The sequence below is a fragment of the Halichoerus grypus genome, chromosome 6 (assembly GCF_964656455.1).
Source record: "Halichoerus grypus chromosome 6, mHalGry1.hap1.1, whole genome shotgun sequence".
Classification (NCBI taxonomy): Eukaryota; Metazoa; Chordata; class Mammalia; order Carnivora; family Phocidae; genus Halichoerus; species Halichoerus grypus.
Window position 1 is genome coordinate 102,477,352 of NC_135717.1, and position 144,179 is coordinate 102,621,530.

Consider the following 144,179-nt stretch of genomic DNA (forward strand, 5'->3'; position numbering starts at 1 on the left):
CAGCAACAGCAAATGCAAGTCACAAGGACAATTTGTGCTTTCTAGGCAAAGGGAACCACTAAAAAATGGGAGGATTTAATGCTCTAGATATGTGTGGAACATTCTAAGTACCTGGACAGGAAGGACAGGTTCTACTCTGAGGAGCTAGTGTAATTAAAAAGGTCTTTAAGTGGGGGAAGGGGGGGGCAGAGATAAAACAGATTCAAAGTACACCGCATAATGTATAGAATTGTTGAATCATTATATTGTTCACCTGAAACTAACACTATGTTAATTATACTATAAAAATATTTTTTCAAAAAAGTACAGTGATATGGGAAGATCTCCAGCATATATGATCAAGTGGAAAAAAATCAAGGTTTAGAACAAGTTACGTGCTATTTTTGTGTAAGGGGGGAAAATGAGAATGTGCATTCATGTTTGCATTTATTTGCATAAAAACACTGGAAGGATATACAATAAAGCAATAAAATTTTAAAAAGGCCTATAAGTATATTTATATGGTGTAGTATTTCATGTACACAGAAGCATATATAAGTTATGAAGCAAGATAATAAATATCTGTGAAGCCATCGCCCAACTTAACTAGAAAATTATTAATAGCATTGAAAGGACTTGTGTGTGGTCCCTCCACTGTATTCCACTGCCTCCCCACTACTCCAAATGCTAAGCTACATCCCTTGCATTTTTTAACCATATATGATGTAAGCCTAAGCAAAATCATGTTTAAGTTTGCTTGTTTTCTGATCTTTAATGGTACCTAATCTTCTGAAATTTGTTTAAGCTCAGCATTGCTTCTAAGATTCACGTAAAGAGGCTATGGACTGTTTTCTCTTTTTTACTGCTTTGTGAGTATACTACATTTTGATTACCCGAGCTTCTATGGGTGGCATGTGGAATTCCAGCTTGTGCTGATACTAACATTTCTCTAAACATTCTTGTACATGTTCAGTGGTTATGGTTGCCTCATTTCCTCTAAGACACTGCTCTCAAACCTGACTGCACATTAGAATCATGCCAGGAGCTTTAAAAAAATCATTCCCCACTCTCCAGACTTTACATTTAATGGCAGCCATGGTTGAAGACAATGCCCTAGGGCATATGCCTAGAGGTAGAATTCCAGACTCAGAGGACACTGGCATCTTCAATTTTACTGATACTGAGTTTTCCAAAGCTGGAGCACCTGATTATACCCCAGCCCCACCAGCAGTGAGAAGAGTTCCCCCACTCCACATTCTCAGTATGTTTATATTGTCACACTGTTGCAATTGTTTACCAACTTAGAGAATACAAAATGGCATTGCTTCTTGCTTTTGTATTCTCTTCTATTGGTCAGTTCATCTCTGCAGCAATACTATAATCTCCGTCTTAATTACTGTGGCTTCATTGCCTGTTACAGTTCTCCCACTTTATTCTGCCTCTTTTTAAGACTTTTTTAGATGTTTTGGTCCCAGCAGTTTTTTGTGTGGCCATTATTTGACAATTTGATAATTTACTTATTTTATAAATATCTGTGGGGAATAGAAAAATGAAAGTAATAATCTGATAATACAGTTGAGACCAAGATAAAATCAGGATAAGTGCCAAACGCTGTTAATCTTTGGCGAGAATTAGATACTTGTTAGGTTTAAGTTGTTGATGGTTTCTTGAATTGACAAAGAACATGCATAAAATGCTGGAACTATATTATTGAAAATCATATGAAAGAAACAAGGTGGGGGGTTAGAGGAAATGAAGTAATGCAATTTATGGCTTCAGAATGAACAAACACATGTCCCAATAATCTAAATGACAGGAGAAATTCAGAGTATGTGGAGTTGTTGATAGGAAAATAGCTTGATACAGATTTAACATAAGAGATTGGTGTATAGAACTTTAAAACAAAAATCAACTAATACTTGAGCTCAAATCTTACTTCTGCCAAACCTTCACCCATTCCTGCAGAAAGTGTTGGTTGTTCTCTCCTAGGCTGCCAGCTCCCAGAGCTAGTAATTATCTTTGTCTGTCATTTGTCTCCACTACAATGAGATTCTAAAGATGAGGGAAGCTTCTTTCTGGTGCCATGTGCCACATAGTAGGTGTTCAAAAAGAATATTTTTTAATACATACATGAAGAATTAGGTGATGGGGTCTCTAATTCCTTTAAGTTGGGCTCTATGACCCCTACCTAATAGACCCGTTTACACAGTGGATTGCCATCTGGTCCACATACAGCTTGACCTTGCAATGAATGCAAACAGGAGAGCTCTTGAAAAGATCAGAGTAGGAAAGTGAATGCCCCTCCTCGATTGAATTGTAGAGGCAGGGCAAGTAAAACAGTCTAACGGTCCTGCTCCACAGAGGAAAGATTAAATATGGAAGAATTTACAAATTACTGCCAACTAAAGCTGAAAACCGAGCACTAAATAGTTTCTGACTCTTGTAGGAAAATCAGGCAGCTTCTCTAGGTGGTACACAGCCTGCCAACCCTGCACCCTTTCCTGACAGGGCCCTGCAGTATCACCACCAGGGTGCTGTCCTACAAGGTCACAGTGGAGACTGTGGCTGCACAAAATTCACCACCAGCAAATCGTACTGTGAAGCAAAAAGGCTTTAGACGGGCCTGACACTTTAATACAGCCCATCTTTAATCCCCTTTCATGTCACCTGATTAAAAAATGAGAAAAATTCAACAAGAGACAAAGTAAAAATAGTACAAAATGGATTAACATAAGAATTAGAGAATCGCTATTGCAAATCTCCTCTTCCATTTTACTCAGAGCCCCTGTCAAAAATCATAATTTAAATCAAGGCAGGCAGTTGAGAGCAATATTCATGGAACAAGTTTTTACTAAATACTAGGACATTTATAATACTTTGTAGCACTGGCAAAAGAGAGCAGAGATTGAAGGAGGGTGTGTGGTGAGGACAAAGGAATGACAGAAAGGAAAGAAAAATCAGAGAAAGAGAATATATATTTACATTGCCTCCTTCCTTATGAGGTGTTCTTTCATTAGATTATATAGGTACTTACCTAAAGTTGAACAATACTCTCTCCCTGAATGCTATAATCCTGGAAACCAAATGATAAATTTTGGTGGAAATGTATAAAATAAGAAAAAAAAAAGTTGCCACAGGCCCTCATTCATTCTATATTTTATATTTCTGTGGTGGACTTTGGCATTTAATCTTCTGGCTCGGGGGTCTTCCTTAGTACCTTCCCCCTTACGCTTGGCTACAGCTTAGAAAGATGAGGGTATTGGTTAGCTGAGGTTCAGATAAAGTAACTGTTTTGTAAACAATTGGGATATCCTAAAATTTTATCTAAAAATTTAAAAATCAAGTGATAAGCTTGATAAATAATTTCTTAAAGGTCTATTGTTCACTGAAACTCTGAGACATAGAGGGACCTTTCCTTTCTGTGCTCAGGGCACTCTTCCGTGTGAGTGAAACTAAGAATTATATGGACTGAATAACATTTCACTTCCTATCTTCTAATGTTTACCAAACCAGAAAAAAGAGTAACAGTGTATATGATGGTATTCAAATAATGACATATACATGGTACACTAAATATAAATTTAATGACATTTCAGGTTATACATTCCCAGGAGGCATGAATCAACATTAGCTTTCTGTGTTCAGTGTTTAATCCTAGACGTATGTGCACACCAAATCCAAGTGACACGGAGTCTTTGGCACTGACAAGAGCCTTATTTTTCAGGTATACTGCTAGGGACTTCCTTCCACATTTATGAACACAATCGCACCAGGCTACTCTTGCAGCGGTCACGCTTCTCCTCCAGTGACAGATGCGATCCAGTCCCTGTAGGCAGAAACTCTGGCAAAGACCGTGGGTGCGCTAGGCTGGCAGTTACTGCTGCCCCAGCTCACGATACCGATGAGCTCGTACTGTCCGTCGTGGGCACACTGCAGCGGTCCTCCAGAATCTCCCTGCAACCCGCAGAAAGAGAAGTTCTCCTGGTTGCTTGATTCATGGTCAATGCTAACCCCCACTGCAGAGGTGATCAGACAGTGCCGAAGTCATTCCCTCATCTCTGATTTCTGCTCACAACAGCAGAGGGAACTAGGCAGTTGGCGGAGGTTACAGATCTCTGACTCAGATCAAAATCTATATTTTCAAAGGGTGGCTAAAAGGTACATTTAACACAGTCATTTAATGCTGACAACAGACTGTGCCTTGCAGAAAGTTTCAAGCATCTACTAAATATCAATGACTAAATGACGGTTTTGAGTTACATGAAAATATCTTTATATTTTCAATGCTACTAGAAGTAGATTCTTTAAACTGCCTGATTCAGCTGTGAAGGTGAGCCATAATAAATTATTTTTATAGGTCAAAAACAGCTGAATATCATCAATTTCACATGGTCAACCAAGCAAATGAACGAGCAATTCCTTTTGAGAACTGTGTTCACTTCAAGTATCAAATTTGCAATGACAGTACGTCAGCTTAGCAATGTACTTATTCTTCTCACTTTTCATTCTAAAACTAGCATATATTTATACCTCTTTATGGTCAGCAAACACCCATTGATGAGACACACAGAGAAGAAAACCACATTCATCAATGCATCCTGGAATTACCATGCACGAGGATGAGCCCACAGCCCCTCCACATATGTTGGTGTTTTTAATATCCAGTCCCCAGTAGCTTCGACAAGATGTACTGCTGATCAGTGGTACCATGGCCTCCTGCACAGTTTTAGAAAATTCATCTTCTAGTAGAAAAAGAATAAAACATATAACCTAGGCAAATGCTTGTATAGGATACAACAAAAATAGCCCCCAAAACAGACAGATTCTGAGGGTCATCCCACCCATTCTCCCCTCTCGGCACTGTAATGATGTTAGGTGGTTTGTAAAAAATTAGTATTACTCCATGGTAGCTTATACAACAGGAATAACAAAGGACACTCCATGTGGGTTCTTCTGTCTTTAGTACAGTCCTAAGAAGATAGAAAGAGGACACCACTATAGAGAAGGAAGAAGGAAGTCTGCACCCAAATCAGTTGATAAAGCAAACAATGCATTTCATGTTTTACATGTTAAGTCTAGATTTCATTGGTTTCACGGTGCTCTTATTCTTTTGACTTGACTTCACATTTAAGTGGTGACACTGGAGGTGACAACTGAAATTGCATTCTGACTTACTCTTTATTTTATTGGATATTTGCAACTTGTTAACTCAGTTGTAGAATATGGTGGAAATGAGACCAGAGTCACGGGTTTGACCTCTATGTAGACTACTTTCAGATAAACTTTACCATTTATACCAGCCTTTCATTTCAGAAAAATGCCTCACATCTTTGGAAATAGGCTCATAACCTTAAGAAGAGATTTTCACTGTAGCGGCACCTATACTGTTGTGAAAGCAAGTGTGTGTGTGTTCACAGTGCAACTGGGGAGTGATTACATATAAATATTTATTAGGTAAAAATTACATACAAATATTTATTAGGCAAAAAAACCACTAGATATTCTCCAACACAAGTTTTTACAAGTATCCATGAACTCGTATCAGTGAACTAGTATTATTGAATATGATGTCCTAAAACCCAAGTAGTCACCTTTAGATCCATTATGAAAAAGACTTTTTCTACTATCATTCCTATTAAAGACACAGAAAAACTGAAAATGAGCAAAGAGTATACTCAGACTTGACAAGTATTTGTTTGGATTCTAATCTTAGAAGAGGCAGTGAATGTACTCACGATGTGGTTCAGTTATTCCCCATCCAGCAGTCAGACATTTGGAAAATAAGTTTATTTTATCATCTTTCCCTGGCAAACAGATTACAGATACAAACTCCCCTAGAATGAGAAAAAGACAAATACCATTTAGTCCATAGGATTGATATTATCTATATTGCTTCTCTTCCACGATGGCTCTAAAAATAACTATTTTGACATGATAGTACCCGTTTTAACCTGGTAGTTTAATACAGAAGGTACCACCTATTAATTACTCAGAAAGGATCATCTCAGTTCACAGGTAACCACTTCGTTCCAGGTATTACCATTTCTTCCTAGGACAATACAAGCACATGCCCTGCATAGAGATGGTTTCTCATCCACTAACCATTTTTAAAATGCATCTGCCTTGCTGTCCATATGCCTAATTTAGGACATCACCTTGTTGAATCTGAGACGACAGTGCAGAAGAATATAATAATCTTTTCTCTTCAACCGTGTTACATGAGGAATGGAGAAAACCACATTTGTAGCAATGTAAACTTTAAAGTTTTTTTACAGCTCGTGTTTTTATATCTAATTGTTTCTTTGCAGGTATATTATAAAATACATTGATCTATAAACATTCACATTTTTCGTACCACCAAAATTTGTATATATATAAATATTGTGGGTTTATGTGTATGTCTCTGTATATACACTACACACACACACACTCTGAATGCAGTGCTCCTGTGTTTGCTTTCCCATGCTGTTTGACTTCAGTTTTATCCAGACTTTTACGCACTTAACATGTTTCAACATATCTGCTGTCCTAGACCATTTATTTCAATGATTTGTTCTTTATTTTTTTACTGCTGTCTCTTAATAAAATCACATAAAGCTCTGTAACTTTTTGTTATTTTCCTACTCTCCTCTCTACACACATTCCAACTGATTCCAAATCTTGTTATGCTACCTTCACAGATAATCGTTGCTATATCATATCATTTCCTGCCAAATTTCCTTGAGCTAAAATATTTTCCCTCTACCAACATTTTTTTTTTTTTAATCAGCCGTTTTTCTTATTCTGGTTTTTTTTTTTTTTCATTTACTAGATTATGGTCATATCATTTCTATCCTTGCATATAGACCTCCCGGATCATTTTTTTAATAGCACACAGTATTTAGATAATGAATGTACTACAATTTGTTAAATCCCCCTGGCAAACATTTAGACTATTTAATTTTGTTTCCCCTTAAGAGCTGCATCAAGCATCCTAGACCATCAATCCATGCATTAGTGCTCGTATTTGTAGAAAATAGGATTGCTGGAGCAGGAGGCAAAAAAATTAACAGATATTGCCAAATTGCCTCATTTTGGACAAAAAAAAAAAAAAAAAGGATGTATCGACTTGCACTCTTCCCAGCTGTGTTTATAATCTAGATGTCTGTCAGGAATCTTGAAAATAGTTATGCCCTAAACCTAACAATTCTACTTCTGGGAAATTTATTTTAAGGCAATCTTAGACCTGGAAAAACATATGCATAAGGATAGTTAATCCAGCATTATTTAAATTAAAAAAAAAAAGAAAGAAACAACCTATTTATAAGAATTGTGGAAAGGCTACTATGTAGCCATTACAATTACATTTTAAAGGAAATTTTAATAATATGAAGCAATGCTGATAAGTGAAAAAATCAGGATAAAATTCATAATAGGTATATTACAATTATTTAAGTACACATAGAGTAGTATAAAAAGACAGGAAAAAAAATAGGCCAAATGTTCACATGATGGCCATGGTGAGGTGGTGAGGATGAAAATCATAGGTAGAAATTGTATTGTTTCTAATGGGAAAAAGGATACTTCTCACTCTGACCACTGAATAGAAATGAATGGGTACAGATTAGGTAAGCTAACTCCGTATTTAGGGAAAGAGGAACAGAAAGGTTCATGTTGGTGTTGACATCAGGTGGTGCTGAGTGGAAAGCAAGATCCTTGGAGACCAGAAAAAAAAAAGGGGGGGGGCAGGATAAAGGGTAAATTCAGAAGGGCTGAAAAAAGGGAATGTTTGTAATGACTATTGTGGCTACTGGAAAGAAGAAACATGCACACAAGGATTGCAGAATGGTACTGAAACTGAAAACCGTAAGTTTTTAAGGGCACCCAAACCTCACCAGTGGTCTTTTTCTAGAACAGTGGTTCTCAGTTTTGGCTGCACATTGAAATTTCCAGGGGTAGTTTATAAAATACTGGTCTAGATTCAGCAAAATCCAGGATACAAGATCAATATACAGATATCAATCACATTTCATGTAGAATTTAAAATTAAAAACAACACTATTTATAATCACTGTGAAGAAAATGCAATGCTTAGATATGTATATACTTAGCAAAACATATACAGGATCTGTGCACTAAAAATGGCAATATTCTGGCGAAAGGAATCAAACAAGACCTAAATAAGTAGAGAAATATATTGTGTTCGTGATTTGAAAGATTCAACATAGTAAAGATGTCAGTTCTCCCTCAAGTGATCTATAGGCTTAATGTAATTCCTATTAAAATCACAGGAAGTGTTGTAGACACATTATTTTAACATTTACATGAAAAGGTACAGGGCTTAGAACTGCTAAAGCAATCTTGAAAAAGAATACGTTGAGAGGAATCACTTTTTAATATAAACCCTATTATATAGCTACAGTAATCAAGACAGTGTGGTACTGGAGAATGGGAAAAGGCATAGATTGATAGAATAGAGATCCCAGAAATAGACCCATACAAATATGCGCAGCTGATTTTTCACAAAGGCACAAAAGCAACTCAATGGAGGAAAGACAGCCTTTTCAACAGATGTTGCTCGCACAACTGGACATCCTGGGGGAGGAAAAAGAACCTTGACCAAAACCTTAAACCTTATACAAAAATTAACTAAAAATGGATTATGAAGTTAAATATAAAATAGAAAACTTTTAGAGAAATAGGAAAAAAATTTCAGCATCTAAGGCTAGGCAAAGAGTTCTTAGACTTGACACCTGAAGCAAAATCCATAAAAAGGAAAATGGAGAAACTGGGCTTCATCAAAATTAAAATCTTTGCTTTGTGGAAGACCCTGTAGAAGGGTCTACAGACTGGGAGACGATCTAAAGACTGGAAGAAAATGTTTGCTAACCATGTATCTGACAAAGCAGTAGTATCTAGAATATATAAAGAATTCTTCAGCTCCACAATATGAAAAACCATCCAATTAGAAAATTGACAAATCTATGAAGAGACATTTCACTAAAGGGTTTTTTAAAAATGGCAAATAGGCACATTAATATATATTCAATATTATTAGCCATTAAGGAAATACAAATTAAAATTGCAATAGGGTATCACTATATACCTATCAGAATGCCTTAAAAAAAAATAGTGACAAGAGCAAGTGCTCATGAAGATGCAGAGAAACCAGATCACTCCTACAACTCTGGTGGAATATACAATGGTACTATGACTCCAGAAAAACAGTTTGGGAATTTCGTGTAAAACTGAAACGCACCTACTCTATGACCTGGCACTCACACTCTCGGGCATTTATCCCACAGAAATGAAAACTCCTGTTCAATTTTATTTACACAAAACCTATACACAGGGCACCTGAGTGGCTCAGTCGGTTAAGCGTCTGCCTTCGGCTCAGATCATGATCGCAGAGTCCTGGGATTGAGGAGCCTGCTTCTCCCTCTGCCTCTCTCTGTCTCTCATGAATAAATAAAATTAAAAAAAAAAAAAAACGTATACATAAATGCTAAGGGGAGCTTTATCTGGAATATCCAAAAGCTGGAAACAACCCAGATGTTCTTCATTTATGAATGGTTAAACATCCATATCATGGAACTCTACTCAGCAGTGAAAAGGAATGAACTATTGATACATGGAACAATATGAATAAATCTCCAGGGCATTACGCTGAGTGAAAAAAGTTAATCCCCAATGTCTACAAGACTGTAATTCCATTTATATAACATTCTTGAAATGACAAAATTATAGAAACAGAGAACAGATTCCTGGTTGCCAGAGGTCTGGTGGCGGAGGAGGAAGGGAGTATTGCTAGAAAAGGGCAAGAGTATCACTTGTGGTGATAGAAGCGTCCTGCATCTCCACTGTATCAGTGTCAATACCCTGCAAGATGTTTCCATTGGTGAAAAAAGGGGAGAAGGTATATCGGTATATCTGTATTTCCTACAACTGCTTGGATATCTATGATTATCTCAACATAAAAAAGTTTAACTAAAATAATTTAATAAGAAAAATAAAGGGAAAACATACTGATGCCACGTATCCACTTCTGAGACTGTGATTAATTGGTCCAAATTGCATCCTGGTCTACAGTTTTGTTTTAAGCAACCCAGGGGATTATAATACATAGCCAAGGTAAAGCAGCCCTGTTCTAGATGCTCTCACTGACTCACTTACAAAAGCCCAGAAAGCAAATTGTGGGCTGAACCAGGACTGGAGTTTGCAGGATGGATCCACTGAAAAGACATTAAAAAGGGAAGTGAGGCTATTGGCGGGAGCACAGCTGAAGAAGGCAGAAACACAGGAGAGAGTTGGAAGAAAGCAGGGACACTGTCCCAGAGCCCTAGGAATCCATGGAAAGGTGCAAGTGTGAAAGTGGGCACTGTCCACAGATCTTAGTTCCACTCTCCCCCCCCCCATTTACTTTCTCATTGAAAGTGCACCCCTGCTAAGTAGCTAGGAGGGTTACTGTTTTTCCCTTTCTACAAATGATCAAGCTGAGGCTCAGAGAAGTTACATAACCCACTCAAGATCACATGGCTACAATTCCTCACTATGTGTTCACATCAGCTGTGGTTTAAATAAACATTAAAAAAGAACAAGATTTTACTAAGCAATAAAGGTACAGACAATTGAACATCTGATGGGTCAAACTGCTATTTTAAGTATTTGGGTAAACCTCACCTAACAGTGAGTCTCAGGAATAAATAGGACAAGGTTAAAAACATATTTCTTTGAAATCTTCTCTAGACCGCACCAATTAAAGACATATAAAAGTAAAATGTTTGGGCAGGTGCTTCAGTTTTGAGGGAAGGTAGCTTAGAATATCAGAAAGTTTTGAAATCGCGACTTTCAAAAGTACATACAGCACTTCTAAGCAAGATGGAAGATAAAAACCACATGGCAAAGCTTGCAAATATGGAGCAGAGTTATCCACACTGACCTAGTTGGACAGGTTTCTCCAGCTGCAGCAAGGATAGATCATCAGTAGGAGGGAACTGTGCGAAGCCAGGGTGAGTGTATACAGCTTTCACGGGTATCAAATCACTATTTCCCGTGTTTGAGAGGGAACTTCTTCCTATTACCAGGCCATCTGTGATAGTACTTGTCATAGGAAAAAGGAATGGGGGAGATAGATACCACTTTTAATGAGGTCATACTTTTTCAAAATTACTAAAAGTACATTCTCTAACATCTCCCATCTACATTAAAATCTGTATTATCTTGAATTTCTAGAAAATGGAGGTTTCTTATTAATTTGATCCTTGAGAAAAATTAAGGTATCTACTTTCTTGCCTTCATAACATCAAAAAAAAAAAATGATTTAGTGTTTCTTAACAAGATTCATGATGCCTCAGGGTAATGATTCTATGTATTATTACAATCATAATATTACACATTATATGACATACTTATATAATAGTCACTGAAACCTATTCTGAAAGTTATAGTTACTCTATTCCCTAATACAGTGTTTCTCAAAAAAATGTCCAGGAACTACATGCATTAAATCTGGCAGTGCATTAAAAATGCAGAATCCCAGACATAACTCATTAAGTCAAAATTCAGAATTAAGATTCTAAGATTTCATAGCAAACTCTCCAGGTAATTTTGAGAACATGCAAGTCTGAAAACTGCCTTAACAAGGAGAACTTCTTGTGATTTCTCTATATCAAAGGAGTTGGGGAATGGTAGAGAAAAGGAGTTTTTGATTCCTTGAAGGTTCCTGTCCACCAAGTTATTGGAGCAGGTACTTTTATTAGAAAGCCTACTTTAGCAGCCCCAAAACACTCTATCTACTCATTTAACTATGGGCCATCGCTACTTTTGGGAGGCCGGTATTAAAAACACCAGCCTAAAACTTCTCTGAGGAAGGAGTTTTCAGATATCTCCGTATCACATTGAGACCAAGATTCAGATACAATTTGTTTAAGTGTTTCTTTTAAAGGACATTCTTTAAAATTCTTTGAAAGTGGATACTTATTTTGAGAGTGGGTAGGATGATCAGTAGTCAGTAGAGTAGAGCAAGAAGGACAGGAATTCACATTTGAGCAACTCCTGTGCTCTAGGTAAGGGGTTAAGACACTGATTGCAAACATGTTAAGATATTACCTCCATTTTATAGATAAGGAAAGAGGGGACTATTGTTACTTATATTAAGTAAATTACACTGAGAAGTTAACTTTAACACCTTTTAAAATTAAAAGTTATCAGTAGTAAATGTGTTAGAGAAGCACGACGTGTCGTGGTCTGAGCACATCCATTCATTTGCGAGGTAGGGACTGTATGGGTGGGAGCTTAATGTTTCCTGTGCTGTGGGGAGAGCAGGAGTACACCCAGCTCGGGCACCCCCCCGCCGCCCCGCACGGGCACACACCTAAAGTTACAGTGCGCCGCTGTCAGGACCCACTGCTTTGCGATCAGAGCACCTCCACAGAAATGTTGGCCTTGGTGCTGTAGGCTGACGAGCCAGGGCCATGACTTGGCAGGTGCCGCATGGCCACCCACCATCCGGGGCTCCCCACGCTCAGCGGGCAACACCTGTGTGTTTCTCTCAGACCCTTGCATTAGAAATGGGTCAACAACTGGAATTCCACATGTGTCTTGGGTTGGCTGTTTTCCAGTATTGCTTTCTACGGTTATCTCTGAGAAAAGTAACAACAAAACATTAGAAATACTTATCAAAGTCTATTAAAATCTCAGAATGGAGGGATTTATTTCTTTTGTAGTTTCAAAACTAGGATTCTTAGCCACAGAGGAGATTTCTCTTTTCTTCCATTGCTTTTAAAATGAACAAAAATCAATAAAGTTACCTGAAGCATTAATACATACCTCTTTAGACAAATCAGAACAGAAACTGATTTTTAAAATATTGCACTTAATCATGAAATTACTGGACATTGTTCTTTCTTTGGCATTATTTGTGTGATCCCAGTATAACACATCTAGACATATCAAAAGACTTCATACTACATGTATTCCAAGTACAATTTATATCGAAAGGAAAAACATAAGGAAAATTTCTAGTAATGTATTTACTTCATTCTCAGATTTAGAAAGAACTGCACCAGGGAATTAAAAACAAGAGACTTATTCAAGTATATCCTGAAATATGAAGAAAATTAAATAAGCTTCCTCATAGCTTATAATTTGGGAATTATAAGATATGCTCATTTTTTAAATGTTTTGCTTGAGATTTTTTACACCAGAAATCTATTTAAAACAAAGTTTCTAGCAGGGTGGATTTGTTTATTCAATACTTGTATCAAAATTCATTTCTACTTTCTCTTCAGATATGTATAAAACATGGATTCCCTCCTCCTTTTGGATATATATGTCAAAAAAATATGCGAACTCTTCAAAATTAAGACTATCCTAGATCATAGAAATAAAAAACCCCACAAAGTTATCTATTCAACATGTTTTATACTTTAAGGTTTACTGCCTTACTGCATGTTTTTACTGCATTTTAATCTGTGTATGTGGTAACTCTTAGACCTGTGGGCTGTTCGTACACATGCATAACAGCAATATTTTATTAGTATTCAATTGTTTTTTCAACTTACTTCTAAAAAAAAAAAAACAACAACAAATGCTTAAAAGAGGAAATGAAGCAGCCTAAATATTTTTACCATGCAAATGAAGGGTCAGTTTAGAGATGCAGAGATGGAAAGATAAAAGCAATGGAGACGGGGTGCCTGGGTGGCGCAGTCAGTTAAGCATCTGACTTTTGATTTCACCTCAGGTCATGATCTCAGGGTCCTGGGATCGAGCCTTGTAACAGGCTCCATGCTCAGCAGGAGTCCGCTTGAGGATTCTCTCTCTCCCTCTGTCCCTACCCCTGCTCATGCGCTCTAAAAAATAAATAAATATATCTTTTTTAAAAGAAGAACAATGGAGACAGAAGAAGGGTCAGTAGTTGAGCACTCCTTACCCAATTAAAAAAAAAAATCACACCTATATGATGATGTGTTTCATTAGTCTATGGCTCAAATCAAGGACTCTTCTAGAACTCATTCATTCCCCCATCTTACAAAAGACAAAGTGACATCAAAAAGAACTTTGTATTGGATGTTATTAGAATTCTTCCTAGAATTACACTCCAATCAAGAGAATCTCCTAATAACAGATTTATTTGTTTTTTTACTCTTAAACACAACCAATGAAGTTCTGGCTTAAAGTAGATTCGATAAACAGAAAAGTCATAACATGTGTTTCTATTTTATGCAGAGTCATTAGTATGCATTCAGCTAAAATATTCTTTTTTGGGGGGAGTGTCTTTTTGGGGATTTGGGAGTTGTTATTTAATAAAAGAGAGATGGTAACCGAGACATGGAAACACACTGAACTCTACCTTTGTTTCAGCCTCAATGTCCCCACTAGATTTTTTTTTTAAATAGCAGCTGCCTTTTATGTTTATCATTATTTCTTAAGTAAAATAACACACACACACACACACACACACAACCACATGCATACACCCTGATTAACTATTACCTCAAATGGTCCATCTAAACTACCAAGATGGGGTGCCTGGGTGGCTCAGTCAGTTAAGCATCTTCCTTCAGCTCAGGTCATGATCTCAGAGTCCTGGGATCGAGCCCTGCATCAGGCTCCCTGCTCAGTGGGAGGCTGCTTCTCCCTCTCCCTCTGCCTCTCCCCCCAGCTCATGCTCTCTCTTGCTCCTCTCTCAAATAAATAAAATCTTAAAAAAATAAAAAAAAATAACCTACCAAGGTCTTGTGCCTTAAAGAATGGTCTGAAATGAAGTTATCCTGTTTTGAGAATTAAAGCAGGGTAACTACCAGGGACTCTCAAACCAGTGTTCCACAGGTTCTACTTTGACATGTATGGTATCTGCTTTAATAAATATTTTAAAATACTTACCATTGATAGGCAGTTGGGTTCCCATATTACTTTTTTGTGAATGCTTCTGACCTATATCTTCCAAAATAAGTTTAAAACCTCTTTCTCCCACAGACTTATCAGTCTTAAAATTCATGGTCAGGTAAGCACCACTGGATATCAAGACAAATTCTTTCTTGGAACCACATAAATGAGCTGCAATGTGAGGTATACATAGTAATTAAAATATTTCTCCTGTGCAGTAACATAGATAAAAGAGGGCTAGGAGGGGACATTAAATTCCAAACTGTTAATATTAGCAAAGGAATGATTATCGATAATGTAAAATCAAGATTTGTGGAATGGCATCCATGATTTGACTGCAACCATGGAAGGGTACAGATTTTGAATGATTAGAGGGAAAAGAGTGGGCTAGCATTTGCTATGAAATGACATACAACTCTATGGCAATCTGTGATCATAAGGATGAGAAAAGAGGCTTGTTGGTGAAGGCAAATGGGCAGAGAAACAAAAGTAATAGGACAGTGTTCTGAATGTTTGTGCCCCACCCCCACCCCACCCACAATTTCATGGGTTGAAATCCTAATCCCAAATGTGATGGTATTAGGAGGCGGGGCCTCTGGGAAATGGTCACAAGGGTGGAGACTTCATGAATGGAACTAGTGCCCTCAGTTATTTTGTTTTTTTTAAGATTTTATTTATTTATTTATTTATTTGACAGAGAGAGAAAGAGAGCATGCACAAGCAGGGGGAGCAGCAGGGAGAGGGAGAGAAAGAAGCAGACTTCCCACCAAGCAGGGAGCCTGATGCGGGACTTGATCCCAGGACCCTGGGATCATGACCTGAGCTGAAGGCAGACGCCCAGCAACTGAGCCACTCAGGTGCCCCAAGAACTAGTGCCCTGATAAAGGAGACCCAGAGAACTCTCTCACTCCTTTTTTGCCATGTGAGGACAGAGCAAAAAAGACAACTATGAATCAGAAGTGAGCTCTTACCAGACACCAAGTCTTGGACTTCCAAGCCTCCAGAACCGTGAGAAATAAATGCTTGCTGTTTAAGCCGCCTGTGTCTAGTATTTTTGTTATAGTGGCCCAAACTGGCTAAGACACTCAGGCTGCCCAAATGCAGACTAATGACGATCCTTTCCTAATTCAGAAATACAAGTTGTTCAAAGGTGGTCCTGAGGGCGCCTGGGTGGCTCAGTCGTTAAGCATCTGCCTTCAGCTCAGGTCATGATCCCAGGGTCCTGGGATCAAGCCCCACATCGGGCTCCCTGCTCCACGGGGAGCCTGCTTCTCCCTCTCCCACTCCCCCTGCTTGTGTTCCTGCTCTCGCTGTCTCTCTGTCAAATAAATAAAATCTTAAAAAAAAAAAAAAGGTGGTCCTGACAGTGATAGGATATCTGCTGTAATTTACCTGTACATGCTGTAATTTCAGTTCTCTCAAAACAGTGATACATTATTGATTTGTCTTAAAGATAATGTTATCTCAACAATCTGACACAGAAAGATAGGGAATGGGGAAGAGTGAACCTCTACATCCTTCTTATCTTTGAAGAATCTGTCTGGTGAACTGGATATGATGGGGAACTGGGATGCACCATGTCAAGGAAAAGGACTCTGGATAGAGTCAACAAACATGCCAGAAGTTTTAAAATAATGTAAATGGGAATAGGTTACTGCTTAGAAAATTTTTTAAAAAGATTTGGGGGTGAGGGAAGATGGGTAGAAGTCAGAGAAAACAAAGAAAGTAGAGGATTTCCAAGATTGTACGTCAGTGAAAGAGCATAGCTTCATGCTTACAGGCACAGATTCTATCAGGTTCTATAGCCAAACTGCAGGTTTCCACTAGCTCTGCAATTTACTATGTGGCCCTGGGCAATTCGTTTAATCTGTCTCACTCTCTGCCTCAATTTTCTCATCTGTATAATGGAGATAAAAATTATGTTCAAATGGGATTTTATAAATTGGTATTTGTAAATTATTATAAGTGTGTGTTAAATAAAAAAGAAACTTTGGCAAATTACTGGACAGTTTTTGAACACTTGGAAAAAGAATCAATGGTCACAAGAAGCCAGCATGGGATCCTTAACGTGTCACATTCAAGTAACCTAATTAATTTTTGTTGAAAGAGCTAATTAGGTGGTGGCTAGGGGGAAGGAGATAAACTTAATGAATCATGATTGCAATGAAGCACTTAATAAAGTATCTTATGATATCCTGTGAACAGATATAAAATGTAAGTGGATAATTAAGTGGCTAGGAAGTTTCACAGCTGATTAAATAATCATACAATATTAAGCTGGAGGGAAGGTCTTAATGGTATGAAAATAGTTTTATCCTTGGTTCTGTCAAATACGGTATTTCTATTTAGAACTTAGAAATATAGACAACACATTTACAAAATGTGTAGGTTTAAAATGGGTGCCTGGGAATAGTGCCAATATAGGATCTTAGAGATCATTTAGTTCCATCTTTCATCTGACACTGAGTTTGTTCTAAAATAACCCTGGACATAATGTTGAAGATATTACATGGAACTTATGAGCATTTTCTCTTTTTGAACAGTTCTAGTTGCTAGACTGTTCTTCATGTTGAATCAAAAAGTATCAATGGAACGACTGTCACATGGTTGGTGTAGTGTCTGAATCAGAGTGCATGGGTTTGAAGCCCACTTTCTCTACTTATTAGTTATGTCCCTGGGAACAAGTTGCTCAATCTTTTTGTGACTTGGTTTCTTTATATTTAAAATGAGAGGGACGTCTGGGTGGCTTAGTCGGTTAAGCATCTGCCTTCGGCTCAGGTCATGATCCCAGGGTCCTGGGACGGAGCCCCGCGTCCGTCCGGCTCCCTGCTCAGTGGAGAGTCTGCCTCTCCCTCTTCCTCTGCCTGCCACTCCCCCTGTTTGTGTTCTCTCTGTCAAATAAATAAACTCTTTTAAGAAAATTTAAAAAAATAAGTAAAATGAGGATAAATGTAACCTACCTCTACAGGATAGTTAAGAAAATTAAGAGAGTTATACATTCTTAGGACTGTGCCTGAATAATGGTAAATGTTCAATAACTATTAGATATTATTAGGCAGAACAAATTTCATATTTGGCCTGAGAGTCTCTGAGAATTCCATAAATATTTGAAAGGAAGAATTATGATCCTTCTGTCTTTTCTCTTCTCCAAGGTAAACACTTCCAAGTGCCCAGGCCCTTCAGCATCCTGGTCATTGTGCTCTATGTTTGCGTCAGGGTTCCTTAAAAGGGTTGCTTTACCAAGGTTAGTATTTAATAACCAGTAGGGCAGGAGCTACAGCCAGCAGATTAGACAGTGACTGAAGATCTGCGAGACTGAGCTAGCGCATGCCCACGAAGTGCCAACACTAAATCTGATGCAAGGGAACGGGTTCCTTTTCCTTGTAATTCTTTACAAACAGAGCTCTGAAATGGTGTCATTTGATACCTCTGAAATTTCAATTGCAAACATCCTGCTTTTTAAATCACCACCTCCTATCTCTCCAACTCATTAGTGTTTCTCTACTATAATTGTTTGGTCTCATCATGACCTTCTAGTCCTCAATCCCATAAACTTTCTAAATCCAGCAGCTTCTAAGAAAGTGAGAGATTTTGCTGTAAAGGGAGGCAGAGAAATGGAGCAATCGCTACATTTCTTGTTCTATTTTGTTTTAAATGATGGGTAAGACTAGAACATGTTTGAAACTGATGAGAGTGATAGTGGATCTCGATGATGTCCAAGAGAGGATAACTAGAAGAAATCTGATGCAGCTGATAATCCTCAAATTTTTATCTCCAGCCCAAACTTTTCCTCTAGCTCAAGAGTTCAACATGTAGCTACCTACTGCCAACTCAACCTGGATGTATCATAGCATTAAGAATTTAAAGTGGCCCAAACAGATCTCTCCCCACAAATCTATCTCTCCCTCCGGTATTCCCCATCTCTGTAGATGCTAACCTCTCACACCACAGTCATCCTTGATTTGCATATTTAATCCCATATGCAATCTTCCCGGAAACTCTATTAGTTCTCTCTCCAGATCTGTCCACTTCACTTGCACACCATTGGTGCCATCCTCTTATAAGTTAATATCTATTGTTGAAAACAGTACTAACAGAACATTCTGCAAGGATGGAACATTCTGTATGAGGGCTGCCCACTACAGGAGTCACTTACCACATGCAGCAATTGAGCACTTAAATATGGCCAATACCACCTTTTATTTCATTTTAACTAATTTAAATTTAAATAACAACCTGGACTGGACAGTGCAGGTCTAGAATAACACAAGAGCCTTGTGACTTCACCCTGTCATCCAAAAACTCACTCCTGACACAGCAGCTAGAGCATCTTTCAAATTACTCCCTTGTCAAATACCTTTTACAGGCTCCCAGTGGATTGGAACAAAATTCAAACTCATTACCACAGCCCGAGCTGCACAGGGGCAAAGCCTCCGTCTCACCTCGCTCCAGTCTGTCCTTGCTCAGTCTCCAATCACTCTGACCCCTGACACTACTCCAACTTACCAAGCTTTTTCCACATTCAAGGCCATTTTCTCACCTATTTTTTCATCGAATATTAACAAAGTGTTAGGAAGTGCTCTACCCACGTGCTGGAGATACAGCAACGAATACAAGATCAAGTCCTGCTCTCAGGAAATTTTCATTCCGGTGGAGGGAGACAGATTATAGACAAATACATACTCTGTCAGGTCATGATAAATGCCGAGAAGAAAAGACGGTGGAGACCTGCTTACATCATGTGATACAGGCCTTAGATGCAACATTTGAACAGACAGCTGAATGAACTGAGGAAATGTACCCTTCCTCTGCAACGTACCTCCTTCAGATTACTTTTGACAAGCAGGAATAATTTGATTATTTATCGTTATATAATATTATCATTTTCTTATTTATTGTCTGTCTTTCCAAGAGAAGATGGCAGAGATCATTTCTGACTTGTTCACCATTGTGTCTCCAGTGTGCCCAACGCATTAGGTCATGCTCGGTAATGAATGAATTCAAACTATACATTTAATATAGTGTTTACTGGTTACTGATGTCTTACATTCACGGGGCAAATGAAAGAAGACCATGAATTTATTTTCATTAAAATATTGTAAAAGCGTTGCAATGGAAACTATTTGGGTGTTAGGGACCACTTCATTTACACATACACAAATAATTAAAAACTACTTAAAAACTAATGAATTCCACTTACATGAATAAAAAAATTTATTAAGAAAGGTTAATGTGGTTCCATATTCACTAGCTGGGAGATTAGCAATGGGAATCCATGTTCCATGGTTTAAAAATGCTTATATAAATTGCATGTTTCACTGAAATGAAATTATATATATAAAATTGTATAAACTATCAAACTAATGATAGCTTCCTTCTTATAGAGATTTATATAAGCTGATTATAAAAATATGACTAGTCTTATTTATAATCGTTTGACACTTCTGAATGTTGCTAGATGGAAGAATACTAAAGAGTAAGAAAGAGAAAAGTAGCCCCTGATATTCAGAAACAGGTTTGGCATTCACAGCTAGACCATGTTGTTCTCCTACTGGACATAAACAATCTCACAGAACAGCAACATCAGAAAGGACTCTTTGAACCTATAAGGTGAGACCAAAACAAGGTCATGTGCAACCACCAAAATACCAAACTTCGACCTCTCTTAAAATAAGGGCTTGCCACTTCTTTACCAAATGCAGTCTTACCTTTATTCAAGTCAGGCTTCCCTATGATTGAGATCCCAATCATAAAATTGCTCCACTTCCTAACAGCAACCAATCTAGAGCCAAGTCCACTTCCTTAGATCCTCTCCAAAATTACCTAACCAAAGCCCAAATCCTATAATAGTTCAACCCCCTCTTACTGAGACACCCCATGGTGTGATCCTGGCATCTTTGGCTGAAGGGCACTGGCAAGAGGATTACAGGGTCTGATACTCATATTAATCTTAAGGAGAACTAATAGCTTGCAATGTTCCATCTGTCCCTCTACCCAACACTAATTGCTTGAGATTCCTTGACGGGAACCAAATTCACTGATGGGGAAAAGTTAGGTACCCTTAGAATTTCAAAGCAAATTGCTGAGCTTATTGGTGTTATATATCTTATAATATTACAGGAGAGGTCAAGGTCCTGGAAAAAGATAGTATCAAAACTCTCCTCTTGCTCTTTGGAATAGGTGGATTTTAACGGCGTCCTGAGGAGCAGAACTCGTTGGAGACTGAAGAAGGTGATGCAGTATTAGATTAAAAAATCTTTGGAAAAGTTTTCTTCTATGAGTCAGTCTCAGAAAGGATATTGCCTGACAGTCAAGTGTGATAGACACCATGTGGCCAATAAATCTCTAAAGATTATTCAAACTAATTGGCTTTTTTCTCCTCTTAAATTTACCCTGGGTCTAAAAAGGGTCACTTTTACGGTGAAGATGAAATTTGAGTAAACGAATTTTCAAAAAGTTACCTAAAAATGCAGTTCAGAAATTGAAACCTCTTAAAATATAGGACCTTAGAAAAACAAAATTAGGGTGCCCCCTAATGGCAAAATGAGATAGGAATCAGGCTAAAATCAGGAAGAGCTAGAATTACAGGTGAAGATCCAGTGAGTGTGGGCTCAAACTCATCCCACTGTGCTCAATAAAGCTCTGTGATTCTGATGAAGGATCTCATGAAAAATCACTGATAACAAATTATATGTTTCCCAAGGCAAGTGTAGGTCATATTTTCCACATATATGCATTGTATAAATGCTTATAGAAGTGCCACGTAATGTAGGCCGGTTAAGAAAGATCAGTTTACCAAGTAATCTTGATTGCTGATCTGGTCCATCATAAATACTGAAATAATCCCATTCACAGTTCCAAGATGCTTCTGTTGTAAAGTCTTTAATCACTGCCTTCATTTTATTTCCTGACTTGGAATAAAAAGTCCAAGTGCAGTTCAGCATGTTGGGATAAATGTTAGGATAATTGGGAGATGTGATCTCAGTAGAACTAACTGGAATCAAATCCAATACTGGACATCCTTGAAGCAAAAAAGAAAAAAATTATTTAACACAATAATCCAGGAGCTGAGTTACTTTCTGAATCTAGTTTTAATGTGTGCAACTATGCCATTACAACCTAAATGTAGTGTAATTTTATTAATCTGTCATTCTTTCTTCATATCCATAGTTCCTTATGTATACTGACACAGGATTTAAATGACTTTTGTTTTGAAAAACTGACCCCTCCTAAAGAAGACAGACTGAAGTTCTTTCATTTCATTTCACAAACTGAACTGCTAAATCACCCACATCCACATTTCAGTGTAGTTTGTTGCTTATATTTAATTAATATACAATATTAATGTTCATGATCATGAGAAATAGATTTTATCATCTTCAGTCCACAGATGATAGTGATCTATCACTTTGATCTTCAACAGGTATGTCCTAAGACTTTTAGGACTTCCCCAAATTTGCAAATGCCACAATAATGTTTATTTCCCATACAGTGCAGAAAAAGAGAACTTCGACACCATTACAATGTGAGCAGAGAACAGGGCAAGCAGGTTGAGAAGTAGACCTGGGTCCTCATTAGACTGAATTTCTGAATAAATTATGTGCTCCTCAAGTTCAGCCTCACGGCACATACAATTCAAATTGCAAACATTTATCAGTTAGGGAAATTTGGATAGCTCTCAGATAGTTGAAACATAGACATTAAGATTCACAAGAGCTAAGGGGCTACACCAAAGAAGAGAATTGAAGAATTCAATTTTGGAGTAGACTTGGGCCTACACCAAAAGTCCTAGGTATCATCCAACCTGAAAGCAATGTCATCCAAAAATTGATTTACTTCATCAATAATCTTATCACCTTAGTTTCACTATGCAATGGTCCAGCGAAGAAGAAAACAAAAAATATATATGTAATCCAAAAGACAAAAAGTATACGGAAAGAATGGCAATGAATAGACTTCACGTAAAAAAAAAAAAATAGACTTCATGTAGCTACAAGGATTCCATTAACAAAACAGATGTGTTTCTCACCCAGTAATTAAGGTGCTACCTCCTCACTCTCTATTCCTTAATGGGCCCAGGTCTCTACTACCCACAAAGTTTGACATTAAGGCAATCAATACAAATACACATTTTACCATAAAGTGACTAGAATCAGACCACAAACACCTGAACGTTTTTAACAGAAGTCAGAGTGCACTTCTTACTACACAGTGTTTAGCAGCAAGGGCATTTTCCACTCTATTTTCATAATATCTTATAACCAAAGTCAAGCCAGTTGGATTCCTTACTTCCATTATAGTCTTACCTTTATCATTAACTTTGTTTTTTCCTCTCATGGAATCTAGAATAAGAGAATATTTAGTGTCAATACATCCAACTAAATACTTTCTATTTCTTTATTCTTCTGATTATAAAAGTGATATATGCAACTTATAAAAGAATTTCAAACTACAGAGAGTTCAAAGAAAATAGTCTCCAGTAGTCCCAGCCTGTAAATAACCAATATTCGCATTTTAACATAAACCTGGCCAGGTCTTTTCCTATGCTATGCATACATTTTAAAAAAATTTGTATGCCATTTTACACAATTAAAATCTTTTTCCTCCATTTAATTTATTGTGACCATTTTTCCATACTACTCAATATTTCACATAAATTTTAATGATTCTATATTTTTGATTCACATAGATATAACATAATTCGTGTTGATATATTTTAATTTGTAATCTCAAAAATATGAATGATGGGAGTCAGATCTTTAAAAAACTACACACATGGGCTATAAATTTTGCTGTCATTGTAAAATAGCTGCACTAATGATTTTCTATGTTTATCTGAACACAGAAATTGAGTATGTATAATAACAGTCTCCTGAGTTGACTCCTGTTCATACATTGGCTCTCAGCCAGCAGGATTCCCATAAGCACATGGATCCATTTCTTACCCATTTACTGGATAAGGAGCTACCTCCTCACCTTCTTTTCCCTAATCTGCCCCAGCTGAAATGTAATTGCCTTTATTCAAACAGTTATTGTGCACCAGCTATTTACGAGGCACAGTGGCAGGTTTTGGAGATAACAGCATTAAGTTTGAGATGCCTATCAGATATCCAAGTGGAGGGGGAGGCAACTGCTGATACAGAGCTGGAGGTCAAAAATAAAAAAGAAGTTGGGAGTTATTTGCGTATCGATGGTAGTGAAAGCTAGGGATTGGGTAAGGTCACTGAAGAGTGAGTACAAGTAAAGAAGAAATGAGAGTCAAAGACTGGGTCCAGAGACACCTCTACCTTTAGTGGTAGAGAAAATGAAGAGCCACCAGTCAAGAGGCTCTAAAAGAGATCAGTGAAGTAAGAGGACAGCTAAGGAGAATGGTTTCCTGGAGGCCAAGACAAGTAGATTCTAGAAGGAAGGAGAGCTCTTCTGTGCCAAACGTTGTTAGGGCTGAGAAGGATCTCTTGGATCTGGACTTGGGGGGTGGGGGAAGTCATTGGTAACTTTGGTAAGACCAATGCCTGTGGAATGGTAACAAACACATCCCCTATGGGAATGGATCTAAGAAAAAAATGAGGGCAAAAGAGGAGTAGAAATAAATCTCATGGAGTTCTGTGATAAGAAAACAAAGAAACTAAAGTTTTCCTACAATTCCATTGTCATCCTTTACCAAACTAAGATCCCTCCACTGTATATTTTTACTGTACACTGTATTTTTCCTTCAAAACAATAGTTTTTTTACTCTATATTTTTTCTATGTGATTATTTGATTATTGACTATCTCTCCCACTAGATTATAAACTCTACTAGGGCAGAGACTGTTACCAGACTAAATTAAATACTTTTGGTAGAAATGCCTCTCCAATTGTATTCCAATTAACATTTTTAATGAGTATAAATTGATTAATCTTAAGGACGAAAGCAATTCTAATAACTGTTCAGAATTAAACCTCAATTGCAAATTAATAGTTCTCAATTTTCATAATGCTATCAGTGTCTTCACCCAAGTCATGGGAATGTTGGGCAAAGCATATTTTTCAATAATCTGGTTGCAACCAATATAAATGAACTGTCCATCAAACAAGTGAAAAAGAATATACTAGTACATTAAGGAAATTAATTTCAAAAGAGAAAATCTACTTGAAACTTTTATGCTAGGGATAAAAGTTTCCTCCTATATTGTTATAATCATCCAAGTACCCAGAAAAACAGACAAAATTCTTTGGTGCTTTAAGAAAAAATGACAGATCTGATCAATCTTTTACTTTATAGAGGTTTAGCTTGGGGCCTCCACAGATTACAGAAGTCATACCTTAAACACTGTTCTTTTTCTTCTCCTCTAAAGCAGACAAAAGAGAGAATTCAATCTATTTAATGACAGATTTTTCCTAATAAAGCGCAAAACAAAAACATACACATAAACATATATGAAAGCAATAGGCTTACCAGAAATATGAAAAGAATATCTCAAAGAAAATTCTTCCATGGCCCAACTGACATTGTATGTGAAAATCAGCATGACTAGAGGACCATGAGATTTTAATGAAGGTGAATTTCCTCCACACAATTTTCCTAGCCCAAAATAAAGAAAAAACAAGCATACACAAACTTACCACTTATCAAAGCAAAGGTTATTGAGCAAAGTAAGAGAAAAAAATCTTATTTTTGAAATTACGAATTTATACCATATCCACTCCCAAGAATACAAAAATGAGAAAATTAAGCAGAAGAAAACCCAATTAGAATAGAGAGAAAGAAATTCCAGACTCCTAAATCTAAGCATTTCTAAGGACAGGGCTCTAAACCAACTACAGCACAGGACCCAGTTCCTACAATGGCTAGAATAACCTAGGTAGATCTCTTTAAAGTAATGTATTATAAAAGAATATGACATGGTCTAGCTAGGTCCTCAGAGAACTAAACAATTATTCTTGTCACCACACTGAAATAAAATAATCATATATAGGGAGCATACTTGAGCCTCAGCTACATACAATCTTCATTTACCCACGGCATAGCCAAATGAATAAGAGGCAAGGTGTGGCAATTGGCATGCTTTCTATGACAAACCATTTCTAGCTTTAAGTGAGCATACATAGTATTTTTCTGAAATAAACATTCTAACAAAGGTAGTTTGCTCTAACATTCAATAGGATCAAGGTTTCAAGTCAACAATCCTAAGAATTAAGCTTTTCCCCCCTACAGGAAAAACTCTGCTTTCTTTAGTAAACAGACGTCCAGAGGATCAACTTCATTGTGACAAGAAACAAAGTAAGAGATTTAATTTAGATTGTACAGGAACTGACAGGTGAATACTCACTAACATTTCTTATCTGTGAGAAGAGGCTAATGGTTAATCCAGGGCTTTAGGTTCTCAAAATCATGTGGGTCAATAGTTTGTCATCTCTTGGGAAATGAACAAAATAAAAATCAAAAGCTTTGGAGACTCTGGTTTTAATGTGAAATGTAATCACAGCTGCATCAAAGATATTGGGGCCTATAAACTTATTTTTACAGATTTGAACTTTTCTAACACTGATTTGTAAACATTCCCTGTTATTTACCTTAAACCTTTCTCAGACCTGTTAAAAATCCCAAGTTCGTTACTTGTTTTTAAATTTTGTTTCTATTGAGGCAGAAAAGTTTTTAATTATATAGGAATTTATTGATAATTTCCTATTTCTCCTATTGCTTTTATATGAGAAGTTCCTTCTGCATCAAAAGTTAATTACCCATTTTTTTCTACTTTGTAAGAAAAATGCCTCACTCTTTAATTGGCTCTTGTACAAAGTTATGAAAAATATAATTTATATTTTCCTCTCTGATTTGTAATGCCAAATTTATCATCTATAAATATCTTATACTTTCCCTTTTATTCTATTTATTTCTACTCATGTGTGTCTCTATGTGTATGTACTACTGTTTTAATTATCATTGTTTTAAAGTATGTTTTAATATCTGATAATTTGTCTCATCACAAAAAAAAACAAAAACAAAAACAAAAAACCTTTGGGGACTCTGGTTTTAACTTGAAATTTAATCAGGGCTGAGCCAAAACATTTGCAGTTAGTCCTATTTATTTTAAAGATAAATAGTTATTATTAGTTTCTATCTCACTCTCTGAAAAGAAAAATTCCCATGGGATTTTGCTGGGAACTACACTACGTTTATACATTAATTTGGTGAATTAATGTTAATTCTGTCTTCCAGTTTTAGAACATGGTACATTTCTCTGTTCATATCTTTATGCTTGGGTGTATGTGTGTAAAGTTTTATATCTGCACAATAAATCTCATATTTAACTTTAGGGTTATATCGAAAAGAAAACCACGGGCCCAAAATGGAGTCACTTATGTGAGTCCACGTCACCAAACTGGGGCTTAATACCTAACCTAATTGCAGTTTCAACCTCCCCCAGAAATGCAGTCTTAACCAGTCAGTGGGGAATTTTCTGGTCAGTACCAATGAGATACAGTGTCACATGGGCCCTCTCCATTCCCCAAAGGAAGAGGAGGTAATATGTATAAGAGCCCCTTTCTTTTCTTCTGCTAACCGTCCTGCCCTCTTTCTATAAAATCCTTTCATTTTGTACAGCTCCTCAGAGCATCCCTCTACTTGCCAGATGGCATGCTGCTCGATGCTGAAGTCCCTTAATAAAGCCAGTTAGACCTTCAAATTTATTTGGTTGAGTTTTGTTTAACAGTTATTCCTAGTTGTAGGTTTTTCATCGCTAATTATAAATAAAATTAGTTTTCTATTACATCTTTTATTATTTTACTGTATGGTTTTAAGGATGTGATTGCTGTATACTTATATCTATTTTTCCTCACATGGTAGTTTTATTATATGCAGTACATTTTACAATATTAAACTATCCTTGCATTCTTGAGATAAATTATATTTGGTTATGTTTAATATTGAGTAACCTATCGACCTCACGCATTGAATCAACCCCTGGAACTTGTATCACTTGCAAAAACTGAAATTTTAGGAAGGAGATAGGAAATAGTATATATGTTTTATGAACATATTCTAAGAAAAACAGGTATATAGTTCATTAACATTAGAAAGTGTAACTAATACAACTAACATACTCTTTCCCCTTTCTTTATTTCTTTGTTCTTCCAAACTTTGTGTACTCTGACACCCCACTGATGGAGAGGCACTAGGGAAACCACAGTCTAACCTTTTCTTCTAAGCAACACAATTTTAAGAATAGGAATAAAAACATATATTTCTAATTCAAACATGACAGAAGTTTGCTTTCTTTTATATTACCATGCATTCTCTCATTTAATTCTCAAAACAATCTCATTGGCAGTACCAGTAACAGACATCCTGGCAAGAAAGGAAGAAGTGTAGATAATTTCCAAGGATGCTGGGGGCAGATTCTGCATTCTCTCCACAAGAAGCTGTGGCCTCATTGATAGTATGTGGGCTCAGGAACCAGGAACTATCAGCGTTTATTAACATTTCCTTAAGTAGAAACATGGAGATTTTTAGTGCGTCTACTTCTAGGATGGTAATGTAAGTCCAAAGAATAAAAGGATGGTGGTTTAGCAATTGGCTGTTTGATCAACTCTGGCAGGATCCTATCTGCCAGAAGGAAGAGGGACATTGGCATCTGGGTCTCTCTTAGGGAGTCAAAGGTCAGCATCATGCCACACATCCTCTCCCTATGGGCAGCCACCTGGTTTCATCAGGCGTAGGTGTCCTTGACTAAGTAAATTAAGAATTTATAGCACCTACATATGTGTGTGGTGGTAGTGATGGGGGTGTCTATTTTTATAAATCACATAAAAAGCTAAGATAGATCTTATTATTCTCTTGTCACAATTCAGGAAACAGAGTCTGAGAAAGCTTTGGGAATATTCCCCAAATCATTTAACTACTATGTGGTAGAACTGAGATCTGGATCCAGCGCCATCAGGTTTCCATCTGGACTGCTATTATCACATCACATTGGGTAACATTGGTCAGCCAGCTCAAGCCCCATTTCATTCGCTTTGTCCTTAGTCATTTCCCAGTCGGGCCAAAGAGACTGAAATCTGCTATAGGATTCTTGGAAATGTGTTTTCTCGATGGTGTACTCCTTCTCTGTGTGCCTTCTTCTTTTTTCCTCTATGGAATGCCAAGAACTGAAATAGCCATTATGGAAACATTAGGGAAAGGCCAAGAGAACTGCCATACCTTCACCTTGACAGAGTTGAACTACTGAGTTTGTGGCACATCTGGAAAACTCTGGATTTTTCTTTCTTTCATAAAGATCAATGTAAGTCAATGTAATGAGGTTTCCAGCTACTATCTAATTAATTAGCCCATTTAATGCGTTTTCTGGTGGATATTATTTTGCCTGATTAATATTATAGTCTCAATTTTTTTGTGTGTTACATTTGTCTAAAACTGCTTTATCCATTCTTTATTTTTAGTATTTCTCGGCAAGTTTAATCTAGGTATAACCCAAGTAAGCAGCACATAGTTGGGTATTGTTTTTAACTCAGTCTGAGAGAGTGTTAGCTTAATCTCAAATACAAATCTAAAAAATAGTAAGGCTATTTCAGTATCACATAATTTACATCATCTGTAAGTCACACTGAATGCAAAACAATCTGGGAATATTTCATTAAAAAATCAAGAGCATAGTTCTTTATGGGATATTAGTTACCTATTAATTTTTTGCCTGATCCAAATCCTTCATAAACCCACATGTGACCCTGACAGGCCAAGGGCGTCGGCTTCATCTGGGAGTTGATAATATCAAGGCGAATGACGTGCTGTAAAGGGGCTGATAACTTCCAGTGGTAACTACAGCACAGATAAAAGAAAGTCCAGAATGATTTCCAAATAGCACATACTGTGATTGACTTCGTTCAGAATTTCATGCATCACTGTTATTGATGCTATCTGCTTCTTTGTGCTTGGGTGAAAGAAAGATTTTTTTTACTTTAAATTGTAACAATTAAAAATATTTCTAATAATTTGTTAAGAGTTTTAATTAAGTTCACCTGTCCTGGTGAATGGCTGGTCAATCACGCATAGTCTTCTAAATTCTGGTTGGCAATTTGTCTGAATTTGCCTCAAACTCCCTCAAATCACATAAGTCTACTCAGGATTGATATTACACAAATCTTCACTTTTCACTTCACACTTTAAATTTATTCTGTTGTTTAATTCGAGGAAAGTTCTCTATTTTGTCAATTCAAGAACAATTAATTGAGTACCTAATATGTGCCAGAAGACCATCTACATACATTATTTCAAACTCCAAAACTGTTTGATAGAGATTTGACTTTCTACTTTACCTAATAAATGATCTCTTTTGTGGAGGAAGTACACAATTTATCAACAGGGACAATCTTACATTCAGTTTTTGTATACTGAAGGCCTCAGACCAGGGATTCACCTCAAAGTCTATTCTTCAAGGAGAGGAGGTGGAAAATAATGCCTGAAGCAAGGGTTGCTGCTTGTCAAGGGATCATTCACAAACTTCTTTCATCATAATAAACATTCCTTCCTCACCTCATAATGGTTCTGTGAGAGTATCTTGGGATCTGTATGATTCCCCCTGGTTTAGTCAGGATAACATCCTCCCAAGTGGCCGTATGTTCTTGGTTTGAACTCTGGAGAAGTTTGGTAGTTTTGCTGCCCTTTGGACCTAAAAATAAAGGAAAAAAAAGGCAATGAAAATAAAATTAATTTTTGAGAGGCTTATTATATGCCTTTTATCAGAGAAGTCACTTTCCCTCCCTGTTTTAGAAAAAGGTTAACAGAAGTGGTTATTTTCACTGAAAAGTCTCTATCTGAATCATTCAAAGATACAGAGAACAGCACTTCTCTCAGAATTGTCTTTGGCACAGCCTCAAGTCGACGGAAGATAATGTGGAAAAACTATAGATAATGCCAGTTCTCTGCACAACTTAATCTAAAAGCAACATTCTTATAGTTTTTTTAGGAAAACACTTTCATATGATATGCACGCTTCTCTTTATTACTCACTGAACTTTTTTCCCCAAGTATATCTCTGCAATGCTTTTTGGTGCCAAGGAGAGAAATTAGCTTTTAGTTACCTATACTTATGAAAGTCAAAAAGCCTTATTAAGGAACACCTGGGTGGCTCAGTCGGTTAAGTGTCTGCCTTTGGCTCAGGTCATGATGATCCCAGGGTCCTGGGATTGAGTCCCGCATCAGGCTGCTTGCTCAGCAGGGAGCCTGCTTCACCCTCTGCCTGCTCCCCCCTGCTGTGTGCTCTCTCCGATAAATAAATAAATACATAAAATCTTATAAAAAGCCTTATTAATTACTTGTTCTAAAATGCAATCTGATAAGTCTGAATTGCATAGCATTTACATTTACAATGGTAGCATCTAATATTTGTGTAGTTTAACTTAAAAACTCATTCTAACCTTTTATTATTATAATATCACTATAAAGAAAACTTTAATACAGAGCTAATAAATTATCCATAACTAGTCAACCAGCTAACAGTTAGAACTCTTACATTCTAATCCACAGAAAAGGCCGTCTGTGGCATAAAATCACATCACAATAAAAAATGTTGTCTTGAAATCAACATATCGGAGCCACATCCAGAAATCACAATTCTGGATGATTTACAAGTCAATCAAGCTCTCCACTGAGCAGTTTCTCTTTTGAATCTGACCAATCTCAGAGCCCTTAAATAGATTTTCCTTTCTACATAAACTCCCCACAGAAACACCATTTCTTACAAAACAATGTATACGTTTTGAAACAGCTCTAAAAAGAAAAACATTGATTTTTAACTTTATGAGTTTATAAAAGGATGAAGCATACCTTGGACTCTAAAGACAATATAACTTATGCCCAAAGCACCTTGCACAAGGGAATGAAATGCCACTCTCACCAGTGGTCCGGAGCTCATGAAAATTATTGGGTAAAGCCCTCTTCCACATAATTCACCTAGGTTTAAAAAATGAAATCTAGTAAAACACAAGAATTAAAAAAAAAAGTTTTAGCAGTTTCTCTACTTTAGTTATTATAACAATTATTTTTAGTGAACTATATTTGACATGTAACATTGTATAAATTTAGAGTGTACACCATGTTGATTTGATACATTTATGTATTGTAATAGGACTGCCATTCTAGTGATAGTTAGCTTCTATCACTTCTCATAATTACCATTTCTTTTTGTAGTGAAAATAATTAAGATCTAGTCCCTCAGCAAGTTTGATGATTATAATACAAATGTTGACTATATTCACTATAGTGTGCATTGGATCTCCAGGACTTGTCTACTAGTTAAAAGTTTATACCCATGGGGACGCCTGGGTGGCTCAGTCGTTAAGCGTCTGCCTTCGGCTCAGGTCATGATCCCAGGGTCCTGGGATCGAGCCCCACATCGGGCTCCCTGCTCTGCGGGAAGCCTGCTTCTCTCTCTCCCACTCCCCCTGCTTGTGTTCCCTCTCTCGCTGTGTCTCTCTCTGTCAAATAAATAAATAAAATCTTTAAAAAAAAAAAAAAAAAGTTTATACCCATGAGGGAGGAATTTATTTCACTCTGCAAAATGATGGAAACAGGGCTCCAGAATTCAAGTGACTCACCCAAAGTCAGACTGGTAGCGTGGGGACTCAGGATCTAAACCCAGGCCCATGAATCCAGTACTCATCATAGTCTACTATGTCCTATTGATCCCTTGAAGGACAGTAGGAAGTAAATTATTTCATCTTTAAAATGATGCTGATATGCCATTTTTCTTCTAGTAAAGTAACCTACTTATTAAAAATATCTCACTATGAAAAATCTATGGTGGAAAAACTTCTATCTGAAAATTTATTCTTTCTCTACAGTCAATCTGTTGATTGCTTTAGGTTGAGGACCTGAGTCAAAGCTGAAAGGGAAAATTATAACCATAATTCTAAAACAATTCAGAGGGCTGATTAAGAAGGTGTAAAAAGAACCTGTGAGGGCGCCTGGGTGGCTCAGTTGGTTGAGTGACTGCCTTCGGCTCAGGTCATGATCCTGGAGTCCCGGAATCGAGTCCCGCATCGGGCTCCCTGCTCAGCAGGAAGTCTGCTTCTCCCTCTGACCCTTCTCCCTCTCATGCTCTCTGTCTCTCATTCTCTGTCTCTCAAATAAATTTAAAAAAAAAAAAAAAATCTAAAAAAAAAAAAAAAAAAAAAAGAACCTGTGATCTTCTTAGGATCAAACTCCTCTACTACTACTAAGTCAGTATCATCCTACATTTATTTAAATATCACCTGCTCAGAAAGACATTTGCTGGTTACACTGCATATGACCGTATGACACCTACATCCCAGATTCTTCTCTTTCTTCCCACTTCATTTTCCCCATAGCTCATCTACCTAATACATTGCATATTTTATTTTCTTATTATGTGTCCACTCCCCAGTGGAATATAAGCTTGATAAGGGCAGGGATTTCTTTTGTCCATTTTGCTCACTACTGAATCCCAACAAACAAGAAGACTGGGTCTCTAGTCCCCAGTAGATCCTCCTTACAAGTATCTGTGGAGCAAGAAAAGGAAGAGATTATATCTGAGAAGGAGAAAAGAACAAAACATATTAGATGGCATAACACATTAGGGTAAATGCTGTTGAAATATTATTATTATTTTTTAAAGATTTTATTTATTTATTTGACACACAGAGAGAGCGATAGCGAGAGCAGGAACACAAGCAGGGGGAGCGGGAAAGGGAGAAGCAGGCTTCCCATCAAGCAGGGAGCCCGATGTGAGGCTCGATCCCAGGACCCTGGGATCATGACCTGAGCCGAAGGCAGATACTTAATGACTGACCCAGGCACCCCGAAATATTATTTGAAAAATGATCAAATACCTATTTGTAACAAGTATAGATCAATGCAGCTGTTGAATGAGTGAGTTGCTGGCTCCCACAGGGAAAAAGATAGCATTTTACAGTATAGAAGACTACTATCTGGCTTGAATAAGGGGTAATACCTCCATTATAGTCTTGCAGTTCTGCTAGCTATCATCTGAAGAGATAGAACCATTCTACAAGGTTCAAGCTGACAATTTCAAATCAAATAAGTGCTACATTGGAAAATTATAGGGATTCTTCAGTTAATCCACAACATCGCCAAGCATGGGTTTTCAATAGGTTATAAAGATAAAGGTAAGTTTTCCCAGAAAATGTTTCTTTTTAGATGAGAATCTAGTAAATAATACAGTGCTACAAGTTGGAAAGAAAATCATTTTTTTCTTAAAGCAAAAGATACAGCATCACTTTACCATATGAGAAAAAACATTTCAGCAGGATTAAAGAAGTTTGTAATTAAATTTTTTTTCTGAACTCAGATTGAACAATAAATATTTAAAAAGCAGTGAGATAAATCAAAGATCAAAGATGTTTACAGACAGATTTAAACAAGTTTTTAAATGTTTACATCAACATATAATAAAAATTAAAGATGCGCCTGAGTGGCTCAGTCAGTTAAGTGTCTGTTGGTTTCGGCTTAGGTCATGATCTCAGGGTCATGAAATCAAGCCCTGTGTCAAGCTCCATGCTCAGCGGGGAGTCTCCTTTCTCTCTCCCTTTCCCTTCCTCTCTGCCCTTCCCCTCACTCACGAGCACTCTCTCTCTCAAATAAATAAATAAATAAATAAATAAATAAAATCTTTTAAAAAAATGAAAGGAAAATAACAACCTTATGAATAAATACTTGCAACTTATGACAAAGGAAAAATATATGTATAACAGCTTTTATAAACCAATAAAAATACTCAGAAAATGGATGGTAATGACAAGAAATAAAAAATACAAATAGCTAACCAACATATGAAAAAAAAATTCATTAATGATTAAAAAAAGTAAAAGTGCCTATCAAACTGACATTATTCAGTTATACTCATGGTGCAAGAGGCTCCCATTTTTGCTGATGGCAGTGAAAACTGATTCAGCTTTTCTGAAGAGTAATTTATCAGTATACACTTGTGAAAAAAATTATGCTATGTCTCCAGGCATGATTCTAATTTGCGAAGATACAGTAAGGAACAAAATAGCAAGATCCCTGCTTTCATGAATCTTTTATTTTAGCAGGTAAATAAAGAAGATGATTTCAAATAGAGATCAAGGCTACAAGTGAAATGATCCACATTATATGATGAAAAGGACTTTGGGAGGGAATGAATGGTGCTATTTTAGACTGAGAAGTCCTCTTTGAGGAGGTGACCTATCATTCATTCATTCACTCATTGAGTGCCTTTTAAGTCTCACATACTGTTCTAGACCCTGGAGAGTCTTCAAATGAGGAGATGAAAGTTTTAGCCCTCCAAAAGCTCACATTCAATAGAGAAAACACAAACCACAAACATGAAAAAAAAATCATAATGTTGGAAAATAGTAAGTGCTAAAGAAAAGGGGGAGGCACGAAGAACTACCCAGGCAGGAGGTGATGCAGTTGACAGCAATTAAGGTAGGCCTCGTTAAGAAGGTGACATCTAGTCAAGCCTTGAGGGAGGTGAGGGACAGGTCAGGAAGGAGCTCTCTGAAGAGCTAGGACAAGGAGCGGGACAAGGGCCCTGAGGTGAGAATGACAGCACCTGATCATGTGAGTCAGGGAGGGGGACCGAAGGTCGTGCTAGGGATTTTGATTTTATTCCAGCTACAAGAAGACCTGGAGCTGTTTTAATCAAGGCGGATGGGGAAGGCCATCTGATCGCAGGAGAAAAATGTACAAAGTGGATAAGCCAGATTATTAATAGCTTTGTTCCATAGTCTAAGTGAGACAGTATTTTTTTTAAAGATTTTATTTATTTATCTGAGAGAGAGAGAGAGAGAGAGAGCATGAGAGCAGGTGGAGGGGCAGACAGAGAAGCAGACTTCCCTCTGAGCAGGGAGCCCAGGACTCAATCCCGGGACCCTGGGATCATGACAAGGCAGATGCTTAACCAACTGAGCCACCCAGGTGCCCCTAAATGAGACAGTATTTATAAAGATTCTTTAAATAAATGTTTATGCCCTCTAACTCTATGCTTTAATCTCAGAATTTATCCCAAGAACACAATCTCTCCCTTAAGAGCACCTCCCTGGCCTCCATACACTCCCGAATCCAGCACACACACGCTGGCATGTTATTAGCAAATATTTTTAATTCTTCCATTGTAAAAGCCTTTAATATATTTTGCTTTATTTTAAAATCCAACACCCACCCCCCATCTGATTTTTAACCATCTTAACTCCTCTATCGGATATATTTCGGGCATTCTGGCATGGTTCTGGTGTGCTTGAAGACCTTGAGCTCTCACACACTCACACTCAACCTCTAGTACACCTGTTTTGTAAATTCAAGTTTTGAAAATATTAAGTGTGCCTTAAAAAAAAAAAAGAAAGAAAGAAAGGCATGCCTATTACATGAATCAACACTTTGGTGATAGTGGTACCCAAGTCAAGCTCTCTCGTGATTGTAAGCAGCCTATATAGAAAAGGCTCCCAGCACAGGGTTGAAATGCCAGCAAGGATTACCTGACACCCTTCTCTCATCATGGCTTTCTTCGTAAATAGTCATAACTGAATCTGGACACACAGGAGACCAAGGCAGTGACAGGTACTCAACCGTCAATTTTGCCATACTGTTCGGGGACACTCTGAGCACCCAAGAACATTCCAGTTCTCCTCTATAATCCAGTGGATATCCTGGAGTTGAGAAAAAGCCTCTGGGCTCTTCTAGTTCCACCTCAGAGTAACAACCTACAATTCAGAGCACACACACACCAGGGACCAACATGAACAAAGCAAAGCGCGGATCTATCACAAACTTGAAAAATTTAGGCTTGCAAGAAGAAAATTAAAACTTTATTACTCTCTGTTACATGTCCTTGGGTAAAAATGATCATCCCATTTAACGTGTCCTATTTTCTTGAAATGAGGTTGTAGTAGAATTTAAATTATCATTATTTAAAATTTCTTTTCACTGAATCTTCTAAATGCCTTAGGAGATGCACAGTGGGTATGCACTCTCTACTTCTCGCATGCTTTCATTTCCTTCCTTCTTTGAGATGCTACTGAAGGTCTGTTCCTAAAAGCTTCACTAATTTCACTGAGCATTTATCTTGCTGGGACAAATGATTACATTTGTGGAATTCGTGACTGAGATCAAAAAAAGGAGGATGTGCTACAGACATTTGAATGTCTCTCACTTCTTCCACTTGCTCTGAAGTCCAAGGGCACCTTTGGACCTGCAAGGCTACCTGCAGAGCTTCAGATGCCAGGGGCTCTCTGGCCCACTGGCCCTGCAGTCAGCTGCTGTTCCTTCAGCTTACACCCTCAACTCCTCCTCCTTCCCCTTTGTGTATTCCCTCGACAAAAATCCTCCGAGCAATTACAAATTGAAATACTCTGTATTCAAATGAACACATTTTAATGTCTGAGTATGAATTAATACATGCATTATTATATATGCTTTGCCATAGAGCAATTAACGACCTCAGGTGACACATACATAAATATACTTTCATGAAGAATAGAAATGAAGAGTGGCAGAAGGTGAAGAAGGGAGATGAAATGTTGTAAGAATTCAGGATTCTATTCAATTCCCTAGTCCTGTTACCTCTTTGTAAATTCTCTCTTTCATTTAGATGGCTACTATAATCTAATTTAGATATTTATATATCTACTTTGATTTAACAGTAACCTAACTGATTTCCCAGTCTCTAATCTTCCCCCACCCTGTGCCCTCCAGTCTGGGATAGCATATGAAACAAGAGAATTAAGTTCTTCCCTTGCTCAAAACAACTGAAATTGTGAGTCTGGGCCCAAATGTCTTTTCAATCATTTTTTTCCTGTCCCCATGAATCCTCTATGACAAATCTGCCTAGAAAATGAACCAAATCATGTAAAGTCATGAACTCCCAACCAGTCACTTCTTTTTATAAATGGGCTAACAATCCTCATGTGTAAAAAGCCAGTGATGGGAGTGGGTGGATGCTAAAGATAGGATAGTCCCAACATTTTCTCTTATAGAATATTCACAGAATTAAAACAAAACAATACCCTTTCCCATGTGAAACTTGCAAAGGTCTTTGGCATGCACATGTATTTCTGAACATACACAAATGAGAAACATCTCTGGTTACACTATTAAAATGGTGTTCATTTTCTATAGCCCGAATGGGACAGCAATTCAATGAATACATTAGTTGGTCACTACGGGCCACCACTTGCTGACTATTATCATTCATCATGCCATCTCTATTTTAAGTGCTTGACATGAATTCACTTACTTATGCACTAATTAAAATTGTTCATTTAATTCAAACCATCGAGATCATTAGGTTTTAGGATCTTGGGCCTAAGTCTGTGCTCCATCTAAACCCCAATTCCAGATTCACTTTTATTCTAAATAGGACCCTTTGATTCTTATGTTGTCAGACCATACCACCCACAAATGGTCCCCGAATTACCCCTTCTTATTCCTAGATTTTAGCAGTCATTTTCTGCAACACTATTTCTGCCACAAATCCTGCTGATTTCAGTAGCCATATAGATGATGGACCCATCACTGAGGCTTCTCAATTTCTCAACTTCCTTCCAATGATCTTGTTCTCCACCCGACTTCAGCCACCCACCCCTGCAGTGAGCCCCTCAGGACCTGGCCCCCAGCAATAACACCAAGCCTTCCATAGCTCTGTTTCAAGCACTGCTGTCTCCATCCACAATCTTCATCTTCTCAGCTCCCTCCAATGCTCCTTTCACCTTTTGAGACTTGCTATTCATCTATCCAACCACCTGTTCTTTGTCCCTAACTCATCTCTCACCCTCATTCACTCTTTTCCTAGCTTAAATTCCAATAATACATCATTTTAATCCCTTCCTCTTACATGCTTTCAATACCCTTATAATCTTGCATATTTGGGAAAACCCATTCTGATTGAATCTACCTTCCATCTGTTCTGCAACTATGTGCTACCCCTCAGTGTCTCCAGAAGAATACATACAACTAAGCTAACTGGTCAGTCTCCCTCTAAATTCGTGATCATTAATCTCAGAAGCTTTTATGTTGCCCAGCAATCCTACTACATTTTACTAGTCCATGCACTTTGTCACTTTTTTAGAGAACTATCTCATACTTTCTTTTTCTCTTAAAACCCCCAAGCCCTCTTCCTCAACCCTGCTTCATCCACTAAGTGCATAGAAGCAATTAAAAAATTGCCAGAAACTCCAATCCCCACATGTACCCATATGCCAGCATAAATATTCTGCCTCCCATCCAGCAACTATGGATATATGCACTTTGCTCCTTTCTGAGACCAACCCCTCCTGCTGAGCACAAGATCTCATCCCTTCTCTCCTACTGAAGGTCATCACTCTAGCAATTCACCCTGTCTCTTGTATCCTCTTCAATCTTCCCCCACCTCTTTCTAGTTGTCTACTGGCCTTGACTGTATGTGGGGTGGATGGGGGCAGAGATGGGTGAGAACGAAGAGACTGTGACCACCTGGAAACCAAGAATGATGGCATCATAGAACTTTCATCTCCCTACAGGTCTATTACCGATTTCTAATTCTCCAGTTGCAGTTTGATTTTAACAAAAAATAAAAATCCCATTAGCAAACAGACACTGACACTTGTGGGGGAATCACGAGTGACTAACACTGACGCTGATTGTGGTTCTCTCTCATATCCAGAGTCCTCACCTAGCGAGATACCTGAAAATCTAAGGACCTTTGTTTATGTAGGAATAAATGGATCAGAGGTCAGAATAATTCTTTCTATGCACTCCTCCAAAATTCAAGCATTTGTTCACAACCACAGGACTTTTTTTTTTAACCTACAATGGCTATATCTGTGGGGGTAGAAAAGAAACCCAGACGGTCACAGTAACAACACTCCCCTTCTTCAGTTTAAACTACCAGCCAGAATGAAAACACAGGGCTTATCCTGTTCCAAAGAAAATTAGCGAACCCAGACATGCCATGCTTTTTGCTAAATTCTTACTAGCTGCATTAAGCGGATAACATGAACATCTATTACCTGGTCCAGATGCATTGTCTGTTGAGGGTGTGGGTGGTGGCAACTGTTGTCTTGGTAAGGTTTTGCTTTCATTATTTATCTGAAGTGAAGCAGGACCTGCACCTGGAGAGAACATGCTAAAAATAAGATGAAAACCTCGAAACAAAATGTAGTCTATACCAAAACAGCTTTTGTCAAAAGAAAATGCAAATCTAGGATTACAGGAGCCCCAGGAAAAGTCAGTTTTACTCCCACTCTGCCCAAGGGAGAACATATTCTTACAGAATTTTAATGTGCCTTTTAATGTTTTAGAAACTAAAATAAATGAAATACTACTCTATGGTTTTTTTCTTTCATAATGCTGATTTCTACCACACTCACTTCTCGCAAACCTACTCTAAGAATAATAATATCTGAAAAATATTTACCTTTGATTTTGGATTGGATCCAGTCCAAGAAGACACTTGCCCTGGCAAATACACCCGGCTTCCTTGGCTGGGCACAGCCAGCTCCCCAGCCGGCAATGCCATACAGGACAAAGAGACCTGTTTCATGTCTACATACTAATGAGCCACCAGAGTCTCCCTGAAAGACCAAGAAAATGTGTTCTAAAAATTTACTTTAATCAGAGCTCCTGCTTTCAATTTTGGAACAGGAATAATCAATAATTTATTCATAACACACTTCTTTAATTTAAAAATATTAATACTTTGTCAATTCATATACCTTAGAGTACTTAAACTCAAATAAACAAAATCACAAAGATATTACAACTGATACCACAGAAATACAAAGAATCATGAGACTACTATGAATAATTATACACCAAAAAATTGGATAACCTGGAAGAAATAGATAAATTCCTAGAAACATACAAATTGCCAAGACCAAATCATGAGGAAATAGAAAATCAGAACAGACCAATATGAGCAAGGAGATTGAATCACTATTCAAAAACATCTCAATAAAGAAAAGCTCAGGACCAGATGGCTTCACTGGTGAATTCTACTAAACATTTAAAGAATTAACTTCATTCCTCAAACTCTTCCTAAAAATTGAAGAGGAGGGAACACTCTAAAACTCATTGGATAAGGTCAGAATTACCTTGATACAAAAGCCAGATAAGGACACCACAAGAAAAGAAAACTAGAGGCCAATATCCCTGATGAACATAGATGCAAAAATCCTCAACAAAATACTAGCAAACTGAATTCAACAGCACATTAAAAGGATCATACACTATGATCAAGTGGGATTTATTCCAGTGATACAAGGATAGTTCAACATACACAGATCAATGAATGTGATATACCACATTAATGGAATGAAAGTTTAAAAATCATATTATCTGAATAGTAAATGTATTTGACAAAGTGCAGCATCCTTTCATGATAAAAACTCTTAACAAATTGGATATAGACAGAACATATCTCAACATAAGAAAGGTCATATCTAACAAACCCATAGCTAACATCATACTCAATAGTGACAAGTTGAAAGCTTTTCCAGTAAGATCAGAAACAAAACAAGGGTGCCCACTCTCACCATTCCTATTCAATATAGTATTGGAAGTCTTAGCCAGGGCAATCAGGCAAGAAAAAGAAATAAAAAGAAAGAAGGAGTAGTAAATCAAGAAGGGAGAAATAAAACTGTCTTTATTTGTAGATGATATGGTCTAAGAAAATCCTAAAGACTCCATCAAAAAACTGTTAGAACGAAAAACAAAACAAATAAGCTATTAGAACTAATCAATGAGTACTGTTAAGTTTCAGGACACAAAGCAAACATACAGAAATCAGTTGTGTCTCTATACACTAACAAAAAAATATATGAAAAAGAAATAAACAGGATTAAGGAAGGCATTTGTGATGAGCACAGGTGTTGTATGTAAGTACTGAATCACTAAATTTTACACCTGATACTAATATCACACTGTAGGTTAACTGGAATTTAGATAAAAACTTGCAAAAAAGAATAAAAAATAAAGAAAACAATCCTATATACAAAAGCACCAAAAAATAAAATACTTAGGGATAAAGTTAACCAAAAAGGTGAATGATCTCTACACTAAAAACTGTAAGACTTTGATGAAAGAAATTGATGAAGACACAAATGGAAAACATAATCCCATGTTCACAGATCAGAAGAATCAATATTGTGTCCATACTCCACAAAGCCACCTATAGATTCAATGCAGTCCATTTCAAAATTCCAATTGCATTTTTCATAGAAATAGGAAAAACAGTCCTAAAATTCATAAGGGCCCCCCAAAGACCCTAAATAGCCAAAGCAATCCTGAGAAAGAACAAAGCTGGAGGCATCACATTTCCTGATTTCAAAATACGTTACAAATCTATAATAGTCAACACAGCATGGTACTGGCATAAAAACAGACACATAGACGACAGGGCTAGAATCATGAGCCCAGAAAAACCCTCACATATACAGTCAACTAATATTTGACAAAGGAGCAAAGAATTCTCAATGGGGAAAGGATAATCTCTTCAACAAATGATGTTGGGAAAACTGGACAACCATAAGCAGAAGAATGGAATCGAACCCTATTTCATAACACTCACAAAAAAAATTAACTTGAAATGAATTAAAGGTTTAAATATAAGGCTACAAACTGTAGAACTCCTAGAAGAAAACACAGGGGGGAAAAAAGAAAACAGGGAAAAAGCTCCCTGACATTGATTGGTCTTGGCAACAATTTTTTTTGGGGGGGAGGGATATGAAACCAAAAGCACAAGCAACAAAAGAATCAATTAAGCGGAACTACATGAAACTAAAATGCTTCCACACATCAGAAGAAACAATCAGCAAAATGGAAAGGCAAGCTATGGGATGGGAGAAAATATTTGCAAACCACATATCTGATAAAGGGTTAATATCCAAAATATATAAACAACTCATACAAATCGATAACAAAAATGATGCAACCTAAAAAATGGGCAGAGGATCTGAATAGACATTTTTCCAAAGAAGACATACAGATGGGTAACAGGTACATGAAAAGATGCTCAACTTCACTGATCATCAGGGAAATACAAATCAAAACTATAATGAGATACCACTTCACACTTGTTAGAATAGCTTTCAGAAAGACATAAAAAATGTTGGCAAGGAATGTGGAAAAAGGGGAACCCTTTTGCACTGTTGGTAGGAATGTAAACCGGTGCATCACTATGGAAAATAAAATAAACGTTCCTTAAAAAATTAAAAATTGACTACTATTTGATCCAATTCTGGGTATATACACAAAGGGAATAAAAACAGGTTATCAAAGAGGTATCTGCACTCCCATATATATTGCAGCTTTATTCACTATAGCAGAGATATGAAAACAACCTATTTTTTCTGCCACAGGATGAATGGATAAAAAATATGGCGAATATATATTACTCAGCCATGAGAATAAAAAGAATCCTTCCATTTGCGACAACATGGATGGTCTTGAGGACATCGTGCTAAGTGAAAAGTCAGACAGCAAAAGACAAATATTGTACGATATCACTTATTCATGGAATCTAAAAAAGCTGAACTCAAAGAAACAGAGTAGAAGGATAGTTATCAGAGGCTGGGGGAGGGTGGGGAAAATGGGGGAGATCTTGGTCAAAAGGTACAAATTTCCAGTTATAACTGGACAATTCTGGGGATCTAATGTACAACATAGTTACTATGGTCAACAATACTATATTAGATATTTAAAAGTTGCTAAGAAAGTAATCTTAAGTGCTCTTACCACAAGAAAGAAATGGTAATTATATGAGGTGATGGAGGTGTTGACTAACTCTACTGTGGTAAGCATTTCACAATATACAAGTGCACCAAATCATTACACCGTACATCTGAAACTTACACAATGTTCTATGTCAATTATAGCTCAATAAGCCTGTTAAAAAGAAAAGCCTTAAAGCATAGGATTTGCCTTTTAAAGTAGCCTTTCTGGTTTTCAATCAGCCCCTTTTTTCTTTGACAGAAATGTACTTAGAATCAAACTAAATCCTTTGTCTTCTGATAAAATAAACTGAGCTTGATATATTTGATGTGGCTGTTTATTTTTTTTTAAAGATTTTATTTATTTATTTGACAGAGAGAGACATAGCGAGAGCAGGAACACAAGCAGGGAGAGTGGGAGAGGGAGAAGCAGGCTTCCCGCAGAGCAGGGAGCCCGATGTGGGGCTCGATCCCAGGACCCTGGGATCATGACCTGAGCCGAAGGCAGACGCTTAACGACTGAGCCACCCAGGCGCCCAGATGTGGCTATTTTATATGAAGAATTTCACAGAAGAAATCCTGAAGTGGGAATAGGGAGATAGATTCCCTTGTCTGTAATGTAGAACAATTAACATTTTCTCTGGGCCTATTTTTTTTTTCCCATATGAAATAAGGTTATACTTTAAGACCTCTTTCCAGTTTGTAAGTGGTCTGATGTGTCAAGTCAGGTTTGTTTTTTCTTTAAATTACTTATTCATTCAGTACGAACACGTACCAAATAAAGAATTTTTCTTGCAATTACAAACATTTCATGATTCAGAAACAGCCTGTCTAATTCATCTACTATTGTCAGGGTCTATCACAGGGCCTAGCATGTGGTAAATAGTCAATAAGCAAAGGTACCTATTTATTTTTAAAGAATTATTCAGTGCCTACTGTGAGCTAGGCATTTTGAACAAGACAAAGTATAAACAAATTAGATGGTGATAATAGCTCTAAAGAAAATATTTAGAGCAAAAAGCAGAGAATAAAGGGAGGTAGTTGTGTGTGCTTAAACGCTTCTATAAGTGTATGTAGTTTCAATAACACTTGATCTGATACATGAAAGATGAGAAGGAGCTGGGTCTTCTAAAGCCAGGAGGAATAACATTTTATGCAGAATTGATATCTGGGCTAAGGCCCCAAATTAGGCAGGATGTAGTGACTTGTATGGTCAGAAAATAATCATTGTGGCTGAAATATATAAGCAAGAGAAGTATGAAATAGATTGCAAAAGTCAGCACGAACAGGACATACACTACTCTGTGAAGACAGAGATCACCCTGTAGGTCAAAGAATTTGACATTTTAAAAACAATCTAGGATGTGTTGTGAGCAAAGCAGCATAGGATTCTGCACTGCATCTCTGGAACTCCATCTCTGCATCTCTGAAACTCCATCTCTTCATTCCAACATTCTACTTCACCTTCCTGGATGAGAAATTACATTAGCAGGTCCATTACTTCTGAGCACACAAAGGAGGGTAAAAATCAACTACCGGATAGAAATACTAGAGTCCACTTTATCAAAGTTTCTGAAGTCACCTTGTTAGTAATTCAGTATTCTTTAGCTAGACACATTTATTAGCCAGAATCTCAACTCCTATTTTCCTCCCTTTGTATTGGCAGCAAATTTGGTCATGCTGCAAGGGATGTAGCTGAAATAAATGCCCACCAAGATCACACCTCTGTCATGGACCTAATTCCTTCCCTAATTCTCCTCTGCTCTCTTCATACACAGTAAGGTGTTCCCTTAATGTCAAATGCTGTCAAACATGACAGAGACAACAGAGCCATTTGTGATTTCCTTGATTCGAAGCAGAGAGAAAAACCATCCCTCAAAAGGGGAGGAATGACCACGTTAATTCAGAGCACTTTTCTATTTGATATTTATAGTATAGCATTTATGTCCTTTAGCAGATGGTGTGAGCGCCCTTCCTAGATTCCTCAAGTCTTCCAGGCCACATCCTGGCTCTGTGCCTGAGGGCTCTTCCCCTCCTCCACCCCATCCACGAGGCACACCAGAAGAGTGGAAAGTGCAAAGGGACCAACAGACCCCTCCCCTCCAGTAGCCCTCGAACCATGACTTTGGGGAAGTAGTATATAAATATCCCAGCTCCCTCACCCCTGGGATGGGACAAATACATTGCATATATTTTGCATTGCTGCCAGATTCAGCTCAGTCCCCCGACTGTGGTAGCTGACTTCATAGTACATCTCGCATTTCCTGCCTTCCCTTCCCTAGACCACCCTCCTGACTTTCCTACCAGTGATGTCTGCACTTCCTAAGCAGACCATTGTACTTGAATCTTTGTCTCAAGGTCAGCTTCTGGGGAATGCAAATTCAAATAAAGAAAACAGAATTTGAGTAGTGCTTGACACCAGGAAAGGGTTTAACCACCATAAACGGGTACTCAGTGTTAAGAGGGGACCTCCCTCCTTCTCTCCTCACATGTTCACATGGAAGGACTTCTACCTAGATTAACACCCAGTTTTCTCCCATGGGTTCTTATTTCTTGATTAAGGGAAAAACGATCAAAAAGCAGCACAGACTTGATTCATCCTTTCTTCCCTCTGTATTCCAGACCGGTATGAAATGATAAACTCGGAGAAGTATATCTGCCCCGAAGACCCAAACGTTTCCATCAGTAGGCTGCCTCAAATCCAAACTAACTATTGAAGGAGGGTTACAGAGCATCAGAGACCCTTTTTGGTTGTCTATCTAAGGTCACATTCCTCACTTGGCTTCGTGGATATGAAAGCTGGTGTTTTACGATCCATTCGTCCACACTGTCTTCCTCTTGGCTGATTTGAACTTGTTAATAGCACACTTGTCCAACTGACACGTGAATATAACTATACCACTTTTGCCTCTAAATATCTGAAATTAAGCTACTGTTTTGGGATTTGTTTTCCACTGCATATGCAAACCAGTTTTTCAAAGTTTCTCATTTTTTTCATGATTATTTTATTTTAATCTGTGGTAGAAAATTAAATGTGAGCACATAGGAGATTAATATTAATTTTAAAACAATAAAAACCTTAAGTCATCAGTAGGATACACCTACTTAGAATCCTTCTTTGCTTGTTCCTCTTTTCCCAAAACCTTGCCTCTCTGAGGCCCTACGTGCTAATGGGCTCCTAGTCCCCACCTGCTCTTCTGCCCCTAGGCTGCTCCCGCCCTCTCAGTGGGTTTGGAGCAAGGCATTCACTCTTCCTGTTGTCCCACTGGCTTTCCAGGAAGGGCGTGCTGTGGGGCTACCAGATTACCTGTGCCTCTGAGTGTCTCCTCCTGTCTAAGGAGAATCTCCAGCAGATGACGACCTTGGATCTTCCTCTGCAAAATCAGAGTCTTCTCACCTGACAGAAATCTTTCCCTCCAGAGTCTGCAAAGCCAGCACACATCATCTTCTCCGTGAGCCCTCCTGGGTGAGAGGAGTAAGTACGTTCCCTCCCCTCGCTTTCCAACATGGACACCCGAATCTGCTGGAAGCGCCTTGTTAAGCCGCCATCTGCTGAAGAAACAGATCCAGAAAGACAGCTTCATAATGAAGTAAATAACAAATTATGTGAAAAAACATATTTAAGTTCAGACTTGCTCTGCACTACTATATTTGCCTTCACTCAGGTTCGCCTGAGCTGATGTGGAATACTGAACCAAACAATGTAAGTCTCATATGGGATGTCTTCATTTTCAAGTGTGGCATCTTCATAAAGGAATACATTGTCAGGAGAACAACACCAGAAACATTTTTTTTCTAGCTTATTTTTTATTCAAAATTTAGTGTTTCAAATATCGCTACATGAGAATTCAGAAAGAAAAATTCAGCAAGATATGAATTGGTATGTACAGGATTTATGTGATTGTATGTTTTTACATAGTATATTTATAAATAAAATATATTATAAATGTGACATGTTTATATGATTTCCTAACATAAACCAAAATCATTCCTTTTTCCTTAATCGTCACTGAGACTAATCTCAACTCCAATTTACAAGGACTAACAGTGAAGGCTGTAAGGCTAACAATGAGCACTAAAACACTCATAACTGACCCTCAGGCAGGCCCATGTTAACATGTATTCTGCACAACTTATTCTATCATTTTGGATTCCTGACTAATTAAAAAAAAAAAGCTAAGATTAGTACTAGAAATTACCTTACATTTATATAGTACTTTCATATGACTCCAACCCAATAATACAACATCGTGAGGTGGGTTGCTTGCATACATGATCACACGGAACTCACTCACGAAAAAGTCAGAGCTCCCAAAATCTGATCTCACAGCAACCATGGGACAGAACTAGCCATTAAGCTGAGATCGGACTCTAAAGTTTGTGCTCGTTTTAATGTACCCATCTAATACATAAATACATTTAAGGTATTTAAAATCCTCTTTTTAGGGACCATCTCCACCCCCATTCTTAAAATTGAGAACTCATTTTCTCTCAGATTGGAAGAATGAATTCGTCTTTCACAAGACGGTAACCGCCTCTCAGTTGTCTGGTGGTCATGGAGGTGGTGATGGTTGAGGGTATCAGAGAATGGGTACATTTATTCAAGGGCTTGGAAGCCAGTAAGAAAATATTTGCTGAGTGTTTATTCTATGCCAGGTAAACCTGTAGCTCTGGGGCAGAGTGGTGAATTAGAGACCTGCTGCCACGAGGTTTCCGCTTTAATGCATGAGACCTGGAGAATGATGTTTTTTCTTTTTTAAAGATTTTTAAAATTTATTTATTTGAGAGAGTGTGTGAGCAAGAGTGTGTGAGTGGGGGTGGCAGGGCAGAGGGATAGAGAGAGAGAATCTCAAGCAGACTCCCCACCGAGTGCAGAGCTCAATATGGGGCTCGATCGCAGGACCCTGAGATCAGGACCTGAGCCAAAACCAAGAGTCAGCCGCTTCATCAACTGCGCCACCCAGGCACCCTGGAGCATGTCAAGTACATTTGTGCGTGAGGAGATGATAAAACTGGGTCATGCAGAGAGTGATGGAAGGGCAGTCCTGAAGCAGCAAAGTGATGGAAGAGGGAATGCTATTTGAGCTGCGAGCAGAATGAGGAAGAGGCAGCTGGGAGAAGAGCAAATGTGTTCCAAGCTTCAGAAAGCAGAACAGATCTTGTGTTTAAGAGAAAGAAAGAAGACCACAATGCCTGAAGGGGACAAAGGGAGGAAAAGAATTTGGAGAGGTAAGTGGAGGCCAAATCACATAGAGTTTTCCAAGCCAGACTAACAGTTTAGATTTTATTCTAAATGTTAAAAAAAAAAAAAAAAAGAAAAAGCCATTCAAAGATTATCAGCAGAACCAGGCTAATTTTAAATCCTAGCTTTGATATTTATTAGTTATGGGATCTTGGCAAGTTACTTAAATCTTTGAGCCATAATGTCCTCATTTACAACATGGGGAGAATAAAATCTCCTCATAGGGTGTTGTGCACATTTTAGGAAAATGCAGTTTGGGGCACCTGGGTGGCTCAGTCATAAAGCGTCTGCCTTTGGCTCAGGTCATGATCCTGGAGTCGTGGGATCGAGTCCCGCTTCAAGTCCCGCATCGGGCTCCCTGCTCGGTGGGGAGTTTGCTTCTCCCTCTCCCACTCCCCCTGCTTGTGTTCCTGCTCTCGCTATGTCTCTCTCTGTCAAATAAATAAATAAAATCTTAAAAAAAAAAGAAGAAGAAGAAGAAGAATGTAGTAGGAGGGGAAGAATGAAGGGGGGGAAATCGGAGGGGGAGAAGAACCATGAGAGACGATGGACTCTGAAAAACAAACTGAGGGTTCTAGAGGGGAGGGGGGTGGGAGGATGGGTTAGCCTGGTGATGGGTATTGAGGAGGGCACGTTCTGCATGGAGCACTGGGTGTTATGCACAAACAATGAATCAGGGAACACTATATCTAAAACTAATGATGTAATGTTTGGGGATTAACATAACAATAAAAAAAATTAAAAAAAAAAAGAAGAAATGCAATTTGGCCACAGGTCATACAGAAAGCTATGATCGTGTACACTGTACACAGTCAAAGATAAATTCTCCTCTCCCCAAGCTCGCAGATTCCAAATAAAGGACACAGAAACAGAAGGAAAACATAAGAGAAAATGATCTTATACAGGGAAAAGAGGCAAAACGCAAACATGAACCCATTCAGATCTGTCAGTATGTTGCTATGGTTCTAAGAACTCTACCACCTAGGCCAGGGGTCAGCAAACCACAACCAGTGGGCCAGTTCTGTGCCATCCCTGGGCTTATTTAGTACAATCTGGGAACTCGTTTGGTTTGTACACCTTATTATTTTTTTTTAAATTTTATTTATTTGACAGAGAGAGAGAAAGCGCGAGCGAGCACAAGCAGGGGGAGCGGCAGAGGGAGAGGGAGAAGCAGGCTTCCCGCTGAGCAGAGAGCCCGATGCGGGGCTCGATCCCAGGACCCTGAGATCATGACCTGAGCCGAAGGCAGATGCTTAACTGACTGAGCCAGCCAGGCGCCCCTGGTTTGTACATTTTTAAATGGTTTTTTTTTTTAATCCAAAAGAATATTTTTTGACACATGAACAATATATGAAATTTAAATTTCATAAATAAACTACTGGAACACAATCCTTTCGGTTACATTCGTATGTCTGTGGCTGATTTGCACCATAACGGCAGAGCTGAATAGTCGAGACAGAGAACATATGACTTGCAAAGACGACAAGACTTATGACTTGGCCCTCCCCAGATCTAACCTACCTATAATTAGTCACCCTAATTATAGGCTGATCACTTACAACTAAATCAAACATGGGTTCTAGCTTTCAGAAGGAAGAAGGGCTAAAGCAGATACTGCTGGATATCATCTCCGTGCCAAATTTGCAAAATTAACAACTGGCCGTCATGTGTGTGCAAAAGCAAAAACGTTTACCTTCACTAATGCTTCCTAATCCAGTCACAGCACAGATCTCCGAGGACAGGAGCGGCTCCGTGCTTTGCGGGAGACACACCGGCCTCACGACGGAGTTGAACTTCAGAGGAGAGCTCAGCTGTATCAGGGCGATGTCCGAGTCAGAGCTCCGTCTATCGAAGTCTTTGTGCACCACGATGCGTTTTACCCTCCTCACCTGTATCAGTGGCGAGCCAGCCAATTACGAGATCGCGTCAATGAGTCAAACTACTTCCAAAATAAACCTTAAATCTCTACATTTCCATACATCAGAAATTCAGACTCTGTACTGAATTTAAAAGGGCAATCTCTGTTTATAATTTTCAGGAGGCCATGAACCACTCTCTGAGGACTGGCAGTTCTGGAGAAACCAGGCTAGTGCACCTGTGTACACAGACCTGAATTGGCACATCCTGACCTACCTCCCTTAATTCTCTGATTAAACTGTGATCTCAGATTGTATCTTTAAATGTTGGTATAAATAGTTAGTGTAAAGGGGCACTAGGAGATGAATACTTAATTATATATTTTAGCTAAAGGCATTCCCCGGCATGTGATAACACTTAGAACACCAGCAGAATTGTCCTTAGAAACATTTCTCACCTGCTCTGTTGGTTCCTTCAGGGTTCTGTCATGGTCCCCAGCAACAATGGTCCAGAAGAGAGGATTATTTTTCCTGGAGAAAGAACAAGGACAAAAGTTTGACATGAAGAGACATTTTTCACCATTTGATCTAACCCCATGTGGCTCTACCAACAGGAACTGAGTTTAGTTCAGCCAGATGTCTTACCCACTCCCCTGTCGGTGCCTTTGTGTGATCTCCTCGCTGGGAAGGTACACACCTCCTGAGCTACCTGAAGAGTTCTTAGTTATGTATCCTGCCACCTTCTTTTGGCCACAGAATGTCTTTGGAGCCCCTACTAAATATCACCAAAGGCTAGTTTTAAGTTGAGAAGGAAAAAAGAAAGTACAGCTTACTTTAATTTCACAGTGATGTTAAGAACACACGAAAAAAAAGGGGTGCCTGGGTGGCTCAGTCAGTTAAGCATCCAACTTCAGCTCAAGTTATGATCTCAGGGTCCTGGGATTGAGCCCCACATTGGGCTCCCCACTCAGTGGGGAGATTTCTTATCCTTCTCGCTCTCCCCCACCAACTCATGCCCTCTCTCTCTCTCTCCTTCTCTCAAATAAATAAAATCTTAAAAAAAAGAATATATGAAAAAAACCCTACATTCAAAATGAGGTAGCTTCTGGCCTATGTTTTACTGTTCAAAGTATCCAAACATTATCTTACAGGGATACATCTCAAGTTGTTATCTTTTATCAAACCACCATAATTAATGGAACAGAGGTTTAAAAAAAATGTATCAGTTAACAAAACAGGTAAAACTCACCCATGGTGTTACTTTGGGAGTGGGGGGTGCTGATGATTGCAAGAGGCATAAGGAGGCTGCTGGGTGTTGGCAGTATTTCATTTCGTGATGTGGGCACTGGTTCCAGGGGTGCTCCCTGTGTGCAAATTCTTCTAACTATAAACCTGATATTTGCACACTTTTGATGTACTTCAAATGGATGTTAAAAAAAAAAAAACCCGAAATCAACATCCATTAATCTACCACATCAAGATTTCCAGCTGAAGAAATATCTGAGGAAAGAGTTCCTCAATTGTCAGAGATACTCTGTGACCTCAGCTTGGAGATTCTTTAATTTTTCAAACCTGTTTCCTTAGAAAAAATAAAGTTACTGAAATTATTTTTCAGTGCACTTTATTCATAGAAGTTTCTTAATACACGTAGGCTTCTTCTCTTTAGTCATAAACATGCTCATTTCAATTCCTTGCATGAGGAGTCTGACTTATTCATGTGTTTCAATATGCCTTTATTAAGGGAGCCTACTCAGGTAAAGTACTTGGCAAGTACCTTGCAGATGGTAATGACTCCGTAATGGTAGCCATTATTGCTGTTATTATCTGCCATGCACCGTAACAGAAGGATTAAACTTTATTTTCAAAGTCACCCTCTAAATTATTACTTGGTAGTAAAGAAACTTATTTCTTAAAGCCACTCTACTCCTTTATATAGAGGATGGTGTGCACAATAAATTGAAATAATAAAAATCATGGTATAGTTGATAATGCAGACCACAACTTCTAGTGAAATTATATGTGCACAGTCATCAAATATCCTTTAATTTGGTAGAGAGCACTGTGTAAAAAGCATATGACAGAGCAACACACATGTTACGAGGCAACAAAGCCCGAGTTTTTCCAATAATGGGATGATAGCTCAAAGTAGCAAGTGGTAGTTTTCTCCATCCTATCTGGCCCCTTGCTTGCAACCAAGTTTCATTTCTTATATCCTTAGGGTCTTATCCCCCCATCCAACAATGGGACATCCAACATGGGACACTTCTGCTTTGGGAGAAGAAAGGATCACTGCTGAACTACAGGAAAAAAGTAGCTGAAATGGAAAAAAATTAGGTTTGAGACAAAGATTCCAACGTATAACTGCAAAGTGAATTTAGTCCTCTGAAGGGAGTTCAAAATCCCAAATGAGCACAAAGACCAGCGTGGAACAGCAAAAGAACAACACCAGTTTTCCCTAAATTTGGGACAACATTACCTGGGAACTGATTACAAACACAAAATCCTCAGGCCCCATGTCAGACTTACAGATTCAGAAAACTTCCAGGTGATTCTGGTATATGCTAAAGTTTGAGAACTAATATTAAGAGCGACCAGTCCCAGGCAAGTCACGGGAGGTGGTACGATGTTGCTGTTGGTTATCCTTTATGTCTTTGGAGTGCTACCCAACGAGGTCAGATAGCCTGGCACCTAGTGACCTTCAGCAAAAATGAGGTCTACCTCAGCTCCCAGACCTCACATGTCTCCCCAGCTGGCTTATCCCACATGGCGAACTTCCCTTATCAATGGATTTGGATACGCGGAAGCCCCTTTCAATGGAGGATGGAGGCCTGATGTCTACCAGGTCAATGAAGAAGAGGCCGGGAGAAACAAATCCATGAAGGAAGCAGTTGCAGAGTTCCCACAAAGGCCGGGCATAAGTGGAACATCCTGCTTTTGTTACTCCAGCCTATCAAACACTTCTGGTGTAAAGAGCCATACACTGCAAGGAAAGGCTTCAAAAAGGCATTTCTTTTGGTGAAAGAAGTTAGGCAACTACAAAGAAGAGTTAAAAAATGAGTCCCAAAGACATTTTCCATATCACTGTAAATAGAAAGCACAATGTCTTGTGCAAAAAAAATCATTAAAAAATATATGTGGTATATAAAAATACTATAAACTATATGCCTGTGTGCTTAAATGTTAGTGGAAAATCTGATAATTAAGACATTCTTAATATTGATCACTTCTAAAGAGGAGGAATGGATTCATGAAATGGAGACAGTGTAGATTTTTCTTGATAACTTTCTTAACTGCCTATTCCCACAAGCATTACTTTTATAAAAATCTTTTTTTTTTTAAGCTTTTTATTTATTTATTTGACAGAGAGAGTGAGGGAGCACAAGCAGGGGGAGAGGCAGAGGGAGAGGGAGAAGCAGACTCCCCACTGAGCAGGGAGCCCAATGCGCAGCTCTATCTCAGGACCCCGAGATCATGACCTGAGCCAAAGACAGACGCTTAACTGACTGAGCCATCCGGGCACCCCATAAAAATCTTTTTTTTTTTTTTAAAGAAATCAAGAAATCACTGATGAAATTGCATACAAATTCCTTTTGTGGTCAACTTAAATAGTTCACAAACATTTACGGCTGATTGTATTTAATAATCTCAACTGACTCATCAAGTTGAATATCCACCTTATGATAAGAATAGACGATTCTATTTGACAAGGGAATCTGCCAAAACTTCTTCTGTGCCTCAAGCTTCAATACTAATATTTGTCTTCTCCAATACATTATTTTTTTTACTAATTAATCAGCTACTATTGAGGCTTCTTTTCCATGATACATAAAAATGAATTCTGATAGAATTACTATAAAGTGGGCATCTCCAAGGGAGGGAAGGCCTAGAGTGAATGAGATGGTATTAGACTGAGTTGGAAACATCCACATGAACTCGTGTTTAGCTTAATGTAGATACAGAAAGAAGGTTTATAAAATGGATTCATGTGCATGGCTGTATTTTCTAGTTCTGTCCGCTGAGAGGACCTAGTACAATAACACCCTAGGACCAACTAGTACACCGGCCACTGAGATCTTAATTTCTCATACTATTCTCCAATAAAATAAACCAGGGCTCATTGGAGAAATGACTGATTCCAGGACTGAGCAGAGAACATGTAAGATAAACCTGGATCATTCTTTAGTGTCACAAATGGACACACACAAAAGACACTGAAAGAACAGACACTGGTCAAACCTGGAACAATTTGAGCAACAGAATGTTAGTATTTTATGTAGTATTATGTAGTATTTTAAAATAAATATGCCCGAGTCCATACTGATATAAACAAATTATTTAACAAATAGAGAAGAGACATCTTCCATACAGAAAAATTTCCAACAATTTACATACTATCCACTCAAGGAGGTGGAGCTTATACCCAACGTCTCAAGTGTCGTCCACACTAAGTGACTTGCTTCCAAAGGGTAAGGGTGGAAAGAAGGAAAATGTAACTTTATGATGGAGACATTTGGCAAATACCACCTCAGCCAGAACTCAAGGTTAACATCATCAGTGATAAGTCATGTTGATAATACATAACCTTAAAATTATATAATAAGAATGGCATATTACCGATATGGTTTTCCTCCTCCAAAACCATAATCCCAGTAAAACCATGAGGAAATATCAGACAAACTCCAACTGAGGGACCTTCTACAAAATAACAGATGAGTACTCCTCAAAACTGGGAAGATCATCAAAAACAAGGCAAGTCTGTGATACTCAGAGCCAAGAGGAGCCTTATGTGACATGCTGACTAAATGTAATATGGTATCCTGACTGGCAAAGAAAACAGCAACCACAACAACATCTGGAGACAGGAGCAAGTATAGTGTGTTTGAAGAACGGGCTGGTCCACTGTGAGCAAACACAGCAGTGGTCCAGTTGGAGTCAGATAGACAGGAAGTGATTCTTGATCATGGCTGTACTTTGGAATCATCTGAGGAGTTAAAAAAAAAATACCAGCATCCAGAACTCACCAACAGGTGACTGACTTAGGTAGTCTGGACTGAAAACGAATTAATTACAGTTACACACAGTCACGTGGCTTATCTATATAACATGAGGATAAGAGCAAGACACAAAAAATATAAACTACAATTCTTTTACATTATCAAAACCAGGAAACATCAAACAATATGCTTGTTTTAGGGATTCACAGATGTTAAAATAAAAAAAAGGAAAGGCATCATAAATACAAAATTTAGCATAGTGTGTACCTCTTGGTAGGGGCACTAAAAGGGTCTTAAGTGTAAAGATTCTTCCTAAACTGAATGGCAGGGATACATATGTACATTTACTATTCTTTAGACTACATATATTATGTACATTTTTTCATATCATGGCATAATTCATAATTTGAAAACATTGAAAAAGTTAACCAAAATTTTAGTTCACTAGTAGTCCACTGACCAAGGTGGTAGATTATCCTACCGTGCTCTCCATGGTTGTGAATCACATTTTAAGAAAGACAACACTAAATCAATCCAGGGGAAGTTGCACTGCATGGTGAGGCATCTGGAATTACTGACAAACAATATAACGGTGAGCATTTAGCTTAAAGATGAAATTAAAGGACAATGTGAGAGAGGTCTTCAGGTATAGGAAGCACTGTATGTGAAAGAAGAAACAGGCTTAGTTCTTGTGTTCTGGAACTCCAGTAAATTTAGAACAATAGCTTTCTGCTACAGAGAAGCAGACTTGTGATCAACATAATAATCAGAGATTGCCATAAATGGGATGAGCAATTTCAAGGTTTGATTAACATTTTCCACGCTGACATTGTTTAAATAGAGGCTAGATTGCTATGTAGAAAATCACCAAAAGATTCCTGCTTTAAAATTAGTCCAGATGACTTTAGTAGTTAGACAATTATACTTATATCCTAGGCACGGTCTATAAATACATGTATGAACTACATTATTAAAATATCATCAGTTTCACTCACGATTGCACACAGTGGGCTGCAGTCAGAATCCAAGTGGGGTTGAGGATGGCCCCTCCACACTGGTGACTACCTAGAAACCTCACACCCACCTGCCATGGCCAGCAGTGAGGGCAGGCTTCTTCGCCCTCTACAATTCTTCTGGAAAGCCACTGGAGACTAAATGAAGGGATGCCACAGATGCCTACAGCAAAGAAGATGAAACTAATGACCCATCCAAATGAAATAATGAAGAACAAACACCTCCCTCCAATGGCTTGCAATAGCCAACAGAAGTAATTCGGAAATACCAGATGAGCTTTATAAAAATGTCAACTCCCAAGACCCCACATCTGAGGAACTGGATTTTAAAAGCTTGCCTAGGTGACTCTGCTAAGCAATTGGGTTTTTAGTTATTGGTCTACAGAATAATATTTAGTCATGCATTTAATAAATATTTTAGTGCTTGGTATTGCCAGGCACTGTTCTAGATACTGGTGTTCTAGATATTGGTGATCTATCAGTGAACAGAACAGACAAAAATCTTGGCCCTCATGGAACTTATATTCTAGTAGGAAATTTTTGTTAGTTAACAGAGCATGCAAGGTTCTTCATTATATATCTTTCTTTCCTCGCTCTCATGGTATGAAACCATTTAGTCCTCAAACATGCCAAATGCACTCAGACATCCAAATGCCTGTCTCCTGTCTGTAATACTGCTGGACTTAGCTCAAGTGCTCTTTCTCCGTGGAGCCTCCTCTGACTTACCCATAAGAGGCAGACATTCTCTCCTATTACAGCTCCCTGTACTACTTTCTATTATAGCCCATCAACTAGACCATATTCAATACATGCATATAGAACAATGAAAGATCATAATTTTTGACCAGATACTTTGGATTACAAGTTAAAATTTGCCAGAGTGTGCTAAAATGAAATAAAACAAAAACTTTTGTTTTCTCCCTTTGCCCAAAAATGCATAATCATATTAAATACAGAGTCTAGGAAAATATTTTAAATATTAAGTTTGCACAGGAATAGATGAGGACAAAGGATTGCTCTCTGTACCCCTTTCTTCCAATCATAAAGCTTATTTCGTCTTCCCTCTATTTATGATTCTATATTCAAACCCAAACAAGATTCTGGAAGTTTCATGGACCTAAAATTCATTCTTCTTCACTGAGGAATTATAGCAATGTAAAATGAGGCTTTCCAAAGAAGAAAGATTAAACACATAGTAACCACATGACCATCCACTCATCATATGGAATAGCTTTTGCAGAAGATACGGGATTGATTTTGGGGGGTAATGTTGATCTAACTTGGTTTAAAGAGTCTATAGAGGAAAGATTTTTTCAATTGAAAATATTTAAAGTAGTCTATACCGGTTGACCCTACTTGCTTACCCTGGAGTCAATCATAAAACCACTCTCATGTTGATTTCACTAATACTACCTTTCCAGTGCTAAATGCCAGATCCCATACATGTGATTTATTATATATTTCTTAACATTCCTCTTGTATCTGACTCTTAAGCATTTCTTCCTTCCTTGGCTTCATGAAATCACTCTCTTGATCTTCTCGATACATCTATGGCCATCTCTTCTCAATTTCAGACTTTTTTTTTCAAGATCCTATCCTTCAGCTGAAAGATATTCCACAAGGTACATTTATAACCCTATTACTATTCATTTGCTTACATATGACTTCCACATTTCTCTCTTCAATCTAAGTCTATTTTTCTGAATTCTAGAGCTAGGACTGCTAGCTTTCTGCATCTGGATCTCCCACAAGCTCATAAAAATCCACTTGTCTCAAATGGAACCAATTGATTTCAACAATGAACATGGTCTTGTTATGCTTCTCTGTATCATTTAGTGGCTCTACCATCCATCTTTCCTCTAAAGCTAGAATCCTAAAAATCGTGCTGGAATGTTTCTCCTTCATATATTACCTTTGCCACAATATATCTAATCAGGGAATAGATCTAGAATAAATTCTTACAATGACTTCTTCACTAGTCTCCTTGCATGTAAATTTACCCCTAATCTCAGTCTTCCATGTTACTACCAAGGTTTGAATTCTGGCTCCACCTCTTGGCAGCTATGCATCTTTGAGAAAGGCTACTCAACTTCTCTGAACCTCTTGTCTGTCATCTGTGAAAAGGAGAGCAATGTATAAACCTCTTATGTTTGTAAGGAGGAATAAAGGTCATAATGCATGAGAAATGTTTAGTTGATACCTGGTAGAGAGCAAGTAATCAATAAATGTTAGCTAGTATCTAACATTGCCCTGAATCCATCATGATCTAACTCTTGCCTTTTCTATCATTCTCTCCAAAACTTGAACAACGTCGAATTATTTGCAGCTTTCTGTACATCACCCATTCTCTTCCACAGTAGGGTCTTTGCAGATTATATTCCTTTTGTCTAGGTAAATGCTGCTTTGTTTTCTCGAATGACTGGAAAACTATTAGTCCTTCAAAACCCTGAAACATCCCCAAACAGAACTAGTCGATCTCATTTCTGAATTCCATTCTTTCATCTAAATTATCTACTTTTCATATTAGGAGCTTAGAGTCTCTTTTGATCATTTAGTGGATGTAGTTTCTTGGCTTCATCTGAGGTTCTTGGGAAAGCACAGATTCCTGGGCCCTATCACAATCTATAGAATCTAAATCTTCAGGGGTGGGCACAGGAAACTGTATTTTTACTTTGCCACCAAGGTGATTCAAGCACCCTAATTTCAGGTACACATGGCTAAGCGATCTTCTGTATAACTGTTTTCACAAGCAAAAATCACTACTGTGCAAGCACTTATACTCACCTGAGAGCACAAAGGTGAATCTAGCCTTGAAGCCCTGGAAGGTATTTTCACCATCACTTTTAAAATGAATCACCAGCATGTAATTAGAACTGAATACTGGAGTAGGGTTCAAGATTCCATAAAGCTTATCTGTCAAAGTTTTAGGGAAGTTTGATTTATAGTTATAATTTAAAAAAAAAATCAGAGAACAGGGGTAAAACATTATCTGATTAATTTTTTCCCAGCAATTCTGGTTTTCTTCAACTTTGGTTTTAGGCACACCTTTCCATTTCATGTGGGAATTGAACACTAGTTTCAAGATAACTATGTATTCTAATTTTATCTCACAGAAGAACACTCAATAGATAGGGTAAAACATCTGATTTTTAGTATGTATAGAAACTTCAATTGATTAATGTACACAATGAGAAGAGGCAAGTTAAAATCCCAAACTTCGTATTCCTCTTTCCAAACAGAACATGGCTGCGCTTTATGTGAATAAGTAACACCTGTGATCTGCTGCACCCAAAGCCCACCCTATACAGGTCCCGTTCTGCTGGATGAGGGGACTGTGCCTTCACTCACCTGCCTTGAATATCCAAACAAACATTCCCAACCCACCTATATTCCTGCTCTCCGACCCACACCAACACTTAGCGAAGGGACAGATAGTAGGCATCAAGTAAATGGCTGCACAATGAGAAGGGAACATTTTTTAGACTCAGTACACTGGTAGGTCAGAAATGAAAGTATATTTGAAGTTTTGGTTCCAAAAATGAACTTTTAAGACTCAAGTAGAGGGCGCCTGGGTGGCTCAGTTGGTTAAGCGACTGCCTTCGGCTCAGGTCATGATCCTGGAGTCCCTGGATCGAGTCCCGCATCGGGCTCCCTGCTCGGCGGGGAGTCTGCTTCTCCCTCTGACCCTCCCCCCTCTCATGTGCTTTCTCTCTCATTCTCTCTCTCTCAAGAAATTAAAAAAAAAAAAAAAATCTTTAAAAAAAAAAAAAAAAAGACTCAAGTAGAAATTACAGCTTTGGTTACTTCTTTTAGTTACTTTTCTTGGACATAAAAATATCAGCAATTGAAGAGATTTACACAGAAAGGAGTTAAAAAAATTACCTTCAATAACTGCCAAAAATGTACTCAGTGTTACTGTGGGAAAAGTTCACCTTCCAAATATTCTGAAACATTCTCTGCATTTTGCATGTTTCTGTTAAAAAACCTTACTGGTGAATCCATTGTTGGCTCATGGGTTAAAGCTAAGGTTTTCTGACACATGAGCTTCCAGAATAAGAAATCCCTGTTCCCATTTGACTTTGTGGCACCCAAGGAGGCCAATCAGTGTTGCAACCACTCTCGTGATTTTTAGATGGAACATTACCCACCTAACTCGTGCTCCTCTTCAGGATCACCATAAATCACAACAGCATCATAAACACAGTTTTGGCTAAATTCAGTGATAAAGTCCTCAAATTCCAACTGTACAAATTGGGAACATAACCAGAAAAGTGGTCAAGGAACAGAAGAGATAAACTTTAAAAGCTTCCCTCTGCACATGAAAAGGTCCTCAGTTACCCCCTCCTATTCCACTGATAGAAGTGTAAGTCATCGCAGCCTCTTTGGAGAGCAATTTGGCAATAACTAGGAGGTTAAAATGTACAAACCCTTTGACACAAAGTCCACTTCTGGGAATTATGTACATCCATATGTGCCCAAAAACACGGACACAGGAACATACTAGCATTGTTGGTATGGACAAAGACTGGAAACCCACTAAATGTCTGTTAATAGGGAACTGGCTTCAGAAATTATGGAATATCACACAACATAATTTTATGCAGTTGTTAAAAAGAGCTCTGTGGACTCATTTGGAAAGATTTTTGGGATATGAGTAGAAAAAGCATTGCTAAGCAATATAAATATATGCATGTTTGTAAGGGCTCAGAATCTCTCTCTAGGGATACTTGAGATACTTAACCAGTGTTCGCCACTAGGAGGCAGGATGGGAATTAGAGAAGGGGGCATACTTTTCAGTGCATTCTCTCTTCAACTACTGAAACGTTTCCAACAACATATATAGATCCATACATAGAGCCATATATATATGGCAAATAGAAGCTCCTAATCATAGTGGCTGTTTCCTAGTCCAGATGAAGCGAGTTCTGCCTAACCAACACAGCTAAGCTCTCGAAGTCTATAGAGCTTCCATAGTTGCTTACCTTTATAATGGGTTTCTCTGGAGAATGACTGAAGCAATGACACCTTACATTCGTGGGATACAAGTCAGGATAATCGACAGAGTGAATTGTCCCTCCTTCCACTGGTGCAGCCACACTCCCACAGCCTGAACCTGGGGACGTGTCAGGGAACGCCAAAGTGAAGGGCCAGAGGCATTCCCTCTTCCTTACCCCCATCTCCAATAAAAACGTCAGGGAATTAGCTATTTGAGGTACCTGCTCCTGAGTTCTTCCATACAGCAGTAAAGGTCAGCTCAAAGCTGTTGCCACTGTTTCCTGTCCTAGAAACGCATGTAACTGTGGCCTCATTGGTCTCTGTCAGCAATGATGAAGGCAACAGACCTCCACAGACCTTACCTTAAAAGGCAAAGAGATTGAAATAGCATTAAAATGGCAGAAATTTATATGTGTTTTCCTAATATTATCTTCCGGGAACTCTCTGCTCTCAACACACCAAACTATTTAGTGGTTACTTTAATTTTCCCACACTCTCTGTGTCAATGGTTTTATATTCCATTTGCTTTCTCAAGCTCAATCTCCCATGTCTAAATTCTACTCATCCTTCAGGGCCCCACTCAAAGTCCAGTTCTCATAAACTTCCCAAATACCCACTGAGATAAGAGTACCTTTTCTGAACCACCACAGTTCATTTCCTATACTATGTCATTTCCTACTTTATGGTACACCTTTAGTTAACTCATTGAACTGCAATTTCATTAGAGCAGAGACTGTTTTTACTCTATATATATGTAGGGCTTGATATAGTATCTGACACATAGTTGATTCTTAACAAACGATTGGTTGAAAGAATGGTTACTAGGTAAATAGCAGGCCTGAAGTGTGAAATCATTTAGTCAACGAATATTATGACCCTTAGCACAATACCTTATCTATAGCATCCTGTCAATTTGTGAAGAAATAATTTTCCTTACCACTGGCCTGTGCTGGAGACCAAGGTCTACATCGGCTCTAGAGACTCTCTATCAAGATGCTTAACACGTTTCAATTAAAGTTATTAATTATGCTTATAGTTTATAAAAGGTATTCCATAAATGACCTGAAATGATCTACTGTCATGAGAGAAAAGAACATTATAAAACAATGTGAAGTTCAGTGTGTACAGTTAATACATATAAATGAATACACAGCACCTCAAAATGGTAACAGCACTTATCTCTAGGTGGCAGGATTATTAAGTTTACATTTTCTTCCATTCACTCACCTGTCTTTACCAAATTTGGCAAACATGCACCCACTTTTGTGATAAAAAAAACAAAAAAGTAGATATTGCCTTGAAAGGAAGTTTCGGATAGTCATGAGATCAATGTTATTGAACTTGAGAAGGGAATAGAGAAAGCTCAGTCAATATGCCGGTCATCGGTTCCTCTCCTACCACATGCACCCAACCCCTTCCAGAAAGGGACAGTACAGAAGATGTCCTAGGGGCAGAAATCTAACTTCAGGTCCCTCTGCACATCTTTGGTTGTTTAGATACTCTAACATGACAAGTAAAAATAAATGTAACATACGTACTAATAAGCACTCCATTGCTTGATTGTAAAGATATATAGTCATGGTCACATCCAACTTGATTTGGTATGTCTAAGCTTGTAAATTTTATCAGGATAATTTTATCTTCTGGTACCATTATTCTCCACATACATAAGCTAGATAGGGGAGGGTGGAGAAAGCATAATAAATGGCACAGTCGAGTGTGACAAATAAGATCTAGTATCTGGGCTTTAGCTCATAACTCACCAATAACAAAATTTTAAACGCTATTAGAAGATAAAGGGCAATGGAAATCCTTATGTGAGAATAATTTGTTTATGCTCAAATTGCCGGCATTTATCCAACAAATAAAGGGGTTAATTAGAGAATCACCAGAAACCACCCTTTAACTTTCATTCAGTTATAAAATGCTAGAATTTTGATCTATACATTGAAAAACCTAAGATTCATCTCTTTGTTCTGAGTTAATAGTCTAATTGAAAATTCATAATGTGCACCCAGAAGTTGAATTATGGATCATGAATTATGGATTGACTATGCTGCATATGTTAACTCTAACCAGTCACATCCTTCAAGGTCAGCCTGGGTCACGGTCCCTGCGGTTGCCATGTCATCTCTCTAACTCCTGGTAAGGTCAGCTGTGACCTTTTATTAACATCTTTAGAAACATGTCTAAACATCCTGAAAGTAGTCTTACATGATTTAACACATAATCCTCTACCTTTATTTTCCTTCATGAATTCATATTATTAAAAAAAAAGAAAGCCCAGCAGACCATAAATCCTTAGCGTCTTCCATGTCTCACATTCATCTGAGTGCAAAGCAATCGTGCCTGGAATCTAACACGTCAGAACAAACTTCTAAAACTTGACAGTCTTTATCAACCACCTTAGACCTGTTAACAGTCTCACTGCCCTCGAAGAATACTGTTTAGGACCACAGGAGTTATCAACTTCTTAATGCCCAGTTTCTAAAGACCAAACGCAATAATTCTTACTAAATATCTCCTCCCTAACCAGAAACTCCCTGCTTTGCTTTTTCAAGTCCATCATCTTGAACATTGATGTAAAAAAAAGGCTGCCTAAAATATTATTAAAAATCACTCTTTAAGCACTTCAATTTAGAAAGCAATAAGCTGTCTAGATTATAAAGCTCATTTTTTTTTTTTTAGGCACTTCAACTGAGAAGGCACTCCACACCTATCATCGTTCTTGAGATTCATTATACCCCTCTGAAGTGAGCAGGGAGAAAGTACTCCCCCTCCTCCAAATAAGAAAACTGTTGTGATATTAAAAGACTCATCACACCTCACACATAGTAGGAAATACACTTTGGGTTTTATGGCTTCAAAGGCAAGTACTTTCTCCTGTTCATCCACTTTTCTACTTCAAAACCTCTACCTCAGAGACAGGAAACAGATTTCAAATCACCTGATTTATTGTTAGTGACTCCTTGTGTTAGAAAGGATTCTGAGGTCTAGTCAAACTAAGTGAGAAAGGGGGACCAAAATTAAGCATAGATTTACCCATTCAAATATTTACTGAGCATTATTATATGCCACGCACTGTTCTAGGCCCTAAGAAATGCAATGTTTTTCATGGGCCTGGAAGGAGGGAGACCACCTGAGTGTCGTGTATCCGCCATGTCAGAGAATTTAGGTACCGCCTAGCAGAATAAAGATAAGCTTGGAGAAACTAACTCCTTGTTCCTTCTTCACATTATCTGTTTCTACCTTACCTTTAATTAACTCCATCTGGAATTAATTCTTCTACCATTCTCAAGGCTGCTTAGCATAATGGAGAAATCACTAAGTATGCAAATTGACTCCGTATCTTATTACATTTCTAAAGCACATTTTTTTCCCCACATTTGAACATTCTAAAAATCAGAAGGATCTTACAATGGAGTCTTACAGTTCTGTTAGACTTAGATGGAAACAATTCTTCCAGAAAGAAATTATCTTTGGTCAGTCACCTAGGAGCACCATCAACTGCATGCTACTTAATTTTTCTGCTTGAGGTGTTTCAGACTATACTCGAGGTGGACATTTTGGACAACAGACCTGCATAAGTATTAGTCTGTGATTCAAATTCTCAGAGAAGATTTTTATGCCCCCCTACACCAGTGTCAAGGTTGAGGCCTGTAACTTCCCACGTGGGTGTGCCTAGGCCTTGTTTAGCCTTACACTGAAGGTATAGCCTTCGGTGTCCTGTCTTTATATGGCGATCTCCTAATCTTGGGTATTTTTTCTTTCTTTATTGATACATAAAATAACAATGAATTCTACAACCAGTTTGTTTTAGATGTACTGAAATACAGTATAAATTCATGCTAATACTGTGTTGTAAAGTTGCTGAAAGTCTTCTTATTCATCTCTTGTTGACTCCTTATTTTAGTCCTTACATGCTATTACAAATCTTAACTATTTAATCTCAACTTCATCCTCTAAACTTAAAGCAACTAAAACCTTATAAGTACTGAGAAGATATCTAGTGTAAATTTATTTAACTTTCCTATAGGTAACCTGAAATTTTTTTGTTGCTTTCCCAGGAAAGTAATTATTCATTTTTTTTTTCAAAGCTAAACCTTCTTTATTTGTTGCGTTCTCATGAAACTTCCTTCATGTATTTTATACATTTCTCTTGACTCATCTCCCTTACTCTCTCTTCTCCTCATAAGCACAGTTAAGCCTAACCCATCCCTCCCCCAAACAAAACAAAAAACCCCCACTTCTCTCAAAACCTGTCCTACTACCCAAAAACCACAGTCCCATCTTCCTCTTTCCCTTCACTGTTAACTGTCTTTCTCATCAAAAACAATGGCAGCTCCATCCCTCCAACAGGTCAAAAACCCTCACGTTAATCATAACGTTCTCGCTCTTATAACCCACATTTTCAACTCACTATCAAATCCTGTGGATCTACCACTTTTCACCACCTCTACTGTTACAAACCTGGTCCCAAGCCACCATGCTTACTTGGACTATTGCAGTAACTAGTCTTTCAGCTCTTGGTCTTTCCTATCTAATGTCTATTTTCAATACAACAGCCAAAGTGATCCTTTTTAAATATGTCAGATCATGTTCCTCATCTGCTCAACATCCTCCAATGGCTACACATCTTACAGTAAAATCCAATGACCGTATGTCCTGTAAGTTTGATCATGCCAACCACGACCACTTCCCCCCTCTCACTTAGCGCTAGCACTCTGATCCAACTTGTTCCCCAAACATACCAAAAGTTTCCCTCCCTCGAACATGCCATTCCTTCTGCAAAGAATGTTCCTTCCCAAGGTGACCCGTATGATTCCCTCCCTCATCTTATTCAAGTCTTTGTTCAAATATCATCTTTCTAGTGAGGTTTTCCCTGACTACCTTCTCTAATATTGCACAACCATCCCTGTGTTTTTCTGCATAGCCCTTATCACTTACTTTTATTTATAACATGATTTGTATTACCCCCTTCTCCACTTTCCACCTTGCCCCACAAAGGAAGTATTTTTGTCCATTTCATTCACTGCTGTATTTCTAGCAGCTAAAATAGTGCCTGACACATCTTAAAGCTTTGATAAAAATGTTTTGAAGGAAAGATACCAAGTCTTCAACAATCGCTTAGCCAATTATGAACATAGCTCCTGATCCTATAATCCTACTGAATTAGCCGTGAAATTTTGAACTGCCATATCCAATGGCATTTTATCTGACCTCATTTTGACTTCTGCAATATCTAACACTAATAACCCCTTTTGCCTTGAAAGTCTTTCTTGCAGAAATCTCTTCAATACTTTATTGTCTAAGTTGAATTGCAAGTCCTCTGTGTTTGAGGGTAAACTGGTTGCCATCTGCAATCTCTTAACCTAATGTATCAATGTTTTCTAGAACTTCACCCATAGCCATCCATGCTCTTCTCAAATACCTACTTATAAAGGAAACTCATTACTCCTGAGGAAGGCCAATAAGTCTCAGAGATCTCTCAAGTTAGAAACTACTTTATTTGGATTGAAATCTGCTTCCTCCTAATATCTGTAGTGGCTCCTCAGATTAAGTTCCTTCCTCGTCTCAAGTCTTCTTTGGATCAAAACCACTCCTGCTTCCTTTTACCATATCTCCCAAGATATTGTTTCAAATTTCTCCCCATCTTAGCCATTGTCCTTCAGATAATTTCAAGCTTATCAATGTCCCTCTCTAAAGATTGTACCTGGAGACCCCTCCCGACTACCCCCTGCCCAGGACTCTAATAAAATAGGACTCTCACTCTCACTCTAGATGCTATTTTTCTAAAAGTTTAAGAAAAGATGGCAAAGGCCTAATTGGTATTATATTATTAGTAGGTTGATGCACAGAAAGTCAACTTAGACTTTTAAGCCATTTAAATATGGGCTTCAATTAAGCCATATCATTCCCTCTCTATAATTATAACAAGTATTTAGAGTCATGATACATTCATTTTATAAATTATAATCTTGCCACCATCTTAGCTTCCCATTGCCTACGGCAAAAAGTCTAAGCTTCTTCTCATAGAATTTAAGGTGATCTACAATTAAGACCTAACCAGCCTTTTTATCTTCATTGTCTACTGCTACACTAGTTCTATTTATGCTAAGATTGCTATCCATCTGCCCTGTGATACACATTGTCCAAACAACTGTAATAATCTCCACCTCCCTGACACTGCTTACACATAATTCCCTCTGCCTGGCATGATCTGTTGAAATCTCCTAGGTACTAGAGCTACAAAAGACTTCATGAGCTACAAAACTGTAACTATCCCCCAATGCCTAGTTTCAATACCGCCCCCTTCACTAATGCATTCCTACCCCTTCTCTCTCAACCATAGTATGTATGAACACACATACTGGACAAACCACTGCAATTGGAATTAGTCTCTGCATTTTCCATAATACCACCTTACACCTGGGTAGTGTGGATTATAAAGCTTATTTGATCATGTTTTACAGTATAGTTCTTTTTATCCAGCTCTTTCTTCTTTCCAGATTATAAACTCACAGAACTGTGATCTAACCTTTGCATATCTTTCAATGCTCATACAAGATTTAAAGTTAATTTACAACAGCTGAGGAAGTGAAGTACTTGCAAAACTTATTTCTAAAGCTTAAAGATATCTTTAGACATAAAGGGGACAGGTTATGTAGAAAAAATTTAAAGACACTGAAGTTATTTTCCATCTTCCAGGCAACACTTAACAAAATATTACCATTACAGAAATAAGTAGGAAAGGATTAATCACTAAATTCCCCTAACAATCTCACTACCAGATGCTGTTAATGTTGGATATTTGAATACATCAATTCAGGCAAGCCCCAGTCTTAATACTACTTGTGTTGACGGTTTGTATTAGTGGATATCAGAAATATCAGTCAGCAAATACTTGCTAACCAGAAAATATCAGATGAAATATATAGACTTTTATGTTAATCAGGTTGAGAAATTGAGATACTAGATAAAATTGCCAAAAAATAGCTCTTAAAGATTTTGGGGGGGAACACAAGAATCATTCCTACCTTGGATACATACCAATTATGAGAACAGCTGTCCTCTTTGGAATGGGGGTAATGAATCTTCCCCTTTTCTCCAAATAACACTGTTCCCTGAGATCTACAAGTTTTCAAAATGTAGAAAAAAGTTGATTATTTACCTCAGCTATGAACAGAATTTCAAGACATATGGTACACAGTCAGATTGAAGCTGTGTAATTTATATAATTTATATTTATGGGAATGCATGTTTTTAGATGCTATGACCTCAGACTTCACTGAGAAAATTTCTAAATCAGAATGTTCTTTTCTTTATCTAAGTTCTTCAGATTTAACATTTCTTTATCCAGTTTTCAAAATCCTGAGTCATGTTGAGGCTTCAAATTTATAGTATATAGAACTAATATGGCTTTTTTCCTCCATCTCTCACTAGAATATCCTGGGTTGTAATAAAATACCTGTGTAGAAAAATACTAAAGTAAAAGTACACAAATTTTAGCAATGATGTGGCAAGTCTCTATAATGCACTCAGAAACTTCAGATTCCAGTGTCACATTTTAATTGTTGAAAGCTAGAAAAAAATAAGCAATTTATGGGATGAGAAGCTTAGAAAGATGAGGTTAAGGAAGTGTTATTTAAATAAATTGTCACATTCTGCTATTCATTTGACTGTGAAATTAACTGTTACTGGATGATTTCATTGCCTTTTTAAAATATTGTTATCATTAACCTTTGTTCAGGGCTTGTTAATCTTTTTAACCTTCTCTTCCAGGTGATGAAAACTGAATAGAATAGCTACCAGGAGAGAATTTCCCTGTGCAGTAATGACAATTGAACAGAACACTTTCACTCTGATGCCCAAATGAGAGTGAGTGGTGAGCCTGCTCTAGTCAGAGGTAGCTCTGGTGTTCAGCTGGACCAGTCATGGTGGTGCTTCTCGAATCATCGGCGAGGTGGCTGATCGTGGACTACAGTGAGGGAGTGCTGGTGGGATGGAGAGAACACTAGGTTCTGATGCTCTGGGTCCTGGCCTTGAAAAAATCTGGTTCTTGTACTAAACTGCTTGTTCTTGTAAGTTACGTATCCTCACACCTCTCTACTCTGCAGAGGCTGCCCCCTGGGCATTCCTTGCATAGATGCAGCCCCTTTGCATGGCACACCTTCTGGTCCCTTGGGACTGAGCTCCTCAGATCTCTTCTCGGTGCTTTGACAGCTCTTGGAGCTTATCCACACTTTACCTTTTGTCACATCAGTCAATTTACTCCGTTGTCTTCCCAAATAACAGGAAAGTTCCTTGTGGACAGGTTTGGCATCTCTCGACCCACATTTGTTTTCCTAATCTAGATTTTAGCACAGCAAAACAAAAATAACTCTCCAAAGCCTCCCTTATTTTCCCCACTGTTGCCAAGTAAAATTAACAAAGGTGAATGGGAGAAATGGGAGAGGAGAAATGTATTTTTAGTGCTCTAAACTAGTTTAGAGGAAAAAGATATGTCAACTGGATAAATGAAGAAAGAGCCCTTTCTCAATGGTTATTTTTTAAATCTTATAAATTCAAAAAAAGGACCCACATCTCATAAAAATTTACATGAACATAAACTTGAAGATCCAGGTTATGTCCAAGTTTAGTTCAAGTTAAATTGAAAGATATCAGTTCTCAAGAACTTAGAGATTTAAGTTCATATACATCGGATTAGGAATTGAAAATCAACATATTCGTGCTTTTAGAGCCTAATTCTATTATATCTGCAACATATCAGAGTAACTACCCTTGAAATAAGCATGATCAATTTTTGATTTAGAATGAAAGGGTGAATTCACAGAAATTACACCTACCTGTGAATATGTTCTGAGTGATAAAATCCATCAACACAAACACCTTGGAGAAAATGCCCAGTGATGCCCCTCTATGGTTTGTTCTTAAAGAAGTCCAATCTCTAGTCCAACCAGCTCTCCAGGAAGTTATCCCAGCAAGGACCCAGATTCCACTGTCTCTTCTACAAACAAACGGACCTCCAGAGTCTCCCTTTCGTAGGACAGAAAAAAAACTTGAAAATATTCACAAGTTAAAAATATTTTAGCAGGCCCACAAACAACTGTACTCATCTCAAAGAGAGAAGTAGTAGAGGCATAGATGCTCACTGGTTACCGTCCATCAATTTTTTTTTGGTCCATCTTTTTGTCTCTTCACCATTAGTTTCAGGGTACAGTCTTTTTGCCTAGATGTAAATTCCTTCCAATCACTGCCTGCAATCTTGTCAAGCTAACGCTTAATTTCTCTCTTGCCCCTACTGGTTTGGAGAACAACCATGTACATTCCAAACCACTGGAAGGAGCAGGGAAAGTTTACGGGTGCAGTCTTCCACTCTAGTTTGTCACCTGGAATTGCTGGGAAAGACTGGGTCATATCTAAGCCTACAGCACCAGCGAATAGAGTCCCCAAGTTCATGCAACAGCTGAAGGCTCTGAGAAAAGAAGAGAAGCCTAACTTTGTCCCAGAGGCTACATGTAAAGGACTGTTGGCTCTCAGACTAGAGGATAAAAAACCCATGATTTTTTTTTTTTTAAGATTTTATTTATTTATTTGACAGAGAGAGAGAGCACGAGTAGGCAGAGTGGCAGGCAGAGGGAGAGGGAGAAGCAGGCTTCCCTCTGAGCAGGGAGCCCGATGCGGGGCTCGATCCCAGGACCCTGGGATCATGACCTGAGCCGAAGGCAGCCACTTAACCGACTGAGGCACTCAGGTACCCTGAACCCATGATGTTAGGATCCTTCCTTTAATAATCCTTCATAATCATGTGCTGCTTTGAGAACACGTGTCAATCCTGTGTCAGATTAAACCCTCTTCAAAAGGCACAGAATTGTTTGAGGGCTTAATCCAAAAAAAGGATGGTCTCTCAAGGATGCAGATAGGATAAAGCACTCTTAGTCTACCTGTGTTCCAATTTAGAAAGTGGCATAATTCTAAATTTCTATCTCCTCCCTTCCAAACTCTTCCTGGTCCCTGTCCTGTTATCGCCTCCTACCCGCAACCCCTCTTCCCCAGAACAAAAGTCAAAATTTTTTCCAACAGATAATTTTAGGGAGCTTCCCACAGCAGTTCTAAACTGCTTGCTGGGGAAGAATAAAGACTGCCTGCTCCTCCAGTTTTTTTTTTTTTTTAAATGTCTTTCCAAGTAAATTATCTTCTCCATCTAAAACCTAAAATGCCTGAGTTCACAAATTAGTCTCCCTTTCCCCTCTCTGTCTTGTGACGATCAGTCTTCTTGGTAAGTTGCTGTGTCAGCCTTGGGAGGTCATTCCCATGTTTTATCCAACAGTTACTATAGCTATGCCCTCTTTGGTCATATTTTGTGCAAGCATTGCATTCTGCATTAAAGGCTTTAAAAAAAAAAATCCAATGTTTAACAAAAGGTGTAATGAAAAATAATTCACGCATAGACCTAATTAGCTTGCCAAAGTGCTTTTGCTTCCTTCCATTAGGTTGGAAATGTTGAAACCAGCTCTCCTGTCTTCCTTCCCTCCCTCTATCCAAAAAGAAGCATGGTAAAAAGATGAATAAAAAAATAATTTTGAAGCAGTAATTCTGCAAAAGCAGCTCATGGGGAAAGGCAGAATCCACTATCACCTACATGATACTGAATAACTGGGCTGGTTGATGCTTTTTACCTGGCAGGCATCTTTTTCTTCATCAGGAAAACTGGCACACATCATGGTCTTTCCCAGAAGAGGAAAGTTCATACCCTTGAGCACACTGTTACACATTCGGTCATCCATGATGGGAAGTTCTACTTCTCGTAGGACGTTTGAATATTCTGATGCTGTGGAGACAGTCTGATAAGTTAGTCAACCATTGTTCTCACTGAAGTTTCCCCAAGAAGGAAAACTTCAGTCAATAAAGCAGTATTTGTGAAATTCTTTATTGTAAAAAAAAAAAAAAAAAAAAAAAAAAAAAAAAAAAATCACAATATTAAAGACAAGGAAGCTTAACCACTTTTACTATTTCCTGATTATCCCTTTACTGTATTCTTCTTCATTTGTCATAGTTACTGCTGGTTTTCTTTTTCTGACACACCTAACCAAAATGGGCAGCAGGAGAAGTTTTATGTAGAGCCTTAAGTGTAGTCATTTTTATGGGGAAGACACCCAGAAATTCTCACTGGATCATAACTCAGGGGAAAAAAACAAAGCAAAATAGGATAAATGTATTACTCATGGCCAGTAAAATTCCTGCTTCTCATGGGCAAAGAAACCTAGAAGCACTATTATTATATCCTTTTGATGCTGCTTACTCTCTGAGATCTTGCACCATCCACTGGTCATGCAAAGAATCCCTGCTTCAAATTTATCATCTCTATGGGGAAGACAGATCGGCTGAACAGCAGTTCCTGGAAAAACAACAATAACAGAAAATTATAAGATTCATAGATAGATAAGGCAAACTGAATATATTTGGAAAAGTGGCATCCAGTTGATTTCATAGCTTCTACACTTTCCCCCTAAATGTAATATTGACATATATCTTAAAAGTTTTCCCTTCTCATAAAAAACTATTTTGTATTTTTAGAAATTTAGAAAAATGCAGAAAAAGTAAAACAAGGAAGAACATAATCCAGTGTTATATGCACCACCATGATCCTCCAAAACTACTAACATTTTAGGGTAGACCCTTGTTCTTAAAGGATAGTTTTCCCTACAAGTAATTGAGTCCTACTATGTGGCAAGCCCTCTTCTAGACCTCAGTGAATAAGCAGAAAGATAAATCCCTTACATACAAGAGTGTGTGTTGGGGAAGCGGGCATGCAAACAATAAATAAAATTACTTATTTGGTTGTTAGGTACTATCAGTCTGGAAAAATCTGAGTAGGGTAAAGAAGATCTGAAATCTGGAGATTAGGGAAGATGGCCTGGGAAATGTAATTTTAAATATGATAGTTATGGCAAGTTTCATTGAGAAGATGACATTTGAGTAAAGCCTTGAAAAGCCAAGGGAAGGAACCATGCAGTTATCTGAGCAGAAAGCATTTGAAGAAGAATGGAAAGTCCCCACAGTGGGGTCATATCATATATGCTTGAGGAACAGTTGGCCAGAATGGCTGGAACAGATTAAGCAAAAAAATGTTTAGTGGGAAACACACACACACACAACAGATTAGATATAGAGCCAGGAGGACAGAGATGTCAACTGGTAAGAATACTGATTTCCATCTGAGTGGAATGAAGAACCACTGAAGTGTTTTGAACAGAGTGACATAATATAACTTATTTCAAAAAGTATTACTCTGGTTGTTGGGCTAATAACAAACATTACGCATGTAAAAGAGGAAGTTAAAGACAATTTAAGAGACTATTAAAATTAACCCAGGCAAGAAAGGATGGTAGCCTGGAACAGGATGCTAAGAGTAGAGAGGGTGAGGCAGAAGCAACAGGACGTTTCTGGGAGAAAGAAGAATCAATGTGAGAGAAAGAGGAATCAAGACCCAGTGCAAAGTGTTTAGCTTAATCAACAGGAGAGGTAGACTTGTCATTAATCAAAATGGAAGGCTATGGGTAAAGCAGATTTAGGATGTAGGGGATAATCAAGATTCTGTTTTGAACACACTAAGTTTGAGATGCCTATTAGCCATCCAGGTGGATGACCAGTAGGCAGTTAGCTATACAACTCCTAGTAATCCCAGCAGCGTATGTAATATAAAGAAACCTGGGCTAGATAGTCAATATTTGGGATAGTCTTCACACAGATGGTGTTTAAAGCCTTAATCCTGAATGAGGACACTGAAGGAGTAAGGACAGATAGAGAACAAACACACCAACAATAAGAGGTCACAGAGAAGAGGCGGTATCATCACAGAAGACTAGCAAAGGGTGAAAAAAGAGGTGGAAGGCAAACCAAGGGGCTCCCGGAACTCAAGGGAAGAAAATGTTTCCAGGACAGTATGAGCAACTCTGTCAAAACTCCTTCAAGTAAGCTGAGGATTGAGAATTTACCTTTGAATTTAACATCATGGAGGTCAGTGGCTGCGACAAGAGCAGATTTGGGGGAGAAGCAGGCATGAGAGTCTGGTTGACTCGGGCGTCTAGCAGATAGCTCAAACCTAATACATGCAATTATGAGAACTGAGGAGAGGAAATGAGCCTCCCTACCATAAAGGGAGCTTCATCGCTTTTCTATAAAGGGGAACAGAAAAATGGGGCAATAGTTTCTTTTGGTCACAGGTAATGGGAATGCCAGCATTAAACTTGAATGAAGGCTTGCTCATGATTACGGAGCCAATAATCAAACAGGTAAGTTTCCTTATTCCCTCACTTTATGTGGCATATTTCCCCTTCTTTTTTCCCCTACCTTTCAAAGCATCACCTGTCGGGAAGTCAGGGTTACATAGGAGACTCCCACCAGACTCTCCCATCCCTCCTCCCATGCAGGCTCCTTGCTTGACCAATTAAAGCTCTAGGTTCTTAAAGATCAATTTGAGGCCTCAAAGGCAATGGCTTATTTCATTACCTGGCCAACTCATCTAGATTTGTGCTCTTTCATTGTTTGGGGCCACTGAACACTTTTCTTTTTTGCATTTTTAAAAAAGAGATTTTTAATATTCTTATCCAAAATGTTTAGATTACCTGTGCTGAGAGAGTGTCAGATATCTAGTCCACAATAATGACAGAAAGAAGTCTCTGAGAACATTTTCAAATGTCACAAACTCCCTGGCTAGAGTTGAGTATAAGTCTAGAATGTAGCCCAGCTAAGACAAAAGAGTACTTAAAATGTGGATTAAGTTAAGCATACATAATTTGTGTCTGGGACTGATAGCCTGTACAGTGCTTTTTATAAGTTATAAACAAAATTTTACAAAGGAACAAAACTTAGCTATTCTAATATTACTTAGATATATGCACAGAAATTAAAGCTGGTACAGAATTAATAAAACAGATCCCTCCTACATTTTTTCATGTGCTAACTCCCCTACTTACCAAACTCAACCTTGTGTTTTAGATAGAGCAGTGCAATATCAGAACTCATATATCCAAGTCTATTGTACTCAGGATGGATAATAATTTTTGAGACAGGACTCTTCTGTTCATGTTCACCCTTCTGAGAGAGGCTGTACTGCCCAGCAGTCACAGTCAGACTCTTAATTTGCTTCCTAAAACCGAAGCAAAATGTTTCAATAAGTATAGCTCTTTCCCCCAGGAAAGACTGTCTTGGTTTCACATAATTAAATGAAAAGTGATTAGTGTAACTTTAAGCATTTCTAAGTCTTAAAAGGAGATGCACCTTTATTAATGATTACTACCATCATAATTGCCCATAAATGATAGGGATCTGTAAAAAGTCATGATTTTCCATCAGAGTACTTACGTTCTGGGAACCCTTTCCCCTACCATCAATTGTCTTTCTGCATAAAATATTTAAGTGTGGCCTTTTTTTCCCCTTTTGTACCAGTCTGTATATGCTCTATCATTTTTAATAAGATATAAAAGTTGTTCCTAGAACTCTCCTCCTTATTATTAGTACTCTCAACCTAGCTAAGTATCTGTTATTTCCACAGTATTTTCCCTCCTAATGACTGAAACTCAGATTATGAAAATTTTGGAACATTCATTAAACAGTTGATGTCAATACTTCACTAGAACAAGTAACTATCACCTCCACCTCACTACTAACTCCACGAATTATCGAGGATATCTGGGATATTTGGGGTCTCTGATTAGTAGATTAGGAAGTACAGGAAATCTTAAGATAATCTTGATACAAGTTTCTGGGGATCAGGAAGGTCCGTGAGTGGGTGGATCAGGTGGAAAAATTCAGAAAGGGACTGCGATTGAACCTCCCATCGTATTTAGAACTCAAATCTCCCAGTCCTATTGCTACGAAAAGAGGTTTGATAAGTAATGGAAACCCACAACTTACTCATTGAGGCCAACCAGGCAGTGTGCTGCGGTAACAACCAGATCCTCTTGGATCAAGCTTCCTCCACAGCAGTGGCGCTCCCCTAATTTTAGGGAGACCTGCCCAAGAAGAAAAGCACAAACAAAACTAATATACGTCTCCCCATAGATGTCATCTTCCTTAGAAACATTTGAAATCAACTCTCCTTATATAACATTGTTAAGTTACCAATATAATTGGTTAGGAAGATAGTTCCTGTGAAGAAACTTTCTGACAGAGAGGTTGAGCAGGGTCAAGAGAAAAATTACATGTTAACCTGGAGTTGTGATATTTGAAACAAGAGAAAAACTTCACCATTTCTCATTAAGAAATCAATGCTCTTGTTATACTGACCTGCCACGGATGTCCACCGACTGTAGAATTTCTCCAGCCAACAATTCTAGGAAAGAACCCGGTTTCCAAGACAGTTTCTGTACTTTTCACATCAACCGCACGGATCCCACACTTCAGTCCTGTGTGGCAGAGAGAGAGCGTGCGTGTGTGTGCGTGTGTGTGCGCGCGCGTGCACACACCCCCAGAGCACCTCAGTGTAAGGATTCACTTTATCAAGATTCCACCTTCCGATTTTCCTGGCCTGGCACGAAAGTTCTGAGTCACTCAGCAGCAGGCTATCCCCCTTCTTTTCGCAAGATATTCTTGAGACTATCCCACAATTACCCCGTGTTGACTGGAACTTGCTTCTGGATGCCCCTGCTCCTTTACAGCCTGCGCTGCCTTAGTAAGACCCGGGGGTGGGGTGGGGGGGACGGGGAGGAGCCAGCTCCCCCCACCCCCACCCCGGATCCATTCCGAGCTTACTCCGGGGCGGGGGGGAGCATTATAGAATTTAGGGTGTATTAAAGATACTGGAGAACAACATAGGCTACTCCAGAAAAGAGATATTTGACTTTAAATTACTTCTAATTGGCTATTCTTCCGTGGAGAAGGCTCCTTAGCACAGTGCCTAAAACCCTGAACTCCAGAATCCGAAGAATTTCCAAAAGAAAACCTGGCTCAGGCCCTTCTTTGGGGATTTCTGGGCCTGTACTAGCCCCTCACGCTTCCGTCTTCGTGGCTGAAGGAGTAAGGAAGTCTCCCTCGCCAGCACTCAGCCCGGGGCCGCAGCCTCGACGCCTGGAGTCCGGGCTCACCCAGGCTTTGCGGGAGGCCCACGGCGAGCAAGAGCAGCAGACCCGGCCCGACCGGCGTCCGCATGGCACCAGGCCTGGGGGACTCTGGGCCGCTTCCTCCTCCGCAGCTGCGGAAACCGAGCGAGGACCGCGAGCCCCGCGGCGCAGACCCTCCCGCTCCCGGAAGCGCCCGCCGCGCTCTTCACTCCTGCGCGGGCGCCGGTGGGCCGCACCTGCCGCGCAGCTGGGCTGACAGCTGCCGCTGCCCGCCATCATTCCCATCATCCCCATCATCCTCATTATCCCCATCATCCCGATCATGCCCGGGCCGCAGGCGCCCCCCCTCGCCCCCCCCCCCGTCACACAACGCGCCCGGCCTTTACAGGTGTGCAGGGGGCTCCGCTGGGGGATCCCGGGAGCAAGGGGATCAGTGGCCTGGCACGCTCAGCACAGGGGAATTCTGGTCCCAGCCCAGGGAGGGTGGCCCAAGCCAGGGTCGAGGAAGCTGGTCATCCATACGAGACACAGGCACGCCCACTTCTGAAAGGAGGAAGACTCATGGAAGCTTATTGAGGAATTAATAGGATTGCCCCACCTTCTAAGAAGCTTGTTGAAGCCCTTGACATTCAAGAATTTTCAGAGTGGGTATGAAAGATCAGGTTTATAGCTGCCATCCCCTTCCTGGGTGGCTGTGTTATTAGCTTCAGGGGAATGGGCCAAAGCGGTAGGATCCATCATGTAAGATTATTAAAATGAATTCATTGGTAAGATTATCATGTCAACATATTTTTCCATAAGCGTTATTTTGTCATAAGATAGCTTGAGGTTGGGGGGCGCCTGGGTGGCTCAGCCGTTAAGCATCTGCCTTCGGCTCAGGTCATGATCCCAGGGTCCTGGGATCGAGCCCCGCATCGGGCTCGCTGCTCAGCAGGAAGCCTGCTTCTCCCTCTCCCATTCCCCCTGCTTGTGTTCCCTCTCTCGCTGTGTCTCTCTCTGTCAAATAAATAAATCTTTAAAAAAAAAAAAAAAAGCTTGAGGTTGGGAGAGGAAGAAAGCCACAATTTGTAATGGATTTATGTTTTATCAAAAAATTAGGGCAAAGCTCAGTGGACATTCTATATATAACTAAGGTAGACACCAATCTCCCAGGCCCAGTTGTCTTACTTCCGTGTATAATAGAAATAAAAGCTCCTTAAGGTGGGAGATACACAAATTAGGCAAACAGGCAGGCAGTAGACAGATGGACGGAAAAGCAGAAGACAGTCAAGGTGGAGGGAATGCAGGTACAGAAACAGGCAGGTGAGAATCAGCTGGGGGCAATGACCCTGAAACTGCAGAAGGGAACAGGAGATCAAGGGGCCCCTTTCGGTGAAAAGCTTGAAGAATGCAATTGGCACTGAAACCCGAAACAGTGTCAAAACTTCTCTCATGAACATAAAAGGTGTTTCTCTGATTTTTATGTCCCATCTAACAACATTAAGGGCAACATTAGAGGGGCACTGACCAGTTATAGTGGACACTAGCCGTACGTGGTTATTCAAATTATTTACAGTAAAAACATCGTTCCTCAGTCACACCTGCTCCATTTTAAGGGCTCAGTAGCCACCTGTGGCTAGTTGAGAGCGTACAGAGGACCCTGCCATCATCACAAATAGTTCTATCGGACTGCACTGTTCTTGAGAATAGCAAGCACCATCTTATTTATTTTAAATAAAGACCCCTTGCAAAACAGTTTGAGTAGAGGACTCCTGGGTTTTAAGCTTGGGTGTCTAGGGGACACTGGGAGGGGGCTTGGTAAGGTAAGCAGCCTTTCTGTGAAAACAAAGCCCTGTACCTCCAGGCTTGAGCACTGCAAAGGGAATCCCCAGCTCTGGTAGCTGCCTGACCCGGGGCGCTCACCACCTCACCTGTACATTTTGCTTTCACTGGGGCGATCTTACCAGGAATACCATAACCATCCCTTGCCCCAGGGGCAAACTACTCTCCAACATAAGCTCAGATCCTCCAGGTAGACCCAAATACCTACTTCTTCTTCGCAAGAGGGGGTCAGATTAAAACCACTACAAAGCCATTACCAAATGAACTGGGAGGGAAATAAAAATGTTCACATGGTGTGCAAGTACAGTTGGACCCACAAATGTTCAAGTTCATGGCTAACCTTCTCACAAGGCCCACAGACCCTGTCAGTTTGCAGTCTTCGACGCGTGATGCACACACAGTTTTGCAGGATATTCACTCATTTGTTTCATACCCAGAAGTCTCCATGGGGTTGGGCATGGTCTCATTTCCTGTTATAGCACAGCTCCCTTTTTTCCAGAGTTCAAAACTCACAGCCTGGTGAGACCTTGTCCTTTTATGAGGATTGGTCCCTTCTAGGCCTAACAAAATAATGCCTTCTCATTAAATAGGAAAGAAGCCATTCAATACGAATTGTGTACCTATCCAATAGGTTGTTAGTTTTAAATTTGCCAGGGAGATGATGGGTTTAAATATAAGTTGAGTTTGTGGTGATGTTGCAGCATCTAAATGGAAGTATTCTCATATATATAAGTATCTATCTATCTATCAAAAAGGAAATGATGTCAAGGGACAGAGTGGGCTGAACTATCCCAGATTGGATTTGTGATGTATGAGAAATCTGCCTTTACTGTGAACGTATCTTCATTAGGGCAGGATAATGATGTGCTTTTGGAGGCCTTCCAAGACTCTTAATGGAAGCCCCAACTCTAAGGAGAGTTGTCAAATTAGGAGCTTTAGTGACTAATCTATGAGCAACAAGCAAATCATGGGCAAATAATGTTTTGGGTAAACAACTTTTTCCATCCCTGCTAAACTACTGGTCTAAACTCTAGAACCCTCTCCAAAGTCCTGCAAGGCCCAAGATTCAGCACTAAGGAAATTCTTGGTGACCGTAGAAACAGAAGTTTCATTTGCTTATTTGTTGCAGGGACAGATCACTGTGAAGCAGAGGGAATGTGAAGGGCGGAGATGGAAAGAATGGGTGAAGACAATTCACTCAAATAGCTTGGCTGAGAAGGAAGAAAGAGATGTGGTAGCAGCTAGAGATGAAAGAAATAGAGGAAGGACTTAACACTTTTTTTCCAAATGGTTTTGATGGTGGTTACCTGTATACATGTTTTAAAATAGAAGGGAATCACAAGAACCAGTAGAAGGAAGAAGTTAAAGATGAAAAAGAGAGATAAAGGGATGGAATGAAGCTTCACAAGAGGCAAAATCTGGAGCCTAGGGACTCTTCCATTGTAGTTAATAGGAGGGGGAAGAATCGGGTACAGGGAAGTTTGTAGACAGAGTGCAGGCTATTGAGAGAATATCTGTTTTCTACCTTTTATTTACTCTCTGCAGAAAGAGGTGAAGGCACCAATCAGCAAGATGAGAGGAAGAGATCAGGAGCACATAAGGACTGAAACACTCACTGCAAGGTATGGGAAAGAGAGCAGACATGAAACACACAGAACAATGCAATGCAACGAATGAATGAGAAGGAAGAAATTTTCTTTCTTTTAAAGCAGACACCAGCTAGTGACAAGGATTTCAGTGGGTACTAATCACGGAGCCCTTGAGAGACTGAAACAGACATAATTATTTTCATTATATTTTATATAAAATAAACATTTACATAAATTTTATTTTGGAAAGACCTAGGCAAAGCATACATAATCAGACTTAAATGGGAGAAATACTTTATGGGAAATATATTTCTAACTGGCACAGCAAAAGTAACAAAAACGTACATTTATATACAACCGGTCAAAGGAGAAAATAAAAACATGAACAAAGAACACGACGCAAGTCATTTTCTCCCTGATAAAAGGAGGGATCCGCGTGAGTCACAGCAAGTCAGATGGTTTCCACATTATAAAAGCAAGCCATGGCTTCTACAGATATTTTAATTCCTTCGGAGGAAATTTGAAAAACTATTTTCCCCGCAGACACATAACAAAATGACCAGTTTTTATGTGTACAGACTGCAAAATAAGAATAATTCTCTCTGCCATATTAAAGCACTTGGACAGTGCAGTCACTTTTATGGTTGTATTATGTGTTTTGTGGCGGTGATTATCTTAATTTCAAAAACTAAGGGCAACGCTAACCAGTTACCTCTTCAGAGGTAGAGGGCTTTCAATCTGGTTTCAGATACGGCTGAGACAGTTGGTAACCTTCCCAGGGTGAGGCAGCTCCTCCGCGGCCGAACAGGCCTACCACCCAGATTTCCTGATTCTGGGACTGGCGCACCCCTCCTCTGGGCCAGCAAGGCAACCCCAAAAGGATGTTATGCACATTGGAAATTCCAAACGTGACATAAACATACACCATCTGCGCCACCGAGAATGGGAAGAAACTACTGGGTTTCTGGACATTGACGTAACTTTCCATTTTGGGGTAAATGGTGATCTAAACTTACAAACTTATAATGACCATTATCATGATGGATGCTGATTTTATGAGCTACATACCCTAAAAGGTTTTAACTGAAAGGATCTTTGGTGATCAAAATAGCACATTTTTATATGAGCCATTTGATAGACAGGAAAATCATCAATTCTGTTGTCACTTTATTTTGCTGATATTAAAGCACTCCTTTGATTGCAGTTCTTTTATTCTCTTTAAGTTAATGGCTACTAAAAACAAAAATAATGAAGGAAGTGTTATTTTTTGAAGAACTGTTCAACGTATTTTTCTTTTACATCAAAACTTCAAGAATAATCATAAGAAGGGCGCCTGGGTGGCTCAGTTGGTTAAGCGACTGCCTTCGGCTCAGGTCATGATCCTGGAGTCCCGGGATCGAGTCCCACATCAGGCTCCCTGCTCAGCAGGGAGTCTGCTTCTCCCTCTGACCCTCCTCCCTCTCATGCTCTCTGTCTCTCATTCTCTCTCTCGCAAATAAATAAAAAAAAAAATCTTAAAAAATAAAAAAAAAAATAAAAAAATAAAAAAAGAATAATCATAAGAAGTTATAATGTGTCCATATATATTTGGCATTGTAAGCTTTTATCTCACTCAATTGCAGCCTAAATGCAAGATTTGACAGGTATTTATTCTTTTAAAATGCCAAAAGATGTCAGATAGTTATGTTTTCCTATTATTGTGAAATACCAACATGCAATTTAATCAAAGTATATGTGATTTGGAAACTAGGTGAAAAATCAAAAACAAACCAACCACCCATAACTACATTTGCTTTGATTGTTGTTACTAATACCCTATAGATTTATTAATCTAAGATGCAAATCCTTCACACATCAGATCAAAGGTTTGATTTTTCCCTCAAAAACAGATTCTAAAAGTGAGTACAATAAGAAATAATTAGCAAAAATTGACATGTGTGTAATCAAAACAGAGACATAAGGTTTAGGCATACACTCTATGCCATGCACACCTCCCGTGAGTTTTACATACTGGGAGCCTTGTCTGGCGTATACAAATGGTAATTCCTCTCCCTCTGAGAACCAAGAATTCTGAAAATGTAAGGTCAAATTATAGTCCAATTGCCACCAGTGCAAAACACCCCACCCAACCCACCTGTCTGTCATTCTTGAAACAATAGTCTCAGCCAGTCATCTGTGCCATAAATTATTTTTTAGAATTCTCTGGCTCATTTTAGTCTAGATTTAAAAGTAAAACTCAAGAAAGATTATAAAACTCATAGAAGTTCCAGTGAAGTTGTTAGCCTGCAAGTGGTCTTCCAGCCTCGCTACATATTAGCATCTGAACCTGGGCGGCCAGCACCTCGGAGACTGTCAAAGGGCCCCAGGGGATCACGCAGTCCGGCCAGGCTTGAGAGCCCGTGTGTGTGAAGGAACAGTTCTCAACTATCAGCTGAATGTGGCTCTTTGATCTATGGGGCCTGGAATGTTTAGGAGAGACAATAAGAAACCACACATTTATTTTTATTCCCCCTAAAATGACAGTTTCTGCAGGTCGGTTTGTATAGAACAGTTTGGATTTTCTCATTTAGTCTTGTTGAAAAGCACTGTGCAACCACTACAAACCCCTGCGTCAAGTGAGGTATGACCTGGGACGAACGTCACAGTCTCCTGCTAGGGGCTGTGATGTACTATAGCATGTTGTAATTAAAGGGCTGGCAATCCTCTTTGTTTTGTGATGAACTTTAAAACAGACAGACCCAAAAGAATATATCTCAGGATTCCCTAAAATAAAATTTCTTTTCCTCCAAGGTATTTGAATCTTTGGTTTAGTTTACCTATGTTACATCGCTGAACTGTGTTTTGTGAATACCATTAACAGATTGAAAACATCTGTATCACTTAAAAAAATCCTGAAGAATTCTTAAGGTTGAAATAAACTTGTAAAGCCAATCTCATGGCTCCTATGTCAAAGGACTGCCACTTACTGGGAATTTTAAAGGCAAGGAGGGCTGGTTCTAGGTAGGACAGAAGGACAGGTTAGAGAGACTGGCAGTAAGCGGGGGATATATATACACAAGGAACTCTAAATGTAGCCGAGAAAATAAAGCCAAGTGTTCTCAGAGGAACAGAGTCACAAATGAAACTCTTGATCATTGGATCAAGGGTTCAGCCAGACTAAAGCAACTCCTGTCTTGTCCTCGGCCAACTTCCCTCATACTGAGGACACCCTATATATTTAAGGATTCAGTGCAAAACAGATTTGCAGGACCCCTCGTTCAAAAATTATTAAGACTTTCAAGCAGAGCCTTCAGCCAAGCATAGGGGGCTTCTGAGTGCAGGACCACATGAACTGAAAACCCATGAAGCTGGCTCTGCGATTCCATCTCAGAAAGGGGCCATCAGCTCTCTTGCCAAGCACACTTTTATTAGGGGAATCTGGATATATCTCCACAACTAGCCAGGGCACTCTGTTTTTATTGATAAGAATGAATTCCACATATTATTTCATGTTACAAGAACCAAATAAAAATAGTTATAAAATACACTTAATATCTTTGAAAAATAATATGTGATTTATTTTCTTATAGGCACCATTTAACTATGAGAACTATTTCATTGGCTACATCTCAGTGACATTATTAAATCAGGATAAAAATATCTGACCCAACAAACAGTGTTTACTTTGCATGTTCAAAGAGATGCCAGGGGCTCACAGAAGGAGCTAGAGCTACAGTGAGAAGGGGGGGAGGGTCAGAATGAAGGGAGGTTGAGGGGGGTGGGGAGAAGGGAGGGAGGGAGAGAGAGACGTACAGACAGAAGGACGTGGAGAGAGAGAAAAGCACCCAAAAGAAGGTAGAACAAGTCTCCTGAAGGCCATGTGACCCCTTCCCTCAGAAACTTTTAGGCTGTAACCGCCATTTCAACCATTCCCACTAATGTACCCTCATACCTTTAGCAGCACTTCAAGTAAGGCATAATTGCTTTTCAAAATTTGGGGCTTAGTCTTTTCCGTTAACTTCCTAAGTGGGAGTTTTGGTTACAGATTATTCTAAAAAGTTGTGATTAAAGTCTCAGATACTGTTTTTAGCTAGGGATTCATGTTTGTTTGTTTGTTTCCAATTTGGGGGTAGACTGATCATTTAAAACGAACACTGTAGTACATTTCTTGGCCTTAGGACTATAAAACTATAATTTTGAGGAGAATGAAAATATTTTAAGCAAAAGTTTGGATAAATTTATGATCTATACGTTTAAAAGACTATTAGAAACAGAAGATCATAGTGGCAATATATACATTGTTGGATTATTGATGCACACAAACACATGTGTGCTAATTCAAATTCTGGAATCCTTTGCATTCAAAATATTCCTTGCATCATCCCTTTCTAGAGAAGTTCTTTTAACTAGACTTACCTTGACAAAAAAAATAACACAGAGGAGCAGTGTTGAAAAGAAGCCTGCTTTTTACCCTGCCCTGGCCTGAGCACGTGCAATCCGAACGCCTTCAGGCTATTACATCTGCAGGCCACCTGGCTTAGCCTGCAAACAGCACTCCCCAGAGTGGTTCTTCTTCTTCTTCTTTTTTTTTAAATTTATGATGATGACCAAATTAGAATCAGGTGTTCCAACTTCTTCACTTCCAAAATATATTACCACCCAAACACTGACGTCTGCTTCCTAATTTCTTTAGCTTTAGCAAGTGAATAATCAATACAAATTTTTTGAGGGGCTGTTTAAACTTTACTTTGTAATTCAGATTTGTAATTTTTGTATGATCAGTTCTGAAAGCTGCTATTAAAACCACTATGTACAGAGAAAAAAATGTGTGTGTATATATATTAAATATTTTATAAGTTATGAAATAAATAACACTAAAAAACAAATGTCAAATTGTAAGTTCAACTTTGCTGGCCTCTATCTTTTCAATATAAATATATATTTTATAATTATGAATTTAGACTTTTTTCTCCCCTAGATTTTTTGAGTATTCTCCATGAAACCTCCAAAATTATAAATACAGAACCAAGAATTCCGGATTTCCATCACTCATGTTCTAAAGCATAGAATTCTCATTAAGCCTCAGTAGACAAATCAATAGAACTCCTCTTCCATCTGTTTATAGTCTATGAAGATTTTTGTGATATACTGTACAGATTTTTCAATGGTTAAATATAGTTTTCAAAAAATAATAAATCTCTGGATGACTAATGTTAAGATAACAAAGTAGAACATTTCTCTTAGTTAATATCTTTAATATTTCTCATGTAGAATATACTGTTTTTTTCTCCACCGAAGTAACAATATATGTGGAGTCAGAAACATTTATGATTCTAAAAGCACTTTTGAAATCTTAGAGCAGAACCACTACTCTAGTAGTACTTGTAATAAAATTAAAATAATCTTAAACATTTCCATAAAGAATTAGGGGTACCAAGATCCTTGATTTTCCCCCAGGGATAAGAACACCCATACACAATTCCAGAAGCTTCCTTTTTGATATCTTGGGCAATGGGAAAAGTCTGCATCAGAGTGGAATTTAATTCACTCTTCAATCGGGCTCCAGCAATATCCTTGGGGGGATATTAGACAAAGCCCACTTAGCAACATCCCTTTCCCCCATATATTCCAAAAGATTCTACAAAAACTATCAGCTACTCATCTCTAGTTCTGGAGAACTAAATGAGCTACCTCTTGGTGGAATTACCCAAATGGTTTATCCCAGAGATTTTTTCCCTCTTTAACATATCTCATCTCATGAAAAAGAGACGCTCTGCCTTCATAGCATTTCAAGCCTCTGTATTTCTGGGACATAAAAGTCTACACTAAGAGATGGAATTAGATTCTTAGGTTGGAAAAGCAGAGAAATAGATGAAGGGAAACCTGTTATCAAAGCCAACAAAAATCTGCAAAATGTGTAGTAGTTGTTTTACTTTCTCTCAGACCTAGCCCTTGCTTGCTCTTTCTTCTTCCAGGGAAATGCGAGCGGGCGTCCCAAAACATGCCTCCCTGAACTCAGAGCGAGCGAGCGGAAGGCTTCTCTGTTGTGCCCCTGCTGAGGTGAAGGCCTCCATCTCTTCTTCCTCTTCCAGAGGCACCAGCACTGTTCCTCAAGACTGGGTCAAACGCTGCTACGTTTGATCCTTTTCTCGAACTTCTTGTAATCGTTTCTCTAGGCGATCCAACTTGGCGAGATTTTCCTGCAGCAGTTTGCTATCTGGAACCAGCTGGAAAGCTCTCTCGTAATAAGCTCTTGCGGACACATAGTTTCCCTGTGGGGAAAAAGAGAGACGACAATTATAGTCTGACCCTCAGAACACTCTTGAAGAATGGGGAAACTGAGACAGACCGTCTGGCCCAGTTTGACGGGTATGTCCTCAGAAGGAAACCCTGTCTGCATGGGTAATTTTATCCTTATCTGTTGGTGCTTTTGGAGAATCCATTTGTTTTAAGTACCAGACCAGTTGGAGAATGTGAAGGATAAGAGTTATACCATAAGGTGAAATGGCAGAAAAACAGATTTTCAATTCTACTAATGTAGTGGTATGAGACTATCATTTCATAGTGCTCTCGTGGGGTTGCCACTATTCCTTAGTAATCAAATGGAGCCATGGCTAGACATGGAGAGAGGGAGGGAGGGAGGGGGGAGGGAAGGAGGGAAAGAGGGGTGTTTGTGGGAAAATGCAAAAGTAGTGATGATTAAATAGTTCGGAATCCACTAGACCTATTTAGTGGTGGAAGTTATTTTAATACCCAACTAACATAAAAGCAACTTTTGCCTAATATGGGCTTTAATGTAAATATAAGTTTTTATATACTGGAAAGAACTGATAAAAATATGGAATCAAATTTACCCAAGGTGTGTGACAATATGAACCTGCTGGATCCTGTTAAAGCAGGAAGGAAGGCATGTCACCCCTGACCTGCTAAAGACACTGGTCACCACCCTCTGTTGGCCCCCATCTGCTTTGTTGAATGGCTTTCTAACTGGAAACCATGTGTGCCTGTCCCAGATGGTTCCAAGCAAATTAGTCACAATTACTGTTTTCCAGGCCCTTTTCTGCTACTAAATTTTACCTTCCTTATTTGGTCCACCCTCTTTCAGATCTGTGTCCTGCCACGTCTCAGAACTCTGAGTGTTGGAGTTCTCTCCATTCCCCCAAATTTCAATTTGCTTTATTTTATTCTCAATTACAGCTCCATGTGGACAAAAACCAGTTACTCTCTGAATTCCCATCACAATTTAAAATAGCTTCTCTAAGTGAGAGTTCTATGTAGCAACTAGCAACTGATATTCACTAAATGCTTAACTATCCTCCAAATGAGTTAATGCACGTTAGGAGCTCAGACACTGCCTGATGCATAGTGAGCCCTCAATCTGATGCTCCCATTGTTGTCATTATTAAATGATCATCCAGGCCTGAGTAAACACTGTCCATTTATTACTATACTTACTTGTCATATTGGTAAAAAGGAGAGGGGAAATGACATCGGGATCCAGGCTCGGCACATGCACAAATGAAAACATTTCTGATTATGAACACTGATTCTCATAAGAGGCTAAATAAAATTCTGAACAAGTGAGAACCTGGATTTGCTTCATTCAATTGTTATTTTTTTTTTTCAACTCCAGCATTTATCTTCCAAGTGTCTGCACACACATGCAGACAACTGAACATTTGTGACCCTTAGAGTGCTCTCCAAATATGTTTGTGTTACAGCCGACTTTGAAATTGTTCTGCTGAGTTTTTTCTGAATTTAGGCCTCAGCCCAGTGCCTTGGCATTTCCTTCTTTGATTACCAGCTTTCTTTGTCCTTTCATGTAAAATCCACGGCTACAGTTATTTTCTCTCCCTCAAATTGCTCTTTACTTGATTAAACTGAAAGCCTTATTTTTTTTTTTTTTTTAAGTTATAGCCCTTGATTCAATGTCCCCAGTTCTGAGATGCTAAGATAGGGAATCTGATATTTTAATTTCCAGAAATGTGCTATCTACTATGATAGCCACTAATTCCATTTAAATTGAAATCAATTACGATAAATTAAGAATTCAGTTGCTCAGTTGTACCAACCACGGTTCAAGGGCTCAACAGCCACATGGGCTAGTGGCTATTGCCTTGGACAGAGCAGACACAGAACACTCCTGCCACCATAGAGAGTTCCACTGCATGACGCCATTCTAGAAAATGCACGTAGGGTACTACTGAAAACAGGACTTTGTGGTGTGGCCCAGTTGATACAACTTTTTGATTATAAAGAATGTGTGTTAGCTTTTTTGGTCCATCCATTTCAGCCTTTATGAGGCTTCATAATAATTATCTTTTATTACCAAACAGTACAAGCAAGAGACAACTCTGTTCTCATCTCTTCATGCCATGTCCTGGCAAAGCCTTATTCCAACTTGCAACCATACCACAGCCCTCAGTATCCTAAGCTTCACCCGGGCTCAGGGAAGGAGTGAAGCCTGGAAAGGGCTAACACTGCCTGGTGCACACACTGCGTGGTGCACACACTACCTGGCAATGTGAAGACAGAAAGTTAATGACTGCTCTTTAGGACCTCACAGTAATAATCTTGCATCCTAATGGTGCCATTTAAATGACCACATCCAAGCCAGGTCCCGGTCTCTATATTTATATTGGATTGTATCATATGAATTTACTGATATTAGACGATTTTTCAACTACAAACATGGCAATTTCACTGTTCAATTCTTCAGCCTAATACATGATGTTTGCAAAGATGAAAAACTGCACAAACTAATTTTTAATCAGTGTGTTCATTACATTTTAAAAGAATACACTCAATAGATCCTTCTTCAATCTCCAGACACCTTTTCAGGGGAAGTACCTCTAAATTTAAAGCAATGGATTCACTTGTTAATCTGAGAGTTCAATGAATGTACTATTTTCCTTGTATTTCCAGACTTTTTAGAAAAGTCTTGGGTGTACTTATTGTTCTTTTTTTTTTTTTAGATTTATTTATTTGAGAGAGGGAGAGCATGAGTGGGAAGGGCAGAGGGAGAAGGAGAAAGAATCCCAAGCAGACTCTGCGCTGAGTGCTGAGCCCAACATGGGGCTCGATCTCACGACCCTGAGATCATGACCTGAGACGAAACCAAGAGTCAGCCGCTTAACCAACTTCACCACCCAGGGACCCCTATTTATTGTACTTTTTAAATTAACAACCGAACCCATTGCTTTAAATGGCAGGCACATGTCATCTAAAAACATATTGAGCATATTATTTTATAAAATATAACTATTTAACATACTATTTAAATATTTAAAATTATGTTACTATTTTAAAAGTAAGTTCATATTACTGGACACCCTAGAAGATCAATAAGATCAGAGCTCAGGTTATTCTGCTCTGATAAATGTCATGTTTGTTCCCCTATTAGATCAAGGCTGTCAGTCACATAATAACTCGCCCATTATCCCCTTCTGGCTATATAATCACAAGTCACCCTTTGTTTTGTTGTGTTTCTGAGAATGACCAGTTTCCACTTAAGAGTAAACCCTATTAGGCTTTTGTTTAAATGCTAATCACTATATTACTGTTTTATCAATATAAAGACTGATAGAAAACAGGTTAGCATAATAAGAGTGACCCTTTAAAGACACGTCAGACCATGGCATCTCTCTGCTCAAAGTCCTCCAAGGACCCCAGCTCATTTGGCATTGCATAGAAGCCAAAGACCCTACATTCCCCTTCAAGGCTCTGCATGATCTGGCCCTGTGACTTCTTTAATCCCAGCTTCTACCATTTCATCTCACTTGCTCCCTCTCTGAGGGACCTTTGCACATGCTCTTTCCCTATTTTGCCACATGGCTTGTTCCCTTCAGGTCTCTACTCAAAGTGAGGCCTTTCTTAACTATCTTAATTTTAAATTTCAGTCCTTACCCCATGGCACTTCCTATCTTCTTTCTCTCTCTTTTTTCTCCATAGCACCATGATATATTTTATGTATACATGTATGCATGTCTGTGTTTATTTATTTACTGCCGATCTCCCTTACTAAATGTTAGCTCCACGAAGACAGGAAGTTCCGACTTACTTGTTTAGTGTTCTATTCACAGTGCCTGAAGAAGGAGTACCTGGCACTTAACATGCTCTGTATGAATGTTTGTGAAATGAATGGATGAATGAATGAATGAAAGATGAATGAATGATAGTGAGTCTTTGAGTTCATTACTTATAGACAGCAGCCTTCCCAATGGTCATTTTTAATAATTCGCTCAAAGGTAGCTTTTTCTTTTCGAAAAACAAAAAATAAACCCACAAACAACCTTGTGTTTCAGTAAATGATCAGGGAGTAAAAAATACATTAGATACAAGAAATAATAAAGTAATATTTAAAGTAACACTGTAGTCCTGACCATGAGTTAAGCTGTAGGACAATGAGCTACAGGAAGCCCTAACAAGGCTAAGTTCACATAAGCAGATTTTATTTGCTATACGATGATTCTTCTCTTAAGTACATATGGTTTTCTTTATGTTTAATAAAATCATGGAATTTAATTTGTATAGACATGGTTTTCAAATGACTTCATGATATCCAAAATCTAGATAATACAAAGTGAATATAAACTGTGCTAATTTCACTTTTAAACACCTATGGCTTTTGGTATTTAAATAATTCAAAGAGGGAATTAACAATATGTTTTCAATCTTTTGAGAGAAGACAGAAAGAGCAAATGCAAAGTCTTCATGGAAGTGAATTATTCTCCTACCTTGATGTGTTGGATTCCACCCATGTTCATCCAGGCCTGTGCTTGATCTGGATTTAGCTCCACGGCGGCTTTATAGCTCTAAATACACAAGAAACATCTTCAGGTTGAGAAAGGAGAACCCACGTTTAATGCTACAGGATTGTGGAAACCACTTTCTTCATACGTGAGAATATAGATGGTTAACATAGTGAAACCCGACACTACCAGCTCACAGGTGTTCCCATTTATTTCAATTATTTTTGAGACCTGATGATTTGGAAGTGGAGGAACCTGAAATGTGTAATTTGCTCACAGAGACTGAGGATGCCCGCAGGGAATCCAGGTGATTTTATTATAGTGCATCCTTTCTCACTGGCTTTGACCTGCAAGAAAACTCCTTTGGCCTTTTTCGCTATAAATGGAGTTTGTAAGAATATTTTTTTTTAGTAATCATAGAATCTTAGAGTCTTCTCCTATACAGCTCAGTCCCAGTGAATTATCCCCTTTCCCAGTATCCTTGGCCTGGTTATTCGGTCCCACTGAATGTAACATCTGTGAGGCATATTTGTAATATTTTGCATGTTGTTTTATATCACCACTGGCATGCTCACCACTGGGTCTTAATTTAAGAGTGGTCACCTTAAATGAAGCTAACGGCTAAGAATGTTGCTTTCCATTACAAAGCTAAGTATTTGTGTGTCATTTAATGCTCTTTGCTATTTGCATTGATGAACAGATTCATAAAGTAAATAGAATCTGGTCCATCCCTCCTCCACTTCTGTTTAAGAGAAACAAGCAAACAATAAAAACTATATCTTTAAAGAACTGCTAAAATAAACCTGAAGAATGTGTCTCTTGGGTTAATTTATATCAACAGAGATGAGAGTGTAGGGTAGAAATTAAGAACTTGGATTCAAATCCCAGCTCCATCTCTTACCCTCTGTGACCTTGAGCAAGTTACATAACCTCTGAGTCAGCTTATTCAACTGTAAAATGAAGACAATGATCATAGCTTTCTTATATGACTACGGAGAAGATTAAATTACTTAATATGTGTAAATCATAAATAAAAATGCTAACACATTGTAGCTGCTATTATTAGCTCACAGCCCTACTCCTATCCATCATAGATCTAGCCACTTTATTAATTAATTGATTGGTTGATTGATTTTAAGTAGACTTCACACCCAGTGTGGAGCCCAATGTGGGGCTTTAACTCACAACCCTGAGATCAAGACCTGAGCTGAGATCAAGAGTCGGACACTTAACTGACTGAGCCACCCAGGCACCCCAAATGTCACTTTAAAATAATTATTTGATCTATAGTTAAAGCAACTAGAAAATACTTTTGTTTTCAATACAATGGATAAGATACAGATAGATATAGATACCAAATAACTTCAAAATTAAATTATACATTCATTAAATTGTCACGTTAGGTATTAAAAAATGTTCACATGTTAAGGTATTAAAAATGTTCACAGTGCAAGGGGGCCTGGGTGCCTCAGTCAGTTAGGTGTCCTTTGACTCCTGATTTCAGCTCAGGTCATGATCTCAGGGTCTTGAGATGGAGCCTCTGCGCTCAGCGGGAGTCCGCTTCTCCCTCTCTCTCTGCCCCTCAGCCTGCTTGAGCCCTCTCTCTCTCTAAAATACATAAATAAATCTTTTAAAAAAATGTTCACAGGGCAGAGAAAAATACAGAATTTCTGCTTCAAATATGCCACTGTTTAAGAGTTCATGTTCAAGTTAGTTTTCCCAAATATCTTTACCTATGTTTTTGAATATTTTAAAAGTCACTCACTGTTTTCAAAAACAATAATATCATTTAAAATTTTACTCTTCTCATATTATATTTAGTGTAATTTTATGATTTCATTAATTCCAACTTGTGGCTTTACCACAGCGGTATTTCTAGAACATTTCTATTTGCTTGGAATATCTTTTTGATTTCAAACTGTGTATAAATTTTATTTGAGAGCTGTAGATATTGAATGCCTCTAAGATGCAAGGCATTATGTTTTAGAACATGGAAGGCAGCTGTCTCTTTTTACAAGGAGAAGTCCAATCTAACTGGGGAGCAGGCATTGGGCACGGAGAAGTGGAGGTGGGGGTAGGGGGAGGAGGAGAGGACAGGGCGAGAGGAAAAAGAGGCCTATCAGTACAATGCAATATATGATACTTTCAAATGACTTGTAGAGACAGTAAATGTTGTAAAAGTCCACAGGAAACAAGGGCACTGGGAGAAAGTACGGTCCAGATGGGCTTCCAGAGGGAGGAGAACAAAGGCTATGTGTTAATAGATGAGAGGGAATCTGTGAAGAATTGGGGGGTGGGTGGAAGGGTGTTATAAAGATGTGTGGAAATGCCAAAGCTATTCAGACACTAGTCCAGATGGACTAGAGGGTTACTGCCAGCCAACAGAGAGAGTGAGAGAGGCAGAGAATAGAAACTAGTTTGAGGGAATAATGTGGAATTGTTTCAAACACCAAGTTAAAGGTGATAATTCAGAAAATAATGCAGAGGTACTGCAGAACTCTGAATAGTTAAAAAATAGTCAATTATAAAAATTAAATGTATAACATCATGGCCATTAATCAGAAAGTTCACTCCACAAATATGCCAGTGATCTTAAATTTTACTATATATGCTTCAGTAAAGATTGAGAGTACTAATTTTAGTCCCTTAATTTAATAACATAATTAAGTGTTTATACCTCAAAAGCTTTATCCAGAAGATTCTGCTCTCTTAGTTGGTTTCCTTTTGTGAAAAAAAGTTCAGATATGATTTTTGGGTCCTTTGGTTTCAGCTGGAGAGCCTTGTCTATAGCATCGAGTGCCTGCAACAGGTTTGAAAGACCGAATGTAGATGAGATGAAGAAAAACTAACTTAAATGATAAAATCTATACCTTTTGTCCTTATGTATTAGCTGGTGTGGAAATGACCATCAAAACACATTCTTCTTTCTCTCTGATGTTCTCATTGAGAAATAATGTGGCCCTGACAAAATAATTTTCCTATACTCCAGGGTTTCCATTTATATTGTGACAATGACATGTCCCTGACCAGTCCACAGGGAGGTCAGTGATAAAGATAAAAGAAAACAAGATCTGGGGTTAGGTGTTTTGCCCTGCCTGTGTCCATCTGGACCACTCCAAACACAGCCTCCCCTTAGGTCCCTGGTGCCCACTCTGCCCCCAGCACCCACTGCCCCAGCCCCTGCAGCCAGAGATCCCTTCATAGCACAGATCTCACCATGTTGCTCTTCTCCTTAAAACCCCAAAGCTCCCCCAAGGATAACAAACAAAACCTTTGCCCTGGTCCCAAGCCCTGTGGTGTGTTGTCTCCTGCAACCTCTGTGGCCATTACCTTACACAGTGCCATGCTCCCTTCATGCCCATTCCTCAGACTTGCTACTTGCTGCTGCCACAGGGCCTTTGCATGTACTTTATCCTGCCTGGAATGCTTTTCACTGCCCCCCTTCATCTAATCACTCCTATTTATCATTCAGCATTCACCTTCATATCACTCCGCAGGGAATCTAACCTCCCAGATCACTCAGGTCCTTGATTATATGCTGTGGACCATGTCACTCTTCATGACATCACTGAGCACAGCTATAATTCTACACTTGTTTTGTGATTGCTTATTTAATCTTGGTTTCCTCTTCTTCTATAAACTCCTTGAGAACAAAGGTGATTTTTTTGTTTTTCTTATACCACTTTATTCCTGGTACCTACCACAGTGCCTAGCATATAGCAGGCATTCAAAAAGTATTTTGTTGAGTCAGTTCATAGATTTACTGGTTATATGACTTTTCAAATGGAGATAAACAATAATAGTTGCAAAACAGGATCACTGACCTGTATAAAGACTGTTATAAGGATTCCATAAATAATGTATTTGAAGGAACATGGAAAATGGTGAAGCATACAAATGTTAGTCTTTATCTAGTTAGGTGAAAACAAATTGAGATACTGTCACATAAAATCTTTAGACCAAGGATGAGCCAAGAAAGTATTATTTCAAGGGGACATATTACAGTTAAGGAGATATCTGTGAAAAGCATCTGTAAGATAAGCTATGCCAATGGATGATATGCAAGACGGCTCGGCCTCATAAATGCACACACTGGAGAATCATTCAGGCGCACCCCATTTTCCCCCTGTGAATCCAAACAACTCCAGTGTGCTCTCCACCTTGTCGTGGTGCTCCTGCTTGCTGTAGATTGCTGACAACAGGCGGTAGCATTCAAGGCATCCGGTCTCTTCTGACACAATGTGGTTGGTCATCTTCTCAGCTTCTTTTGTCTGCCCCATCACGGCCAAAACCTGAGCCTGCAAAAGCACACTGAATTGGCTTAGGAGACACTGTTATCGCCTCATCATATAAAGCATCTCTGAATAGAGGCTTTCCAGAAACACTCCAGAAAAAAATGCTTAACGTCTATTTGCAACTCAGAGGGAGCAGAATTCCCAGAGTTTACAGGTTTAAATTTTTGTTGTTTGTTTCTGTTTATTTCTTTAGGTATGTGCATGCAGTGAATAGCAGGGACACCAAAGATATCAATGAAATGACTTGTGACTTTTTTAAAAAGTTGACTAAATATTTCAAAAAGAAATTATTTTTTTAAAAATTTTATTTTATTATGTTATGTTAGTCACCACACAGTACATCATTAGTTTTTGATGCAATGTGCCATGATTCGTTGTTTGTATATAACACCCAGTGCTCCATGCAATACGTGCCCTCCTTAATACGCATCACTGGTTGTGGTTGGGAAAGAAATGATTTCTTATGGTTTCAATAGGACGCTGTGTTTAAAACAAGATAACAAGTTTGATTTATTGCAGATCTAAAGAAGAGTAGCAAAAATGCAAATTTCCAAAAATTGAAACTAAAAATATTGCTGATTATTAATTTCTTAAATTTGAGAACCATACTATAGTTATGTTAGAGAATGTCCTTGTATGCTGAAGTATTTAGAAATAAAGGGCAGGGCGCCTGGGTGGCTCGGTCAGTTAAGCGTCTGCCTTCCACTCAGGTCATAATCCCGGGGTCCTGGGATCAAGCCTCGTATTGGGCTCCCTGCTCAGTGGGAAGGTGCTTCTCCCCCTGCTTGTGCTCTCTCTCTCTGTCAAATAAATAAATAAAATCTTTAAAAAAAAAATGAAATAAAGGGCATGAGAGCTATAACTTTTACATGGCTCATGAAAAAATAAATGTATTAATAATATGCATTTGCACACATACATAAATATGCACCTATGTACATATGTGGATGCGTACACACATACATCCATGATAAACAAATTCATCAAAATTCTAAAAATGGATAGATCTGGGTGAAAGGGGATATGGGAGCTATTTAGTATTCCTGCAAATTTTTGTAAGTTTGAAATTATTTCAAACCACAAACTTAAAAGTTTTTTCGTGTCTATGTCTTTGGTGAATGGCTCCCACCTTGGTTATACGGATATTCAGAAAATGGATCTATCGTAGTGCTCTAGTTGCAATTCTGAGGCTTGTGACCCAGCTCCCTGCACTGCACACTGCATGTCCTGCCTCATTTTCCTTAGCCAACACACTCACCAGGGCCAGGCGGAGCTCCCTTTGAGAAGGCTGAAGTGCCGCAGCTTCCCGGTAAACCTGCAGGGCCTCGTCATAGCGGCCCGTGTTATAATAGAGCGCTCCCAGAGGTGATAACAGCTCAGCTTTGCGTGCCACCTGCAGGGCCCTGAGTTTTGAGAAAGGTGAACTGAAATTCTCATAGATACATTTCGAAAGCTTGAAACGCAGGTTTAGAGAGGCCAGTCCGTGGTTTGAGACTCTGCTCCAACACGGTCTCTGTTTTTATAATCAAGAAGAATGTTTTTAAAAAGATCCCGATGCCACCCTCTGACTACAAGAATGTCTCTAGTGACCTATCAATATGGAAACTGAGCTCCAAGGATCTTTTCCATTATACATCTTAAGATAGGCTGCTTCCCATGCATGCACAGTCTGTCCCGCGTATCCATTTTCAAAACTGCTATTTGAGGTTTGGGCTGCAGTCTACAGCCTCAGAAAACAATTCCAACCTTGGCTTAGCACCATGTTCTAACCAGCAGGACTTTCCAAGCCATTCCTTAGGATACCATTTAGTGTTTGGTATTATTCTTTGGAGGGGAGAATCTGTATTACCTGAATTGGCAAAACTGGTTAATATTCTAAGAGCATGTCTGTTCCGATTACATAAAAATTGGAAGGGCGACTATTAAGGTCTTTGGGCAACTTACAAAGTGAAGAAAAGGAGCTTTACCGTTTGTACCATTCTTCAGCCACACTGTTGTCTCCCAAGGACCTGTAGAGCCTCCCCAGATTCACCATGGCCACGTGATGACTTGGGCTGAGGGTGATGGCCTGTTGGTAATGGGCCACTGCCTTCTCTGGAGAGCCTGTAACCAGGGATGGTTGGTGAGAGCAGAGCATGCTTTAATTATACAATACACGAGGCTCTTCAATTTCTCTTCTGATGTATATCATTCTTCTTCATGTTGCTGAGTCATACCATCAATTATTCAGTTTGTAAATGAGCTTGCATTTTGGCTTCGTCTCCTTGCCACTGTGTAACCTTGGACCATTTTACTATTCGTTCCCACTTCCAAGGAAATTAATAATAAAAAAGCAATAAAAACTAAAATCTATTTCTTTTATTATGTACAGCATTTTAGCCAAAGTGTTTTCTGGCAATTGCCCTAGCTAATATTATGTTTTGAGATCATCAGTGATTGTTATTTATACAAGATACTGTTACTTTTCATTATACGAAAATATAGAATAGGCTGTTATAGAAAGAAAACTGTCCTGAAACAATTTCTAGGGTTGGTCTCAATTACTCTACTGCAACATAGTAACTGAGGCACTGCTTTAAAGAAGCATGTATCAGCTAGATCTTGAAAATCTTTTTTTAAAATCATACATTTTTGTTAAATGGTATTTATGTAATGGAACTTTAAAAAATAACAGTAATGCCACCTTGCATTTGTCCAATGCATTATACATCTTAAGATATTTTAATTAAATGATCTTTACAGGTATTTTGATACTATTTAGCTACCTTTTTAAAAAGATTTTATTTATTTATTTATTTATTTATTTATGAGAGAGAGAGAGAGAGAGAGAGCTTGTCCAGTGGGGGGGGGGGGCGAAGAGCAGAGGGAGAGGGAGAAGCAGACTCTGCGCTGAGCATGGAGCCCAATGTGGGGCTCGATCTCAGGACTCTGAGATCATAACCTGAGCCGAAATCAAGAGTCGGCCGCTTAACTGACTGGGCCACCCAGGTGCCCCTATTTAGCTGCTTTTTGATACCCTTTAGCTGTGTCTTGGGATTTAAGAGCTATTAAAAAATAAATAAAAGTATTACTTTAGAGCTATAGACACTAAAGTGCAAAGTGCACTTAAGAGACCTGACAAAAATCCCAGGGCAACTGAGGATGAAGACCAGAACTAGAATCAAGCATCTGATGAGATCCCCAAAGAAGCTTCCTAGTGAAATTATATCTAAGTGGCTGAACTGTAGAACAGTCTGAAGTTCTAGATGAAATGGAATGTTTATGACCTGCAGACACCTTCTCTGAATGCATGTCTGCACCAAAACAGATTTTATGTCTGTATAGATCTATGTACAGGTCACTGGTACTAGGGAGAATTTCCACCAGTATAAAATACATGAATACAAAGGGAGTGGTGGGAAGATACACAGGGTGGCCAGTGAGATTTTTAGGGGAGTAGCATTGTTTGTTGTTGAAGTAGAAGGAAGAGGGAAGACTAGACCAACAGGGGGTCTCTTCCAGTTTTTAGATCTTTATGGCACCTCATGTATTAGTGTATTGCTAATAAACCAGCAGGTGGCACTAGAAAACAATTTTACATGCAAAAATAAGGGGCATTTCTTAGGAGTTTCGGAATGTAAATTTACATTCTATAAAACAGAAAAGTTTCAGATACGCTAGAAAATAAAAACCCCTTTGAGCATTCATATTTACAAAATAATTAAAACAGAATTTTATCACAAGCCAGACAGTCTAAAAGTCAACGAGAACAGAATGGTGCTTTTGCATTAAATTCAACTACCTTTTGATTCTTTATAAGTATTCATAGAATGCCAACAGTTGATGGGACACAAATCATAAAGAAAAAAGAATCCCTGCCCAGTAAAGTTTTATATTAAATAAGATGGAGTAAGTATATTTTATTTATTAGCACCTGTCATATAAGCGTACTCTATCAATTTTAATAATATAGTTTCTGTAATGTACATCAAGTAAAGAATGATGGAACAATTCTGGAGGCTTTTTTTTAATCAGACATAAAGAAGTATTTTCCATCTGCTGGTAACTAGATTCAGAGGCAAGCCCTGCATCACGGCTGAGGACCGTTTCATCATCATAGATTTATGGACTTGTCTAAATGATACTCAAAGGCCTGCTACTCGTTAAATCAGCAAGCATCCTGATATCTGGAGAGTTTTCCTTAGTGCTATACGAACTGGGTGGATTTTACTGAGCTGAGCTTGAAGACTTAGAGAAATGACAGCCCCACCGTACAATGTGATGGTCAATGGTGTGTTTCCTGCCAAGCCCACTGAATGTTACTTTCTGAGACATCATTTGGGTGGCTGCCATTTAACTTGGTGGCTAGTATTATCTCATCTCAACGGAAAAGGTTCTCTTCAATTTCACTCACCAGTATCAACTAAGAAAACCCCATAGTTGTTGTGTAAGTCTGAGCTGTCTGGACAGTTCTTTATTCCAGCCTGGTATATCTCCTCAGCCTCCTTAAATCTCTCCTTCAAAAGAGAACAAAGGAAAATAAATGAGAAAGTTAAAAACAACGACAATAAACTGAACAATAGAATAGGAAAAGTAAAAACCAATTTCCTGAGCATCTACTATGCAACAGGCACCAAGATCAAACACTACATACTTTGAATTAAAGTCAGTGCTAATGGCACAAATTCCTACAGTTCATAGCCATTCACATTTAGTTCCTTTAGGGCAAATGAGCAGATGTTTACTAAGAAGGGACATCTGGAAGGATTTGCCCTACAACTGGAAAAAGCCTCAAATGGTTGTTTGAATGGGATGCCCTCCACCCCAGTAACTCTCTGTGTGAAAATGAGTGATAAGACACATCCATAGAGGAGTATCTTCAGAGGTGACAGTCTGACTGGGAGCCAGGGAGGCCTGGGACATCTGTGTCACATCTGCACTTGGCATAGCTAACACTCTCTTTACACACACTGCATGGTTTATTTGGGAGGTTTTTGAGGAAAGAAGGAGACTGATGCCGATTACAGGAGGGATTAGCCTTGACAAATAATATTTCTAGAGCCCACCCAACTGTTTGCTCCTTCTTTTATTCAACCTGTGTTTTCCATCTCAGAGCCATACCCTCCAACAGGAATATATGTCTCTCCAAAGGCGGACCTCCAACTCCTACTATTGTGGCAAGACCCAGATCAACTGCCACATCTTCAAAAGGTCATTTCCTAATTGTCCTGCTCTTCTTCTAAAGATTGGCTTTAGGGGGCGCCTGGGTGGCTCAGTCGTTAAGCATCTGCCTTCGGCTCAGGTCATGATCCCAGGGTCCTGGGATCAAGCCCCACATCGGGCTCCCTGCTCGGCGGGAAGCCTGCTTCTCCCTCTCCTGCTCCCCCTGCTTGTGTTCCCTCTCTTGCTGTGTCTCTCTGTGTCAAATAAATAAATAAAATCTTAAAAAAAAAAAAAAGATTGGCTTTAGCACACTAGTAATTCCGAACTAGCTTTTAGGTACATTTTTCATAAGGTTACACTTTCTTTCACAATATAGAAGGTAAAACCTACTCAATGAATCAAAGCTACCCAGGTTCTAACAATTACTCACAAGTAAACAGTTTCATAGTTTCCTGGTACTGCTGGGAAGGTCAGGTAAAAGGAAACGATTGGGCATAAAGCACATAGCACCTTTTCCTTTAATACGCTCTGAGCACGGGCATTTTCCATAATTTTATTGCATTTACTACTACTAAGCATTCAACCAGACACACACAAAGGGAATGTACAGCATCAATTTTGTCAGATACGACACCTTTGGCTTGTGAATAAAAATGCACTGAGTGTTGTGCAATAAGCCAAGGAGGCTTCATTTGATTTGACCTAGAAAGGTAAAGACACCAGAAAGGTAAAATGGAATGGCCACTGCCATCTCTATGAAGATTTGTTTATTTATTTGAGAGACAGCGAGAAAGTGCACACGCATGCAAGCGTAAGTGGGGGAGGGGCGGAGGGAGAACATTTTCAAGCAGACTCCGCACTGAGTGCAGAGCCTGATTCAGGGCTCGATCCTACAACCCTGAGATCATGCCCTGAGCTGAAACCAAGAGTTGGACACTTAACCGATTGAGCCTCCCAAGCACACCTACGGCCATCTCTTTGAATCCACACATTTAAGTACCATTTAGGAAACAAGGTATGGTTTGAATTTGGCAAATTTCACTTATTTGAATTACAAATACATAGTCCAGCAAAAATGGAGATTCATGTTTCTAAAAAGCGTATGTATTTTTTTTAAAAGTATATGTATTTTTGATCGCCAAACAACAAATTGTCTAACTTAGAAAAATTAAAGATGAATGAAAATCTCAAAATCGTCTTTTAACCTATTAAAGAGAAGAAAAACTTTATGAAAATATCATCCATTGAAGGACCGACAAATTTGTCTGTGTTTAGAAATAGGCAGAACACAAATTTACAAGACTCCACTCATATTAATAGCTACCAAATACCATTGCATACTTACTCATTTATTCATTCACTCAGGACATGTTTACTGCGATGCTTATAAAAAGTATGGCATAGTGATTAAGCACTGGGCTGCCAGTGTGTGACTACGTGGATTGGAATCCCAGTCCCAACATTTACTATGTGACCTTACTTACTTCTCTACATGCCCGTTGTAAAATAGGATAACAGTAGTACCTATCTCATAGGGTTGTTGTATTAAATGGATCAAAATACGTGAAGCACGTAGAACAATGCTTTGCACATAGCACTTTGTCACGTTAGCCATAGTCTTAAATGATCACTAGTTAGTGGTAGCATTACTACCTCTATCACTGGGGGACAGATACCAAAAACATGGAGAAGAAGACCAAAATACCTCTATTTCAAGAGCTCAAAGACGAGTGAACTAACAAATATATATAACCCAACGAGAGCAGTGTTTTATTTTATTTTTTTTAAGATTTTATTTATTTATTTATTTGAGAGAGAGAGAGAGCACAAGAGGGGGTAGAGTCAGAGGGAGAAGCAGACTCCCCGCTGAGCAGGGAGCCCGATGTGGGACTTGATCCTGGGACTCGGGGATCATGACTTGAGCCGAAGGCAGTCGCTTAACCGACTGAGCCACCCAGGCGCCCAAGAGCAGTGTTTTAAAAAGGTTAAGTACAGCTGCTCTTGAGCTCAGGTGTACTAGAGTTGTTCCTGTGACCATATCAGGTGTCGTGGCCCTGTCCAAGTGGCCAAGAGTCTCAAGTTCCTTTCTTACAAAAGCTCTTTACTTAGCATTATTTATTTTTTAAAAGATTTTATTTAGTTATTTGACATAGACAGCGAGAGAGGGAACATAAGCAGGGGGAGCGGGAGAGGGAGAAGCAGGCTTCCCGCCAAGCAGGGAGCCCGATGCGGGGCTCGATCCCAGGACTCTGGGATCATGACCTGAGCCGAAGGCAGATGCTTAACGACTGAGCCACCCAGGTGCCCTTTCACTTAGCTTTAAATGAGAAATAATTAACTAACCCAGATGTTTTTCCTTTTAACTTTTCTTAACCATCTTCTGAAACAGAGGTCTTTAAACACCTAATATCCTAGAGGTAACCAGAAAAAGAATACCCTGGCTAATCCAAACCTGGGTGATCAGCTCCTAAAGATCTCAAGTTTCCTGTTACCGTTCAACTAGTGTTACTGTTTGACCCTAATGCCACCTTTGTCTTAAAGGGATAAAATTTTCGGGTGCCTAGGTGGCTCAGATGGTTAAGCGTCTGCCTTTGGCTCAGGTCATGATCCCAGGGTCCTGGGATCGAGTCCCGCATTGGGCTCCCTGCTCAGCGGGGAGCCTGTCTCTTATGAATAAATAAATAAAATCTTTTAAAAAAAAACGGATCAAATTTTCTAAGCCACATGGTACTTTTAAAACGTACTAACATAGTCATGGTAAGATCAAAACTTAAAAAAAGCCACCCAATTATTAAAAATACAATGGATGAGATTTTCAGCAGAGGAAATAAAAGAATATTAGAGCTGGAAAGAATATTAATTTATATTTATAAATGAATAAAAATATATAAATAACTTAAATATAAATAGACACTAATTTGCCACCATTTTTAACTAATAAAGAAACTTGGGCACAAAGTTGCTAAGAGACTTGCCCCACATCTCATAGCTACATGGGGACAGAGAACAGAATTTAGGTTTTTAGTGGACAGACGGAACTGAATAAGCCCTGAATAAAAGCAGGATTTCTGGAAATAATGGTGTCTCTGGCATCAAAAGAAACAATTATACTTTTGGATATCCATCTGTCCCCTCCACAAATATTTCGTGAGCACCATACACTTGCCAAGTCTACAGGGGAGACAGAAGAGTGAACAAGACAGACACAATCCTGCCATGACAGTCGAGTGGGATCCAGACAGGAGGACGACATCACAATGTACTGTGACAGTGTCATGGGGGGAGAAGCACAAGGTACTTGGGGCAGCCAGGAGTGACGCCCAGACCTGGGGTGAGATGAAGTCTCTACACCTGTCATGATCCAAATGCCCGAGAATGCTGGTTGCCATTAACTCCAGCAGCTGCAGAACATAAAGATGTGCTTGAAAAAAATCCGTGGCAACTTTAGATCTTAGAAACATCACTTTATAGCTAAACTTTGGGAGAACTGAAAGGTGTTTTTCCTGAAAAGAATGAAACCGATGCCTTCACATTCTAACTTGCTGAAGCCAAATAAAACCGTCAACGTGAGTTTTCAAGGGCAATTCCTCCTTCACCTGATTTCATTTTGCTTTCCCTCCCACCTTCTTGTTGCTCTCAAAGAGCCGAAGAGATCACCTTTTTCATCTAAAACTTCTCTTACTGGGGGCTTATGAGCTGGGTTTCCCCTAGAAATGCAATTTTCAAAGTCCAAAGAAGTAATGGGATTTCAAAGACCATTCGTGTCAAGAGCAAGGGATGGTATCCGTGTGCCCTTGGTAACCCAAGGGCAGTCTCAAGACTCGGGCTCTATGAAAAATGTCTTCTCTATCTGTCTTTTCCTTTCACTGGACTGTAAATTTCAAGAAATGATTAGCTCTCTCTACTTATTAAAAAATGAAACAGAACCACCACCACAGGAGAAAAATACCTTCTAGGTGTTTATTTAAAATAAATTCCACCTTCTCTGGGAGGGAAATGCATTTATCTTAACAAGCAGTAGTCCTGAATCCCTGAAGCTCTATTTCAAGCACTCACTTTTTTATTTACCTCATCTGGCTAGATGTCCTGACCTAAGCTAATCATTCCTAGTCTCTACTGACTTGTGAGATCCAGAGGAAATGAATATAAGCTATTTATAGGACAACTTTAATTAAAAATGGTGGTGACCAGAGAATGGCTATGACAAATAATACTGTCTTCCATACACCAGAGACCATACACACACAGCCACGGTCTCAGCATGAAATCGTTTTTGAGGGCGATGGTTAAAATGGGCAGCCTGCAACCATGGGCTCCTTCCTCTCCAAGGCTCAAGCATTTTCTGGAGTGTGGAAATAAAATGGGCCATGGGGGAAAGATAAAACATAGCCAACATCTCTACTTTTTACATGCTGTAATTACCCAACATGACATGCTTTTTACCTCAGGGAAGGAAAAGTGAAGAGCAGATCTTTGGAAAAAGCAACTCGACTATAATTTACTCCCTTGAGCCAACTGATATGTTTGGAAAACTTCTTGTAGTTCAAGTTGCAGCAACCAGGAGGACAAATGGACACAAGCTTAATGCAGCAGTCCTCAAACTTCGTGGTTTTCAGAGCCTTTTGTACTCTAAAAATCACTGAGGACCCCCAAAGAGCTTTGTTTATGTGGGCTATATCTATCAATATTCACCACAATAGACATAAAGCTGAGAAATTTTAAAAATATTTATAGTTTACTTAAAATATTATAAATTCAAACAGATTACATTTATATAAAAAATATTTTTCCATAGCAAAAAAAACAAAAAACAAAACTAGTGAGAATACTGGCATTATTTCATATTTTTACAAATCTCTTTAATGCTTGGCTTAATAATAGAAGACAGATGGATTCTCATATCTACTTTCATGCTAGTCTATTTTTTAAAAGATTTATTTATTTATTTCAGAGGGAGGGAGAGCACGAGCCAAGTGAGTGGGGAGAGGGGCAGAGGGAGAGAATCCCCAAGTGGACTCCCTGCTGAGCTCGGAGCCTGACTCAGGGCTCGATCTCAGGACCCATGAGACCAGGACCTGAGTTAAAACCAAGAGTTGGACGCCCAACTGACTGAGCCACCTAGGCGTCCCTGTGCTAATCCATTTTTATGTTTTTAGTTGAAGTATGTGAAGAAACACAGACATTTAATTGGAAAGTGGGAGAATATTTTAATGGTCTTTTCATAATTGTAAATACATCATGTAGCCTCTAAAAAACTACTGTACACTCATGAGAGAATGAGAGTAAAAAAAAGGCAAATTACTTGTTAGCAGTATTATAAAAACTGCATTGACCTTCTTGGACCTCAGGGGTCCCCAGTCAACACTTTGTGGACAGCTGACTTAATGAATGGCCTGTAACAGGTACTTACTGCATAGAAGGTGTAAGATGTGGTATTCCAAAGTGGTGAAGGACCTACAGAGGTTGGGATGGAAAGTTCTCCTAGTGCCCTGACATCATGGTCATGTACCTGAATTGTTTTCTAGAAGTATTTTCATTCTGGTCAATGATATGAGCACACAAAGCCATAAGGTATTTCCCCATTAGCCCAATGCCTTTATTTACTATGACGAACCTGGGAAGTTTAGGAGCAATGGACGTTTAAAGTCATGTCAATGATTTCTCTAAGAAACTCTTTAAGACATGGCAGCTCAAAACACAGAGCAGAAATGCCTGCTTTCTCACTCTCTCCTCTGCTTTTATTTTCTTTACAAAAGAGTTCTTCCACCCATCAGTCCTCAGCAGGGACATTCAGGAGAAATGGGCTGCCAACATTTGATGTCTAATTCTCTTTCTCATCCAACTAAAATGAACCAATTAACTTGGCATTTCTCCTCACCAAGGAAATGGTAGGTATTACTTAATCTTGAATTTTTTTCTATCACCCAGCAGACTGTGATCAACACTACCCTGTGATAATTCATGCAAAGGATAATCACTTTAAGGAGGAAATGCCAAGAATTGTTAAAGAAAAGCTAAAAGTATGATGAAAGTGAGCAACCACAGGTGTGTAACACTGTCAGGAGACCACCAAAAAGGGGGGGAAAAGCCACATTTGCAGAGAACTGCAGTTCCTCCCTCTCCCATCTCTAAACTCTTCTCACACCTTTGGCCTCATTCTCTGCACTTCCAGGCATACGAATTTTCTATTAGAGGAAGAGATCCCGCTCTTCTTCCCCCCAGAGCCCTCACTCGGTCTATTCCCTCTAGCTGGAAAGCTTTTCCTATTCATTTTTACCTTGTTGATGTCTAAAAGTTCTTCAGGTAGCTGACCAAATGTTGCTCTTTGGCCACTGCCCCTGCTCCCCATGTGCCCCTTCCCACATTAGGCTACGTCCCCATAATATTCTCATTGGTACTTTCTCTTTGCACATTTGTCACAATTGTGTTAGATACTGGGGAGGAGGCTGTAATTCTTTGCTCTGCCTTCCCTTCCAGACTCGAAGTTCCATGAGGATAAGGCCTGTACTTTATTAGTTCAACAATCTCTAATGTTTAGCGGTACCTAGATGTTCAATAAATATGTGCCAAATAATTAAATCAATAAATTCTTAAGGTAGGGTCTAGTTCAAGTTGGTTTGGCCACAGTGCAACAGTACACATGGCTGAATTGACCCAAAAGATGGCAGAAGAAGAGAAGCTGACTCTGGACCATTCACTCTTGGTCCATTCTCCTAACTTGTATTTTATTGTTCCAATTTTCTTTTCATTCTTCTATCAGGTGAAGTCTTACCTCAAAATACATTAAAGAAAAGTATTTTAAGTGTTATGAAATTAACTAATTGAGTTTTTCAATAGGCTATCAACCTGGGGCTAGTAATAATTTACAATGGGTCAGAGTCATAAGCAGTTTTAATTTTTTTTCCCTTTACTGCTAGTGTAATGCAAGCTATATAATCTCTCATGAGAATAGGCTGTTTAAAAATGATGGTGGGCTTATAAATGTTTACAGTCCTATCTGTGAAGCTGGAGTACAGCCAGTTCTGCGTGGCATGGAGAACCAGAAGAGAACAGTAAGCTCGAGACCACCTTGACTTCGAATCTAAGAGTTTATTTTCTGTTCTCAGTTTTCTTGACTTCTTTGCTGCAGTAGACAGACAGGGGCATCAATTTTTTTGTGGATTCTTTTATTTATCTCACTTCTATGACAACTCACCCTCCTGGGTTTCCTCTATCACTTATCTTCTTCCTTCCCACTCCTTCCACACCCAACCTCATTGACTGTGGCCCACTGCCACAGTCCAAACACGGGACATCAGGGTCATACAGTGAAATAGCAGTGCCAAGGAGTCAAGAAACCAGGCTCTAGTCCTGGTCCTGACACTAGTTATCGGTATGACCTTGCACAGCACCTAATTCAGTATACCCCATATTTTTCTCTGTAAAACGAGAAGGTTAAAAATTCTTCAAGTTTTTTTTCTCCGCACACTATTCTCCATTTTCCCCTCAGAGAAATTACTTACTCATAATGTGGTTTCATTTATTTGAAGTCCTAAATCCATCTTCCCAGCCCTAATCTCCCTCACTGCCATCTGTCCACGTGCTATTTCCACTTAAATGTTCTACTAACATTTAACACTTAAAGGCTGTGCACTGCTGGGAGCGCAGGATAAGGGTACCACTCTTTGGGAAAGCAATTTAGTAATATATCTCAAGAGCAATTTAGTAAGGTATCTCAGTGGAATATGCCGATACTCTTTTGATACGGGAATTCTACTTCTAGGAATCTATCATTAGAAATGATTCAAAATATTGTTTTAAAAAAGCCATAAGAAAGGAAAAGTTCACTGCTCCCCCCACACACAAATGCGCATGCACACATGAACCCAAATTACCAAAAGTTGGGGTATTATTATATAAATTACAGTGTATAATTTTGATAACTAGTAAGTAGCTATTAAAATGATATTTATGATAGCTGTCTATGAAAACAGGTATAATATGTATAATTTAATAGCAAGTGAAAAGAATAGAATACAAATCACATGTGAATGTAAGTATGAAAACAAAATAAGTATATTGAAAGACTTGCAGGATATTAAAAAATAGTATTTGTTGTTTCCAGATATTATATTATTAATGAAAGGTATATTTTATCTTCTCTGACTTTTCCATACTTTTCATTTACATTTTCATATTACTTGTGTAATTGAAAAGGAATGTGGAAGCCAAACTCATTTCCTCCCTTCCTAAAATCTCCCTCCTCCTTGGCTTCCCCGTGGCATTCTGTGGCCATGTGTCTTCTCACTGTTAGGTGCTCAGCCCTGGAATTTTTAATTTTCTATTTTCTTTTCCCTTCAGCTTCACATACAAACAGTTACTAAATACAAAGGGATTTTTTTTCCACAATAACGTCTGTCCATTCCCACACTTTGTTCCAGAAAGGAGGCTCTCCAGTACTCATGCCAGAATGCATTTAAAAGTCACCTCAAAATACTCCATGTGATTTTCTCCCTCCCAGGTTTTGAAACCCTTTCCTTCGACACTTGCCTTTGCTTCTTATTATCTATCAATTTCAAATTGGGGCTCCACGGTGGGCCTCAAAAGGCTCTCATGTAATGCCTTTTCAACTTAATTCATTTTTTAAATTTCCCCTCCTCAAATTCTCTACTGTGCCCCAACAGAATTACTTTTTACCTCTGGGTTCCAACAGAGCGATAAACAAAATGTTGGTCCCAGGCAAATCCTAGAAGGGATTACTACACTCGTAGTTTCACTGGCAGTGAGGATGGGAAATGGTGTCAACAGACAGCAGTATGCTTACGGGAAGAACAAGGCATAGCAATTGAACCCTGTTGCTGTTGGTGGTGGTTTGTTTTTTTTTCTTAGATTTTATTTATTTATTTGTCAGAGAGAGAGGGAGAGACAGAGCACAAGCAGTGGGGAGGGGCAGAGGCAGAGGGAGAAGCAGACTCCCCGCTGAGCAGGGAGCCTGATGTAGGACTCCATCCCAAGACCCCAGGATCATGACCTGAGCCGAAGGCAGACGCTTAACCGACTGAGCCACCCAGGCACCCCATTGTTGTTGTTTTCTAATAGAATCACATCCTCCAATCAGGGGAAGGATTTCAGCAGGTTTCTGACAAAGCGCCTCACAACATCCTCATAGATAAGATGAGGTGAGCTAGATGATAGTATGATTTGATAAATGAATCAAAAATTAAATAACTGTACCTAAAGAGTTTCGGGTAAAAGAGAGGTCAACCTGGAGAGAAGATCCTACAGACACAATACAGGTCTCTGCAAGATTTTTTTTTTCTCAAAAACATAAATAAGTAACTAGAAGCTATTCTTATTCAATTTGCCAAGTGAAATATCTGGAAAGGGTAGTTAATATAAAGAATGGCAGAAAAAAGGACTAAAAAGTCCTAGAACACGTGTAATTTCAGGCTGATCATCAAGAATTTGAAATTAAATACAGATAAAGATGAATCCTTTCATCCAGGTTATAAAAACATGCCTGCAAAATGGGTGAGGCCTGCATTAACAAAGGTTCACATTTTATAGGGATTTCACAGTTGACTGTATCTCCAATGTGAGCCAGTGCATCATGTGGATGCCAAACAACCAGTATCATTCATTTTAGGGCGACATTTAGTAGACACCCAGGATGTCAAGCCAGGGAAGTATTTCTATTCCATCCTGAACTTGCTGAACTACAGTTCAATACGGGGAGCCATACTGTCATAGAGAAAGTGGACCACCTAGAGGCCATGCAAAGCAACATGATCAGAAGCAAAGAATCTGGAAATCAGGGTAAAAGAGAAACGAGGTGAAAGAAAAGGGGTTAGCTTAGAAAAGGGGTGATTGGGGAAGTGATAACACAGCTGTGCTCAACAAGCTCTCCATTAGATCAAGCTCAAAGGAGGCCAATTATAAGATGACCGACTTTAGCTCAGTGTAGGACACAATTTTCTATCATTAGATTGGCCCACACCCACAGTACGCATGGGCCACGTGACACTGGAAGATGACCTGCTAGGTGAACGGCTGGTTTCACAAGTGTGTTACAGAGTGACCAAGGTTTACAGTCATTGCTTTGATATACTCTGGGAGTCTGAAATTCTGAAAAGCTATTAAATAAGCTTGTGCCACCAAAAAACGAATCCATTTACTACCAAAGGATGTTAAGCTGGGTGGATTTCTCTCTACCAGTTTCTTTGGGCCTTGCTTGTGCCTCTGAAGCACTATTTTATTATTGAAGAATTCAAAACATGAAGATGAGCTGTTGAAAGTCAGAGAGGAAAGGCAACCTTGAGTTATACCCAACAGCTGTTCTGTCTCTTTGATGTTAAAAATCAATTGCCCAAAGGAGCAAAGGAGAAAACCTTTCAATCTTTCAGTCACATTCTTAGATCTCATAGCATTTTACATTCAAACCTAGAGCGGGAAAGCCTGGCCAAAAAAAAAAAAATGTGACCCTTGCATGGGAGGAAAGATCATGATCGTAGTCATTCTTTGTTCTTCTTAAAAATTGTTCATAACTTCAACCATGTGACATGCAATAACTTTATTCCAATCTACCACTGTGGTTCACGAAAATTAAATTTATCACACAACTGATTTTAAATAAGGCATCTAACATATCTTAAACATGACAGAGGAAAACATATATATGTTGTCATTTTTAAACTTCCACTTTCTATAAAATGTATTAATAGCAAGATACTGCAGAATGGACTGAAATACATTTCAAGATCACAGAACATCTTAATCATCTTTAGAGCAGTAACTTTTCGTCAACTTGGAGCTCATTAATTTGAAAGAAAACACAACTGAAGACCAGACATTGATGAAGGCTATTCACTTTTCACAGTATTAACATGTTAATGCTTTATTTGTACAGAAACACTAATTACACTAATTACAGTGGAACCTTATATCATTCATTGAAATATTCGTAAGCACTAAGGGCATGTATACTGATGAGCACTGAGTAATGTACAGAACTGTTCAATTGCTCTCCAAAGCTAATATAACAGTGTATGTTAATTACACTTGCATTAAAAAAATGGTAAAAACCAATTCAATAGCACTTAGTTGACATGAAAGAAGATAATTTCAGACACTCTTAAAATGTTAACGCCATAGAGGCAGTAAAGATCATTTAGAATATTTATCAATCTTCAAATTTGGAAACTGAGGCCCAAAGAGGTAAAGTACTCCTTACTCAAGTCTGGGCAGTTGGTTAACTATGGAGGAAGGTCTAGAACCAGGTCTCCTAGCTCCCTGTCAAATGCTCTTAATATCACACTACAGAGTACCTGAATCCCAAAGCAAATCAAAGCCAGGCATGCTGTATAAATGTCTGCGTCATACAGTGAACTGTCCTAAGCCCTAGAAAAGAAATGGGCATAGAAAGAAGACACTACTTTTCTTTCTTTTTTTTTTAATTCTTTTTTTTTTTAAGATTTTATTTATTTATTTGACAGAGAGATAGAGAGAGAGAACAAGTAGGCAGAGAGGCAGGCAGAGGGAGAGGGAGAAGCAGGCTCCCCGCCGAGCAGGGAGCCCGATGCGGGGCTCGATCCCAGGACCCTGGGACCATGAGCTGAGCCGAAGGCAGCCGCTTAACCAACTGAGCCACCCAGGCGCCCCAAGACACTACTTTTCTTAAAGAAACTTACAGTCTTGTGAAGAAAACGAACCTGAAAAATTGTTTAAGTTGTAGTTGCAGATCTTAATTCAAGAAATAAATATATGTGACTATTTTGCATGTTGATGTGTGTTCCCATAAATATTACAGGAGCTCTGAGGAAACATGATTCCTATGAGAAGGGGAGGTGGAGAAATGTCAGGGGAGGAAATGGGAGTTGAACTGGATCTTGCAAACTGGGGAGGATTTGTAAGGGGAGAAAGAAAAGACGGCATTTTAGGAAGATGGAACTGTGTGAATAGATACACATTCTACTCATATCTGTAAAGAGCTCCGCAAAACAACATACTATGTTATCACTCGTGTTAGGTAAGTGATACTGTCACTTAGCGTAAGGGCAATTTTCATCAAGAAGAGCATTAAATGTTTATTATCTGTCCTGGTGAACTGGGAAATATATCTTCTCAATAACATCTTCTTTCTCTAGCTTCCTTGACTGTGAGAATACAGTATATGATACATATAATACACAAAATATATGCTAATCAACTGTTTATGTCATCGGTAAGGCATCCAGTCAACAGTAGGCTGTTGGTTACGTTTTGGGGGAGTCCATATGTGGATCTTTGACTGCACAGATGGTCAGCACCCCTACCCCCCACATTGTTCAAGGGTCAACTGTATCTGCTTACTTACACCTCATTATTCCACAAAGAAATTGAGGTAGCTTTAAAAATTGGAAATGAACTAAGGAAAATGGTAAGCCCAGGAATAAAAGCAGCACCCACAGAAAAGCAGCCTACACAGTCCAGATGGCTGTCAGTCAGAGGTGGGGCCAGACGGATGGAAACAGAGGTGACCCTTCTTAGCATTTACAAGATTTTTCCTGCATTAGATTAAAAATAAGGCAAAAAGCTTGCAATTCAGGAGAAGCGGAGCCTTTGCTAATACTGAGATGAGAGAAATTTCTCCTGAGTCCTCATAAAGAAGCCACTGAATGAGGCAGTAGGTGCTGTCCTCAACCCCACCCCTGAGTCTATAGTTGTGAAGAGTAATTTCACATGGTGGTCCTCATACTACCACTCAGTATTGGACAAACACATCACATTTAGGTATGACCATTTACAAAACAGTGTGGCCCACATGCTTGGTCCTCCCATAACAGAAGAGGAAAATTTAGACTATGTACTGGATTGGAGGGACTATATATTCTTCAGTTCATATGGACTCATTTATTCACTCAAAATTTATTGATTGCATACAATGTGACAGACTTGGGAATATAGCCATGAATACAAGGGATGGTCATGCTCGTGAGTTAAATATTCTAGTGGTGGGAAAAGGATCACAGACAAACATATGTTAGGGGTGCCTTGGTGGTTCAGTCATTTAAGTGTCTGCCTTCGGCTCAGGTCATGATCCCGGAGTCCTGGGATCGAGTCCCACATCGGGTTCCCTGCTCAGCAATGAGTCTGCTTCTCCATCTACACACCACCCCCCGCCCCCAGCTCATGCTCTCTCTCAAATAAATAAATAAAATCTTAAAAAAAAAAAAAAACATATGTTAGATGATGATAAATGCTATTGGGAAAAATAAGGCAGGACAAGGTGATAGAGAACATGATGGGCAGTGTGAGGTTGGTAGTTAGAAAGGGTAATCACAGACAAGCCCTCCGACAGGGTAATGTTTGTGCAGAAATCAGCATGATAGGAGGAAGGATACTCTAAGACGTCTGGGAGAAAAGTGCTGCAGGCAAAGGGAACAGTTAGTGCAAAGGCCCCAAGAGAGAAGCATGCTTGGCATGTCTGAGTAACGGCACGACACCCAGCCAGACAGAGGCAGGGGAAAGGTCTTATGAAAATGAACGAAACAGGATGAGGTGAGAAAAAGGAACAATGGCAGAGTCAATCTTTGCTTCAGAAATCTCCTATTGTGTCTGTTTCAACACAAGCCAAAGGTAGTTGAGGACTGCCAGTGTATACCATAGAACACGACCATCCTTCTGTCAGCTGACCTACTGTGCTAAAACATGCCCTGAAATCACCCACCACAGGCATGGGCTTTTCTCTAAAGCCCAACTACACCATATGGAGAATATCAGAGCATGAAAACTAAGCTTATAATTTCTGACACTTAAATATCCACAGAAAGTTCTAAATTGGCTTCCTGGTGAAACCTCCAAAGTTTTTTGAATGCAAATCGCACCTTTATGTAACTGACATGCAGTATCAAATCATTCATTACATTTAAGCCGATGGAATGCTACAGGGCACCTTTCGAAGGTGTTGACTTTGATTTTAAAAGACAATCTGGCAATTGTGTGATAGCAGCATCCACTGTCTATTGAAGGCACTTATGTGTGTCAATAAAACAGTATCATCAATTTAGAGAAGACAATTTATGTTTGTTTCCCCTTAGCAGGGGACATGCATCCAGAAGGCTGAAAAATAGTATCCAATCATTTAGACACAAGTGAAGAAAAGGAGTGGAATAAAAATATCCCTTTATGCCATGAGAAATGTTGTCTCTTCGGAGCCTGTTCTATAAGACTCATGTGATCTTTTAACAGGTACTGAGACACAGGATCTATTAAGATTATCAATAATTGGGGGCTCCTGGGTGGCTCAGTCATTAAGCGTCTGCCTTTGGCTCAGGTCATGATCCTAGGGTCCTGGGATCGAGCCCCGTATTGGGCTCCCTGCTCCGCGGGAAGCTTCCTTCTCCCTCTCCCACTCCCCTTGCTTGTGTTCCCTCTCTCGCTGTCTTTCTCTCTCTGTCAAATAAATAAATAAAATCTTTAAAAATAAAAAAAGATTATCAATAATTGGTTGCATAATGAGTTTGGAGATCTGACTCCATCAGCAATTCCCCAGAAAAAATATAAGTAAATAGCAATAAAATTAGCAAATATTGTGTATTGTTCTTTCATTTATTTTAATTTAAACACTTTTTAACATTTTTAAAAATATTTTATTTGAGAAAGAGAGCACAGAGGGAGTGTGACAGGGAGAAGCAGACTCCCCACTGGGCAGAGAGCCCGATGTGGGGCTCGATCCCAGACCCCGAGATCATGACCTGAGCCAAAGGCAGACGCTTAACCGACTGAGCCACCCAGGTGTCCCTTGCGTATTGTTCTTGACAGATTCCGTCTCAAAGTGACACAGAACACATCAATGACCTCTAATGGACCATCTCTGTCTAACGGCTACCTTCACTACACCAGGAGTATTGGAGTAAAAAAGCTACGCTTGTAACTTCTGGCAAGAAGGAAACTGACATCGAGACTGGTTGTCCAATATGAATCTACAAATTGAACCATCAGTACCAAAATCTGGATAATATTAATACATACATTCAATAGTAAAAATTTTTTAAAATCTGTGAAGTTCAAAGGACACAATTACCTGCTCAGCCAACAATGAAGCTAAGCTAGAATACGCATCTGCGAACTCGGGACCATATTTAATGGAGTCCTGCAGTAAGGAGATAGCCTCTTCTTTTTTCTCCTGGGACCTAGAGATTATAAAGAGGGAAAAAAACAACATCTTTTAATAACACTTTGTTTAAATCCTCCGATTGACAATGAAATCTCATTTCTTTTAGCAAAGATAATCTGACTCCCTCTGGATTTCACTGCAAATGAATTACACTGGATTGTCTCAAGGTGCCAACAGTTTCTGTCCCTGAATTCTCAGTGGAAAGAGATTTAATGATGCTGCAGTTTATTCACTGATTTTTCTACCTTCTCTTTCCTGCTATGCACTTTCTTGAGAGCTTTCTTTAATATTTTAGAAGTTTGTTAACCGGCAACCTTGACACTCAGAGGAGCAATTGTGGAGGCATCCGTGGGAGCCGGTTTACAATGATGTGGAAGATGAGCTGAACCCCTGGAGTACTAGTTGGACCCCCACAGGCTGGGCTCCGAACAGTGGCTGAGCCACCTCTCAGGGACAAGCCAGCCAAACTGCTCACGCTAACCTTGGCTTTTATACCTAAGAGGCATCCATTTATACATAATATGTGAAGTTAGGAAATACTGTGACTACTGGCTGGCAAAGAATGATTGGCAATTTTATCATCATATTTTTATTGAAAATCTGGGCTGGTTCTGTTTTCTTCATTTTAGTCTTCTCCTGAAGGTGGTTATTTCGGGTTCAGAGAGGACTCGAGGCCCCAAAGTTATTACCAATATTTTGGGTGGCAGTTCTCTTTTCTGCTAGTGCCATGGGGGAAGCACTAGGTCATTATCTTGATGTATCAATATTTTTGAAGCCAAAAATATACACTGGCAGTGACCAATTTTGCTACTAATACAATTTCACAAACACAGACCACTTGCTAAGTGCTAGGTATTGTAATTGGTAAAAAATTGCTCCATAAATTAGTGGAATGAAAAACCAGAATCCCTGAACTATAGAGAGCGCACAGCCTAAGGGTCCCCCCACCTTTACTGGGTACCAATATAGGATTGGGTGCTTCTGTTTTCACTATTTAGGGTCAATGATCATTTATTCAGCAATGTACCTTATGCTCTGGCAAATTTTCACATAACAGTATTAATTTTCACAACAATCCCATGCAGCAGGTGTTCATTGCCTCTAATATTCATTTTTCTAATGAGCAAATTTGGATTCAGAAAAGCTGAGTGACTCATCAGGTTGATATAACCAGTCTTCTGGGTCGAGAGCCAGTGCTCCTCCATCACACCATATCTGCTTCTTCTAACTACTTAGAAACCCACCTCTTATAACCTTGTTGCTCAGTGTGATGCATGGACCAGTATCATCAACCTCACCAGGAACTTGTTAGAAATGCAGAGCCTCCAGCCCCATCCAGACCTCCTGAATCGAACCCTACATTTTAAAAAGATTCTCTGGTAATTTGTTCGCACACTGAGATTTCAGCAGAATTGCTCCATAAATTAGCCAAGGCAGCTCAGTGTAGCTCCTGCTGCAAAGACCCCACGGCTTCGGTCTCTGTATGAGGAAGACTGGAGAGGGAAAACTAATATTGACTCCATGAGTTTGAGTTCCAGGTGCTAGAAGCAGCATGATGCAAGGCAATTTTACCTGGAAAAGAGTCTTCTATCATAGACCTTGAAAACAAAAAAGTCATGTTTCCAGCACAGACCTTGCATTCAACAGTTCAATTTAGCCAACATCTATCATTGGTCTACTACGTCTTAGCTATTTCTTAAGGGAGGTGGCTGTCCACGCTACCCTCTTCTTATTGGGGGTGAGCTCACTCCTACTGGGCTCCTCTTGACGCACAGTCCAGCCCTTGAGAGCAAGGCGTAACACCTGTGTGCTTCACTGGATTATTTTTGGGATGTGGCTTGAAAGTTGCAGGGTTCTAAGAAATGTGCATCACAGCTCTCTTAGTGATGCTTTTTTTTTTTTTTCTTACTGTATTCATTCATTTAGTCAACAAACATTTAAAGAGTGTCTGTAAGACTCTACAGAAGTCCACTATGTTCACATACTCCTGGGTTTCTAATCTAAAATACACCTTGAAATACTTCTTCCATGGGCACATGTAAATGAAAGCTTATTTTTTTTAATCCAGGTAATTTGACTATTGATTTCATGGTTAGCAGAATTCTTCCTCCAAGGATTTCATAAATATTTTGTTTTTTTAAGATTTATTTATTTATTTTAGAGGGGGAGGGGCAGGAGAGGGAGAAAGAGTCTCCCAACGCAGAGGGCTCAACCTCATGACCCTCAGACCATAACCCGAGCTGAAACCAAGAGTCAGACGCTTAACCAACTGCGCCACCCAGGCGCCCCTCATAAATCTTTATTAACGTTAATTTGGAAATCCTCCCAAAATCCACAAGAAGATTTGGACTTAGGAAATTAAGGCTGAAGATTAATTCCCTCAGGATATAACGTGAGCTTGGATATTCTTCAAAATCAGCAGGAAAAAAACCCCACAACAATTTGATAGAAAGGATTTAGTGATTTTCATTTGTCAAGACTCACATCAGTTAGAATGGCAACTTAAACCTTTTATATATGAATTCAGTGAGATTAATTACCACTTAATGCAGTCTAGGAATCTAAACACTTGAGGCTATCTATTAACATTCATACGACACAGTGGAAGAGTTAGCAACAAAGTTATTCACAGGGAACTTAATTCTTTATGAAAAACTCTATCTCTATTAATCTCTTGAGGGACGGACACATTTTCAGAAAAATAGCTCACCATGTAATTTTGGCTAGTATAGGAGTATTGCAAAATGCAAAGACAAGACATTTCCTCTTGTTTCTGCACTCTTGGATGATTCTGCTTTTCCCTGGGAGCCTTCGAGAGTCATTAGACACCAACAGGTATCAGGCACATGCCACCTTAACACATATTTTAAAACGTTTTTTACAAAAGCCCGAGAAACTCATAAGCAGTAATTTTGTTGTTGTTTCTGAAAGGGAGAGAAATCGTGGGAAGAGACAGTTCCTCTGTCGTGTCTCCTTTGCTCAGCCTTTGGTGGGAGCTTATGAAATAGGTGCGGTTTTGACATAATAACTTAGAGCAGATAATTCATCTCCACAGGACCTTCTTTGGTCATATAATACCGTGATTACCACGTGAGCATTGAACTTCATTTCAACCTGATTCTGGTTTCAGAGGCATCCCTTTTCATATCCACATTACAGCCCATGTTTCTCTACTAATTTTCTCATATCAATTAAAAATTGGCGGCAATATTCCTGCAATTCTCTCGACTAGACTGCGCCTTGCTCAGTTTTGCTTGCTCACATCTTCGTTCCCAACTTGTTTCTAGTTCCCTCTGTCTTCTCTTACTACATGCAGACAACTGACAGATACATTTTTTCTAGAGCACTGCCTTCAACACGGTCTTTTATATAAAAATCTTCATTAAGGCCCGGCTGCATACAGATAGACTGTTTAAAACCTTCCATAAAGTGGTTCTGAGCAACATTCCAAACATGACCAGGTACCCACGGGTCCAGCCAGGCTGCGTGGCCTTTGGCATTTATCCTACAGAACCTAAGAGATCACGGATCCCACTGCTTTTCTACCCTCAGTGTACCTTAAAATCACTTCAGGTGCTTTTAAAAAGACCTTGGTGTTCCTGGGCCGGACCTCATAATAGGAAATTCTCCATGCGAATATGACAGCCATTCAGAATTGAGAATTATGGGTATAATTCATCCTCCTCGATTTACAGCGGGGGGAAATGAGACTCCGAGGACCTCGGTGATTTGCCCTGGTCCACGCAAGAAGGCCAGCGTCATGGAGGTCTTGTGCCTCTCGGCCGGGCATCCGTGCCAAGCCGCTTCATAGATGGCTTTCCCCTCCTCTCTGCGCCGACTCACCAGCTCAAAGCATGATCCCTCATCAGACCTCCTAAACACATAACAAAAGTGGAAAACAGAGATATGCTGCCTTTCTTATATGTTGGTTTTCTTCCTGTGTCTCTGTAAGGAAAAAAGACGGCAAAGGAATCGCCGTCCGGAAGCCCTGTTCTGGCCTCCAAAGGGGCAGCTGCCCTTTGTTCTTCAGCTCAACATTCCAGAGTATCTGGGCTCCAGCTCACTTTTCTTCTCCAAGGCCCCGGCACAGCACAGAGGGGCCCCTGCCCCTGTCTCGCGGAGGGGGCGCGTCCCTCCACCTGTGAGGGGCCGTGCAAGCAAGCGTCGACGCTTCCCGTTTCCCAGTAGCTGTTTGTTGGACACTTACTCTCTGCTAAGGACACAGTAAGTGATTCTTTGGCATTCTTTATTTTAATTCTCTTTAAGTATAATGGATTAGGCGTAATTACTGCCATTTTTAAGATTTAGACAATACCGGCAACCAACACCCGTATGAAAATAAACAGATTTGGAGAGCTAAGGGAGATACAGAGAGAGAGAGAGAGAGAGAGAAAGCATGAGCAGGGAGAGAGGTAGAGGGAGAGGGAGAAGCAGGCTCCTTGCTGAGCCAGGAGCCCGATGTGGGGCTCGATCCCAGGACCCTGGGATCATGACCTGAGCCGAAGGCAGACGCTTAACGATCTGAGCCACCCAGGCGCCCCACCATAATGATTTTTTAAAAAAGATTTTATTTATTTGACAGAGAGAGAACATGAGCAGGGGGGAGGGGCAGAGGGAGAGAAAGAGGGACAAGTAGACTCCCGACTGAGCATGAAGCCTGACGTGGGGCTCGATCCCAGGACCCTGGGATCATGACCTGAGCTGAAGGCAGATGCTTAACCGACTGAGCCACCCAGGTGCCCTAGATTTTTAATACAATTTAAATCATCATTAAATACACAAATGAATACGTTGCACTAAATGTAAAATCCCACCCCTAACAAACAAGTCATTACCCCTGGAAACCTCGTTCTACAGCAAACACCCAGCTGACAAAGCCAAAATGGCAGACTGATAGTTCAGAATCCACTCAGCTGATGTCAGAACTGCATAAAGGAGAGGGTCTGCATTTTTAGGGGTGATTGCTAAAGGTGAATATTTGGGCAAGAAAGAATCAGGAGCAATTTTGAACCTTTTCTTCAGTGAAGCCAGGAAAGCTTCTTAGAAAAGAAAGATTTAGGCAATTATCTCCGTGTGAAAAGATACTTAAAAAAAAAAGGGGGGGCAGAAAATTTCAAATAGACATTATAAAATTTCTTAATAATGGGAATTACTATGCTCTGACAGTATAAATCACCCCTGGGCCAGCATTAGACAGTATTAAAACTTCCCAATACATTCATTTTGGATCTATCATAAGCAATTTGGGAAAATCAGAAGCCCATTTTTAACGTAAGCCCCATCTATAGAAGACTATTCTGTTAGCCATTTACACTAAATTGACAGGTCAATTCAAAAGGGAGAAAAATAGGAAAATAACCTTTGCCATCTGAATTGACCAAGCCTGTGATTGAGCTAACTCCACAGGTTATTTCTCTGAATAACACAGAAAATGTTTGCACTAAGTAGCCCATAACTGGTGAATAAATGGATAAAAATCAAACCTCAGCATATCCCCCATGGACAGACACCTTCAGTCAGAAGTCAGAGAAAGGAACATTCTGAATCCCTTTGGAAACTCATGTCACACTATGGACTTCAGAGCTTCTGTTGGGGGTTCAACTAGCATTGGTGGAACCATTAGGGATCCCTGGGTAGGTGAGAGGAGCAGGTAAGGGTAAAACTGTCCCAGCGTGATAATACTTATTGCCTCTCAGCATCCTGCATTTCCTTATTCGCCAAATAAGGAAACATCAAGTGACTGCAGCAGCTGATGACCAATGATCCTTCCTGGACTAAAATATTTTGTCTTCACTTTCCCCCAAGATTAATTGTCCTCAAATGTTCGTGCTTAAGAATCATTGGGTGTTTGATAAAATGCAGAATCCCAGGCCTCCTAAGATTCAATAGGTCTGGGGTAGAGCCCAGGAATCATTATTCTTAATAAGTCCCTCAGGTGATTCTGTCAGGGTGGTCTTGAGCGTATGCTTCAGGAAACTCTGCCCTGGTTCTGTGTGGGATTTTCCTGTTCTACTGATCCTGGGTATAAGGCTAAATGTAAGAGGATGATGAAAGCCAAAAAATGAAAGAAGAATCCCTGGGACAATCAGAGCCAAAAGGACAATCACAGTGGCCAGTTGATTTGGCTGGATGATGGGGAGGCTAAGGGGGGGGGGGGCGGGGTGGAGGGGACACTGAGAAAGACTGCTGTTGGAAGAGGCAGTTTTCGCTCTCTGTGGATGCCTCTACTCTGCATCCAAGTCTTAGAGCCCATGTCATCCACGCGGGCATCACAGCATAAATAAAAATCTCCTAATATTCTGCAAGCAAAACTCCACTCTCTCAAGTTTCCCCCAGGAACTTCCAAAAGGCTAAAAGTCCTGAGAAGGGCTTCCTGGGACCAATAACATCTTCATCGTTGATTTCATGAGAGAAACATTAAGTAGAAATTAGAGCTTGCTCATAATGTGCAAATTTTGCCATTAAACCTTTGTAGCTTCCCAGGGAATTTTCCCTTTGGTTATATGGCAGTGGGGCTGTTTCTCTTGTGTGGTAAGTAAAAACGTTTGCATCAACTCACTTTCCTGGCTCTATCTCAATGACAGATATTTAGCGAAAGCAAGTAAGGCTTCACCATATTTTCTTTTAGTAATTAAGGACCTGTTAAGTTTGTCAATTTAGAAAACTTTTTGGATTCCTGTCTAAAATCTCATGACACATTCATTTAAACTAAAAGCAGATGCTTGCTTTGAAAAAGTATTGACATTTTGGGAGAATTTAGGAAATGCCAGCAACAGAAATAAATGGATTTGGCAATCCACTTGGCAGCAGTAAAATTTCCCATTAACCACAGTGTGAACTTGGGAGTGCTGGGGAGCTCCCCTAGTTATGACTGGGAGTGTTTTGTCGTTGTTGGGTCCCAAAATGATGTCTCTCACAAAGGAAAAAGATTATGATTTTTTTGCAGGGTGGGGGGGAAGGGGGACACATAGATTTTACCAGCTCTTCTGAAAAATTGAATTGTGAAAGTCAAATTGTAAATATCTGACAGATGATCTTTTCAGAACACACATTTTTCTATGGCTCTTGGCTCTACTATCTCTCCTGTATAGAGAAAGAAGAAAACTGGATCAGACTTTGTGTAGCCTCTTTTATGTTCAAGTTTACTGAGCACATCCCTGGGCAATGCTGTGGAAATACAGCTTCGGGTTTACTGGTGTTCCCGCTAGTTGTGCTGCTTGACTTTTTACAGAAGTCACACAGGAAAAGTGTCTGGAGGGCAGATTCATATTATGGGGTGATGAAGAATGCATTTTTTTTTCCAATTCAAAACTATAATCAGTACAGTTAGCATTAAAAGAGTAGATGACCTAGACCTCACACCCTCCCCCAGCACAGGTGGGTCTGCAGGATCAGAGTGAGGTCACTGCAGCCATAACGGGAGGCAGCTGGGGTGCCCACCCTGTGCGCTGCGGGTGCTCAAGCTCTGGTTGTCTTTAACACCCCTGTCCCCAGCTGAAAACTGAGGAGCAGAATGGTAGAAAGTTCTGGGGCCGGCTGGTTACAGGCGGCAGAGCTGCAGACACGGCTCACGTAAGACCTCACACACGAGCTGGCCCAGAGCGGGTCCTGAGGAAATAGTCCCTCCCGTTTCACTCCTTATTTATTTATTTATTTATTTATTTATTTATTTATTTATGAGAGCGCTAGAGTGAGAGTGAGAGAGAGAGAGCACAGAGGGAGAGGGAGAAGCGGATTCCCCGCTGAGCAGGGAGCCCGAGGCGGGGCTCCATCCAAGAACCTCGAGATCACGACCTGAGCCGAATGCAGACACTTAACCCACTGAGCCACCCAGATGCCCCTGTTTCACTCCTTTAGAAGGCTCTTGATGTCTTCATCAACTCAATGAGGTCACTGCCCGAACCCTGGCAGCAGGATGCTTGCCCCGCCCCCCCCCCCACGGCCTCGCTCCTGCACATCGGAAGCCAGCTCTGTGCCTCGAGTGCAGGGAGGTGAGTGGGGAGTGAAGGGAAATTGTCCCGAGCCAGCATCACTTCAAAGCTCATGCAAATATTTATACTAAGCCCTTCCATGGTTTGAAGGAAAGCACAGAAACTGTGCTCCCAGTTTGGAACCTGAAGGAGAAGGCAGCTGAGAAGAGCCTGATGTAGCCAGCATTCATTCACCCCATAGATAAAAGGTCCCTGGGATGATGCAGTGGGATGGGCACCTGCCTCGCTTTAGGCTCAGGCTGATCGCTGTCTAAATCCCAGCTCTGCCCTCATGAGCTGTAGGACTTGGATTAGATGTTCCCCCACATGTGCGTAGGTGGCCAAATCTGTTGAATGTGTACATTAATCTCTACCCTCCAGGTTCCTGCAAGGGTGGGAAAAAAATGCACGCAGGCAGTATGCTTAGCAGATTGTCTGATGCCTGGGACAAGGCAATAAATGTTACCTCCACTCGCCCCTTTCCCACTCTCCAGCCAGATTCCCGTCTGGAATTTCCACCAGAAGCCTCACCGACTAATTTCGTGGCAAAAACAGAATGCTGTCCCAGTGCAACTATTACATCTGAAGAGAAAAGCGACTTTTAAGTTCCTTTCTGGTCTTCCATTTCAGCTAAGGGATTAGAAACATGGGAGTCAGTTAAAACCACAGATTCTTGCAATTAGATGTACGAGATCACCTCGTCCCATCCCTTATTTCAAAAAGGAAGAAACTGAGTCTCAAGGAGGCTGAATATTGCCTGGAGCTGTTTAACTGCAGGGCTAGAAAATGCATTATCTACTTCTGATTCATTATTAATTTTATACCAAGAAGCTGAGCTTCAAATTGGAAGTGGGAAATTATGTCCCTGGGCTAATAATTAATCATAGCTAAAATTTATTTCATCTTTATTGGGGGCTAGGTCCTACGTTAAGTACTTAAAGGCATTCTCATGTGTAGTACTCATGAAAACAAGTTACTAGCATTATTTCACTTTATAAGTGAGTAATCGGAGGCGTTGCAAAATAAAACTGTTTTCCCAAGGTCACACACTACAACATGGTAGAACTGAGATCCAAACTTACTAAGTTCTTCTATAGCTCCTGGTCCTGAGGAGAGACACAGAGACGGTGTGACAGCAAGAAGCAACAGGGAAGTGCTGGCTATGGAGGTCCCACTTGATAGAGCTTACTGCTCACAACCCTCCCTTCCCTGCCCGGGTCCCAGTCTGTAATAGGAGAGGGATGGTGCCTATCCTCTGACCACCCTGAGTGGGCAGCTGTATGAGGCATGAGGAAGGGCTTTGTAATTCATCATGCAGGTGTCAGCTATTAGTGTGCTAGTCACTCATTGGAGGAGAGGTGGCAGAAAGGTTGACAGCAGAGCCCCGCCATGCTGTCCAGCGGACAGGTGGTACAGCGTGAAGGCAAGCGCCAGGCTGGGTCCACGGGGGAGGGGAAGGTGGGAGGAAGACTTCAAGGCAAGCTTCACGTCCCCACAGTGCTTCCCAGCACACAGCCTGCAGACCACAGGCAAGCATGGGCCAGAGGCAATGTGGAGAACTTGGATATTCCTCTTTCTGCCCTTCCTGTTGCTCCTCCTGGCCTACAAAGAGCTAAAATTAGATCTGAAAGCCTGACGATCTTTAAAACTTAGATTCCAAATTTAGTCTCTGTGTTGGGGCAACATTGATGGACTGGACTTAAGATAAAAAGTTGAGAAGCTTGGTCCCCTAAAGTAAGCTAATGCATGCAAGAAGAAATTCCCAATGGTGACCCTCATTTCTCTCTCCCTCTTTTTTTAAATTTTATTTTATTATGTTATGTTAGTCACCATACGTTACATCATTAGTTTTTGATGTAGTGTTCCATGATTCATTGTTTGCCTGTAACACCCAGTGCTCCGTGCAGAACGTGCCCTCCTTAATACCCATCACCAGGCTAACCCATCCCCCACCCCCTCCCCTCTAGAACCCTCAGTTTGTTTCTCAGAGTCCACAGTCTCTCATGGTTCGTCTGCCCCTCCGATTTCTCCCCCTTCATTTTTCCCTTCCTACTATCTTCTTTTTGTTTGTTTGTTTTTATTTTAATTCTGGTCAGTGAACAACCAGTGTTATATTAGTTTCAGGTGTACAGTATAGTGATTCAACACTTCCTTGTTCGTTTCTCTTATTCTTATAATTGACTTGTACCTTTTTTTTTTTAAGATTTTACTTATTTGACAGAGAGAGAGACAGCCAGAGAGGGAACACAAGCAGGGGGAGTGGAAGAGGGAGAAGCAGGCTTCCCGCAGAACAGGAGCCTGATGTGGGGCTCAATCCCAGGACCCTGGAATCATGACCTGAGCCAAAGGCAGAGGCTTAACGACTGAGCCACCCAGGTGCCCCTGACTTGTACCTTCTTTAAGCTATGTCTCCAGTCAAAAGTTGCTCCAAGTCAGAGCCCAGCACAGGATCTTAAGGAGACCGGACTGCAAATGGAGCCAGGGAAACTTAAGGGAGCTTAAGGACAAGGGGGTGGGGGATAATTTTCAGGACAGGGGAGACCACTGAACACTTTTGTATTTGACAAAGCAGTCTGGCCTGTTTAATTATCCTCTGTCAGAAATATTTATGCAGGGAGAGAAAAAACATTCCAATTCCTTCAAGAGAATGTAAACAAAACCTAGGGTCCGTTCAAGCTTGCTCTCCCTCACAGTGCTTCCCGTGCGGCTATCTCCCAACCTCACCAGAGTTTACTGCAGCCATCACAGCAAAAGAAGGGATTGAGAGAAGGGATCAGTCCTTGCAAACCCTACTATAGGTTTAAAACAACTCACTCATGCTCAATTCATTAGCAATCACAGCATGGATGAATAGAGTTTCAGTAGGGAAGAGATACTTAACAAAAATATCTTAACAATTAGCAATCTGTGTATACACAAGTAACTCTCAAATCTTGAGCAAATAGGTAAACATTCTCATCCTTTCCCCGATAATCCAGTTTGGTACAAACACGGAACAGAAGATAAAAATGCAAAAGAGGAGCGCCTGGGTGGCTCCGTCGGTTAAGTGTCAGACTCTTGATTTCGGCTCAGGTCATGATCTCAGGGTCCTGAGATCGAGCCCTGGGTCTGACTCCACACTGGCTGTGGAGCCTGCTTAAGATTCTTTCTCCCTCTCCCTCTGCCCCTCCCCCACTCCTCTCAAAAAAAATGATGCAAATGAAACCATATTTTAGATGAACTAGAAGAGTTCTTACTTTAAAACCTTTGTAATATTCTCTCCAATGAAGCTTGCAGGCTTGTGTTTCACCTACACTGGCTAGTGGTCAGTGTGGCTGTGGGTCAGGGTGTACACAGCATGGGAGAGTGGTGGAAAAGAGAGGAAAGTCCTAAATGCTGAGACATTTGGACTCCATGTGTGTATGGAACGGACAATCAGGGAAATTCTCAGGTGCCCCTCAATTTATAGGGAGGGTGGAAGAAGAAAAGATGTTGGAAATGAAAGAAAAAATGACATGTTGTAAGACAGGCAACAAAATAAAGAGCTTCAAAAGCAGGAGGAGGTCAACAGTGTCATATTCTTCGCTTCAGAGACATCTGGGGAATGAGCACTGAATGAACAGGTGGAGGAGGGAGAAACACCAAATGCTAACCATTCTTGCCGATTTGATGGGAGACATTTCAGAAGGAGTTAGAACAACTTGAGGGAATAGTTGAAATGAGAAAGATCATCTAGGGGAATCTGGGATATACAGAAATTTGTGGAATGGGAAAAATCTGAAGACCTAAAAGGAGCCCACAATACTGGATGGGGGAAGAGGACAGAAATACAATCAAGAACACATATGGATTTTATACTAATGCCTACTCATGGCTAAAATATAAAAGACTGACAATACCAAATGTTAGGGTGTGAAGCACATGGATCTCTTACCATTGTTGATGGGAGGGAAAGTGGTACAATTACTTTGAAGAACAGTGTGGCAGTCTCTTAAAATATTAAAGATACATTTACCCACAATTCTACTCCTAGATATTAACCTAAGAAAAATAAACATACAAAGACCGGGACATGAATAGTCACAACATTAATATTCATAATAAACCTGTTAAGAAACCAAGTATTCACCCACAGGAAAATGGATAAACAAATTGCGGTATATTTACATGATGGAATACTACCCAGCAAAAAAAGTAATGTAACATGTAACCACAGGAGTAAGATTCAAAACAGTATGCTGAGCAAAAATATCCAAATGCCAAAAATGTGCATAGTAAATGATCACCTTTAAATGAAGTTCTAACACAGGCTAAACTAATTTATGGTGGAAAGAATCAGAACAATGATTGCCTCAAGGGAAGGGGAAATTACTGGCAAGAGGCCTACGGGATGTTTCTGGAGTGATGGAAATGTCCTATGTTATTTGCAGGGTAATTACAAGAGTATACACAATTGTCAAAACCCAGATTTGTGCATTTTTTCCATGTCACTTATGCCTCAACCTGAAAAAACGAACAAATAATGCATAAACACAATGTAAGCACTGGCCGTGTTAAGGAGGCAAGACAATTCTTCCTTCCATGGAAGAGCAAAAGAAGGGGGAAGTCTGTGAACATGCAGGAAATTTTGAGGTAGGAAGAAAGGAAGCTGCAAAAATTGACCTTGATTGACTTGAATATTCTTAGTAAAAGTAAGGGGTGATGCTATATTCTGGGTGTGCGTATGGGCACTAAGGAGGGGAAGAAGGAAAAGAACAAAATATTTGGAAGATACTCTAAGACCATAAGGGATGAATCTTTAACAGCTTTAACCCCGATCCTGTTTTGTTTCATAATGCTCTCTTCAGAGTTTTGTTAGGGTCCCCCTCAACTCAGATTTCTGTTTTTCATCCCCAACACTTGACAGATTGGATGAGGGTCTAGAGCATACATTCCTAACAGAGGTGAAAATTGCTTCTTGGAGTGGAGGTGTGCAGTGAAAATAAGATTAGATTACATATAAAAAATAAAACTAGATACGACAACGGTTTGTGGTCTCCCAAAGCTCAATGCTATTTAACAAATCTTATTCTTGAGTATTTATTGGGGAAGGAGGTATGTAGGAAAAAATGCTTGAAAGGCTCCTGGGGGAGGGTGGGGGGCTGATAATGAAAAGGAATTGAGAAATACTAGTCTAGGGAAAGCAAAATGCAAGCAATGGGGTACCTTGAGCTGGGGGCCTGGTCAGGCAAGTAAATGATGGTCAAGGTGTGCAAGAGTCTAAGCTGATGTCACATGCATTAGTGAAAGGGATAAATTAGAGATGGGATTATAAATTATGAACACAAAAATCAGAGAGCACAGAGACTATAACACTGGTGAAGAGCAGGGTGGGCAGGAATGAGGGAGTAAGAGGGGAATCACACTGGTCATGGAAGGCATGTCAATACTAAGGTCTTAGAAAAAGACAACTGAGCATGGAGAGGAGCTAGGAGGTGGCAGGTCATCATCATGACCCCATCAAAGGGTCAGTAGGAATGACAGAGGGGAAAGGGAAGGGTGGGCAGAGGTAAGAGGTTAAGGTCAAAGAGGAACATCAGAATTCGGGTGGTAGAGAAGAAAAAGGTCTGCACAAAAAGCCTGTGGCCTGGCTGTGTCGGTGGGTGCCCAAACAGAGCAGAACTGGAGGGTCCCTGGGTGAAGTTGGCAGAGGAACTGGGCGACTGATTCAAGTTGGGGAGGGGCTGTAATGGGATTGAGACTACAGATAAATAAGGTTGGAAGTACCCTGAATACTAACAGGTCACCATAGGGGTGGGGGCAAGGAGTGAGATTTCCCTCCAAGGGGAGAGTGCAGAACTTGCCCACACAAAGTTGACATCCTCATGTGGTGGAAAGGAGCTCAAAAAGCTTTTCTTTATCCAGTGGGCTGGCATTTCAGATTCTCTGAGGCTTCAGTTGAAAAGCAGAGAAGAGAAGAACTACTATCTTGAATGTATCAGTTCCTTTTTATAAACTAAAAGGTGGTGGAGCTAGTGCCAGAGCTATAAAGAAATTTAATCCCAAACATTTATTTCAAAGATAATGCTCACCCTTCTTTCCATGTCCTTTTCTTTTTTAGAATTTAATTTTCTAAAGGATCAGACTAAAGAATGTATTTTGTTTTTGAAATTCAACTTCTATATAGTTCAATTATTGGACATCCCACTGCACTTTCTGCCGTATTTTGATTATAATATTTATTGTAATACCCATATAACACCCATATCCTATCATGTGAACAGAAGGGAGTTTTGGCAATGAGGGAGGTATGATGTAATTCTGCCAGAGGTTCTTTTCAGATTCTGTTTCGGTAGCAAACACTAGCAACTCTTTTACCCAAGCAGTCACAAAAATATTTTCCCATGCCCTGAATTTACATATTCGATTATATTCTCTTGAGCCATCAGGGACTTCTGTGCTTTCCATCCATAAAAAGTTTATGCTAATCTTGCCTATTTTCTTTTACATTTTAGGTTCTAAGCAAAGCCAACAATAATTAATATAAATTAAGAATGCTGACATGGAAAGCTGTTCCTTATCAATCTGTCACACGCTAAATATGCTGCACAGAATCATAATAGATTAGCGTCAAAGTCCCGTGAAATGGTCATTAAAGAGGCCAAATATATTTGGATAACATTCATTGAAATCTATTGCTATGAACAGGTCTAAAGCTGTACGCCATATAATTCCAAGAATTCAAATGAAATTTGTCTTCAGTGCTATGAGATTTCTGGGATGTTCTGACAGAATCACATTTTATTTAGAGCTTCTGGCCTGGACAGAGTCTTACATTTCTCTCAAAGTCAAGGTCATTAATAAAGGTCTGTGCTGTCCAGTACAGAAGGCACTAACCCCATGTGGCTATTGAACACTTGAAATAGGACTATTCTGAGATAGGTTATAAGTATAAAACATACACTGGATTTCAAGGATTACTTATTACAAAAATGCACACTAGTTCAGTAATATTTTTACATGTTCAATTTTAAAATTAATTTTTAATATTATTCACATGCTAAAATGATAATATTTTGGATATACTGGGGTTAAATAAAATATACTATTAAAATTAACTCCACCTTCTTCATGTCCTGAAATATGGCCACCTGAAAATTTTAAGTCACAGTTCCTGGCTCTTATTACATTTCTGTGGGGCCGTGAGGCTCCAGGCTGTATCCCAGTTTTGAGGGGAGCCACAAGGAGGCAGTCGAGTGTGGTCACACAGGTCGAGGTTCAATTCCCACGCCTTCTCTTTCTTCCCTAAGGCACCTCGGCACATTACTTCCTCAAACCTTCGTTTCATCATTTAGAAAATAGGAATGAGGACATTGCCCTGCTCTCAAGGATGATCAAATCTAACGCTTGTGTCTAAAAAGATGCTCTGGTTCTCAGAATGAGCATTAACTTCTAAATTACAAAAAAAAAAAAAAAAAAGGCACAATTTAAAAAAACTTAGCTGCCTAATGAGAAACAGGGTAAAAATCTTAAACAAATAGTAAAATGGATCGGATCAAACACAATTTAAAATATCTTTTTTTTTTTTTTTGTCTTTGACCCATTGCTACTTAATAGCAGACATACATTAAGGAAAGGGGAAATGAAACTCAGAGTTAACTAAATGTGGATTAGCTCTATTTTCTGGGTCACCTCTCTCTGCTACTGAGGGACATAATGTAAACAAACATTACTGTTTCCTTAAAAAAAAAAAAAACCATGATGGGTTTTTCTCCCAAAGGCAATCACATGTCATTAAACAGCTAAATATTAAGTAATTTTTGGGTTGGAGGGCTATTTGGGCAGCATGGGTAAAGGAAAGTGAATAGAACAGTAGTCCAAGGGCAGGGATTCAATCCTGGATCTGCCAGAGCCTAGGCCAATGGCACATGAGATCTCTGAGCCTTGGTTCTGTAAAATGGGGATGTGGATGATAAACCTTTCACAGTAGATTAAAGATTAAATTAAATAATGCGTATGAAAATACTTATCTGTAAACTGTGAAGTATTATGTAAATGTTAGCTATTATGGTTCTATTCCACTGGGTTGTAAGGATAATCTACATGGATATAGCCACTCTGCTCTCTGATAGAAATCAAAAGAGCAAAAGGCAAACCACAGTGGCTTTGTACAAGGTACTCCACTTTTCAGGACCCTCATTCCCTCTTCTTCCCTGTCTACTTTAAAGAGTTACTAGGAGGGCCTCATTTAAAAAAAAAAAAATCCACTCAGAAAACTACAGTCTTACGCAAATGTAAAGCATTGTTGTTGGTCTGGATAATCATCAAGAGTTGATTTTGACAAAACCTCTGACAAAGAGAGAAAAAATCCCATGTTCAGTATCCAGGAGTCCCTCCTACTGTGAAAAATAGCCATTACCATAGTCCAAAAAATAATTCCTTGTCCTTTTAACTCACATATACTCATTCATGATGATCGTTAATGGCAATAATATGTGATTGAAAAAGGAAGGCTAGAGCGTGCATCTCTTGTTCAGGTCTTGGCAAGATGAAATTTAAGGACTGTCGACTGTCATTTTTAAGTAGAGCCCCATTCAGCACAATATGATCATCATCACTGCAGGACATTATTCCTAACAAGAACTGCCATTAAAGCTGGATCTTTAGGGCAACAAACACTCATCGATGTGGTCTTTAAAACCAGTACTGTATAATCCAGGTACCCCAAAGATGCTGACAGGACTTTATCTGGCCATTAAATTATTTGGGCTCTAAGGTAGGACATAAACAGATGCCAACAATGACTTTAAAAAAATGAGTCCTTGGAACGTCACATAAAGAAGTAAGAGCTCATCAAAATAGTTGAGTAAAATCAAAGCACCCTAGTGGCCTGCTACTATTACCTGCAATGACTAGAACTCATTTTCCCCACATCTCTTGATTGGCTATTGTTTTTAATAGGAGCTGACGAGTACTAAAATGGCTTTTCTGTCACAGTATGTCCCACTTCATTCTTCGTTGTTTCTCAGCATTCTCAATGTGTATCAAATTGTAACAAAAAATTCTCTAATTTGAAAAAATAAGTGTATTTGGTTTTTGTTGATTTATACTTTTATTCCTTTCATTTGAATTGTACTTTCTCTGCATTTACTCATTTTTGTATAGTATTCCCTGATTTTGTGCTCCAGTACTGGACAAAGCCATTCCTAAACAGAAAACAGACTCAGGATGGCACCTATCATGTAATACCATATTAGATTGTTCTGTGATTAACCCACCCCAGCGCTTCTGCCCAAACGGGATTAGATAAAAACACACATTCACACACACATTAGGAAAAAGGACCAATATCTACCTGTATATGTCAAATTCAAGGAGTAAACAGGAAGGTGAAGAAGTTGCATCATATGGAGTTAGTGAGGCAATGAAGACAATCCCGTTAGTGAGTGGACAAGAGAACAAAGCAAACCATCAGCTTTAAAGGTAACAGACGAGTGCTCTAGAAGTTTAGAGACTTGGAAACCAATTCAGTAAGTGTGGAGATTTTTTTTTTTAAAGATTTATTTATTTATTTTAGGGAGAGAGAGAGACAGAGAGAGAGAGAACAAGGGGGAAGGGGCAGAGGGAGAGAGAGAGGAGGAATCTCAAGCAGACCCCATGCTGACCATGGAGCCTGACATGGGCCCCAATCTCATGACCCTGGATCATGACCTGAGCCGAAACCATGAGTCAGATGCTCGCTCAACTGACTGAGCCACCCAGGGGCCCCCAGTAAGTGTGTAGAATGTCAGTATCCCAACAAGCAGAGATAAATACATCACCACACTCTCATTCCAAACATTTTTCACCCAATTTCCACTTCTGATGTTTTCATCCTGTTTTCTTAAGTTTAGAAATTAAATTCTATAACTTCCACCATTTCGTTATTGTCAAAACTACAGATGCCAGCACCATCACCAAGATGCCTAGACTTTGTATTAATAAAAATACAAGATGCAGAAGTACCCCTGTTTTAGTCTTCAGTGATACTAATTGCACTGTCAACCTTTTACAGGGCGGTGAGTGAAAAGCAAACACCAGTGACTGATTGTACCTGGCAGGTCTCCCTAAGATCTTAGCAAGAGTTACCATTACTAAGTCAAGGCAGGCCTTGCTCCATTTCTTACCACTAGTACACGCTGAACACGAGTCATGGTTATGTCATCTGGCCGCAGCTTTAGAGCTCACTGCTCTTCCTAGATGAGCGCTTTGCCCAAAGAATGTTCATGGAATACTTGGGAAATGCCTTACCAAAAAAAAAAATTTTTGACTTTGGGCAATGTCGTATTCCATATTGCCTTCTTGAAGATTCACAGGGCATTTAGCATATTAACGGTTCTTGCAAGAGGGGGAGTCCTCTTGGTCTAACTCAGCATTTCCTAAGTTTACCTGACCATGTAACCCTTCCCTATCCCCACCCCTCTACAGACCACCCAGGAACATCTCCCAGAGCTAACACTTCCAGAGAGTCACTCTGGGAAATATTCTTTTAGACTGAGGAGGCATAGAATTATTTCAGATGAACATGACCTCCTCTCAAAGCTTGAAAACCGTAATTATTCCACTCTGGGAAGAGGAGACAGGAGCACAACCAAATGAGTATTAAGAAGGAAAGGATTTCCTGAAATTACAAGACTGCCGGATGAAAGGTACCCGTTCTACTTACTTAAGGAGATTTCCAAGATTGAAGAGAGCCCGGCTGTGCTGCGGATTTAGCTGGAGAGCCCTCTGATAGCACCTCTTTGCCTCTGCTGTGTCTCTCGTCAGTGTTCCAAGGTTGTTCAGGGCACTTGCGTGGCGAGGATACAACCTGGAAAATTAGAAATATTCAGCCATGATTGTTCAAAAACTTCTAAGCTGGGCACGATGGGCTTGTTCTCCCTCTCCCCCCCCACCCGAGGAATGCCACAACCAAAATCAAACACTGAATTCTTCCTTTATTTTAATGGTTTGTCCATGTGAAATCTTAATGGTCACCTATGTGTGCAGCTGCAGGCATATAAATATGGAAGGAGATCTTTGACCCTTAGTGGTATAATAACCCCCAAATGGTGCAAAAATAAACTATGCAAATCTATCAGGGTCAAACAAATTTTAATCCTTTGGAGCCAATATTACTTTCAATTTGCTTTGGCAGAAAATCCTCACTGCCTCATTGCTTCTGAGTTTCTGGGCTGGTGGGACTGCTGACCAGCAGCTTCTACGGTGCCCACTACGTACACAAGACGCTGGGGGTTCCTTGGATGAGGGCATCTTCATGAACATACTTGGACTGGAAGATCCCTAAGACCGCCATTATTGAGAAAGGGTAATACGCAAGGTCTTCCCATAAAAACAAACTTTATCCCTAAAATGGCTTTCCATCTTGGCTCTCTTTTTCCATTTTATCTCCTTTCCCTCCTCCTACTGTAATTTGGTACCAACTGGCCTGATACAGTTCTCAAATGAAAATCCCGACAAACACTTTTTAAAAAATTTAAATAATGCACAACGAAGTGAAAATAGCATTCCCAGTGTTCAAAAGCAAATGTAAAGGACGATCGGGGATACATCAGTAAACCAAATTTATGCTGATTAAGGAAGGAAGGGAATCAATTTACTTCCTTAACTCAAAACCATCAAGAAGGCAAATCCGCACAGCTCCACAGTTTAGTTGTTTCTGCTATATTTAGAGCAGAATATTTAGCAGACTAAGAGGTTCACTCCATCTCTGTCACCTGGAGTACTCTGCATAAGCCCGCGAAACTGGCTCATAATGTAGGAATGCCAAGAAATGAAAATACGATGTGTACTTGTCAAGTCTCTTGACAATCAAATGACAGGCTTGCCTCCTCCCACTCTGTTCCGTACCTTCTAAGAAGATCAATTTATTTGCAGACAGAAGGGCGTCCTATTAAAAGGCTGACAAGACAAGTCTCATGGGTTTTGTTTTGTTTTTTTTTAAATCTTTGCTTAAACCAAAGTTTCCTAAGTTTATTTGACCATGTAATCCTCCCTTCCCTACTCCCTTCTAGAGCAGCAAGGAACACGACGAACATCCCCCCATTTTCAGGAAGACATGCCGGGTGATGCTCTTCATGACTGACAAGGGATAGAATCTATTCAGAGGCATGTTATGGCCTCCCAAAGCCTGAAAGCCCTAATTACTCTCAATGGCTGTAGAGGCTGTTGGGGAGAGAGATATTATGAGAGGAAGCTGGGAAAAGGAAAACACACTGGGCCAGCACACGGCACTGTGGTTTGCTTCTCTCGGGTCACCTTCACTCAGACAAAGACAACCCGAGGTCCCTGGGGGTAGCCCCATCACCCCCAGCCTCACAGTCCTGAGGGAAGCAAGTCCTTGGCTCTTTCTCTGAGATTCCACTAAGGGATATCAGAACTATGATGAGACAAAATGCCCTTGGATCTGCTCATGCACTCTGCCCACAAAGGTCTCCTAGGAAGTCCGGGTCTAAGAATGATTTTGGAAGTGATTACAGAAAACTTATCACAGCCAGGACTCAAAATCTTCTAAAGAAACTTTTTTTTTTTTTGGCAGGGGGAGATGTTGAGCAAAGCTCTCTGACCTCCCAAAGATTTAAGGGATGTCCAGTGAACACGGTGAGAGCAATTCTTGTTTCCCTGTTGACCAGCTGTAAGAGGAAGCTTCCCGGGGACATCTGCCTTCTTAAAACTTGATCTTTTGCTTATTTCTTTAGGCTTGGGAGCCCTTGAAATCAATGTCTGAGGTGAAAGCACTACCTATGGGAAAGGATGGTCTAAATTCAATAAGATCTTCCCCCAAGGACTCACCCACCTCTTGCCGCGCCCATCTACACTGTCAAGCAACTGCCCTCGGCACTGGCTCTCCTCCCACCTTGTCAAACTTTATCTTCACTCACGATTCCACGGTCACTTAAACAGTCATGGGCTTTCACATTTCATGGAGTCCATGTTTCTCTCTCCCCTTTCTTTTTTCCAATTCAGAAACTGAATATAAGTCCACACCAAACTCTCAAAACCAGAAATAAGCAGCAAGAAAGGAAGCAACGAGAAAACAGGTATGAGCCTTGTGAGGAAAAGGGCCTTGAGTGAGACTTTTGCTCCAAAAACTTGTCTGCCAGCCACAGTCAGGGAAGAGGCTGTATGTTAATGAAGAGTCCCGACCCAGGGAGGAAGGGGATTGCTGGCTTCTAGAGTGGTTTACTGAATCTATTGCCACCCAGAGCCCTCCACCTGAAAAATATGTGATATCGTGTATTCCTGGTAATAGTAAGGGTCTGCTAGCAATATCCTCTCTCACTGGGTATCTGATTTGGTTCAGCTACTCACAAGCATTGCATTATTTATAAAACAAAGCTGAATTTCATCAACAGGATTCTTCAATAACTAGGTCAGGAAAAAAAAAAAACACATTTTATTTTGAGTTCAAGATAGATGTAGATATATTCTTAAAACATACTCTTCTCTTGTTTACTGAAGACCTAGGCAAGGACAAGGTTATTTTGTGCGTTTACTTTTTAAATGAACTTGTGTTTGAATTAGCTTGGGTCCAAGTCAATACTGAGGTCTCCAGGAGGGTAATTTTCTACTGGAAAAATGAACAATTTAAGAGATGTTTATGTTGCTATATCCCTGGTCAGAATAAATTAAGCCCATCTTGACTTTGACTTCTATAGGTATGTTTTACAAAATTTCTGTTAGTGATTAATTATTCCCTTCCCCGTCTAAAAAAAAATCTCAACAAAAGTGTCACTGAACTAGAGTGGAGTGGTGTTTTCAGACCTATTTTTTTTTAAGATGAGTGTGAACAGCCATGGATTTTCTTTCTCACACTCTTACTCAACATTTGTATTGTTTATGGGTGCTCTCTTGCTATTTCTTTATTACTGTCATTTTTATTTTGGTGAGTTAAATTTTTAAAAATTTATTATACAGAAAATACGCTGTTTTGTCAAGCAGCTCCAGGGTATAAGGAAGCTTATTTTTTCTCTTTAAAAATGAAATCTTGGGGCGCCTGGGTGGCTCAGTCAGTTAAGCATCAGACTTTTGATTTCAGCTCACGTCATGATCTCAGGGTCGGGATACTGAGTCCCGCACTGGACTCCCCACTGGGTGTGGAGCCTGCTTAAGATTCTCTCTCCCCCTCTCTCTTTGTCCCTCCCCCCCTAAAAAAATAGAATAAAATAAAAATGAAATCTAGAGATACAGTTATCTCAGACTGAGATAATTTTTTTCATGTATTGGAAAATTTGTATTCTTGATAAGCACATGTACATTTGAGCATTTAAGGGGTTCTTAATTTTTATCTACTAGCATTTCCTTATGCAGAATTGATAAAGTAGATAGTTAAGGATATAATTATTATTCCCCTCCATTCCCAGTTACCTGAGCTCTGAGAATCAACATCAACAACATATTAATAGATCATTACTGGGGGTGGGAACAAAAGAAAATGGGTCCAAAGGGACCTAGGATAGATTAATGATACTTCACACTTTTTCTTCCATTTTCTCATCTAACCCTCCTAATTCTTTTTTTTTTTTTTTTTAAGATTTTACTTATTTATTTGTCAGAGAGAGAGAGAACACAAGCAGGGGGAGCAGCAGGCTCCCCACCAAGGAAGGAGCCTGATGTGGGACTTGATCCCAGGACTCTGGCATCATGACCTGAGCTGAAGGCCAAGGCCTAACTGACTGAGCCACCCAGGGATCCCTAACCCTCCTAATTCTTCAAGTAGAATTACTGTACTGTGTTATAGCTGCGGAAAGAAATTGAGTAGATGATAGATTTAAAAAAAAATCAGAAGCAGTTGTGTTCTTGTGTTAAGAAGACAGTTGGTTCCTGTAAATCTATTTATTTTCCAAAAATATCTTGAGTCATTCCACCTTCAGCAAATACATAAACTGCTACAAATTAGAGCTTCCATTTAGAATAACTTCTCCTTTTTTTCTTTGGCCAGTCCATTCGACTATGATATTACAGGAACCAGTTCTCAGGGACAGAAGTAGAATAAACTCAATACTCAGGACACTTGGCTACTGAGATGCTTATGCACTGGAAAAATATGTTATCTGCCATACAAAATAACCATGGTATCTCTGAAGACCACAGTAGTTTTAGAACCAGCAATACTCAGTAAGTGTACAAGATATATGTATGCTCTCATTACTGTTCTTAAGCTTCAACCTCAAGATCAACCTGAAGACTCAACGACATAAGATGGATGTGACTAAAGTGTGGTTTTATATTTTCTTTCAGTCATTTACCTTGAATTTTGTACAGTCTTTTCAAAAGTTAAGGATGCTCATAATTTTTCAACGTTTTGAGTACCTTATAAGGCATTTCATTGTGCAAGCAACATTGTATCATGAGCTCCAGTTTGCAATTTCCCTTCAGAATATATACACCCTGATTTATTTGTCTGATTTTCATTCCAGAGATTAATTTATTTGAGGTTAACTATGCTAAGGTCAGATGTTTATTTTCTATTTCCCGTTGAGAAAAAAAAAATCCAAAAGAAAAACATGGCTGGGAAAAAAATGCAACCATAAAACCTGAATTTCACTGGACTAAAAAAAAACACCCAAAGTAAACTTTATTTCAGGAGTCAGCAGCATATTTTCAACCAGATTAGTCTCTGACATTCGGTTTTTCCCTGTTGTAAGATTTGAACCATCGTTGTCACTAAAATGTACTGGGTGACACGGATTGGTCTGCTTCTTTACTTGTTTGGAATTGCCATTAACACCCAGCAAATAAGTCTTGCCACTTTCTTTTTGCATTATACTCCTTCCCACCCATTTCAAAAAGCTTTGGAAAAAACTTCACATGCTGTTTAGGGAAATGGGACAGGCTTTCCAAAGAGGGCCAACTCAATTATCTGACCTCTCACAATGGATGACCTCTCCCCGTGATCCAGAAGGACTCCGCCCAATTGATTTTCCAAGAGAATTGAGAGTAAAATCCTGTTCTCTGATGCCCTCAGGAAATGAGTCATTTTAAGTGGCTGAATTTTCCTGGTTCCTGACAATTTAAAGGTTGGGAAATGTATTGAATTAAATACTTCTCTGCTCTTTGAAATAGAAAATGGTGAACATAATTTAACCCTTCTCAGAGGCCTGAGGTAACTCTGGTTTTTGTGGCAGATGGTGGGGAATTGCTTTGCAGTCAGAAGCCATGGGTGACTTTCTAGCTACGTGATTTTGAATTTATGTCTGTCCTTTAGCTGCTTTCTCTATAACAATAAGGTCAATAACATATTGACCTTCTGTGTGAACGAATGGGCTTCTGTGTGAATAAATGATGGTTATGTCTATACTCATCATCATACTTGTTCCACCACAAACAGTGTTTTGGGGTGAGTTGAAGGACCTCTGGGTGGTATTTTTTTGGCTCCATCTATAGCCCTAATGAACCCATACCAGGCTGAAGCTGCCAGGTCTCCTTCTCTCATATGGATTTCTCATCCTCCAAAATAAAATCATTCTCTTCACTGCTGTCAATGGCCTTCGACTTGCTCCCATCAGTCAAAATAACATCCGTTATTTCTTCATCACTAACCCAGGAGCACTCAAGTCATCTTGTATCCATCTGCCTCTCCTCTGCCATGGGTTCTCAGATGTGAAGGACATGTGACTCTCTCCATTTTAAGAATGTAGGAATGTTCTCTGTGAAACCCTCATTCCAAAGCCTGGCAATCCTTCATCATCTAAAGCAAACGATCCCCACAGGCACCAGAGCAATTTCCTCCAAGCCTTTCTGATATGCTCAACACCAAATGGAATTCCAGACACATGCAATTTTTAAAAAGCTACATCCAAGGCTGTAAGGAGATTCAAAGTCCTGTGTGACAGATCAATGTGCACATGGAATCCTTATTGAAATGACACTTTGTGGCATGAATAGTACTCCGGTTGTTAGATCAACTTAGAAAAGGACAGCAGGGGGAGGGAAAAGTGTGTCCATATTCCTAATCAAGAACTGCCCATGAAGATCATGAAGGATGGGGACAGAAAGGGGCGCATATCCTGACTATCCACCTCAGGAATTGGTGGTCACCACTAGCAGGAAGTAGGGGTGTTTAACATCTTCTGATGCACAGGACAATACTGCATAATGAAGAGTTGTTCCATCTAAATAGTCGACAGCTCTCCCATTTGAGAAACACTGCTTGTTACTACGGAGTTGTCCTCGGACTCTAAGGGGATCTGTGATACTCTGTGCATTACATTCATTCGGTCTTTCAACAAACATTTTAACATTTATTGAGCACCTACGATGTGCCAGGCCCTCTGCTAAGGGCCCACAGCAATAAAGAAAAAGGAGTCCATGCTCTCAAGGAGGTCCTGTGGCAGAAGAGGGAGAGACAAGGACACCAAATTACTCTAATGCACCGTGATCAGAGCACACATGGCAGAAAGAGGCAAAGCAGAAACTGGGCGGGGGGGGGGGGGTGTGGAGGGATGGGAGGTGGGTAGTACAAGCAGCAGGAGCCCATGGAAGGAGCCATGGTGCTCACCAAGGTGTTTCCAGGGGAGATGACGCTTTACCAGTGGGGCAGTAATAGTTGAGGGTCAGGGGAAGGGGAGGAGGGGATATAAGCAGGAAGAGGAAGGAAGGTGTTTCAAAGAGAGAAAGCAAAACCCAACAGAACGCAGGAAACATAACTTTTTACTCTGGCTTAAGCACAAACGGGAAAGGGGGCCAATAAAGGTCAAGGAGCTGGTTTTGGAGAGAAGGTGGTAAGGGGAGTTTCAAGTGCAGAGGGAAATCTGTGGAAACGTCCAGGAATCAGGTGGATAGATGGCTTTGATATGGGAAAGTTACGTGGTGAAATTACAGCTTTGAGAGTTAATCAGCATAGAGATGCTTTCTAAAGCCTTTGGAACTGAAGAAATCCCTTGGGAGGAAGGCAAAGCTTGAGAAGAGAAGGCCTAGCAGAGGAGCCTGAGAACTCCTCCATCAAGGGTTTGGAGGAGAGTCTAGAGAAACAGAAGGCAAACCAAGGCAGCATGGAAGCTGAAAAAGAATTTGCTCTAAGGAGGAGGGATCGTTCAACAAAATTAATGCTGCTGAGAGTCAAGTAATTTAACTCCCAAGCAGGGTCCTCCTCTGGAGTTCCCCGCATGGAGGCAACTGGTGCGCTTGCGAACAGTTCTGGGTGGTAGAGCAGGAACCACCCATGGCTGGTGGGGGGGTAACAAGAGGGAAATAAAGGAGAAGACACTGAGACCGGCAGGAAATTTCAACAGTCGAAAGGTGGGAACAGACAGACTGAATGGCAGGAAGGGGGAACGGGAGATGCAGAGGCTGGCTTGCATACTTGTTTCAAGATGGCAGAGACTTGAGACTATTTAGAGTATTTCATTTATTTCATTTTCATTTATTTATATTTATTTATTTATTTATTTTAGAGAGAGATAGAGGGGCGCCTGGGTGGCTCAGTCGGTTGAGCGTCCACCTCTTGATTTCAGCTCAGGTCATGATCTTGGGTCATGAGATCGAGCCCCGTGTTGGGCTCTACGCTCAGCAGGGGGTCAGCTTGAAATTCTTTCTCTCCCCCTCTCCCCCTGCTCATGTGCATACTCTTTCTCTCCCCACCTCTCTCTAAAAAAAAAATAAATAGGGGCGCCTGGGTGGCTCAGTCGTTAAGCGGCTGCCTTCGGCTCAGGTCATGATCCCAGGGTCCTGGGATCGAGCCCCGCATCGGGCTCCCTGCTCAGCGGGAAGCCTGCTTCTCCCTCCCCCACTCCCCCTGCTTGTGTTCCCTCTCTCACTGTGTCTCTCTCTGTCAAATAAATAAAATCTTTTAAAAAAAATAAAAAAAATAAAAAAAAAATAAATCTTTAGAGAGAGAGAGAGAGTATGAGAGTGGGGAGGGGAGGGGCAGAGGAAGAGGGAGAGAGAATCTCAAGCACGCTCCCTGCTGAATGCGAAGACCAACACGGGGCTCGATCTCACGACCCGAGATCATGACCTGAGCCAATATCAAGCAGTGGACGCTCAACCAACGGAGCCACCCAGGCGCCCTGATAATATTTAAGTATGAATGGAAAAGTGCCCAGAGAAGTGGATAAAGTGAAGGCTTTAAAGGAAGGGTTTTAAACAAAATCTCTGAGGAGCTGGGAAACGAAGGACAGGAGAAGGGCAAGATAGGTCTGGGGGCAGTATGTTGGTGGTGACTGCACTCTTAGGTGGGGTGGCCGGGGAAGGCCTTGTTGACAAGACGACCTAGTAGGGAGCCCCGAAGGAAGGGAAGGAGGCAGCTTTTAGAGAGGGAGGGGGTATTCTGGGAAGAGGGAACCACAAATTCAGAGTCCCTGAAGCCCCACGTGGCTGGAGCCGAGCCGGCAAGAAAAGTAGCAGGAGGTGAGGTCTGAGAAAGACGGTGCGGGGCCTGGAGGCAGCTGCAAGGGCTCTGAGAGATAGGAATCTACGTGAGACACACACGGTGGGCGGTGGAGGTGGAGAGAAGTGGTCAGATTTGGGACATGGATAACATGTAACGAGTTTATCGCTGCCGGGTATTAGGCACTGCTTTAAACTTTCTATAGGAGTTACCTTGTAATATTCCAACCCTATGAGGTATGGTTTTACCTCCTATGTTGTCACTTTAACAGAAAATCTAAATGATATTGTCAAAATGCTCATATCTGCTTACGTAAGAAATTATAATTAAGCCGGGGTCGCGGATGCTGTCTCCCACCACCCAGACACCACTCCCGTCTGAGGGGCTTGTTTCCCCATCTGCTGACAGCTCACAGCCTGGACTTCTCTGGGCATGGGGCTCAGCCTCACCCAAGGTTCATGAGGGGACGTAAAGGTTCCATCTCT

General features: G+C 39.6%; 2 protein-coding genes across 4 annotated transcripts in view; both read right to left on the bottom strand.

Moving 5' to 3' along the window:
- Positions 1-3,580: 3,580 nt before the first annotated feature.
- On the bottom strand, positions 3,581-77,775 carry OVCH1 (ovochymase 1). Its single transcript, XM_078074164.1, is given in 34 exon segments — positions 3,581-3,933; positions 4,588-4,721; positions 5,715-5,813; positions 10,898-11,058; positions 12,332-12,599; positions 14,842-15,015; positions 21,641-21,865; positions 23,151-23,186; positions 29,501-29,640; positions 30,355-30,490; positions 31,648-31,773; positions 36,318-36,542; positions 39,825-39,920; positions 40,232-40,388; positions 46,921-47,072; positions 50,459-50,654; positions 51,080-51,152; positions 56,611-56,811; positions 57,844-57,922; positions 59,413-59,541; positions 60,777-60,870; positions 61,611-61,741; positions 61,845-61,985; positions 63,162-63,295; positions 68,674-68,799; positions 69,364-69,393; positions 69,724-69,760; positions 70,470-70,659; positions 72,303-72,454; positions 72,926-73,021; positions 75,603-75,775; positions 76,543-76,640; positions 76,915-77,033; positions 77,712-77,775. Coding segments are annotated over 34 exon segments (4,557 nt in total). The 3' UTR covers positions 3,581-3,768.
- A 6,760-nt stretch (positions 77,776-84,535) lies between these two features.
- TMTC1 (transmembrane O-mannosyltransferase targeting cadherins 1) overlaps positions 84,536-144,179 on the bottom strand; it is a 259,957-nt gene continuing 200,313 nt past the window's right edge. For all 3 annotated transcript variants that reach the window (XM_078075832.1, XM_078075833.1, XM_078075831.1), the window contains 9 exons: positions 135,031-135,174; positions 116,305-116,413; positions 100,516-100,618; positions 98,090-98,225; positions 97,381-97,525; positions 95,988-96,125; positions 94,505-94,627; positions 91,813-91,890; positions 84,536-87,348 (listed from right to left, as the gene is read on the bottom strand). In XM_078075832.1, the coding sequence (XP_077931958.1) occupies positions 87,208-87,348; positions 91,813-91,890; positions 94,505-94,627; positions 95,988-96,125; positions 97,381-97,525; positions 98,090-98,225; positions 100,516-100,618; positions 116,305-116,413; positions 135,031-135,174 (1,117 nt within the window). In that variant the 3' untranslated portion in view covers positions 84,536-87,207. The remainder of the gene's footprint in view (positions 87,349-91,812; positions 91,891-94,504; positions 94,628-95,987; positions 96,126-97,380; positions 97,526-98,089; positions 98,226-100,515; positions 100,619-116,304; positions 116,414-135,030; positions 135,175-144,179) is intronic.